General features: G+C 40.8%; 8 protein-coding genes and 5 non-coding genes across 24 annotated transcripts; 8 read left to right on the forward strand and 5 right to left on the reverse strand.

Annotated features, from left to right (window-relative positions):
- Nucleotides 1-341: 341 nt before the first annotated feature.
- Nucleotides 342-5,596, reverse strand: arf2a (ARF GTPase 2a). Its single transcript, XM_026324825.1, has 5 exons — nt 5,501-5,596; nt 3,145-3,299; nt 2,916-3,026; nt 2,660-2,784; nt 342-2,321 (listed from the first exon to the last, which is right to left on the reverse strand). Exons 2-5 carry the CDS (start codon nt 3,287-3,289, stop codon nt 2,160-2,162), a joined length of 543 nt encoding a protein of 180 aa, XP_026180610.1. The 5' UTR covers nt 3,290-3,299; nt 5,501-5,596; the 3' UTR covers nt 342-2,159.
- Nucleotides 5,597-6,386: 790 nt separating this feature from the next.
- Nucleotides 6,387-12,690, forward strand: wnt9b (wingless-type MMTV integration site family, member 9B). 2 transcript variants are annotated; one of them, XM_026325345.1, is made up of 5 exons: nt 6,387-6,605; nt 6,947-7,001; nt 7,132-7,385; nt 9,044-9,309; nt 10,769-12,690. In XM_026325345.1, the coding sequence occupies exons 2-5, from the start codon at nt 6,985-6,987 to the stop codon at nt 11,228-11,230; spliced, it is 999 nt and encodes a 332-aa protein (XP_026181130.1). In that variant the 5' UTR covers nt 6,387-6,605; nt 6,947-6,984; the 3' UTR covers nt 11,231-12,690. The 2 variants fall into 2 exon arrangements, with proteins under 2 accessions (XP_026181130.1, XP_026181129.1); XM_026325344.1 differs by lacking the exon at nt 6,947-7,001.
- Nucleotides 12,691-21,604: 8,914 nt separating this feature from the next.
- Nucleotides 21,605-26,443, forward strand: gosr2 (golgi SNAP receptor complex member 2). Its single transcript, XM_026324575.1, has 6 exons — nt 21,605-21,785; nt 22,032-22,096; nt 23,658-23,766; nt 24,447-24,579; nt 24,737-24,877; nt 25,353-26,443. The coding sequence occupies exons 1-6, from the start codon at nt 21,757-21,759 to the stop codon at nt 25,512-25,514; spliced, it is 639 nt and encodes a 212-aa protein (XP_026180360.1). The 5' UTR covers nt 21,605-21,756; the 3' UTR covers nt 25,515-26,443.
- Nucleotides 26,444-26,789: 346 nt separating this feature from the next.
- gpatch8 (G patch domain containing 8) lies at nt 26,790-53,881 on the reverse strand. Of its 9 annotated transcripts, none has more exons than XM_026324571.1 (10): nt 53,755-53,815; nt 49,167-49,244; nt 44,058-44,076; nt 40,996-41,068; nt 36,036-36,077; nt 33,737-33,804; nt 32,553-32,639; nt 32,236-32,379; nt 31,989-32,119; nt 26,790-31,850 (listed from the first exon to the last, which is right to left on the reverse strand). In XM_026324571.1, the coding sequence occupies exons 6-10, from the start codon at nt 33,761-33,763 to the stop codon at nt 28,004-28,006; spliced, it is 4,236 nt and encodes a 1,411-aa protein (XP_026180356.1). In that variant the 5' UTR covers nt 33,764-33,804; nt 36,036-36,077; nt 40,996-41,068; nt 44,058-44,076; nt 49,167-49,244; nt 53,755-53,815; the 3' UTR covers nt 26,790-28,003. The 9 variants fall into 9 exon arrangements, with proteins under 9 accessions (XP_026180356.1, XP_026180357.1, XP_026180353.1 ...); XM_026324572.1 differs by having other exon boundaries at nt 36,036-37,653; XM_026324568.1 differs by lacking the exon at nt 36,036-36,077 and adding an exon at nt 48,263-48,298 and having other exon boundaries at nt 53,755-53,797.
- Nucleotides 53,882-56,372: 2,491 nt separating this feature from the next.
- On the forward strand, nt 56,373-68,017 carry map3k14a (mitogen-activated protein kinase kinase kinase 14a). 3 transcript variants are annotated; one of them, XM_026325838.1, is made up of 17 exons: nt 59,868-60,004; nt 60,128-60,202; nt 61,860-62,123; nt 62,215-62,296; nt 62,412-62,616; nt 62,967-63,323; nt 63,420-63,554; nt 63,648-63,777; nt 64,239-64,367; nt 65,768-65,872; nt 65,968-66,125; nt 66,221-66,371; nt 66,477-66,800; nt 66,886-66,995; nt 67,125-67,266; nt 67,383-67,483; nt 67,605-68,017. In XM_026325838.1, exons 3-17 carry the CDS (start codon nt 61,874-61,876, stop codon nt 67,764-67,766), a joined length of 2,541 nt encoding a protein of 846 aa, XP_026181623.1. In that variant the 5' UTR covers nt 59,868-60,004; nt 60,128-60,202; nt 61,860-61,873; the 3' UTR covers nt 67,767-68,017. The 3 variants fall into 3 exon arrangements, with proteins under 3 accessions (XP_026181624.1, XP_026181622.1, XP_026181623.1); XM_026325839.1 differs by lacking the exons at nt 59,868-60,004; nt 60,128-60,202 and adding an exon at nt 56,373-56,423; XM_026325837.2 differs by lacking the exon at nt 60,128-60,202 and having other exon boundaries at nt 59,763-60,004.
- A 1,492-nt stretch (nt 68,018-69,509) lies between these two features.
- On the reverse strand, nt 69,510-73,004 carry LOC113141026 (apoptosis regulator BAX). Its single transcript, XM_026325206.2, has 6 exons — nt 72,683-73,004; nt 71,936-71,984; nt 71,682-71,840; nt 71,420-71,555; nt 71,200-71,304; nt 69,510-71,087 (listed from the first exon to the last, which is right to left on the reverse strand). The coding sequence occupies exons 1-6, from the start codon at nt 72,711-72,713 to the stop codon at nt 70,989-70,991; spliced, it is 579 nt and encodes a 192-aa protein (XP_026180991.1). The 5' UTR covers nt 72,714-73,004; the 3' UTR covers nt 69,510-70,988.
- A 55-nt stretch (nt 73,005-73,059) lies between these two features.
- Nucleotides 73,060-74,996, forward strand: rps11 (ribosomal protein S11). The gene is made up of 5 exons (XM_026325207.1): nt 73,060-73,152; nt 73,636-73,776; nt 74,007-74,082; nt 74,337-74,466; nt 74,797-74,996. Exons 1-5 carry the CDS (start codon nt 73,138-73,140, stop codon nt 74,918-74,920), a joined length of 486 nt encoding a protein of 161 aa, XP_026180992.1. The 5' UTR covers nt 73,060-73,137; the 3' UTR covers nt 74,921-74,996.
- On the forward strand, nt 73,848-73,931 carry LOC113141719 (small nucleolar RNA SNORD35). Its single transcript, XR_003296795.1, has one exon. It is a non-coding gene; the product is annotated as a small nucleolar RNA SNORD35 (small nucleolar RNA).
- LOC113141717 (small nucleolar RNA SNORD35) lies at nt 74,156-74,240 on the forward strand. Its single transcript, XR_003296794.1, has one exon. It is a non-coding gene; the product is annotated as a small nucleolar RNA SNORD35 (small nucleolar RNA).
- On the forward strand, nt 74,609-74,694 carry LOC113141720 (small nucleolar RNA SNORD35). The gene has a single exon (XR_003296796.1). It is a non-coding gene; the product is annotated as a small nucleolar RNA SNORD35 (small nucleolar RNA).
- A 19,640-nt stretch (nt 74,997-94,636) lies between the features above and the next one.
- trnac-gca (transfer RNA cysteine (anticodon GCA)) lies at nt 94,637-94,708 on the reverse strand. The gene has a single exon. It is a non-coding gene; the product is annotated as a tRNA-Cys (tRNA).
- Nucleotides 94,709-95,210: 502 nt separating this feature from the next.
- On the reverse strand, nt 95,211-95,282 carry trnac-gca (transfer RNA cysteine (anticodon GCA)). Its single transcript has one exon. It is a non-coding gene; the product is annotated as a tRNA-Cys (tRNA).
- A 2,757-nt stretch (nt 95,283-98,039) lies between these two features.
- Nucleotides 98,040-105,158, forward strand: lfng (LFNG O-fucosylpeptide 3-beta-N-acetylglucosaminyltransferase). Its single transcript, XM_026325347.1, has 8 exons — nt 98,040-98,577; nt 102,152-102,200; nt 102,429-102,531; nt 102,641-102,794; nt 102,883-102,968; nt 103,117-103,282; nt 103,379-103,464; nt 103,565-105,158. Exons 1-8 carry the CDS (start codon nt 98,161-98,163, stop codon nt 103,629-103,631), a joined length of 1,128 nt encoding a protein of 375 aa, XP_026181132.1. The 5' UTR covers nt 98,040-98,160; the 3' UTR covers nt 103,632-105,158.
- The last annotated feature ends 4,171 nt before the right edge of the window (nt 105,159-109,329 follow it).

Consider the following 109,329-nt stretch of genomic DNA (forward strand, 5'->3'; position numbering starts at 1 on the left):
CCAAAAGAAAATAGTTATGATCCAACCCCCCCCCAAAAAAAACCTTGTGCCAACAGTAACTACAGAGAAATGTGATTCTATTAATCACTGTGAAGCAAGCATGTCTCATGTACTCCAATGAAAAGGCTTCTAAATCAGACATACAATAGAGATTTCTTTATTACAGTGCATTTAACAGATGTTACGGGTTTCATTTAAAAAAAAAAAAAGCATTAAAGGTACTTGAGAAATACATTTACACAGATCTGTCATCTGTGCAGAAACAATCCTTAAAATTAAAGCTTCACATCTGAACAAGGGCAGGTGAATGATGTCAAGTTAACGTATATTTTCTTACAGAATATTATATACATTTGTATTTCTTGCTGTATACCAGATTATGTAATGTATCCCATGAGCTCTATGGTTGTTTAAGAAATACTAAAATGCAAAGGACAAAGAAAGCTGAAAAAAATTAGTCATTCGGTTAGTCAAAACTTTCCAAGAACACATCTAAATTCCAGTTGTAAAAAATTAAGGGAAAATAAATTCCCTTTTGAGGTCAGTGTGATATTATGACCTTACAGTCATCTTCACTCAGGAAGGGATGTGCACTGCTTAAGATTTGGAGTCAGAGGATGAGTGGGGAAACCGTTCTGTTACTGGCTGAACTGGCGTAACATTCGTACTTGCATGTCGTAACTGTCTGCTGGTGTAGCGCAATAGGGAGCCTTATTGTGTACCGGTTCATCACAAAGGCTGCCTGATAAGCTGCTGTCTTCACATAGGCCTGTGTGGCGCAAGCTGATGACGTGCAAATGGCATCAGAGAGACATGATGCAAATAACAGCAGGGGAAACACCCTGGATACATGCAGGGAAAATACCACAAAGCCTGAAGCATATAGGAGATATTTACAGTGCTGATGCATACAGCAGGCCGGAGCAAACCATTCCAATTCAAATGTACCGTTCTATCACAATGCTGAAAATTTGGTCAAGAGCATTTGTCTAAAAGAAGAGACGAGGTCACACTCCGCAGGAGAATCCGTAACTGAACCAAACACAATGTGCCCTTTCTGATCCCAACCAATTGGTCCCAAAAGCTTTTTACTCAGAAAGCTTTTTACTGCACACCTGGCACAGCAATTCATGTTGAAGTAAACCAGGCCAAGCATGCAGCAACAGTAAAATAATAATAATTAAAAAAAACAAAATATAACAGAATTGAAGACCCAACAGACCCAAACCCCAAGAACTACATACAAGAGAAAATACATCTACCAGTAAATAAAAAGCCAGAGTGGGAGCAACTCTAAAAAGGAAGAGAAAAGAAAAAGCCCTGTCGTTCCAGTTAACTGTAGCCGAAAATCACACATCACTCCCAGGATACACACATTCATCAGATAGCTACACACACCTATAGATATGTAAAAGTCATTAAAAACATGTATTGCCTTTTCTAGACCAACATATCTTCAATAAATATCAGGTTCACAGAGTAGGAATAAAATTATTCCACAAATGTGGAGGGAACAAATTTTGAATACGACTATATCCTGAACATTAACAGGACCTCAAACTTCATTTTTGGAAAAATTCACCTGTCAGACAAAAAACAAAGCATCCAGTCTTTGCTGCAACTGTCAAAATGTGAATCCACCACAACCAAGTGAGTGAACTGTTCTGGGATGTCAGGCAATTTATTTTGTCAAGGCTGACACAGGTTGCAGGTATACTGTGTGCCTTTGCAGGGTGAATAATCAAGAAGACCTTTATGTCACTAGTAGATGAAAAAAATGAATTATTGTTTTACTAAAGATGCTTGACAGATGATACGTGGGACTCAACATCCCATACTGCTGTTTGCTTTATGGTACCAGCTCTTTTGGATGTGCTGACGCTGAAGGAAAGAGGCGTTGGAGAGTTAACTGTGTTCAAGGCACAGCAGGGCTGCTCCCACTTGGCTCACACAAAGTACGTAAACGCATTCACTCGTCCATCTGAAAATACTCACCCAGACCCACCCATACAGTACACAGATACAGGGGAGCACTGGCCAAAGGTCCAACGCTTCAGAGAAAAGAGAGGAAAGGTGAAGAGAGGAGTGAGACCAGAAGACTAATGCAGTCTCCTATCGCACTGCAGACAGAGAAGACAGACAGGAGGGGGAGTGATCGATCATTTTGCATTTTTCAGCTGGCTTGAAAGCCAGTCCAGGCCCTCGTAGAGACCATCTCCACTAGTGGCGCATGTGGCCTGGATATACCAGTTACGGTGGCGCAGGGAGTGCAGGCTGAGCTTGTCTGTGATCTCAGCTGCATTCATGGCATTGGGCAGGTCCTGACAGAGCAGACAACATACGACAGTAAATGAACAAGAAGCGGAAAAGGCACGACTGATCTTTTGTACTGGATCAGTATAAAAGTGAATCAAGTTTTTAAAGCTAATAATCCTCACACATAGTTAAGCAGTGATATGTTGCACTGTTTCCAATTTCCACTCTTGTGTTATTATTGAACCAACTATTCTGAGCGAATGCAGTTTCAGCTTGAATTATGTTATATGCATGAATACGCAGATTTAATTCACAAAAATCAATTGCCATTTAACGGGTGCCAAGCTTTTCCATCAAAGATGCATGTTTTGTTTTTTTTTTAAGGACAGAGACACAAACTGACCTGTTTGTTGGCAAACACCAACAGCACAGCATCTCTCAGTTCATCCTCAGCCAGCATTCGCATCAGCTCCTCTTTCGCCTCACCAAGTCGCTCCCTGTCATTACTGTCGACTACAAAGATGAGGCCTGAAAATGGGGAAACAACTGTGAGGTTTGTGTGAAGAAAGTGAACACAGATCGTCACATTTAATGGAGGATTCAACCACCAGTGCTCGTAAAACTGACTTTGAGGGATGTGACATCATAAAGCCTCGCACCTTGGGTGTTTTGGAAGTAATGCCTCCAGAGTGGCCTGATCTTGTCCTGACCACCGACATCCCACACTGTAAAACTGATGTTCTTGAATTCAACAGTCTCCACATTAAAACCTGTGGATCAAAGAAAGGAAAAAAAAAAACAAAAGAGATTCAAACATCTGAAATGCCACACTGTAGGATATCAGTATCTGTAAGTGTTAAGCTCATGAGGGTGCAGGAGAGGACTTACCGATGGTAGGGATTGTGGTAACAATTTCTCCTAGTTTGAGTTTGTACAGGATGGTGGTTTTTCCAGCAGCATCCAGCCCTACCATCAGGATCCGCATTTCTTTCTTGCCAAACAATCCTTTAAACAGACTAGCAAAATTCCCCATCTTGGCTCTCCTGCCAAAGGACAAAACATATTGAGTCAAGTCTCTAGAAATATGGGACCAAGCTGCAGTTTTTCTCCAGTGCAGTTCTTCACATTGGAGAATTTCTGTCCATAGTTAAACAAGCTAACTTTAGTCTGATTGACTAATTAACAACAATCAAACAATCAAAAGCCACACATTTCTGTCATTCACAACATTCAGCAATAATTACTAGTCTTATTCTTTTGCTTCATGACAAGAGAACTTAAATACAAAGAAGTTCAGTATATTCTAGGAGATATTCAGTGATCAAGTGGAGTTAATTGTATCACATTTTCCTAAACCTGCCCACCTACTCCAGTGATTCTGAGGTTGTTACAACGAAGAGACAACTTGCCCCAGCTTGTTCTGCTCAGCTGTGTGTCTAGTTCAGGTCAAGACCACAACAGAGATAAGCACAAGTAAGTAAAATAGAGTATATTTTTCCAGAAACAGCAAGAGCAAGTAATGAATAAGACAACATGCACTGTGGCAGTGTTTGTTTTTGGACAAATGTCTATTGTCAGTGAAGAAACTGATTATCACCACCTCTTCTTTGACAGTTTTCTGCCTGACTGCTTGTTGGGTGACAACACAAAATTTACAGTCTAGGAAAAAAAAAGCCCTTTTGTTTCAGACTGATGACAAACACTGGAAACAATTTTCACTGTACTCTCATTTTTATATATCCAGAACACCTCAAAACAAAAGTTAACATCTGTGGACAGAAAGTGTATTAGAATTTACTAAATTAATTTCATATAAATATGAATCAGAGTTGAGTTATTTACTCTCTCAAATATCATTTATTCCAAGACACATAAGACTGATTACTAAATTACAATGATGGAGCAAATGCCAGCTAACTACGAAATGACAAACTGTCACGCAACAACAGGCTCATCTATTAAAAGACAAAATCTTAACATCAGGTAAGAAGCACCGTGAGGTGTATTATACCTGAGGACAAAGAACATACCAATGACAGGGAGTGACACTGTAATGTAGCTCATTGCAAAAGGTAGACAACAAGCAGAGACAGAAGACAGTTAGCATTAATATTCAGTGACTTAAATGAGAAGAGACTGGAGATATATGGAGTTTTAAACAAGCAACCTTAAGACACCACATTATGATTTTTTTCAATATTTCCTAATATTCTTATTCTTTATTCTGATTGACATAACAAATAAGACAATGTTCCTTCCTCACAACCCCAGACCCAGTATTTATGTAAATATTTCCATTAATTTCATTTAGTAGAATAAAGATCAGTATCAACTGCTGCCCTGCTATTATCCCAGTAACATAGTTCATTAGTTATAACACACAAGATCAGTTCTTCCAGGTTAGCAGCTAGTTTGTGAAGTGCTGTGAAGTAGCTGATCCTTTAGAATAACCAGTCCCCGTTAACACAAGACATGATGCATTACGATTTAATTGTATTGGACAATCAATAGTAATAATAGTATCTTAATAAATCAGATTTTTTTACGTTTGATTTTTTACTTTTACATTCGTGTCTAATGTTAAAGTTCCGTTATTAGAGCAAATCCAGACAGATACAGGTCAGTCATGCTGTGTATACGGTAAATAAAATAAAACATGACTTCTCACGTTTAGCACTTCCTACAATTGAGGTGACTGATTAACGACAGGCCCTTAAAACAAAGGGATACGTGTTTAACGTCGCCTTGATTTAAATCATTTACCCTTGAGCGCCGTAAATGCTGTTAAAGCAACGCTAAACGACACATCTAGGTTAGCCTGGAGCTGGAAGGCTTTTAAAACTTTAACTAGACTTTTCCACAAAGCAAAAAGTGAAGTTAGCTTGTCCGGTTAGCCACCTAGCTAAGCTAAACTCGTTAGCTTGCTAGCCTAGCTATGAACGTTTGGCAGCACAGGCCAGGTGCAGCTAACTCTGAGACACTGAGGTGACACGGGCTGGTAAAGGTTCGTGTCATCGTTTTGGAGGATTTTGTTGCAATGTTACAAACCCTAACGCGGCTTGGGAAGTTAAACTGCTAAGGAAACAGCTAAAACTTTGAGTGTCCGGCTTCAGGCTCCTACAACCAACAGCAAACTACAACACAGACCATGTTAGCAGGCTCTTTGTCTCCGCCTTTGCTTGAATCTAAAACAGCGGTTCTAGTTATCTCGCACGGTGTTAAATGTGTGAAATAACACTTATACCTCTGCTGGCAGTTCTCGATCCTTCTTCGTTAGTCCTGTCCGACAACAAAATGGCGACTTCCGGCGTCGTCGTCGTTTTCCCCGTCATCAGCCGCCACGTCTTCTTCTTCGGTAGTTTATGCCGGTTGCAATCACTAACTCTGAAACAGCGCCACTACATGATGGCAACTCATCCACCCGGCTTGAAATGATATAAAGGATCCACTAGATGGAGCTCAATCTGTGGCTGTTTATTTCCCTGAAGGCTCTGTAAAGTTTGGAAGAACATCGACTATTGTGATTAGGAGATGAGGTTATAGGGTTTTCTAAAAATATACTGTATGTTTATTTCCTTTAATTTCAGACTTCATGGATCCTTTACACACTGACTGCTGTGTTTTAACCTGATTAATGACAATGATTATAACTTTAACGATCAGTGCAGGGAAATCAACATTTTTCCCCTTTCCTCTTCACGATAGGAATTCAGCGTATGTTTCTCTGTCCTTATGGATTAAATTTGAGGTGTTTTGGGGCAACAGGCATCAGCTTTAACCCCAAAAATAGAAACCGAGCACACTGTCTTTACTAAAAATTATTTGTAAGACTGATAATTTATTTGACAGTTAAAGAGTTTTGGATTGAGACCACAAATAAAAACAAATTTTTCCCCGTGTTTAATGTTTCTTTTCTTGTGTATAAACTCGATGTCTAGACACTTGAACATCCTCAGGAGCGGTACACAGGTGCAACGGAGATTTCACTATCAAAACACCCAGTCATTTTACAGCTGCATCCACCTGGGTGGCGCTAAAGTGGGAGGGGACATACAGTAACTACCCTGAGAGAATCCAATGAGGGTGCGCCAAGATGATGCATCCCCTCCAATGGGCACTGCCTCCCAGCGGACCACTGGACCAGGCGCACCAGATTGAAAGTTTGTGTGCATGTGGGGGCCCTTAAAGAGGTTCGCCGAACAAACGGCAAAGACTTTCTCCGCTGAAGAACAGCGAAATGAAGAGCAGCGCCAACCCGGCACCATGCGCTCCAGGCTCCCACGGACCGCCTGCTTATTGCGAATTATTGCACTCTGCATCCTCCTCTCGCACACTGCAGCTTATTTTGGGTCAGAAAATTTCCTCTTTGCTTCTGCCCTTTACATTTATTGATTGCTTTTGTTTATTTTTTTTAATGGTCATATAACAACCTTTACCAGCTTTATCCAAATTACGCACGCGTAATTGTGCATAAACTTTTGGGAGATACTGAGATGAGGTTGTTAGATACCTGCATAGTTTTGCAAATGGTTATGCTGATAATTTGTCGCAGGAAACCATCATCATCATCACCAGTGATAATTTAAGATGAACCGAATTCAGAGCAATTATTTGGTTATTTAGAAGTATTTGGTTTGGTCTTGTATATTGAAAAACTAAAATAATACAAACTTCTTTCATATATTATCAGAAACACTGTGAGGGGGCAAGACTGCAGCGTAAGAACAAATGAACTACAAGCACAAGTTAGTCAGGATTACTGTAAAATTTTCATTCTTAAATTATAGGCCTGCAGTTTATTTCAAAATTAGGGAAATAATAGTTTACTGGCCAGGATTTACTAATTCTAATATGCTTCTCCGTTTCCTCTTAAAGGCTGACAGGTCGGGAGCCCTTGGTGTTTTTACCAGCTCCGTTTTCCAATGAACCACCAACGGGAAAGGCTCACCTGAAACAGTGCGAGCAAATGACTCTGACCAGGCGGCAGAAGAGACTGTGTCGCAGGGAGCCTGGTTTAGCCGAGACGTTGCGGGAGAGTGTGCGCCTCAGCCTCCTGGAGTGTCGGTATCAGTTCAGGAATGAACGCTGGAACTGTAGTTTGGATGGCCGGGGGAGCCTCCTGAAAAGAGGTAAGACATTCATTCAGTCGAATTTCAACATTAGCATTTAATTTGATCCAAGTGATATTAGTGGCCATGGTCATGTCCATTTTATGTCTTTTACCTTTGTCATTATTCATATAAATAGTGAAGTGAGACAGGTGCAGAGCTAGGCGATTTTCCACTGACTCAGATGGCATGCACTATGTTTTATATGAAAGCAAAAAGTCAAACCAAACTGTCTCTGAGCAGGACACCATAATGCAGCGTAGTGTCACATCTGCCAGCATGTCCCTGATACTGATGGCAAAATTAATTTATCTTAAGTCCAAGACAAAGTAAGCAGGCTGGAAAATACAAGTTGAGGTTTACAAAACTTTCGGGCTAAGCCTGGAAACAGTAATAAAACGGGATTTCTGTCTCACTTTATATTACAATGATCCTTTTTATTGATTTTGTCACATATAAAGATCTCAACACTCAAGGGCCTAATGACATATAAACTAAACTCACATAAGCATTTTTTAAATATAATGTTAATATGAATTCATGTTACTATCATTAAAACCAAAAAAATATAAATGAATATGTTAATTAACAGAATGTCACCAACGATATTGCCAAAGTTTTTAGTTAACTGTTTTAATTGGTTGTTGGTTTATGATGACAAACTTTAACTACAGTTTACCACGTCACTCATTTTATAGCATAGGAGCATTTAATTACATTTAATTGTTCTGCATCTACAGATATTTCCAGTATTTCAAGTATTTAGATGATTTGTGACAAAGCAAGTGTGCTGCATGTAATGTCTTTACATATAACGACTTTAAATTAAGCCATTCTGTAAACTTCAATACCAAAGTATTTGTGAAAATAACACCAACTGATGATTTGAGGTTCTTTTATTTTATTTTATCTTATTTAAGTTCCCTTCTTGAATAGTTTTGCATAACCCGATACAACTATTGATTAGCTACACTTGAAAAAACAAAAAAGATATGCTCATAATAAATCACCATATTGCATATCCTGCAAATGCCCTGAAGTTCTGCTTTGCACAGAAAATACTTTAGGATCTTCCAGGCTTTATGCATATGGATATCAGTGTGTGGGAGAACATGAACAGGTCAGCATGGAGGTAATGAGGGAGTAGAAAGCCAAGAAATGTGGTGTGGTGGAGAGTGGTTATTTTTATCCCGGGAAAGCGCCCATTCCCAGAGGAAAAGAGTGGCGTGATTACCCACTTTCATCTGGGAAAATCCTTCCTAGTCAAAATAATAATTAATTGGATCAAAATATAGCCTGGTGACGACTCTTGGTGAAGTAAATAACAGTCTGAAACCAAAAGGAAAGGTCAGAAGCGGAATTACGACACAAGAAACCTTACAGAATAATGCTGAGGCTGTTGTAATCCATGACAACGTAGTGAGCTCTTTGTAAACATTTTGGCTTAGAGGCTTATTTAGTGTCACAAAAGACATTTTGTTAGTTTTAGCTGTGAATTAATCCCTTAAGCTATATGCAATTTGCACTCAAAATGCATGATTTTGATGCCAAGAATAACTCTTGCATTGTAATCTGAATTCATATCCTCACATGTGTTCAGACAAAAATAAATTGATGTACTTTTAAGTATTTTTAACAATTTTTTTCACCTGCCCCAATGTCTATTACATTTTTCGCAGCATTCAAGGAGACATCCTTCCTACTGGCAGTGTCCTCTGCGGCGCTGACCCATGCGCTTGCCAAAGCTTGCAGCTCAGGCCGAATGGAGAGGTGTACGTGTGACGACTCCCCTGGCATCCAGCATCGAGAAGCTTGGCAGTGGGGGGTCTGCGGTGACAACCTGAAATATAGCACCAAGTTTCTCAAGAAGTTCCTTGGCCAAAAGAGGGTCAGCAAGGACTTGAGGGCTCAAGTCGACGCCCACAACATCAACGTTGGAATTCGGGTAAGTGTGAACGGATAAACACAGAAAGGGGGAGCAGGAATTTTACGGTAAAGGTTCCTCAGTGAAATTGCCCCCTAGTTTTTACAATCAAGTTGCCTCCTGAGCCCAAGGCATGAAAAAACATCACCTAAACTGAACCACACTTAGCTCAATTAGCTGGGCTGCAATTTTGCATCGACAGTTATATATCTGGCACACTCCTGAACAATCAGAGGATACATAATTGTAATCATCACCTGCATATTTCTCACAGTGCCAGCCAGACAAACGCCCCCTTATTTGCTGCCGTCATTGGCCTTGGTGGATAAACCAGAGGCAGAGGGTGAGGCAGTGTAGCAGGGAGACAAGATGGCTATGGGATTGTTGAAGCCAGGTGTTCTCAGGCATGATAAAGCTTGCTGCACAGGTCTACAGAAAATTAAAGGTCTCATGTCAGGTAGAACAATTATAACCATGGCCTTTTTTTTAATATACGAGCAAGCATTTTTTCCCACTTACAGTATCAGGGTGCTGTTCATAAATCTACCTAATGTTCATAACCACTACTGTGGAGCTTCTAAATAGCAGGTCCTAGGGTGGAACTCCTGTATTTCACACCTAGACACAGTTACTGGAGACTAAAAAGGAAAAACACAGCAAGAAGCAATAAGGGAGGAAGGAAACAACTATTTTATCTCATATTTACTGGGTTAAATGTTTTTTCTAACTTTACACCAATTTATCCAAGAAGAGACCAGGAACTGTGTTAACAAAAACATGAAGTGGTCGGTGTCCCCCTCCCCATCTCTCAGTAATGGTGCTCTGAATCCCCTGAGGCGCTCGTACATGCAAAGGGGGGAACTGAGCAGAAATTTTCAACTCAGAAGCACCCTCTGGCTCCCGCTGACTGACCTAGCTCTGGCCCCCGCCAAGATAGCAGGCTGAGTGATTGCACTCTCATCACTGACCATCAAGCTCAGTGAACTATTAACCTACATCAGGGGCACCATCACAGACCGCTGCTACAGTTTTTGGCACTTCTTGCAGAGAAATTCTTATCACCGTTTTCCATGAGCAGGCATGTACTAAAAACAGGGTGGAGAGATTCCACTGTCTGTGCAGTTTGTCACCTCTGCCTCAGGCTTTAGGAACGGGAGACAGAAGAGAAGCAGACAGAGCTAGTTTCAACACATTGAGACAAAAAAATTGCAAGAGCTGTCCAAGTGAGAAATGTGAGGTAAATGAAATATGGCATGCTGAACAGTCCCCCCTCAATCTCTTCTGTCAAAAGTTTTGACTCAGGGGGAGCTCAGGGTATACTAGCTCCAGACCACCATGCCTAACCCCCTACACACCCTGCAGGAAACTATCCCACTCTGTCCAGATAGACCTCCCAGATAAGAGGCCAGGTAATGAATCAAACTGAAAGAACTGACATCTCTCCCTTTTTCCCTCCTGTGCTTTTTCCCTCCCATCACAGGCAGTGAAGAGTGGACTGAAAACAACCTGCAAGTGTCACGGTGTCTCCGGCTCTTGTGCTGTACGGACTTGCTGGAAGCAGCTGTCGCCTTTCCATGACACTGGAAGGCTGCTGAAGTATCGATACGACACCGCAGTGCGAGTGCTGAGTGTCACTAACGCAGCCACTGGGGAGGCCGAGCTCGCCGGATCTCGTCGTCACAGCCAGGGCCCACGCACTACTGATCTGGTCTACCTGGAAGACTCCCCCAGCTTTTGCAGGCCCTCCCGCTACTCCCCAGGCACAGGCGGCCGGTCATGTGCCAAAGACACCAGTTGTCAGAGTCTGTGCTGTGGCCGCGGTTATAACACAGCCATGCGTCTCACCAGCCTGTCCTGCCACTGCCAGGTACGCTGGTGCTGCCATGTGGAGTGTCAGACGTGTGTGAGAGAAGAGGAGGTATATACCTGCAAAAACACATAAACAAATGATGAGATTGAAGCAAATGTAGGGTGTGTGTGGAGGCAGGCAAAACAGAAAAGAAAGATCCATTGAGTCAGTGGAAAAATGAGAGATTGAGAGGTGACCATTGACAACCAATCTATAATCTTCTCTAAACAATTCATCTCCCATCAGAGCTTGTCTTGTGCATCTCCATTCTGACTTGCATGTTATTTTGGAGGACTAAACATTTGTAACATTATAAAATCGCTGGTTGTTTGCTAATTACCACTGATGTGATATGCAACAAGTTACAATAAGTGAGGATTTTTTTGTTATACTACTCTGCTTTCCTGTCCCTGAATGCACTGAACTCACACTCTGGGCCGGAGGGAAACAAGCTCCTAAAACAGGTACTGGACATCACTGGATGTCGCCTGCAGAATGACATCAAACCCCATCTGCAGAGTAACTGTCCTATTGCAATCCCTTTCCATTTGACTATTTATTGTTTAAGTCATCGTATCTGTTGTACTGCTGCTTATACTTTAATTCTCTTGTAAACGAGTGTTTCCACTAAGGCTAAAATGCCCTTAAGAGGAATCTGTCTGTTTTTTCTGTCTGCTGTGTTTTATTTTCTGCTGTGGAGAACATTTAAGGGTTCATTTCTGAGTACGAAGCACTTACGTTGCTCTTGTTATATATGATACAAAGTGTATAAGCAATGATAGAAGTAAGAAAACAAAATGTTTAGGTCTAAATAATATTTTTTAAATAGAATCACTGGAAGCTTTAAATGGTGGTCAATGCCACTGATGTAACTACTTGCATTGTGTAAAGGAACACTCCGGGTTTCAGTTGCTCTTATGGAAATGTCTATGGAAATCACTACATGTAGCCTAATGTGCTTTTACAAGAACAAAGGGAAATACCCGGGGGTTAATAGTGAGGGAAACACCAGACAATGTCTTTGAAAAACAATGCAGACTAAAAAAAGAACATAATTGATGAACCAGCCCTTCTCTTCTATTTTCTCTATTTTTAGAAGCCCACTCTTTGCTATACTTCCAAGTTTAAAATTGCCTGGTCCTCAAAGTCCAATTTAGCCACATCTTTGTTCGAAATGCCTTTGAAGTAGGTCACTCATGCTCCTTATTTTCCCAAATTGCTAATCAAAGAAAATCACCGTTCACTCCCTTATTCTTACATCCAGTTCTGTGTGACCATATGTGCAGGTCAAAGTGCACATTGTACCCAAGAGACTTATTTCTGTTGGGCAGGTTTATGTTTCATTTGAGCGATGCTGAACTGTATATATGATATGAATATAACTCATGTCAGGGCTCCAGGTGTATGACAATGTGGAATCATAATTTTCTACCTCACTTCATCTTTTGTCAAATATTAGTAAGATTTATGAGCTATGCAGAGTTATTCTCTCTGTAGATACATGTTCTTTCCTTTGCATTTGTTTTAACGATCATATTTTAGATTTTTTTGTACAGTCCTTTTGAATTTGGTAATATATATATGGATCCATATTTCAAAAGTAAAAGTCTTTATTATCTTGTTGCATTGCATTCTTATTTAAAACAAATAAGATTAATAAATCGACATGCATTTGTAGGAGCTACGTGTTTGTTTGCGTTTTGTTTATTTTCCTCAGGCGGTTCACCCTCAACCGTGCTCTCAGACATGTGCACAGACACACTCCCCACGCAATAGAGAAATGTGTTCAATACACCTGCCCGAAACTCCACACCCTGCATCTATTGAGCAGAACCACTTCCTGCTGATTTTGCCCCACCACCCTTTTCATCTAAAAGGACTGTGGTCTTGTCGTATCACCCTCATCCGCCCCAGCAAAAGACAATAAGGGGTTGGAAGGATGATGGAGGGCACACTTACAGGTGTTGTGCCTCTGGCCAGCTCAACCACGATAACAATTATAATGACGATGATGACAAAGATGATGACTCAGAGGAATGCAGATCGTTTGACCCCTGGTTCCTCATTAGAAAGTTGCGATCTCAGTATGACGAAGATGAGAGCCATTTACGTGCCATTACCCCTGAATCATAACTTTCCACTAATTTGCAAAGCATCGGTAAAGCTGCACCATACAGAAGGCTATTGTATGAGGCATTTATAGTGTGTGCTCTGGTGCTTTTGATGTTGCTCTCTAATTACTGTGATTACAGATTATTATTCCTTCTTAAAACAACAACTTGAGACCCTAACTAATGCAGTAAACTGGAAAACAATTTCAAAAGTTTTTCTCAAAAGGTTAATAACTACAGAAATCTCCAGAAATACAGTACACAGCGCATTGTCTCTCATCGTGATGGGTACACTGTATGTCTTGGGGGCAAGCTTCAGACATTTTATAGCTTTTTATAATGCAATTTTTAGGAAGAAAGAGTAAAGTATTAGGTGGCAACACTATGAAATGAGCCAAATGTCAGTAATGTCAGTCATAATACAATGGGGAAATAAGAGAATGGAAATGAAAACATCATTGTAATTGCAGGAAACACTCATTTTCAAACATTTGATATTTCTTATTACAGCTTCTTGAAAATAATTTGAAAGTTACTTTGTCTAGAAAAAAACTAACACATTCCTTCTTTAACAATTGAAAAACTGGATTCATGAGAAATAAAATGCACCACTAATAAACACAATGCTCTCAGGGGTTTTGCAGTCTGGTCCTCTTATGATTAGTAGATCATGGTGCTAAATGTATTGTTTTCACTAGACAGCGTCATGTTTTAGTCCATCAAATAACATCATTATACTTTCCAACAATATTAATTTCTCCTTTCAGGCAATAAAGAGGAAATAAAGAGGAAATTTTGTCTCTCCGGTGTCTGAGGTCAAACTAGTTCATCACCTGAAACTATATTAATGTGCTATATTATATTTCACATCTAAATTTTACTGTGTTAAATAAATTCACTGTATTGAAAGAGTCTCGTCAGAGCTACAGGATGAAGATAGAGACAGAGGAGTGTGTCGCAGAGAGCAGGGGGGACTGGGGTTGAGATATTGAAGAACATAAAGGAAAAAAATGAGGATGGAGGGACGAGAAAGGATAGTTTGTGGCCCCAGGAGGCCTATCCCCTGCCGCTGCCGTTGTTGTTTTATAATGAACTCCTAAAGCCTTCATTTCCCTCACTACTCTTAGTTGAGGGGGTGCAGCAATGGGGGCTGCTGAGTCCATAGCCGGATTCGCACGCACAAGCCCCGAGGGAGGCTGCTTTGAGCAGGGTGGGGGGGTTGGATGGAGCAGGGGTGCAATATGCAAGCTCCTGTGTCTGAAAGAGTCCTGACAGGAGACAGGTGAGGGCACAAAGGTTTTTGCATATGTGTGTGTGTACACTGAACGTGCACACACCTGTGGTCACTTCAGTGGGAGTGATATGCGATTGTGTGTTTGTAGTGAGCTTTTCCTGTGTGGGTGTGGGCTACAGTCTGCCTGATGTATGCTGGAGCTTCTCTGTCACCCTGAGACCCTGAATGACATAGATAATGTAGGGTGACGCTGATGGTAACACTATCTCTTGTGTCTGCACTGGTGTGGTTCAGGTAAAGGTTACTATGCCGGGCTGGGCTGCAACAGTGCTCTGATAGATGAAGATGAATTGGCACACTAAGACTGGGGCTTTTTTTTGAGATATGTATTATATTTGCGTTGCTTAGCAAAAAGATATTATCCATAACGACTTACATAGCTTTCAGGTTTATACATCACTCATTTGTGTAAGAACAGTAGATGTTAACTGAAGCATAGAAAGCTTGGTAGATATTTTGCTCAAGGCCACAAAGCACAGGCCTGTCCTGTAATCGGAACCTCTGAGCCCCAGGTCAAACATATAACCCCTACAAGACTTCCGCCTCTAAAAAGAAGGTACTTAGATAGCATCAGTGCTGGGTCTAAGCCCCACACCCTGACATAGCACAGAATGAAAAATAAATGATGAAGAGGATGAGGAGAGGTGGATTTGATGGAGAAAAAGAGGATAAGTGAAAGAGAGAGAGAGAGAGAGAGAGAGGCAGAAAGATAGAGAAACCATGTTGTGAATACGGCATGGGGTAAGAATTTGGAATGTGAAATGACTAATGCAATTGCTCAACCCACAACAAGAACATGCACTGCCTAGAGCTATGACAAGGTTGAGTGCATACCTCTATGGGGGGGCCTAGCTCAGAGGCCGGGGTGGACTGGGACGGTGACTGAGCTCATCAGGTGATGAGACACATGGGTGTAGAGACCGTGTATACATGTGTGATGGTCAATTGAGCGAGCAGCAGGGTTGAAATGATGAATTTTCATCTGAGGATGCCAAAACTGCTGATTAATGGATCAACTGATGATAAGTTGATCAACAGTAAATTAATCTCCAACAATTTCAAGGAACAAGGTTCAAGGATTATCTTCATTGCAGTTTTGGCCCACTCAATGCTACACACAGAAAATGTACAAACATTTTTGAAAACTCCAAATTATGATGTAATAAATCAATAAAATGATAAAAGTAGAGTGTAATAAACCATATTACATTTTAACTATAGTATATCAACAATATCTTGAGATTGGCATTACCGTTACCATTTATCAAAGTGCAACTGTTTATTGCACAAAATTTATCTGACGGCTTTAGTTATTAGTTAATTTGCAAATTAAAATTTTTGCAATCAAAACATATGAAGAATTTACAAAATATGATGGTTTCATAGGAATTAATTTTTTTCAGTAGCATTTGTGCTTTTACCTTCTGTACCACTTTTAAAAAGCATTGCCTAAGATAGTAGTTAAGTTAGTGTACTGCAGTAGTAGAGCTTGTAAACTGACTTTGCACAACAAAGATGCCCTGCAAATGTTTACTGGTATCCCCCTTGGCCAGTCCACTGTGAACCTTCCCACACCCCACTGGGAATCTCTAGAAGGAGGCTGTTCCCATGCTGCTCCACAGAAACACCTGCAGTGCTAACAGCAGGGTTTACATTGCAGCTGCTATGATAGGACATGATAAGACCATGTACACCTCTATAACTGACTCCCCTTGCTCAATGTATGGTACTCCTCTGCTTGTCTCTCACAAAACCACACAGACACAGACACACACACAGACACACACACACACACACACACACACTGACCTCCATTGCAAATTAAACAAAACTTTCCCAGATCAACAATGTCCAAGAGGGGAAAACATAGATAAAGGGCAGAGCTATGTGTTCTCTCAACCAGCAACAAATCTGAAAAATAAGTCTGGAATGTTGTCTGTCATTATTTGTAATATCTTTGACTACACAATTATGGCGTCTGTTGAGTGCTCATACTTATTAAATCATCACTGTCATTAAAGGATTCAGATACACAATCATCTTCCATCAAAATTATTATCTTTTGAGTTCTGTGAATCACACACTCTGGCTTACTGACACATGCAACTTAATCACAAGAGTGTGGTTGAGAGTTGTGCATGACTGTGTGGTAGGAAGCTGTCAGACAGGGGAAACCCATAGTGCTTTGTGCCATGTTGCTGTTTGTGTTTAGCCATCCTGGCTAAGCTGTCATCTAACCACATGAGTGGACAGCATCTCTCATCCTTAGAGGTCTGGGTGTCACAGGTGGTATGGCCACAGGGCTGTATGTCTGTATGAGTGTCTGACAGCTGGATGATCACTCTATGCTCTTTGAGGTCAGAAGAAGTAAAGCTGGGAGGCAGAGAGAGTGAGTTAAACAATAAGGCTGATCGGCTTCTCTCTCTGGGAAAGATGCAGGTTTTTCCACTCAAGAAAGAAGCAAATAAGCTCAAACGACCCCTTCAGAGATGGGGTTAGAAAGTTTTGGGGGCACAGATTCAAAGAAGTGGGGCATGTTTATCATCTTGGTAAAAATGTGTTAAGCTTTGACAAAAATTAAACTGCTCGTTACTAATAGAATACTAAATTATAATACTAAATTATACTAATACTACTAAATTACTAATACTAAATTACTAAATACTAAATAGAATAGAATACTAAATTACTAATGCCAAATAACCAGCATTTAATGATCTAATATGAAACAATATTAATAAATAGCTGCTATTTAAAATTCCAAATAGACAGTCCACATGGACAGATTATAAGACAATTGGTCCTTAGAGATGTAAAAGCCCCCCCACCCTCTTAGACCCAAATTGACAGAAACACAAAACATCTGCACACCACAGCTGCATTTCTAGTTGTGTCTTTGTGTTTGTTTTGCATTTCTTCCAGATTTTTTTTTTGTGTATATTTGCAGCCTCTTGATTGATTTCGCAGCAAAAAAAAATAAAAATTTAAGACAGTGGAACAGATATCACCTATCACCCTCTTAAGTTAGTGTGAGGAGGCACTATGCCACGCCGAGCCACCACTCTGGTCCCACCTCAGGACCTCTTTCCCCTCTGAGACACTGGGAGCTTATGAGTTTGTCCTGTCATCTCTGACAGGCCCTCATTTGCTTTCATTCAGCGTCTCATCACGGCTTCAAAGACGAGCGGATCATCTCCCTCAGGGCGGAATGAGAAGATCAGTGTGCCTTCAAAAAATGACTTGTATCCAAAAATTGTTGACCCAAGGCAATTTTACTCCTCATAATTGGCCTGTTCACTCTGTCTGTCTTGGGCAATCATTGCAGAGGTTTGATGTATTATATTGCCTGGAAAACATCATTAACTATGTTGTGTAGAAATGATTCAATAACATATCATTTTCCCTTGATGAAGAAAACAGTATTATTGAGGGGGGGTAATCATAGAGTACACTGAACACTTTCTTCCTCTACTGAACAATAACTGCTGCCATGTTGTCTAACCAGGGCAAGTACACTGATCCTGCACTAAAATTTGTTTTGGTTCCAGCTACAGCCCACAAAGCAACATAGCCTGCCACCAGGATGATCCAGAGATGCATGAAGATTAATACCAAAGGCATTAAAACTACAAAATAAAACATAGGATAACATAGATATTAAAAAAAAATCTATTTTTCCAAGTAATCACCTTTTGTTTTGATACGAGCTTTATACACTCTTGGCTCTTAATCAGCTTCCCGAGAGACACCTGGAATGTTTTGGAGGAGTTCATATGCTGAACACTTGTTGTCTGCTTTCCTTTAATCTGCAGAGCACATATCCCAAACTATCTCAGTTGGTTAAGGTCGGGTAATTGTGGAGGCCAGGTCATCTGATGCAGCCCTTCATCATTTTTTCTTGGTCAAATATCTGGAGATGTGTTGTGGGTCATTGTCCTGTTGAAAAACAAGTCATGGTCCCAGAAGCAACGACCAGATGAGACTCACACCTGCTCCATACTTCACAGTGGGAACCACACACACAGATGCCTACATCTCACAGCTGTCAATTCTCTTCATCTTATTGGTCTCTCTCAGTAATAGCAGGTTAGCAGAAATTTGATCATGAAAGCCTGATCACTCAGATTTGAGGTGATACGCTGATCACCATGATCTGAGGTGATGATAACTGGTGATTTCATGTCAACAAGTAATGAGGGACTTTCTTTTTCTTTAGTTTTTTGCCTTTATTTTCAAGCAGAAGCAAAGTGACAGACTGAAAATAAAAAGGACCGAGATAGAGACAGAAAGAGGGTGAGACCTGTGACAAATGTCAGCAACCACACTCAAAACACCAGCGTACTATACCTAGGTATATGCTGCACCTCCAGAACCACCCGATTATTGGTTCTAGTTAGTTGAGACCAGGTTGCAATGATATGGATTACTACAGTAGTTGAATAGGCCTATTTTCTGTATAAGCAATATGCATCTTTGTGGTATTGTTACTTTTACTTACATAAGAGATCTTAATTCTTTTTCTACAATTAAAGAACATTAATTAGTGAGGAAACAGCAACAACTTGCACTGAAATCTGTAAGAAAAGTGTAAGAAAAGATTTCCTGACAACACACAATTTGTCATACAAACAAACAAATTGGACATGGAAATGGCAAAGATTACAACTGGACAGAAGCCTATCTGCTCACTGTAATGTCTATTATTAAACTTTGATGCTGACTTTTTTACATCACACTAGGTGCAACAGTATATGATGGCTCGGTCAGTTGGAGAGTGAACATGCTCCACACCTGGAGTCAGGATTGCAGTTTGTGTCCATGGATGCTCAGGTGTGGAGGAAGACCAGTAAGCTCATCTCTTCTGAGCCTCAGGGCTGAAAGATGAAGCACAGGCAGACAGAGAGAACCCCACGACCTTGAGAGAGGAGTAAATGTTCCTCATGTACTGCTCAGAAATGGTTGGAGGGCAGCCTAATTTCTTCCTTTTTTCGACTTCTTCGCGATTCTAAGCGGCGTTTAAAGCTATGCACATCCAACTAATGCCCTCAGGATGTGTTATGACAACTGAAAACGGTGAACAGCGAGTGCAAGAAGTGGCATGAACAGAGCTCAAGGTTTCTGACATGTGGGGGTGGGTGAAAAGGACCTCTGTTGAGAAGTGTCTAGCCTGAAGATACAACCATCAACTCAAGTACCATCAGGCAGCCACGGAAAACTGTCTGGGCCGACCTCTGATTGCTGTGCTGAATGAGGTAAGCAAATACAGATATCACTGGCAAAGTGGAGGCTGTAACAGCTCACTGCCCTAATTAGGTTAAAGGATGTTTAAATTTCCTTGGCTTGCCCATGGACTCATCGATTCCAGCCTCTCAAATCTCTAGACAGCACAGTGATGGAGGGTTGGTGCAACATGATTGGGATGTGGTTTTGTTAAGATGCCAAACAGCGCCCCAGGATGATTTTCCTCGCACTAAATCACCAAAGAACTATTGTGAAATTTTCACTGCTTCTTCTGGGAAATCCAATCATGCCACTTTCACACAGTTCTCCGTGACAGATTCAGTCTGTGACGAGCAACTTCGCAAACAACCTGTCTACTTCTTCAGACATTCTCTCTACAGTGATCTGTGACTTGTAGTCTCACCTCACTGTGAAAAGTTTGATATCATTACTTCTGGTTTCTCTGGCCGTAGGCAAGAAGGAACCCTCTGGATGGACACACATGAATATTCTGACACCTATCTGTGGAAAAAAAAAAAGGATGGCCTAATTAGATCAAGTCAGGACGAGCTGACACAATCTAGCCCCGGGACATGTTTCTCAGAGTCTTTCCTGCCACATGTCTGCATGTCAAGAGATTATGCTATATGCTCTCTAAGCTTGAGTTAGAAGGGGAAAAGATCTCTGCTATCACACCTGTCAGCATGGCTATTATGTTTAAATAATGTAGCCTACAGCCTAGATTTAAATGTAGTCAGTTTAGCATAAGATAAATAACCTAAAAGAAATGGTGACTTGTCCACTCGAAAGGGGCCAGAGGCAAAATTTGTCATCCTTTTATTGATCTCTGTTATACATCACACCCAGAACCTACAGCTGAAATGATCTGTCACTCATTAGTCAAGTTAGAGAAAGTTAATGAATTAATTGTCTACAATGTTGATAAATGATTAATGGCTTAAATTATTTTGGCAACATTCACTTGTTACAGTTTCTTGGTGCTTACCAGGATAGATCTATAAAATACTATTATAATATTTATATATACATAATATACATAATATTTTATATGCTTGCCAGTGACAGCAAACTCAACATTTTAGTTTGTTTAATAAACGCTTACAGTACCTTTTTCTGTTCTGTATTTATTTAACACAGAAAAAAGGCAAAACAGTTTGATAAAACACAACTTCACAACAAATGAGCTCAATACAAACTAAAACAATAAAGCCCCCCAAACTAGATTTTGGCACAAGGTCCCACTACCAGGCCACACGATGGAGGAAGGAGGACCTGTTAGATAATAGATAGCAGATAATATTGTAGGTTATATCATTTCTGACAAATCTGCTGTGATCAAATTACGTAGAGCCAAATGTTATGGTAGTTGCCTAGTTGGTTATCCAGCCACGCTATGGGCTGTTTTTATACCCAGATGACGCTCAGTGCAGACATTTGCTGTCCTGATTGGTGAAACAGCATTTAGACACTTACAGCATTTAACCAAAAAAAAAAACATCACTGATACAAAGCGAAGAAACAACAGCATGTTCACAAACTTGGAGTTCTTACCTGTCTGATACTGATCGGGATCGACACTAGGTGGTGTTTGTGTGAAGCCAAAGATCGTTAATTGATAAACGCAACCCACTCGGCACACAAAAGTGAGTCCTAAATATGGTATTACCCAAAGTTAGAAAATGGTCAATTTATCACATTATCAAAGCAAAAGCTAATGTGCAGGAGTGTATTCAAATTTTCGGTTTTTTAAAAGCCAGGCGGAGTGAGCGCTCCTGCTCTCCCCCCACCTCTCTGAGGTGATGACGGGGAACTTCCGCTTACCCGTTTCCGTACACAGACGCTCGGCTGATGACGTGTACACTGCCCTACCTTTAGCTAGCCTGCTAGCTCTGACACCTCTCAGAATAAAGGTGTTATGTCAAACTAACATCCGAAAACAAAGAGACGCGACGGGTTCATTAAGTCTGCGAAACATGGAGACGCTTTACCATCAGACCAATAAGTGAGTGCGACTTGTCTTTGGTGGGAACGATGCAGCCTGTCGTAGTTAGCAAACGAGTAGTTAGCTGACTACTAGTAATGTCAGCATGGTTTCATTATTATTGTCATTAAAATGTGTCTGCAGTTGTTCTTTGGCTTTGCTATTCAAACATGCCCTGGATAGTTAAACTAAGTTGTTCTGGCTTCCCGTGTCTGTTCCCCTTCAGTAACCACCTTAACGTTGTGCTTGTTGTGAATGAACTGTTAGGAAAATCCAAGAGGTTCAGTCTCTGATGGGGAACCTGGAGAAGACAGATCGCCAGTCAGTCCACCGTGAGTAGTGACCTATTACCCCTGAAGAAACACTTCCTGTCTGTCCCATTTCCAGACCTGACAGTGATAAACTCTCATCAGATCTTAATTAGAAGAAAATCTGGATCTTTGTATTGATTCTGTTAAATATAAGGCACACACCACAATAAAGAAAGAGAAAACTGGCTGATATTCCAGGCACATTCAGTGGTGGAAGATCCTTAAGTGAAATTATAAATACCACAGAGTAATAATATTATGGTACAAGTAAAAGTCTGCATTCATGTTTACTTAAGTACAAAACTATTAGCAGACAAATTTACTTGATGTACCCAAAGTAAAAGTATTCAATGCCACATCTCACATAAATGTATTTTATATTATTGGATTGTAATCATTTATGCATTATTGTGTTCATTAATCCAATGTTACTGCTGGTAAAGGCAGAGCTAATGTTAACTACCTTATATACTTTTAATTTGAAGTACTCTACTTACTGCTGGGTAGCTTGGCAATTTCCTACCGAGGATCAATAAGTCCTCCAATAAATCAAATATATTTGATTCCTAAAAGTAAAGTTATAAAATAAATGTAATGCAGTAAAAGTATGATATTTTCCTCTGAAATGTAGTGAATTATGAAAGAGCAGAAAATAGAAACACTCAAATTACAGATACCTCAAAATTGTACTTAACTACAGTACTTGAGTAAATGTACTTAGAAACTTTCCACCACTGTACATGGGCCTACACATAAATATATGTATACACATTTTACACACTTAAGATGATTAGATTAATATCCATCACACAATATCATCGATGGTATTTTCATGACATTTGCACAGTACTGTATATGTACTTTAATGTAATATTATTGTCTGCTGGAATGGCATTGTGATATGTCCCAGCCTTTTGCTTTGTTTGTTGTTACTGTTATTTATTCAATAGACAAAATAAGTGATAGAAACAATGGGTAATGGGCTGTACATGACTGATGTGAGGGATACGTTCAGCTCTCCCTCTGCTCTATGTATGAGTGGTGTTTTGGTAGCAGATCAGCGTTGATAGCACCAATTGCAGTCTATTTTCCCTTTAAATGGTTTTCTAATTTGTGATCAGGACGGGCTCTTTGTTGTGGCTGCCTGTTGCCCGCTCTGATGTAATGAGTGTAGAGAGGTCGGTCTCTCCCCCGTTGATTGTGTTCTGTGGTTGATGCCTTCCGTGATCAGCTCTGGGCCAAGCTGGTGCCAAGGCAGGAAGCAGGAGGGTGGGTGGGTGCAGTGACAGACACTGGGAGGGCTTCTTCTAGATAATGGTGGGAGACAGACAGCAGACAACCCCCCCTCCCCCCTCCCCCCTTCACAAATTATGACATCATCTTGTACTTTAACCCCAAAGAGGAGGTTGTAAGCTATAGAAGTCTAAACAGTTACTAATGTCACAGGGTTATTCCACTAATAAATACACTTCAAATACACTTTTGAAAATACACTTTATCTGATTTTGTTTCTTCCTTTTTACTAGAGCAAATTGTCATTTTCTTGATCCTCTAAAGCTTTTGTTTTTCTTTTCCTATGTAGTGTTAGAGAACGACCTGCAGGACAGAATCGACCAGATCTTCAGCCAGTTAGAGCGTCTTGAAATCGTAGCCAGCAAGGAGCCACCAAACCGCCGCCCGAATGCCAAATTGTGAGTTTGGAGTGAGTCAATTGATGGTGACCCTAAAGCCCCAGAGCTGGCAGGGTGAGCCCTACCTCATAAAGTCATAGCGGGGGTAGAAGATGAGACAGGCAGTCATGTCCTACCCTGTGGCAACGTGGTTGGTTCTATGAAAACATCTCCTCAGAAGCCCCATCATCACCAGCATTCCTGCTGCACTGGGCAAAGATTCTTTCCTGAGCTGGGTAAACAGGCCTTAGGGGAACACAGTACACCCCATCCTACAGTACTCCTCTGGCCTTAGCAGAGCTGCAGTGGCACTTAAGTAAAGCTGAGGACAGTGGAAGACCGTGAGAGACCTTAGTTACAATTGTATGGCATTTTAGAGAAAAAAAAAAAATTCTCATCAACCAGCATAATTATGAATGAGGTGTAGCGAATGTTGTAAAATATATTTTTGATGGGGTTTCTGTAAGGTTCATCAATTCAATTTAAGGCTTTTAAAGACTTTTAACACCACATAAAAACAATTTAGTAACCCTTCTTGGTCCTACTGGTCAAAGAAACAAAGAACAACAGTTGAGTAAATAAGACCTGTAGTTACGCAGTTTATTAAGTATTTGAATTTATTGACACTTATTTCACATGTTTAGCCTATAGGCGTTAACAAAGTTGAATCAACAGTTAGTGTAGTATTTGCTTTCCTTCAGGCGAGTGGACCAGCTGAAGTATGATGTTCAACACCTACGGACTGCCCTACAAAACTTCCAGCACCGGCGCTACACAAGAGAGGCCCAGGAGCGAGAGAGGGAGGAGCTCATGAGCCGTACCTTTACAACCAATGTACGTCAAAGTACCTTAAAACAGTGTGGGAAGTGAACACAGCCAGTAAAGTTGAAAAGCACTTTACTGGCTGTGAATCCAACAAGTCTAACATAGACGTGTCTCACTCTCCAGATGAGTAATGTTGAATTAGATTATACTGGCTCTTATTCAATAGGATGCAGATACCTCCATTCCCATAGACGAGACCCTACAGTTTAACTCCAGTTTGCACAACGCACACAGAGGCATGGATGACCTCCTAAGCAGCAGCAGCAACATCCTCAACGGTCTCAGAGATCAAAGATCTACACTGAAGGTGTGTGACTTTACACAGACTCTGCAAAGAAACATAAAGGATTTTAACTTTTTAATGTGTTCCAAAGGAAGAAAGCAATAAGGAATGGCATGCTCCTTTGACAGAGAGACAACAAGTTATGTTCCCTGACCCAGATTCCTACGTCCACATTTGACAATAGTCTTATTGTTGGTGTGCATATGCTCAGCTGGAGGGTGAGTCCTTATTTCCAGGGAGGAGATGGTCTTCCTGGTTTTGCTTCAGGCCTTCTCTTATCAGGGTGTGTCGAACAGCACCCATAGCCAACTTGCCTAGCCATGAGAAACTTCTGACAGAGTGGCGCGTCAAGGAGGGTGTTGGCACTCAGCGTCTCCTAAACTATGATGAATTAGTGTTGATAATTACATTGTGGCTGTGTAATTGCTTTTCCAAAACATGTCTTTTCAAGGCTGTTATAGTCTAATCTGACACATGATCATGATTTTGTTCTGCACAGGGGACCCATAAGAAGATGCTGGATGTGGCCAACATGTTGGGGCTGTCTAACACAGTGATGAGACTGATAGAAAGGCGAGCCACCCAAGATAAGTTCATCATGATTGGTGGAATGCTGCTGACCTGTGTCTTCATGTTCCTTGTAATCAGATACCTGGGCTGACTGCTGTCCATCCACAGCAGCAGAGGTTTTTGATCAGTCGTGGACATTTCTTCAGCACATCTTCCCTCATGATATGAAAAGTGGCAGTGATAAATTTTTAACATCAGATTAAAGTCATTTTTTATTGATAATGCCATAATAGTTAACCCTTTTAATTATTCTGGGCACAGACAAAATGGCATGGTTGGAGACTTTGACTACAGACAGTATTTTATTCCATTTGATGCTCCAAGAAAGCATTGACTTTTGTGATAACAGGTCTGCTGCTTTCCTCAGATGACTGCCACATATCCATAATCAATTGTTTTCCCATCAGGACAACTCTGAATCTGTAAATCACTCATGACTGTACCCACATGGCTTCTTAATTTTTTCAAACTGATTTTTATACTCAGTTTGCTTTTGCTGCCAGAGAAAAGCTGTTTATTTTCTTGTTCCATAATCTGTCAGTGATATTGTCAGTAATATTCAGCCTGTTTAAGCGTGGTTTAGTTGAAAAATAGAAACACAGTGCTCCGTGTTTCATTGCAACTTAAGAATATTCTCTAAAGGACAATTTGTTTTATAGTGTATACCCAATTTCCAGTTTATTAGGTACACTTAGCTAAAACTACTGCAGTCTTAATAATAAATGTAGGCTGTAGTTTAAATGGGCGTTAAACTGTATTATACAGAAAAGCACTTATTCTACTCATTTAGATCAGTGAGTGCATAACAGAAACATCTCTGTATATAATAATGATGCCTAATAAACTGTTAACTGGGCATTTATGTATAACTAAGATTGTGTACTAGAGATAAACAGGATGGTAAGAGAGACTGAGAAAACAACTGAAGCAGCAGTTCTTTTGTAATTGTTACATATTTGGATCTAGCCTCACTGTGTGAGTGATTTAAGTCTCTTAATAGATTAAAACATGTTTCATTTCTCTGGTGTATCTATATGTGAGTCTGCTGGGAAAAGTACAGTTCAGCACAACTGGGTACTTCCTATTAGAGAGCCCACCCCCCAATGTAAACAGCATTGGGAGCTATGGGTATTAATTAATCCTGGTTTTATGCATTTTGTGGATTTAGTGCTATCACATATCTATTCAAAGTAGCTAGGGCACCATCTACTGGTTCAGATTTGACACTGACCTCTGCAAAGATTGCTTGACCCACATTTATTTTGAAATAAGCCAAGGCCCCGCTGTTCTTGTGATTGCCAATGGTTAAACCGAGTGCTTACATGTGAATTTCAGTTACCTGCTTTCATAATATAGAAAAGACAACTGAACTCAACATTTTATTTGCTGAAACAGAGTAAGTCTTTAAAAAATACAGAGTTGCTACTGTTTGACAGACCTCTAGCCTTTACCATCCCAGTGCTTCTCAGGGTAATTGGGAAACAACCTTGATAAAATACCTGCAGGTATCCATCTTCCATCCAATTCTTTTTCCAACTGCAATCACAAACCTCTAGACTGTTAATAGGTTAATCTACAGCAGTTTTATGTACAAAATTACACAAAAGCAAAACACAAGCCTTCTTTTGAAGAGCATTTTGGAAAATAATTTAAAAACAGAAAAATACAATTATTGCAGTATACTACAATCTTTGTTACATGATGCAAAAGCACCATCTTGATGTACAGATTTCAGTGCAATTGATTCAGGTGTACCCTCACCACAGGGACATTTGCCTCAGAGCAGTAGGGATGTTCAAACCCCTACATCACATTTGCCCTCTCTTACAGAGTGGCTCTGTATGTAACAATTTCATACCAATTTAGACACCACAGCTATTATTTTATATGGTCATTAATGGTTTCGTCCTGGATTCGTCACATTACACACTGATATATGTACAAGGAACTGCATTACAAATTATTTTGAGACTGAAGATCCAATAGAGGGCGAGTAGTCATATGAAAACAAAGAGTATCAGTAATAATGAAACAGTCTCTGAAGGGTATGTTACAGAGACAATGGTGTTTACCTCTAGTATAACAACACTTTCTCTTCTGTTCCTGGCATGATTCTGCTTTAAGCTTCAGCCATTTTGTCTCTGGCTGCTATAAACAATATTTCTACATGGAAAACAAAAAGACTCCAGTGGTTTCTCTGTCATTCAAAAACAAATGGGATCTATTAAGGATACCCCAGGGTGGAATATCAATAGTTGTCTTGAGGAAGTCACTTTAATTCTAACCCATATCTTAAAAATTCAGGACCAGATGTAGAAAAGAAAAAAAAAAAAAAAAAAAAATCTAATGAGCCAATAAAAAAAAAAAATTGGTGTCAATTTAGAACTCAACACAGGCAGCACCACATTGTGGCTACGACTTGCTGCACTGCGTAGACCAGTAAAATGGTGGTGTGTTGATAACCTTCCTGACCCACTTCCTGCATGTAGTCACAAAGACTTCTAAAAACCTAAACCAAACGAGCCCCACTTCAGGCTTTCCTCCAGAGCTGTGAATAAGCTCCTTAACTTGCATCATAACTCAAGAACCATGGTTAGGTGGATGCTGGAGGTCCTGCCCTGAGAAGATTGGGTGTAGGAGTGGGTGAAGCTGGAGAGCTGCTGCAGCAGCAGCAGCCTGTGAGGGCCGAGGTGTGAAAAGTGTGGGGTAGAGGGCTGTATGTGGAACATGGTGGAGTGCTAGAGGGGTGTGGTGAAGTGCAGAAGCAGGGATAATATGTATTGGCTGACCAGAGAGGAAAGCTGTTGGGTGGGCAGGGATCAGCCCAGCATGTCCTAGTGAGTGACCCAGAGAGTGACCAAGGGAGGGGCCCAAAGGAGACAGGGAGATGGGGGTAAGGTGATGCTGGGGAATATGGTGCACCTGGGCCAACTGGGCATGTGCAGGGTGTGGGTGGTGAGGATGTGCTGGGTGGATGCCCATGGCTGCAGCAGTGGCAGCATGATGCTGCAGGATGGCGTGTTGCACTGTGGTGATGGACGTGCCAGAGGCTACAGACACCGTGGGCTGCTGAATGTGGATCTGTTGCAGGGCTGGTGGAGGGGGAGCTGGGGCCAAGTTTGCTGCAGCTGCAGCAGCAGCCGCAGCTGCAGCCGCAGAGGGAAATGTCTTGACCTGCTTGGCCAAAAGCTGCTGCTGAATGTGCTGCTGTGCAGCCTGCTGCAGCTTGCTGTATTTCTCCATTTCCTCTGGTGTGAATGTAATGGGCTGACTTTCCAAAGGAGCCAGGCCATCCTCCTCTGCATCCATGCCATCCTCCTCCAGGTTGGGTGGTGGGTAAGCAGGATAGGCATGCATTGGAGGCTGCTGTTGCTGCATTTCTGGCATGAGGGACTCCATCATGGGGTTCTGGGAAGGGTCCTGTCCTGATTCTCCTTGATACTGAGACATCATCATGGAAGGCTCCTGCTCAAACAATGGCCGAGGTTCCTGTTGTACCGGGGCTTCTGTAGTGAGATGCTGTGTCTCTTCTTGTACCACTGTGCTTTGTGGGGCTTCTTCAACCTTCTGGACAGGTGGAGCTGGAGGTGGTGGTGGAGGAGGAAATTCCCTTATGGGCTCTACTAGAATAACCTCCCCCTCAGCCTCAGTGCCTTTCCCTACCCCTGATTTCTCTCCTTCATCAGGTCTCGTGAGGGGAATAACTGGTTTCTTCCCTGCCTGTAGCTTACCAAAAAGCGGCAGCATGGCTTTGTTTCCAAGAGTTGGGGGTAGTTTGGGACCGAAGTAACCTTGTGGTGGGTCTTTAATCTTAATGCCAGATTTTGTACCTGTGACAGAATCATCAGAGCTTTTTTTGGACTGAACCTTCTCCAGCAGCTGGCGTGCCGTAAGTGTGTTTTTCTGTTCCCCTGCATCTCGGGACCCCCCTGGCCGCAGAGCCTGGGAGCTGGTTGAATGGGTGTTGCGGTTAAGGCCTCGTGATGATGAAGATCGTGGCGACTGGGAACGATAGATGCGAGAGCGGTTAAAGTCTCTGCGATGTGTGTCACTGTCCCCTCGACCCCTGGTACCTCGTCTGTGAGGGGAGACTTTGATTGAACTGGAGGAGCGGCTGGCAGAACTGTGGCTTCTGCTGTAGCTGCGCCTCCAGGATCTTGCACTGGTACTGCGGCTCCAGCTACTGGAGCTTCTTGAGCTGCTGCGATGGTGCCGTCTGTGCCTTTTTCTCCGGCTGTAGCTGCGTGAACGTGAGCGTGAGTCTTCTGAGGAGGAAGAGGAGTACTGATGTCTCCTGGACCGTCTGCGTCCTCTGCTACCCCTTCGCTCATACTCTGAGTCTGATGAAGATTTGGAGTGCCTCCGTCTGCGACCTTCTGTGCTGTAGTCACTGTAGCTGTCTGAGTAGCTGCGGCTACGGTGGCTGTAGGCACTGCTGCCTGCTGACGAGTGTTCAGAGCTGCTGGAGTATGAGCGGCTACGGGAGGTCTGGCCTCTATGGCGCCGACGGCTGCTGCCCCGTCTTTCCCCTCGTCTTGACGAACGACTGCAGGATCGCCCTGATTCCTCACTGTGGTGGCGCCGTTGTTCCCGTGGACTTGACCTGTGATGACGTGAGCGTTGTTTGTTAGAGCCCCCTTCTTCTTCACTCTCGCTGCTGGGAGGTCTACCGGCACCTAGACTCTTTTGAGCTGAGGTGGAGCAGGAGGCACTTTGAGGTGCACTAGAATCCGTCTTTTGTCGCTTGGTGCCACTGTGCTCCTCAGAGGAGTTCACCTTATCAGTAGTTTTTCCTGTTCCTCCTTCCTCTGCTCCAGACTTGCAAGGCACTTCCTTAGTAGCACGTTTCCTCTTTCCCAACTCTACTCCTGTATTTCCTGTAGCTCCACCCCCTCCAGTTGTCAGCTGAACAGTGGCAGAAACACCTGTATCTTCTGACTTTGGTTTTACCTTCTCTTTTTCATCACCTGTTGCCTCATCTTGATCCGGAGCCTTGTTCTTGCTCTTCTTCCGTTTGTGTTTTTTCTTCTTTTTAGGCTTTTCTTGGACTTTATTGGTCTGTCCTTCTGCATCTTCTGCTGCTCCTTTTTCTTTTCCTTTGTGTTTTGAGCGCTTTGCAGACTTCTTATGTTTCTTCTTTTTCTTTTTTTTCTTGGCACTATTGCTGCCAGTTGCAGGCTTTTGTTCATCACTTTCTGATTGGCCAGGCTCTCCTTTCATTGTTGGTTTGTCTTTGTCAGTGCTTGTCCCAGGTTTAGTGGTTGAATCTACTTCAGCTGTTGAGGCCGCTGCCTCTTGTCCCTTGTTATCAGACTCTTCACAAGGTTTTGGGGACTTCGCTGTTTTCCCACCACGCACTCCTTTGTTGCGGGACAGCTTGAAATCAAAATAGAGGGGATTGCAACTGTATGACAAGGAAGGCTGGACTTTAGTAAATTCGAGAAGTTCAGAGGGCCACTGCAAAGTAGTGCTTTCATCTTTGCTAAGAACTGGGAAGAATGGACCTGTGGGGATTTTGGGGCCAGAATTGGTATCCAGAGTATCCTGTGTGCTCTCAGCTTTTTGTGTAGGTGAGGTGGGTACTGTGGAAGCTGTGTCAGCTGCACATGAAACATCATCCATCTTTACTTTAGGTGACGGAGGAGTTGGCTCTGGTTCAGGGGTTGAAGTGACACTATCTGGTTCTTTTTCAGTTTTACACTCTGCAACATCAGGTTCTGTCTGTTCACAACAATCTTTAACCTTTATTTCCTCTTGCCCTTCTTCCTCATCTTCCTCTTCTTTGCGCGGACACTGATCAGAAGCCTTCATGAACAGCAGAAATTGGAAGTGAGGCTTAACCCGACAGTGAGCTGGAGGTACATAGTGATAGTACTGAGGCTCCTGTCCAGTATATCCTTCCTCCTTTTTCATCATCATTTTCAGTTTGTTCAGTGTAGAGGCTAGAGACCCTCCATCGTCAGGCTGCTGCACCTCTTCCATCACTGCCACATTACCACTGTCTCCTCCTTCACCACCACCTGATGCTCCCTTGGGGCTATCACTGCTACAGCCAGATGTCTCCTCTTGTCCTCCAGGTTTTTCTTCTCCTTGGCTCTCCTCTTCCTCCATAGCTTCCTCTCCATGATCAGCGAACACAGCAGCTGCTGTCTCTAGCTTTACTGGGGCTTTCTTGGCAAAAGAAAAGGACACACTGACTTTGGATGCACTACTGGGGGTTGGGGAAGAGGAGCTATTCTTCCCCAAAGAGAAGCTGATGGTTGAGCTGGCCTTTGGAGAGGCCTGCCCAGTTCTGTCAGTCACTGATCCTTCCAGCGAACTGTCTGTAAAAGCAGGATTCTCAGGTGTCATGCAGTCACCATCTTCTGATTTCTCTCCATCCACAGCCACTGTAGTAGTTTTGAACATGGGCCCACTTCCTGGAGTACTGAAATACAAAACAACATTGTGATTTTTGTCCTAAGAGGCTGCACAATGATCCTTCTAAAGTCAAGACATGCAACTGTGCCATCATTACACATGTAAAATCCAGCCACCAGAGGGCACTCCATGAATAAATTCTTACCGGTCCTGCTGTTTCCTCTGCTCAGCCAGTTCATGTAATCGGCGCAGCATCTTCTCTTGCTTCTTTCCATCTTTCCGTGAACGTGATGACACATTACGAGCAAACTCTCTCTGCTTTAGCTCTTTAAGCCTCTGCATTACAAAAAAGTCAAGGCAAGGAGAACATGTCAGGATCTCAACATTTCTCTTAAGTTTTAAAGAAAAACACATCTCCATTAGAAGTACACATAATTGATAGTAAATTATACCTGCTTGTGAGCATGGTCATAAGAATTAATGTGGTTGTCAAATTCCTGGTGTTTGGTGTACTGCTTGTCACAGAGCTCACAGTAGAAATTGGCTCTCAGGTCCTCCAGAGCTTTTGCAATGGCTTTCTCCTTTTCCATCTGGTCCTGTTATTGGTGGGAGAAAAGGGGAAAACAAATTTTAAAATGTGTTTAGAAAGTAGAAGAAAAAAAATGTATGTACACAATAACTAGAGTATGTGCCCATTCCACTAGAGTATGTGCCTTTATTCCAGTATAAACCCTACTCAGTACAATGAAAAAAGACCGGACGGTTTCACCTTGTATTTTTGTCGCAGTTCTTCTGTATCTTCCTTTTCAACCTCAAGCACTCTTCTCTTCTCTGTGGCATCTTCTGCATAATCCAGCTAATAGGACAAATAGTAGTTAAAACACAAAAATCCATGAAAGCAATACTATAAGTCATGCATTTTTAGTGCTCTGGCTTGTCCTGCAACTTATATGTGTTAATTTAGTGTCCTTCTGTTGAGTAGTCACTAGCGTTAGATGGTACTCTTGGCACTCTTGATTTGACTGAATATAATACTGGATGGCTGAAAAGGTAAAAATGCTTATGTTCATGTTAAACTCTAACTCCTAGTGTAACATAAGTGAAAATGCCACACATAAGAACGAGCTATACTGCAGATTTCAAAGTGCAGGTAATAAAGTCTGCAGCTGAAAAAGTTTGGAGTGAGTGTTGGCATTCAGACTGGAGAGATGGAGAGAGAGAAGGAGGACACCGTGCCACAAGCGTCTATATCTTTAAGAGGCAGTCAATGTTACTGTACCATACTGCATTACTGTTTTTAAGTGGAGTTTTGAAGTCTAGGCTCTATGTATAGCAGTCAAGATCTTAAACATCTTGACAAACCACTTCTGCATGTAGGAATGGATTGTTGTCATGCTGAAGCATTTAACACACAGGCATTAGCAAACAACAGTCTACAATGCCATTGTGTGCTGAACCTGAGTTCATACCATGAATCTTTCTCCAATGAATGATTTGTGTTTGACACTAATGTTTTTGCTGCTCCACGGCCCAATGCTGCTGACTTTTATATGACTCAAGCTGAAACCAGCATTGTGCATGTCGCTCTTAGAGTCATGCATGGTTTCTGAAGCTCCTAATGATTCTTCCAGAGGATGTCTGGAAATCAGTATTAAGTGATATAACAGAGGACAGACTTAAAATTTAAAGCATCATAGTTGGTAATCCTGCTCTGTGACTGCATAGCCAATTGAGATATGACTTTGCAGCTGAACTACTGTTACTTTTTGTTTCTATTTAACATAGCACACACATGGGGAGAACTCAACAGCAACAATGGTCCAATATCAAGACAAATACAGATTAGGTCCCTCAAATACATGTTTGTATTTACTAAACACTTTCAGTATGATGGGCTGCTGGAATAATTTGTAGGTTTAAAAAACAGACAGTAAATAATAAACAGCATCTTACCTCCATCTCCATCCGTCCCATCCCCATGACATCATATTTAAGGATAATGGGCACAGGGTCAGTGCGTCCTGAGGGAAAAGCGAGAGAGAGAGAACTACATGAGTTTTTGAGCCTGGGACAGGAGGCCAGTTCGGAGACAGCCTGCTTAGAGCATAGGGTGCTGGGGTTAGAGAATTTTGCCTTGAAGTGCAAAGAGACCAGAAAGCTACAGTGAACCAAACACCAGCCATTCTCACAGCTTACTGCAGCCACCAAGAACAGACCAATTCAGCCTTCCTGTTACATTAGACCTGGCTGCTGATTACCATTTTGAATGTAAATAGCTGCTGCACCTATTGTTTTTCTTGTGGATTAAATTAGGTTCAGTGTTGTTTAGCATTGAGTCAATCTGTTTCATAATTTTTCAATGTAGTGGTACCACCACTGCCCCTCCTCCACCCCTTACGTGCTACAGTCCTGTTAAACCAGAATGCCAACTTTATCAAGGACACTACAGCTTAAAGGAACATGTCTATGTGTGTGTGTGCGTGAAAGGACTTGCAACAGGGCTGCGCAGCTGCTGACACTGCTCACGGAGTTCCACTGTGACACCTTCCATGAGGGTAACAAAGCCTCCCAGTAGGCCTATTGTCCAAGGTCTACTGCATCACCTCTTTCTGAGCTATCAGCAAGGTGACTGGCCCTTGCAAGTCACTTTCACTGTCCTGAGGTCCAGATTGTTTCCCTTGTCCTAGCCCCCCCTTCATCATTAAGACAGAAGCTAAAAGATCATTTTCCTCTGTCTATGTAAGCTGTGAAAAGAGCTAGGTCAGAAGGAAATTAACTGTGGAAAAATAAACCAAAGACAACCAAAAAAAAAAAAAAAAAAAGAAAGAAACAAAGATATAAAATACATAAAAATCAAAACTACTTTGGAGATTGACACAGAATTGCTTAATCCACTCATAATCAGCCAAACAAAGCAGAGAGAAAGACAGAGTAAAAATTAAAAAAAGGACACAAGCACTGAACTACAGCAGAGTAACGTCACAGGCCAGGTATCGCCATGGTGACAGTGCAAGGGATGGGGATACTTACCTGGTAAAACATGTGTATGGGTAGGAGGAGAAGAAAAGGGAGGACAGACAGACAGGGGATCTCAAAACAAAAGGCACAAAAAGAATTTGGACTAGTCTGCTGCTCCTGTTGCCAGCCAGATACAATAATCCATCTTGCTGATAGTGATTATCAATTCAGTTTGGTTTCAGTTTTTTTCCTCCTACATATTCAACTTGTTTTGTTTTACGTGAATCAATTTTCTAAATATACCATTGGGCATATGGTATAAACTTACAAATGTAGAATCAAAGTTTCTTTTAATACCTACTCTAAGTACAGTCGGGTTTTAATCAAAGTTAAGGGTTTTCTCTGGTGGAAAGAAAACCCAGAAGACTAATACTATATATTGTCCTGTCAGTAATACTGACAGGACAAAAAGAGCCCACAGACAACATACTGTGTTTATTCATCTACATTTTACACCTTTAAAAGAGTTTCTTTGTGTCACATTCTTACCTTCCTGGACAGAGGAGGGTAAGAATATTATTTAATGTAAATATCTGTCATTCCTATGCTTTTGTTGAATAATTTAGTCATCACAGCCCAATGACATTGATGTTGAAATCATAGGTGCATGGGCACTGTAACATATAACGGCCCTATCTGGACTCTCAGTCCCACTGCAGTGTCTGTCAGCTGGGTTGCCCTTTAAACTGAAAACCTAATTCTCATTTCATGATTGTGGAGGCCTTATTCTATGGAGGAAATGAGAGTGTAAGACTGTGTAATATCTAGATCATATGATTCTGTTTTTGACTGAGGCAGTAGAGAAGTGAAACCAAAAACAGGGTTTGGTCTGTTAGCCAGCCACTGCAGTGGTCTGTCTAAATAGAGTCACAAGCCAGGCCCAGAATTACAGATTAATGAACAATTACGGTCATCCCAAACTATCACCAATCTTTAAACACAGTGACAATACTTCCATTCCAGTGGAAAAGAAAGGGACCAGACAAAAACAATGTGCATCTAAATCACAGGGTGTCAATCACAAGGTTTAAAAACTGAAAACAAACAAAATGACAATGTTCTAGAGTAATACATATGCATGATAATATACAAGCAGCAGAATGAGGACTAATACAAAAAGAAGTGAAAGCCTATTTAGCATTGATGCTCTGATGAGAGGAAAACAAAAAAATGGGAGAAATAAAAACAAAACAAAAAAGAAAACAATTCAATTGGGGGATAAAATAACATTTACCACTAAGTTTACCATCAGCACAACATGGGCAGGATCAAATCGCTGTAAAAAAGAAACACCAATTGGTTAAGCAGGAAGATTGAGGCACATAGAGAAGGGAGGGTGGGGTTGGGAGTGTGGTTGTGGGGTTTGGAGGGGGTTTCATTATCATAGGGGCTTCAGTGTTTCACCCACCCCCCCACTCAGGGCTAGGTGCTTACAGGGATTTCCTCTCACCACTCTCTCCCAACCACTCGTCCCAGTCCCCAGGTCCCTAGCCTGGCATCATCTTGCTCTCTCAACCAGAACATGCCCCAAAGATAAACTACCATCCCTCACAAGTATGCTAAGCATACTGTGTCAATGTATCAGTAAAAACCCAGCAATCCTTTACTTTTAACTTTGGATGAGCAGAAAGCTCATTTGAAACCCCATCAGATAAATACTTTTGCAGGAGCTAGACCAGGTGAGGGAACACTTAAAAACAGATGAATCTGATGTTGTATTGACTGTGACAGGTAACAGAAGAAAGTGTATTGTTTAACAAAAGTAACATCTATTTTTTTTGTTTTTGGATGTTTGATACAGATGATGGATGCCTCTAGGAACGGCCACCATTTTCCCCCTTTTGAAAATTTTTTGCCTCACAGACGCTTGTCAGCCCAGTTAGCAAACTCCCTGAGATTCTTTAATTTCTTCGCTAGCATACAGCCAGCAAGCTCATTTTGGTATGTGCTTAACCCCAGAACAAGTGACCACATGACAAACATAAAATGTATTTGAGGAAAGAGCCAGCAAGGCTTTGAGCAGTGCTTAGAGTGTGTTTGACTTTAATATGAAATAGAAATTCTTAAACTACAATTAAAAATGTGAAGTGTGGATCTGTCTAGAGTGCTAGATTTCACTCTATCATGTGACCACATTGGTTCATTGTATTACCTCCAACACTGCTTAAAGCCCCAGGTGAGTGTGACAGTTTGATGCAGACAGGAACGCACCTCTGGGACAAACATGCTGTGCAGGAGGAGCAAAGAAACAGGGGGAGGATGGGAGCATGTAACCATAGGGGCAGAGACATTTGGGGTATAGAAGGGTGGTGAGGTATTCCCTGTAAGTTGACTCTATGGCCCGGTCATTAACAGACACACACACACACACACACACACACCCACACATCTCAGTCTCACATAACGACCACACACATACAAATAAGTGTCACAGGTTTGGAGGTAGAAACAGGCAAACAAGCAAAGGGAGGAAAACTTGTCTACTCTGCAAGCCATTCAAAGTCTGAGCTGTGGTTACAGCCAATCAGGTACCCGACAGCAGCCACGGAAACTCGAAGAAAAAAAAATTTTTCTAAAACGTGGAGATGATGATTCTAAGGGAAGTGATGGAATCATGGCTTCCTAATTCTAACTTGATTTCAAATGGATTTTTTTGTTTATTGTTCAAATCGAAATACTCTTGAGCAGATTGAAATAAAGGTTTAGTGATTATGAAGCAAAGAGAAGGAAGCTGACAGAGCCTACGGTACACTGTAAAAGGGGTGTTACATTGAGGTCAACTGCAGAGTGGGAGAAAGAAAACACAATCACACACACATACTGACATACAGAGGGGGTCCAACAAACCTTACCTAAAAAGGGGCAAAAAGGACAAAAGAAGAATAAGAACAAAGTCAATACAGTGAAAACTTAAAAAGGGGACACAATGCTTTCACTTCAAAATTCAAAAACCTTCTCTTCTGGTAATAAGGACAGGAGAGGAGAGGAAGATTATGATAATTACCCAGCAGACTTTATTGAGATGCAAGGGTGCTGTTGTTTTGTCAGTCTACTCTTAAGTGCAATGACAGATTTCAACAGAGGCAGAGGGCTCCAACACTGGGCCATTAATTCCTACACAACAACTGGACACTGCTGCAGTCTCATCCACCCACAAAGCAGGATGCTTACATAACCACACATCGGTGGTGCCAGCGGCAAAAACAAGAGCACAGCCAGTCCCTGCAACTTGTTCTCTCCTCCACACAAAGCACACATCCTTATCACATCAAATAGACTGCTGTTCAAGGCCAGATGGAAATAAACAATGACTGATACTGCATGCTAAGCTCATAAATTTCTGCTGTGGTATTAGCTTTGATTGACAATGTCCAGAATTAAATGGTTTCATGGTCTACTCTGGTCCTTGGCTACAGTAACCCTGAAAATCCCTATGAGACAACACTTGGAACCAAGGCCATATATGTACATGAGCAAGAGCTGCTACAGCAGGCACGACACAGCTTCACATGGGGTCATCAGATATGTGTGTCTCTGAAGTTGAGCAATACACACAATTTTGTCTAAATGTCAGACAAGACGATTCATTGACTATTCAAGCACAGACAATATGTAAAGTAGAGCAGGTTCTACACACGCCCATCCATGCTCAAACCTCTCTAAATTTTAAAAGTTAAGATCTGCAGACCACACTGACTCTACACACTTGGAAAAATCCTGACCCAAACACTTTATGTTCTGCCTCCTTCCAAAACACACCAATAATCTGATAACAAATGTATTTCTAAAATTCAGAACAAAAAATGGTCACACTGGGGCTTTCCTACTTTCTTCTTCTACAACTGCTTTTCAGTGTGCCTGCCACAGCGTCTTCTACAGTGTGTGAGTGCAACAACGGTTCATGCTAACGTACAAACTTACTGTTGCAGACACCTGGTGTACACACCTTCTGAGGAGTTCATACACAGGTCACTGTATGTAGCACATCAGAGCTCTTGAAGTAATACCTCCTTGTGAGACCATTTTCACATAGAGGCTACTAAATCTGACACCAATTTATATACACATTAGCTTTTTCAGATAATACTAAAGTTCTGTTAGATATCAGCACAAATCTGAACATGTTACTCCCAAAACAATAAACACACAGAAGCAATTGGCATCTCTGAGGTAATTTCCATAATCTCACTATGCTGACCTGAGCTATGCTAAGTCTAAATACAAATAACCCTATTTTTTAATTTATGTTGTGAATTTAAATGGCTCACTTGGTGAGCTCTGAAATGTAAGGCTATCCCTTGCTTAAAGTTTGGGTGTGTGCTGGAGACTGTTATGCAGAATGAATCGTGTTTCTCAATAAAATGTTGAGAGTGAGCGCAGGTGTTGTTGGGTTTACAGGGAAAGGAATGCACTCGAGCAAGAGTTGCAATGGAGCAAAAAGAGGTTAGAAATGAGTGATACACAAATGAAACAGTAGTTAAAATGATACAGAACAAGAAAAATAAGTTCTTTGCTGACTGCAAGGACTCACTGGCCTGCCAGGAATGAGATCACTCATACTAATGCTATACATCATCCTTTTTGGAGAGTACAGGCAAGGGTGAGGCTACGCAGTGAGAGGTAAAATATGGAAGACAAAGAGAATGAAGACACTGATGGCGATAGGAAAGCTGGTGAAGAGACAGGAAAGGGCTCAGTGGAAACATGCCAGGCCTCTGCACCACTGCCTCTGAGCCAATGAGAAGGGTTGAGCTAATGAGGGGCTGACGCTAGGCAAGACCAATCCACACACTCAGCTCTGTTCAGCCTTTCTTACAGAAAGTCAATGCAGACTGTGATGGTCAATTACAGAAAATAAGCCTCTTTAAAGCGCCTTTCTAATTGAAAGCCTCCTGCATCATACAGAATTCATTTATTGTACAGAGCGTATGGGATACTATTATACATGTCTGATTACACAGTATTCCTCATTCAAAAATGGAAAGAAAACGTCCAGTGCTAGACTGATGTTTAAGAAAGCGGGTTATACAATAATCCATCAGTAGTTTAAAAATAATTACTAATCTTATAGCATAAACTGATTTTGTGAGATTCAACAGGGATCCGAACTGAAAGCACCCCAGCTTAGTAATAGGCCTGCATTAAAACTATTCTGGTGCTATACTGGTAGGGTCAGTGACAAAAAGTATGACCCAGGCCATTCAGCTGGAATAATAGATAAATGCATTTCATGGTTTAACAAACAGACAAAATTTTTACAACTGTGGAAAGTACTCACAGCAGAAAATTATTTTTGTGATGACCAGAGGCTGAAACAACAGAACTGCTGATATTACAAAGTATATACTACCAGGACTGTACAGGTATTCAGATTTAAATGGTGAACGCAGCACCTTATTGGATGATGTCACTTTATTCACTGCAGCAGAATTTGAGCCTGGTTTAAAGTTTTTTCCTGACGACCCTAAATACAATTGGCCCAGACCAGTGAACAAGCTCAATTTTGCCTATTTGTTAATCCAGTGCCTTACATTCCCCACAAACAAGGCCATGCTATTGCAAAGTTGGGTGAATCAACGACATATTCTTCATGTGTATCCACTTCCTCAAAAGAAAAATACTTAGCTCCTGTAACCAAGATATAAACCAAACCATTTAAGATGTTCAGTGCTTTTTAACCAGGGGTTTTGAGGAAGAATCTAAGAGACCTCTAAAAGTCCTCTAAAGGAAAACAAACTAGCGCATGAACAAATCAGATGTTCATAACCACTTGGTTTGGTTAGATAAATGTCAACAAAGCCAGACATTGGCTGTTATCTTAAAGGAAAAGCCCACTTTAATCTGAAGTGCTGTAAACTAAATATATCAGAGGAAGCATGTTGGATGTGGTCTCCCAACCCCCAGCGTCTCTGCAAAGTCCTTTATAAGGACTCGGGAAGATTTTTCTCACTCTTCATATTCAAGGGAACAGCAGCATGAGAGCAACACGAACATCTGGTATAACATTTGTTTGTTAACCCATTTTACCAAGCAACAGACACAAAGGAAGAGGTCAGAAAAAGTTTGTGAAGAGAAAAGAAAACTTGCTTTTATAACAAACCTGGGAAAGTGAGGGGAAAGAAAATGGCAGAAGGCAGTGGCCCAAAACCACCAGCATACATTTAACACAGGTGTATAGAAGAGTCAGTCCTTACCCTGCATGGTTTTCCCAAGGCCTTGTCCCAACTTCCAGCCATGTTTCTGAAGCAGCCTGTGCCCGATGTTGTCCTAGCAGAGAGAAAAAAGGAGAAAAAAACCAAAAAAATTCCAATAATAAGAGGAGCTTTCCCCCTTGGGAATATGACAAATAAACAAAATAAACTAAAATACAAATATCACACTATCATCATCATCAGCACAACCACCACCACCACCATCATCATCATCCATATCACCTACAGCGTGTTACATCAGTGTCTTCCAGCACAAGGAGTGGTAAGGTTGGTTGGGGTGTGGGTGAAAATAGAGGGTTGGGTACTGAGAGGAAGGGTTGGTTTTCCACTATGATGAATACATGAGGCTATGTGTAGCCTGTTAACTACAGGATACCCTCCTACAGTAGGAGTGCATTTTAAAAACCTAAGGCAAGGAAATTGGACATGAGAATTTCTTTTTTTTTTTTTTTTTTTTTGGGTGATAAAGAAAACACATCCAAGTCACATCCACTAACTGAAAAGGAGGAGGAGGAAGGAGAGGGCAATATATGTATCACACGCATACATATATGAACCACTACAGAGCAAGATCTTAGTACACAAAGAAAAGTGACACAGAACAAGTATGGAAATCTTGCATTAACAAAAAGACCAGAAACTCCAAGCTTGCTGTGATTCTGTAACCATGACAAGGGGAGCACCATGAGACATATGCAGCTGTCACAAAAAAATAGCAAGAGGAAGAGACAAAAGTGGAGCTAGTGGGCCTTGGATTACCATTACAAGGCCCAGGGTGGACAGAAAATGCACATGTGAAGGGATATCTAGTTGTGCAGGTGAGGAGAGGTAAATACTGTTTGCATGTAGCCCCTTCAGATATACTAGAAACAGCTGTTGTGCATGTTCTTAGACTCCTCCAGCCTCTCTGGTCTAGTCCCAACCATGTTCATACATTTGTTTTTAAACAATTGTTAGCATATATCTATTTATGTTATAAGCAAGCCTCTAATTTGACCTACCTCACAAATGTCACCAGCATGCATTAACTAACTTGACATAATAAATTACCTTTGCAAACGGCAAAGTAGTTTTTAATCAGACACATTTTTCCACAATGAAACCCCAAAAGTGTGCAACTGAAGTGAGATCTAGTTCAAGTATGTCTTCTCAGTGCTACAATAAACACTATACAGCAACAATGTGCACAAGACCAGACAACTGACAATAAGTCAAAGAGGCTTGAAAGAAGTGCAAGAACATACACAACAGGAATTCCTAGCACACAGAGGCCCAATGTGCATGTCAGAGACCGCTACATCACTAGTATGGGTCAGCAAGAAAACAAATACATTAAGTGAAATGCAAGACCATCCCACCACTACACACTACAGTACATCCTCAAGCACAAATAAAAATGAAAACAATGAGATTTCTTAAGCAATGTTTTTTCTGTTGTGATTATAACTATGCCAAGCTTGTCTAACATTCACCAGAGTGCTGCATTCTACCAAAAACATACAAACCAAACAAAGAAGGATATTTATAATCACAAAGACTGACTTTCACAAACAGAAAGTGAAGGGGTTAGAACGAAACTGACAAAAACAGCATGCAGCTTTTTGTTAAAGACTTAACAAAAAGAATCGTCGGTGTTAGTAGCACACTGTGAATGATACATGTACAGAGGGGTGGGGCGGGCTGGTGGTGGAGGGCGGGTTAACAAAACTTCAACTGTGTTAGTCTCACATGGATCAGGCACAGATAGGAAAGTGATGGCTCAACAACACTCAATTAGTACTGACAAAAGAGGGTGGCACATGGGGCAGAAGAGAGCAGGCTGAGCCATGGTAAAGGTGAGTTTCTAGGATGGTGGAGGTGAGCTGGGCTTGTATGGATTAGTGCATGTGAAGGGAAATGGTAGTCACACACAGCACACACTGCATCTCCGCCCACAAGGTCTCAACTGGGACACATCTGGTTTCATGCTTTGTCTTTTTTTTTTTTTTTTATAATTTCAACAGCTGTTGTTATTCCAGAGCAAACTGTTGCCTTCCAGTGCCATATTTAACATTTCTCAAAAACAGTGTGGCTGTTATAAGGACCATGTAATGTCACATCACACCTAGAATAAATCCATCCCAAACTGATGTTTGTCTCTAATACCCAGGAGAGAGAGTAAACTGCTTCACTTCCTGTTTGTGTTTGTAATGCTCCCCTCCACCCCTCCATTTTGTGGATTTTTGAGCTGTGCCACTGTAAGATCACTTCTAGTGGGAAATGAGATAGAGGAATCTATCCTGGGCTACACATGGTGGGGAGAAAACTGAAATCGGCCTCCTTTTATTAATTCACAAGTAGGACACTGAAAGCCACATTAACATCTATCACTGTCTAATGTCTCCGTGCATGGCAGTTTCTGGATGTGTCCTAAGATCCACAGAAGTAGAGGCTTCATGGCTGATAAAGTGTGTTTCCTACAGCCTGGTCGACAATGTGTGCCCTGACTTTACTGTGTAGGGAAATTACACTGCAGAATTTTCTGCAGTGTAATACTCTCTCCTCACACTGACATTTGGCATACTTCTGTCCCTTACTGCAGTGTTAAGGCGCAACAATACTACATATGAGCATTCATACTGATTTGCAGGATTAACTAATATGTGACTGGAGAAAGGAAAAAAAATAAAATACATCACGAAAAATACTCTTGCTCAGCCTCTGTGCAATCCCAAACCGATTTATTTTTCTTCAAAGTCAGAAGTCTGCCCAAGAGTGTCAAAATACAACAAACCTCTGCAAGCTCAGAAAGTCTCTCACATTTTTATCACATTGAGATTGAACTAAATAAAAACAGGAAGGGCAGGCACCAGTCACAACTGCTGACACTAATAAAAAGACTAGCTCAAAATGGACTCAGCAAAGGTCAGAGGGCGGAGATGAGGTGCAGACTGCATGCCGAACAACAGATGAGTGCACCAAAAGAATAGACAGACAGACGGATGAAAGCAACGACGGCGAGTCCAACAGCAGTGCAAGTGGAGTGAAGGCATTTCCATACGAACCTGGCTTTAAAATACTGGGCTGTCAAAAAAACAGTCACACGTGACACAACGTAAGAAACCGGCCAAACGCTTTCAACTGCAATTCTGCTAGCTTCTCTAGTTCTTAAAAATGCAAATCTCTTTTTTTCACAAACATAATACTGTATACAAACAAAAAAGGTAGGCATGTCAATAAATCCACCAACTGACTGTTAATACAGAAGAAAAAAAAAGAAAATGTTATCCAAACAAAAGATATCTACAAGAGAGAGTGCCTTTAAAAGTGTGCATTGTGCTCTCATTGGCACAATGCATGGCAAAAGATGTGTGTAGGAAAAGTGATATGCAGGGGACCCCACCTAGAGACCTCAGAGTATTTTGGAGTATTTCTCCTATGCAGCCATTTTATGTGTACAGATAGAGTGTGTGCGTGTCTCCACTGTCTGGACATCAGAAATAACTCGGATAAAATGATTACTAAAGAGGACCTAATGCATAACAGGCATCCAAATCAATGTAAGTTACTACACTCACGCCAAGCAAATCCATATGTTTTCTGTCATTTTATGACTGACTGCTCTCATGCAGATCTGAGACCCTGCATGTTTAAAAAAGAAAACTGCAACCAGCCCTTTATGGATCTGTCTTGCATAAAGTGGGCTGCTGCACTAACTCCTCCTACTTTTACATGTCCCTGAGGAATGTTTTTTGGGAAGTGCTGATGGTGGACAGGCACTGGCTCCGCTGCATGCTGCTCCTCATAAATTCCTGCAGCTCCCTTGTGTTTGGTGCTGTGTACATTCCTGGTCAGCTTCAGCTAAAGAAGGTGTGACTAAATAGAAACAACTGTCTCTATGCATCAAAAAACAAATTACTAAAACAGAAGGTCCCTACTTCCTAGCACTTCTTAAAAAAAAGTACTCAGACTTCTTTAATCTTTGCACACTTTGCTGTATCGCAGATTTCACTTCAAACTGATAAGAATCAAGTAAAAGCATGTTAAAAATTGTTGCAAATGTATTAAATATCAAAAGTGAAGTCTTGTTTAAAGAAGAATCATGAGCCTTCTTTACACTTTAATTATCCTTCAAAGCTAGAGCTACAAGGTGGCTACAGTTGGCTGACCAGCCCAATTGAGTAAGGAGAAAGGGGCTAGGCTAGGGAGGTGACCAGGAACACAGCAGTCACCACAACAGAGCTTCAGAAGAGCTCTGCAAAGTCGGGAGATCTTGCCAGAAGGATGACCATCTCACCAGCACTGAATTAATCACGCTTTTATGGTAGTGGCTATATGGAAGCCACTTTGAGAAAAAGGCATATAACAGCCTCCTTGACATTTCAAGGACTCAGAGGAAAAAGATTATTTGGATCATAGACACTTCCCATCCAATCTGACAGAAACAGATGATATTCCAGGAGGAATGGGATAACCTGAGTGACTTGAACTTATCTATAATTTGAATTTTTAATTCATAACTTTATAGGTTAAACAGTATTCACTGAAGGGCAATAAAGAGTAAGTACATCCATTTAAAATTCTATCTAGAACACAATATAGTGCGCAGAAATCGAAGCAGTCTGAATGCTTTCTCAAATGACTATAAAGGACAAAAAAGCAAATTCCAATTAATATAAAAGTTTAACATAAAAATTCAAAAATACATACTTACCTCATAAATCTGAAGACCCAATTCATCAACTGGAAGTTTAACAAAGTGAAGTTACGTAAAGAGCCTGAAGGCTGAAGGGTTATCCAACTTCTTAAAACAGCAGCTGTAACACTCACTGAATTTAAAAGTGTTCAGATGGGTCTTGTTTCTTTGGTTTAGTCTTTATTCCTTTTACTTAACTTCTTTCAATTGGAGGGACTTAGTGATGACCTTACACCCACTGACTCACTGCTAAGTGAAAAGCCTGCAATGTTGTTTAAATAAAATATGGGTCATGATTTTAAAAAAAAAAAATGTAGGTCTGACCTTTTCTCTATATTGTTTTTTTTTTTTTTTTTTTCCACCAAATAGGTGACACACATCTAAGCTAACACATGCAGACAACTGTATCAAATCATGCATGGCTCTAATGTACATGACTACACGTCATAATTCAGTAATGACTCATACACAAAAACCTAAAATATCTTTTTGCTGTTCCCTTCAATGTAACTATATCTTGTTGGTTCTCAGGAATTAGTAATGACTGCAACACTGCCCAAAAGAGAGAAAAAAAAAAATTTGTTCACCAAGAAATTAATCTTCCTGTGTACTGTATACATAGAATATGGTGTGTACGTGTGGTTTCTGTGGCTCTGAGGCTGCCCGCTGCATATCAGTCTGGGACCGGGTCGGGTAAGGGGAGGAGGGAGGGGCATAGGTATGAAGGATTGGAAGGGGCAGGAAATGTGGGAGGGAAGAATTGTAGTAGTGATTAGGACAGAGTGTTGAGAGAAAATAGTGCTGAATGCTACCAAGTTAACACATGCAATGCAAGAACAATGTTAGAGAGAGAGCAAAGACCAAAGGGGAAAGACACAGAGAAAAAAGATCCCAATAAAGTACCACAGACCTCTAGCTGCCTATAGATCACACACAATAAGTGGCAGCGGAGGGGCTCAGAAAAGCTGGGCTGAAGCATTCAACAGCTCCAAGATGTGAAAGAAAGCCCACGTCCTCACATGTTTGCACTACAAGGACAATGTATATACACTGTATGAGTTTTTATCTTTCAAAGGAAAATAAAAAAAATGTCCATTTAAGTGTATACCGATCATACCTGGAAGCATATTTGGCGGTTTGGATATATTTCTCCTCTCCCTCTAATGATTTTTTGGCAGATGCTATGAGGCATATAGCTGGTATATATTCTTATATTTTTTCTTTAAACATAATGTGACATTTTATTAAAATGTATCTGACATGTCAAAAGGTGTTGTCAAATCCACTAAAATGCCCTTCAGGATTAACAGTTTTGAATTGTAGCAATCACATACTCATCTTTGATTTTTTGGGCATGCACTTTCAAAAATAAAGTATTAGGTGTATAACATAAGTATTACTACTGATGTCTGCACAGACACCTCAGATTTTCCTCAAATGCATGAAGAACTGTTTGATGCTGCAGCACGGCCCTCAGCACCCCTCCACAAATAATAGCGCAGGAGCAAAACAGCCACTCAAGCCAGGTGAGCAGGCCACCTCTCTCCCTTTCCCTGCTCCTTCTCCACCACCCACACACAGTAGTAGAGTTGTGTGCCTGTAGCAAAGTATGTCACAGGTCAAACCTGACCAGCATATAACATTGCATGTTCTTGGTTTGCTGGGTGCTGTGAAAACTATATGTTCATGCTTTGTAGATATGATACTGGAAATCTCACAATGTAATAAATAAGAGAAGCATATGTAAGCATTGTTTTTCAATTTCAATTTCCTCTTTTTGCTACTACAAACTCAAAACTCAAGAAGATACATGCTTGGTAACAATCATTGTAACCTACAGCTCTTAGCAAATGTCAAGGCTTAAAAGTGTCCTGCATGTTGTGTCTCATCTGATGTCTGCTAGAAGACCCTGCAAATTTTATATGTTTATTGTACTGATTTTATTTCAATTGATCTTAATTGTTATGATATTTATAATGTTTATGTATAATATAAATGCAATTAATTTGTGATCAATTATTTAAATAAAATTTCACTAAGAGAAAGCTTTTAATGATTAAATAGTGATCAATCACATATCTGACAACTGATCAAGAAAGATTTACATGCCTGTAAGTTGCACATCACTGGACGATTAATCACTTGCAGAAAAAACAACTATACCATTATTTTTGATCTTTATATCATAGCTTATGCTTTCCAACTACCTCACAAACCGTGGAGTAAGAGGAGTCTGGGCCTGCTCACCACAGTGCTTCAGAGACAGAAGGGATGGAGAGAGTGGGAAAGAAAGAAAGGACGCTGCCTGCGCTATTATCTGTGCCTGATCAGCAAAAAATGCAGTCCCAGTTGCACAAGCACCATGCCAGCACAGAATGACAGAGGGTACTGTACACCGAATCACTGTATAGTAGGGAGGGAGCAAGAAAGAAATAAAAGGTAGAGAGAGAAAGAGAGAGAGAAAGAGAGAGATGTCTAGTATGACAGTAGTGAAACAGAGAGAGAAAGATAGTCAGAGAAGCGTTACAAGGACCCTAAAGATAGGAGTAAAAAGCAGAGCGTGCAAATACAAACCGGGTCATTGCTGCTTAGCTAATAGGGGCCAATTCGCTGCAGGAGAGAAATGTCGAACACCCCAAGTTGTGTACAATAAGATAACTGTCCTATGGACACAAACACTTTACACTAACACATAAATTCTAAAGCTATATAGACACTCACTCACTCAAACACAAATGTAGACATTCACGCCATCTAATGTGCACTCTTTTGTTTACTATATGAAGTGGAATAAGCACTGCATACTTTTTGAAAGCAGACACATTTGACCCACTGCAAAACAAATAGATCTATGATAGTAAATGCTACCTGACCAGGGTATTTTTAACTCTACATCCAAATGTGCTTATTCTATTTCGTCTCATTTAAGGGGCATATGAGAGACCAAAACTATTTTCAGAGTCGGTGAAGTTGGCAAAATCAATGGATCAAAAAAGTAACAAAATTACAGAGCACTGTATATTAAACCTACTAACTTCTACAAAGAGAACTCAGGTAATTTTAGATATTTAGGTCACAGCCATTAATGACAGTGCTTTATCCACTCCATGTTTTCAAAGTCATCTCATAGTGCTAAGACTAACAATGACTAATGGGAGACTCATACAAAGCTCAAATGTGTATCTGTAAATTCTACAAAAAAAACTTCTAGTATATACACATTTTCATCATTTTAGCTGTCACACAAGAAATGGAGTAGGCAAAGGACATGGGACGTGGGAGGGACATTTTGAGGGTATTAATGGACATGGGACAAGTGATTCTACAGGTTAGGTGGCAAGTGTGTTCAAGAAAACACTGGATGCATCTACATGGACAGAATGAATGGAGTAAAAAGGTGTGGTTCTTATTCCTCCCTGGACCAATCATCCACTCTCACAGCTGGTCCAATGGTGCAGGATGATGGATGCAGTCTTACCGATTCAATGGGCTTGTCCAGGGATGCCTGCTCCAGCTCCAGCTGGCCCTCTTCATACTGGTCAAAGTGATTCCCACCCTGGTTAACACATTTGAAAGGTTATTTTACACATTTAGACATCTTGATGTAATTGTGAAAATTTGCTACTTGTATGTTTTATGTAGAAACAAACTGATATTACATGTATTAGTAGAACAAAACAAGCAAATTGATGACATTTGGGAAACAGCAACACTTTTTTTTTTTTTTCAAATTTCATACATGTTATTGAATAAGTACTCTGTAATGTGAGTTAGTCACATTCCCGATTTGTACAATCAAAATCAAAAGTACATGACACTAAGTATGTTTCACTTTCCTCATTTTCTAAAAAAAAATCATGAGCCCTGAACAACCAACAATTTACACATACATACATACAAACACACACACAATAAATAACAATTTAATAGTAAAAGCAGAAATTGTTACATCCACATGAAGGGCAGCGTATATGCAAAAAGCTCCATGCGCTATAAAAAAGTGCACACAGCAGGTACATATTATGACCAAACATACATAACTGTGTTTGCCCCTTTTATATATTATCTTCTCATAATTTATTCCATTTTCCAGTTATTTCAATTTGAAAGAGCCTTCAAGTTTATATTAGAGCTTACATTAGCATGCTTTCAATGAATCAAAACCTTGATTGAACATGTACTTGACAGTGCTCATTTCAGCCACTTTATTTCTTGGTAAATTTATTTAAACACTGACAGCAGTGGAAGAAGATTTCCTCAGGCTATCTGTTGTCTCAATTTGAAGATTAGCTTAGTTATACAAACTGAATATTTATGTTTCAATAGAACATTTAGGCAGGACAGTGAGTAATGGGCTTGCTAACCAAACCCAAAGCAGTATGTTTATAGAGCAGTTTCTACTCTGAGACAGATGGCTTGCCCTCTTTTGCAGCAAAGGAGGAATGAAGGTTATGTTTGTAAGTCTGTTTTCGCTCACCTTCACACAAGCAAAAAGACTTCATAAAGGATCCATGGTGTTATATAATTTATTAGCTGCTTGTAGTTACAATAGCATGTGTAGTCAACTAGGCCTAATGTTAAAAAAAAAGTGCATAACACAATGATCGACAGAACATGCACAGTGGGATATTCAGTTTGCGTTTCTCTTAGAGGACATCTTACATTAGAAGATTACTGCAAAAGGCTAACATGGGCTGAGGCATAGAAGAGGCTTTACCCACCATGTTCTCTAGGGAATCTGGTTTTACAGAGATAAGCAACTGCTCACATCAGTCCACAGTAAAGAGGTGGTTCGATGCCACACCGGCAGTCATTAATTCCAATGAAACAAGACCCTGCATCAGCATTAGTGAAGTCAAGGATTATGAGAAGAAGAGATGCTGGGGTACAGCAAAGGATTTATTTATGAACAAAATCAATAACTTCCCCATCTCCTCACCTCCCGACATTCAGCTCAGACCTATTAATGCACTATCAGCACAGCACCCTCCCAGCACAAAGACTTCTTATTTTCTCTTCTGCTTGCTTCTTCATTGCCCTAAATTCGATACACATCTATTATAGCAATTTTGCATAAATTCCTGCCTTGCCTTGTCTTCTCCTCTGAAGTGCATCAAAACATTCTCATTTGGTCTAAAGCAGTAAAGTGGATGCCACATCCCAACTGGCATTCAGAAATACCCTCATAAATCTCCTAGTGTGCTGCCTGACAAAGCTTTAGCACATGGCTAACTCAAAATCAGCCCCATGCTAAAGCACCAACGACAATGTAAATCAATAGAGCAGAATGAGCTGTTCAACTGGTTATGCAGTAGATATTAGATAGACCATCTACGGGTATTTCATGCACTGTGTTGTTTGGCTGAACGCTTCAGCCTATGGAGTCAGGGTGAAACTTTCTAAATACTAAGCATATTAATGCCTTCACAGCAGATCTCACACACAGAGCTCCACTGTGTTGAGCTGGAGCTACTCTCAACAGACTCATTCAGACCACACAGCAATTCACCTCTCAGTTGCAAAATCAGAATACTGAGCTCCCACTGGACACCAACACTGTGGGTGTATAGGGGAAAAAACAATCACAAAAAACTTCACAAACGGCTCCTTACACACACGTAAACATGCAGAGTTGCACTACACCATAACGGTGCTCCAACAAATAGATGACTACCTCTAAAACAAACCACTACAGCATACTGTAGTGAGTATTCGCCAAGGTACCGACAAAAAATGTTGTATTTGAAAAGCCAAAAACCTCTCAAACCATGGCAAAGCAACTGGAATCCCTGCTTCTGTCCTCCCATTTTTAGTGGTAACACAAATGACAAAAATCTAACTGTACAGTAACTTACTGGGGTCTAAAAGAACAAAGGCAGGGAATTCCCTGTTGATGTGCATTTAACTTACTCTCAACCCTATCTATGACCCAGCCTGATCATTGCTGTTGATACAACAATTTTCCAGTTCCTTCACAGATCACTGGGAAAAAGCACACAAAGGCTACACAGAAAATAAAAAGCACCAATGTTCTTAAGATGGACTCCCAGTTTTCAATCCAGTAACTTTCTTCTCATTCATAGTTGTGTCTACGTTTATACAGATCCATGAAATCACAATGTTTATAACTGGATGATGTGATGGGTGAAAAGATAGACTAACAACACAATACATACAATAGCCACCATGCCATCTGAAAATATAGTTAATATATAATATAGTTAACAGAGTACTGTAATTAGGGACTAAATACTTGAAACATTAGCGCATGTCAGACAATACATGCATCAAACCTGTGGCTCATGTTCCCCTTACTGGCATTCATCTACTTTGCAGAAGTGCCACTGATCTATGCCAAATCACAATGATGAACATGGATGATAAAATAGTTTGGGTTTAATTTTAGCTCAGGATGTTAGATTAGATTATATCTAAGTTTTCAAAAAGTAAAAACCTGTTAAAAAATATGGATGGATACAAAGACTTGACAACTGCTGGGTAAAACAGGAAGATTATAATGTCATCTGAGGGATTTGAAAGTAAATATGAAAATGTTTATGGTAAGAAAAAAAAAAAGAAAAGTATCAAACTGGAAAGTGTCTTTGGCTTCACTGGGCGCGGTCTGAGATCACAGATAAGCATGTTTTAAGATAAACGCCCCAAACATGGGCAGTGAAATTCCGCAACTCAGCTCTGGCAATAACGTAATGAACACACAACCTGAAATAATGTTTTGTCACAAAAATAATGCCATTAATGTACAGTGGGGACAGATTTGTGAAGGATGAACCCAGGACCCCTCTTTAACATCTCAGTGTGTTCAGCATTATTTGATTCGACTGAGTAATGTATTATGTTATTGTATATTGAAAAAGCTTTTTATTGCTGTAATCCTTGAGCCTGTTCATAGCGACTATCAAATCTTCTACTGTGCTTTCAGTACAAGTGATCAGGAACTAAATTTCGTGTTGTGGAAGTTTTCTATAGCTACTACAAGGCTTCAATAATCTGAATTATTAAAAAATAGACTTTTTAGCATAAAAATCTAATTTCAATATCAAATTTCATGACAACCATAGTACTTATTTAGCAGATCACACTTCCCCAGGTAGCAAGACTATACAGAAAATAGATCCTAAAAAAATAATAGTGATTTGTAATGACTCTGTATATTAAAGTTTTATATAGACTAATTTTCACACAAACTTACATAAAACGAGCAGTGTCCCATAGCTTACCCTGAAAGACTCACTTTGTAAATTGGCCAATATAAGACATAGGAAATGATTAAGGCACATTCAAAGCCTCCCACAGCACCTGACTGCTGTTGTAGACCGACAATAAAACTTATTAACTTACTGTTAACTTGCATAAACATGAAACAGTTTAGGAAAAACTCTGGAAGCACACACATTTTGATAAATTAAAACAGCAAAGGAACCACCAAAACATGTTCAAATCTATCGTTAGTTGTGTCTGTCACTTGTGCTCCATTAAGAAAACCATATATTCGAGGAAAACTTAATGTTATGGTATTAAATAACTGGACATATAGTTTGATAGTGTTAAGTATAGTATTATCACACTGATCCAGACGTGCTATGTAACAAATATCTGGTTTTATACTAGTTCTCAATGATGCAGCCATTTCTGGCTAATGCTAGTCACCAAATGTACGTACTTAGTTAGCCATCTGCTAGCTAGCCATGGTTAGCATATGTCGATAAATAACCAGTCTACCCAAGGTCACTAACGAGCTAACTGGAGCTCAGTGCTGATTTTAATGCTGTATTGTTAAGAGGGTTGACGCGAGCTGACGTTATAGTTAGTAAGCCACGATAGGAATAAAAACACAGCATGCAGGAGCGGTAAATTAAAAAGACCTGCAGTGCACTAGCCCTGTTCACTTTAGCTTGCAGTGCTAGCAAGCGACATCTATACCGAAATGCACAATGCCGTTTGTTCTACGTCTTACTTGCCCGTGACGTTTAGCTCCGTATTTATGTGCTAAAACGTGCCGATATGTTCAAATCCATGCACATATGCAACCATTTATCACGCATTACCTGGAAATCACGCTCTTCGTTGAACCTAGAAAATCTGTCGGCCATTTTCTGAACACAGCAGCAGCTTCTGTGCTCTCTCCGTCTCTGCACAGACGATGTGCACACCGCCTGTGTGGACTGATCTGCCACAGTTTCTACATGTTACAGTATTAATTACGAAAAGCAGTGTACTATGTACCCGTATGGTCACATTAATACTGGTAATATTTAATTATATTATATATATTATATTTCATTTGTATCTTCACAGATTATTTTTGTTTACCGATACTTTGCTTATTCGATATTTTAGGCTGCTGACAGAGTTTAATATTTTGGAATAAAATAATGAAGCCAAGAGTGTATTAGTAAGTGAATCTGGGCACTTGAACTCAACAACACCTATTTTACGGTTTTCCAGTTTTGTCTGATTAATGGGGATGTGTGCTGGTTAAGTATAAGTGACCTAAAATGGGCTTCCATTTTTAGTCAGCCCATTTTTTATATTGTCTCATAGAGGGGCTAGGTTTTTAAACCCAAATTTTTGACCCTTATTATTTTAACCCATTTTTATGCTCAAAAATAAATGTACAGGATATCTATTAAATGCTGATATTCCTAAATCTGCGGGGCAATTAGATAGATATTAAGATAAGATTAAGATTATAAGATAGATACTTTATTCATGGGGGGATTGTTAACATTTCTGCTGGGAAGCCAAACAAATGACTGCAATAAACACAAAAATAGATTCAGAACTATTCAGAATGAATGAGCACCATACTCAGCAGGAGATGTCAAATTCTTGAACTGTAATAACTTTAATATCACAAACTTTAAATATTTGTAAATATACAACATTCATTTAGCTATCCTGTATATTTAACCCATTACTATTTCTTTCTACTTGATTTATGTTTTTTAATCATGTACTGTATATATTATGACTATGTTGTGACAAGGCACACTGAGAATCGCTCTATGTAAATTAAATTTCTGGCACATGCTTGGCAACGAAACTGATTCTGATTTTGATTCTGACCAAAGATAACAGCGAATTTTGTAATATAGCCTAAAGAATTGATGTTTGCTTGTTGGGCGCACTTTGTTGACAAGTGTACCAGGGTCTCATGTGGTCTCTATCTATTTTATTTTATTTTTTCAAATAATTGCAGGAACAGGACTTTGTTCTTTAGCAGTGACAGTATGACGACAAGAGAATGCAGCTCTACTAGTATGGAAAGTATTGCATAATGTTGTTCTCTGTTCGAATGGTAGCCTTGAGTTTGCAGACATAAAAATATTTACATTTCTTACTGTCATATTTTTTTCTAAACAAACAACAAACTGAATTTGAGAAAGTTTTGGATTTTGTTCCCACAAGTATCACAACAAGACCATGCAGCAATTTTGCTTTGTATCCAAAATAGGAAATTATGAGGTCAGCAAAGTTTTCTTTAGCCATTGTATACACATGACACATGAACCTTTTATTTTCTGGGCGAAGCTGCTTAAGCGACTTACAGTATCTCTATGGTGATATAAAAAACAGAGATCTATTTTGGTTTAGCATTTACTACTCTTTAGGTTTAATTGTGTTCATGTTTATTTTGTTGTTTTTAAATAACTTTCTAAAAATTTAGATAAAGATAGATCAGATTCTTGGAAGAATATTGAGTAGATGCAAGACACCAATACTCATTAATTAAGGTTGATTATAGTTATGTGTAATTCTATATAATTACCATAAATGGTAATGTCAGGGAGGTTATAATGTTACATGCAAATCAACTCAATGAATTTAGTCTACTCAAGCAGAAATTGCTTTAGTCAATAGTTTATAACTCCATCTTGTGGCAATTTTGTGTCAGTACAGGTAATAATTTGTCAAATTTAACATAGGACTATAAGGCTACAACCAACAATTATTTTCATTTTTAATACTTTTACCAGTATATTTTTTTTATTTAATAAGTGTGCAAAGTGTCAGAAAGTGAAAAGTTCTGATTATTAGGCCTACACTTGTTATGACTACTATGTTAAATAGTAACAGCTAAAGATTAACTGGAAATGGTGGAAACTAGTAAATATTCACTTTTGATGACCTGATATCAGTGAATTTATGGATATTTTTTTCTTAAGATATGATTTAAACAATCAATCAACTATCAGAATTATTGCCAGTCATTATTAGTTTTTGCCAGTCAAATAGGCCTTATGAATAAATAGGTTATTCACCTCTTCTAGAGTTGGTTTCCAGGGAAATAATGAAACTGTCAATAATAATGCAGGTCAGCACGGCCCAACAACAAATTTTTGCACTGTGGCATCTCAGTATGTCTTTAGCATCAAATGTGACTTTAGTTTTCACACCTTTTAACCACTTTCGTCTCTGCAACTTTAGAAACTGAACTGGCGCTGTCAGGAAGTACTGACAACTTCAAATTAAAAGCATAACTGCCACCTACTAAAACATTCAAAATATCACTTGATCCAAAAGCAGAAATAAACACGTGTCAGCGCAGACAGTGAATAATAATACTAGCGCCAAATTAATTTTGTACCATGACGCTAAAAGCTATTATTGTAGCTCAATTAGACGTAATACCTACCTTTAAATTGACAACCGGAAACTGTAACTAGACACCGATCTGATCGGCCGACGCCTACCAACTGAACTGTACTGAACGGTGAGTAAAGAATTACTGTACTTTTATCGTAAAGTAAATTACATTACTTAAACAGGTAAACAGTTTTATGATCGGGGTCTTTTCTGCTTTCCTTTGAGACAACTGTTCCTTGATTTAAAAGCCTTGATTTCTCAACGGAGAGCTAATACATTGCGGAGGCAGTTTTATGTGAAATGGCGGTGAACGTGGCTAGAAGGAAGTTATTTTTTTCAGTACATGAACATGAGCATACAGCTAAAGCCAGTGGGTACAAAAAGTATATTCAGAGCAGTAATACAAATGTAGTACATAAGAAAATAAGAAAAAGTTTTTTTTTTCGCCATTACAATCTGTATTAAGGCCCCTTACCCACTCCTGACAGTACTGACATGCTTAATATTATGTCATTATAAGTTATTACCTGAGGAAACAGTTTAACATGCCATTATAATATTATCATATCAACCCGGTTTAATTGTCCACAGTGAGTTATTGTGCTGTGTGGGGAGCCCAGTTTCTGCTGCACTTTCTGGCCCAGAGTCAAACTCCTGGGCTGCATTTACAGCTAAGCAGCCCTGGCCTGGCTCCATTCTTGAATAAGAAACCAATGTCTTGTCAGTGCAAATGTACTTTCTCCTTAAGTCTGCAAGATGGAGAATAACATCAGAAAAAAATGCATTGTCCTAATACAAAAAGGCTGCCCACCCTTATGCCATTTATACACAATAACCACAATATACAACCAATATACGACGTATAAAATTCATGCCAGACTCATGTAGCACTGCTAAGGTTAACTGATTAGTACTGATCAGTTAATTGGCTGATTAATTAGTCAACTAGACACTAGTCAGCCAGTAATTTGTTATTAATTAATCCATACTTATATTAATTCATTTTAGCAGTATATGTTGACTACAGGTCTGTAAATAATGATTGTTTTCATTATGTCATCGTTAAGATTTTATTATCCCTAAGCTCAAGATGATGCTTTCAGATTTCTTGTTTTGTGTGGCCAGCAATTCAAAATCCAGAGATATTCAGTTTCTAAAACAGAGAAAAGCAGCAAGCTCATATTGTCAGTACATTTCAGAACACAATTAATTTACAGAACTTCCATGGAGGGAACACAGGAACCCTTGCAACATATTGTATGCATCCAAATGACTTTAGTTGAGGGAATCTTGTTTGTATATTGTACTGCAATTACACCTCTTGTTCATTGCAGTTAAGAAGAAGAAAAAATAAGTTGTAAAGACCTCAAGAGGGGTGTGACTGAATAGGCTGATTAGCATTTAAGCCTGTGCATGTAATCATAGCATGCAGGTTTCTGAAATGGTCTGGATATGTGTAATGCAAGACATTTTCCTGAGAAGCAGCCAGATTTCCCTTAAGGAATGCTAGGCTGTGTATATACCGTGGCCAACTACAGGTTGTGTCCCTTTTCACTGTCCTTAGTAAGCACTTTGGAATTTCATTAATCTGTGTGGGAGTATAACAGAAGTCAGCTCAGTACAACAACAGACTGTATGTGGAGTTCAGCTCTACATTTCTCTGCAAAACTAGATTGTAATGGATTGAATCCATATTTAGGATTTAAGGTTATCGTGTGTATATTCTCAATTACAAGGTTATTAGTTGCACAAGATATAGTCTGATGTAAAGTGATGGGACAGTCCTGCAGTCCTACTTCTATTTGTAATGGAGCTGATAGTGTTTTGTTGGTGATGATGATGATGATGATGGGAAAATTAAAGGACGTGGTTAATGGTTATGTTGCATTCAGAGCTGGAAAAGGAATCACTATCTCTTTGATAAATGATTCATCTGTTTATCCTTTAAGCTTTTTATTTTTAATAAAACAATATAGTCCTAGTTTCTCACTTGTAAAAATTTGCATATTTTTTCTGTTTGGATATTTTATGGGTTTTTATTAATCAGGCAAAACAAGCAATTTGTAAAACTCGTCTTGTGCTTTAGGAAACTGTGGTATTTAATCAGCTTAAACTAATGTTGCAGTTTTTGTTTTAACAGTTACTTGCGTTGATGATTAAGATTCAGATTCATTTTCTGTTGATCTTCCAATTGATTAAGCAACTAATTGTTTAAAATCTAGGCCAACTGGTTCTTTAAGAAGGTTGGCGGAAATGGTAACGAAAATGATTTTTAGTTGCATCTCTGACTAAATTCTCACTTTTTATACTCCTGTTGATGTTTGAGAATTGAGACCTTTATGTTCTTTCGTTCAGCAATGATAGATACTGCTGCTAATGATTATTACTCATGCTTCGTTTGGCTGATTTAGGATAAATCACTGCTGCAATGAAAGATTTTTCTGAGTCAGTGGGTACAATGGTAGTAAAAAAAACAAATTTCACAATTCAAGATATTGTTGACAATAAACAGCTTCTAGAAAGAGGCAGTAAACAACTTGTATTTTGCTTTTTACTTCTGGCTTATAGCAGAACTTCTCTAGTGGTATTTTGAATTTCCTGTGTTCTGCAGTGGTTGTCAGTTTTTCTGCTGCTAAAGAGAAAAACAACTCCTTATTTCGGATAAAAAGAAAACACCTGACATTTCAAGTGACAGCTGCTCCACATTTGGCTGATGGCAAATAACTCTCATAAGACAAAACTAATATATCTAAAACTACTATTATATATAATAATATTCTAAGACAGAGAAAGAAAGAACACTGTTGTTGAGGATTATACTTGTTCTAGTGATATGACATTGTGGATGGTACTGTGGGTTCAGCAAAAAAAGGCATATGACAGCCCATTGGGAGCTAAACACCATTTAGTGGACTCTGAGAGCCTGATGAGGCGAAGTGTTTACCCTGACTTACTTGTCACTTTTGAACGAAGGATGAATTCAACCAAATATAGAGATGCCTTTGAAGAAGACCTGCTCTAGAGGACACATGACTTGAGACCGGAGGCTTTGTCACTGGGTGTAGGTTCATGGGTAAAAATGGCAATTTTATCCATATTAAATTCAGGGAAATGTGCAAAAAAAGTGAAGGAGTCTATATGAGGCGTGGAATGACGTGACAGACACATGCTCATTATGATATCAGATGACATGAAAGGTCACAAAACTCTTTACATTTCATTTATTGGTGTAGTTGATTGTAGTAGGTCAGAAACTACAACTAAACTGCACCCAGCTGCATTGTACTTTAATTTGACTTTGACTGTGTTGTGTTATAATCATATTTATTGTTTCTTCTTGGCATAAAAATCTGGCAATAACTTGTAGGCTGCAGGAAGAGAAAGATGACGTGCAGCTTTTGGCATAACTCATCATCAGAAGCAAAACTAAAAATATTATCCTTTCATATAGTTACAAGAAGGAGCAAGCCAGTCTTGTTGGATTGAGCAGAGGGAGGGGGGAATACAGGGAAGCGGAGATGCATTTCCCATAAGTCATAGTCAGCCAGCTCCTCCCCCCTACTGGCTGAATGCCAGCATCAGGCAGAGCAGAGACTGAGAGTCAGAGGACAAGGAAGACAAGCCCTGCATTTGGTTTTTCTAATGTAGATGACAGGTTATTCAGAGCGGATCCGCCGGAGAGAAATCAGTTCAGGCTGGCATCTGTCGGTACGTCTACACGCCCCTTGGCTTCACACATACACAGAGTTGTTTTTGTAGTTTTGTTTATTGTAGTGGGGTTTTCTCTATTTCCTTTCCACGTAAATTCACTGGGGTGTGGTGTGCTTTCAGACCGGTGCAGAAGGAAGTGACAGTTGAATTGCTTCGTTCTAGATAATCTTGCAGTGCATGAAGTTGGCACACAAGGTAATAATATTACTAAACTGCTAACAGCTTTAACATAAATTTGACTACAGTTTTTTTTTTTATTACTTGTGTTTTTATTGTCAAAAGTAAGAATATGCCAAAATTTCTGGGGTAACGTTAATGTTTGTGGTGCCTGTGCACTTGGTTTAGTTAAGATCTTAGCAGTGTTGACCTCTGTCAGGAATATCTCTATCAAAATGTGCAGAAAGAGTCACTGACACACTGACAGAGAGAAGTTCAGTGGACTCAATGATGCAATTGCAGCTTTAGACCTAATTCTCAGTTTATGGCTTATGACAGTATTTAATGCATATCATTTAGAAGCTGAGGAGAAAGCAGTGTGTTGATTTGACAGAGTTTTGCTGATCATAACCTCAAAGCCATGTCATGCAGCTTTTCCTTGGACATTTCGCCTGTCCTTGCTTGATGTGCTGTGGTAGACTTCCTCTGATTGAGTACTTAACAACATATCTGCAACTGTGAAAACAAGCCCAGGGTTGAATTTCCTGTCTCATCTGCTCGCCGCAAGATTTCAAAGTTTCAGTTCTTACGATTGGTAGGGCTTCTGATCTGAAAGAGCACAGTCAAACATGTTAAAATTGAACCAAGCTATAAGTGAACAGATACTGATATATCCTTAACCACGGTAGAAAATCTGTCATTTTTCCATTGAATTGTTCAAATGTTTCTGTGGACAAAGTGTATGAACTCCACTTCGCTCCATTATAACTGGTAATTCAGAAAATACCAAATTCTCAGTAAAAATTAATAAATGTTAGGAATCAAATGAAAATAACCAAATGAATAATTAGAGGTTAGTAGAAGTTTTAATTTGAAAGTAAGATTGTCAGTTTTTTTTTCTCTCTTTTAGGCCCCTTCACAGTCACATTAGCAGGTACTAAAAAGTCATTTGTTACATTATGGTTAACCATTTGTCGCAAGCACAAACTTCACAACATTTGTAAAGGTCACTGACTTCTCAAGAAAGTCAGCATCTATGTGATTTACTGTGGACACATGATGCAGTTACATCTGGTTTGATGAGGTGACGTTCTAACTAATTCGGTTTTAATGTAAAAACTAACTGAAATTGTGCACTCCAAAGGAAAAAAAAAGTATTGCATTGCACTGAAAATCAACGGGCAACCACAAAATATCCACAAAATCAGTTCAAAATAAAAAATACCCAACATTTGTTGGCTCCAGCTTATCAAATGTGAGGATTTGATGGCTTTGATGTCATATATGAGATTAACTGAATATCTTAGGGTTTTGGACTGCCCACTGGATGATGACTAATCAAGACAATAATCAGCAGATTAATACAGCCCTTTTATAAACTTGTTCATACCCTTTAAAGTCTTATGAAACACAGTCAATATGTGTGCAGTCAGATCCTTTAATCTACAAAGATATTTTATTGACGCCTTCTCTGTGCTGTGGATTTCCAGAATAAGGCAACAAGATTTCAGAAAATAACCCCCCAATTGTTCCAGGCATATGTGATCAGTTATTCTAACAATTAGTTTTTAAATTGGTATTAATTCAGTTAATTTGGTATTAATTCAAAGCATTGTAGACTGGATCTGCAAATTAGGATACAATTGTGGCAAAAGCCTTTGACTTATACGATGTTTGTGAAATGCTTTCTTTTCAGATCCAGCAAATGAAATGGCGGTGAGGCAGAGGCTCTTCAACTCAACAGCACCCTTCTCCGGGTCACCCCAAGCTGAGCTAAAGGGGTCATACCCATCCTGTTCAGCCAATGACCAAGAGACAGAGGAGGAGGAAGAGGAGGGAAAGGATAGCAAAATGGTCTATCCAATAAACCCTTTAATAAATAAAGTCATGACACATGGAACTGCAGAGCAAGTGGGACAAATGCCATTGAAGACTTCAACCATCATTGCTCAGGCTGAATGTAAATATGTTTTATGGATTTCTTTTTCCACATAACACATCAACTAACTGTTCCTAGATAGAGTTTAACATCAACACTGTGCTCCCCTCAGGTGAAACCCAGGACTCCCAGGAGTTTAGTCCTTCTTGCTGTAAACGCCCCTTTGTTGCCAACCCCAACTGCTTCACCAGCAGGTATAGCATTACTTTGACAACACTGTCTGCATTTTACACCTCATATTTGTTTACAGAGGTTGTGCTGAATAGTTTTATGCCTGGAATTCATATCGTTGGTGTACTTTTGCATCAGTCCTTCCTCAGAGCACAACAATGTGGCGTGCCCAACCACAGCCTCTGTCCAGGAGCCCAGCAGCTTATCAGCACTGCATACTCCCAGGAAGAAGAACAGAAAGAGGCAGAAGCGTAAGGGGAGGAAAAAACTAGAGCGACATAGACATCGTATGCCTTCTGGAGTCCCTGAACAGGAGAGTGGACGTTTTCTGGTCCAGATCCTGGTGAGAACTCTAGTTACTCTCTGCAGCTTATGTGAAAAAGTTACTGAAACAGTCATTCAGACGTAGGATGTTACATAGTACACTCTTGTATTCTTGAAAGAACTGGGAGTGCTTGCAGTGTTTTCCTTGTGAATCATCTTCAAGGATAAATTGAAACATTCTTTGGTACTCAGAAACTCAATCTCTAGACATTCCCATGCAACACAACTTCCCTGTGCTGTGGAAGTGAATCACTGTAATCAGACAAAGCTGCCTCTCATGGCTTTGAGTTTTCAGCCCTAGGCAAACTCACCTGAGAATGTAAACACTGCATAGTCTGATCAACCACCCTGTCTGCTCTTCTCCTGTAGGAGTCACCTCTGGAAGAAAGAAGCAACCTCAGTACTTCGTGCTGTAGCAGCATTGGCAGCTTAGAGGAGCAGGACAGAGGGCATCCCATCTATCCCATACCATACTATCACCTGAACAGGACGCAACAGGAGGTCTGCAGCTCTGTCTCCTATGGGCAAGACAGTGACTCTGACTCCTGCAGCAGTCCGGAAGCCCGCTCGCTGGCCCTTGCTGGCCTCAGGGGCAACGTTAGTCAGGGAGACCCTTGTTATGCGAGGCCCTTTTTCAAAGATGTGGAGAGGGATGCAAGAGAGGAGGAAGATGAGCTCTCATCATCTGATTCTGTCAGAAATGAAGGGATAATCTTTTATAATGAAGTATGTTCTGCTTTACTTCAGTCTTCATCCTGTCTTCTGTCTGTTTAAAATGTGGTTCAACCAAGCTAACTTGATTTTCTTTTTTTCCCCCGACAGAAAATTCAGCCTGTGGATTCTGAATACAAGGAAGGGAGGGAGTATGTACTCACTCGCTTTATCAAGGAAGGCTCCTATGGCGAAGTACACAGTGCTCAAGATGTCAACACAGGCTTCAAATTTGCTGTCAAAAAGGTAACACAGAGCATATCGCTCTCTTTGTTTTTCCCTCTGCCTAGTTTAAAAGTGTGCACTGAATGATTGATTAATCATTGTTTTTGTTCACAGATGACCCTGGAGAGGTTCAGCAGTGAGGAGGTGGGTGCGTGGAGTGCCCTCAGATCTCCTCGTGTGGTTGAACTTTTTGGAGCGGTCAGGGAGGGGCCTAACGTCTACCTTTTCATGGACCAGAAATCAGGTAAACAAGCCATATGTCCATCCTTTACACACAGTACATCTGGACAGCACTCACAGCTGCTGTTCAGAGGAAGAATGAGATTTAAAATAGTTGGTTGGGATGTGATGAATTACATACAGACACATGTACGATGCACTGTGAGGATACCAAAGTGTGCAGAACAACAGAAGTGATTAGTTTTGAGATGTAGAAGTGGGTGATTCTGGGATGCCCGAGATGACTCTTGTGCTTCCGTGAAGCGTTACAGTCTAAATTACACCAAACATTTGTGGTGAGAGATGCTCAGTTGATAAACATAACATACCTCACATTTGTTTCCTTTGTCATCAAACTCTGCTTCAGCTATAAATGCTCCTTCACAGGCCACGATAGTAGAAGGAATAGTTGAATCATTTCTGTTCTTTGGCAAATATTAACAAGACATAGTCTTTGTCCTGCGCTGACCTTATCTGTTATTCCAGGCTCCGTGGGCCAGCTGATATTGGAGCGTGGCCGGCTGCCAGAGGATTTAAGTCTTCATTACCACTCACAGGTCTTAGCAGCACTGGAGTACTTGGTGAAGAAAAAAGTGGTGCATCTAGATATAAAAGGTGTGTTATACAACATGGATGTTTCTTTTTCTCAAATATATAACAGTTACACTAATGCTCAAGTCTTATCTGAGTTTTTCTAAAATGCCAAGTCAAAAATGGTGAACCCATTAAGAAAACTGATTTGATTTCCTGAAGTTCAACATATCTAAGTTACATCTAAAGTCTGCCATCAGGGTTATAAAAACGCCACTGTAGGTTTAACCTCAAATTAACCATCGGCATCTTTAAAAGGTAAATTAGCAAAAGTGTTCACTGTCATTGTCAGCGTTTCATATATGGGATATTTCAGTTGTCTGGTGCAGTAGATTTACTGAAGTACAGCATTCAGTGGTGATTTTGAAAATGTTGTTTTTCTCTAATCTATTACTTCTAGAGTGATGAGTTACCAAAACCAGACATTGACCACTTTCCATCTTTTTTTTTAATTGCTTAGAAATTTAACAGCACGGATCAAAGTAGCAAAATAGTCATAACAGTAAAGCCAAAAATGTTAGCTCGACTTTTACTTGTTGTGGTATCTAGTGGAAAACAAAAACATACTGAGAGTTAAGTGAGATTTCTAATTAACTTTCATCAGAGCATTTTGTCTCTTTGTGCAGCTTTTGTATGGAACACAAGTGTCATAGAAACAGGCTAGATTTGATCTACAGCACCTGTGTTATGAAACCAGACTACCACAGAGAGGACGACGGACTGGGAATTTCCCACAGTGTGACTCACCACTGCTCTTTAGAAACAGCGCATGTGCACAGAATCAGGAGAGGAAGAGAGAAAGGGAGAATGAAACAAATCGGGGGGGGGGGGGGGCAGGAAGTACTTAGTGAGAGAGCAAGAGGAGACAAATAATGAGGATAGAAAGAAGGCAGAAGATAAACATGTGGGAATAAAGGATAAAAAGAAGGAAACCGAAATACAGAAGAGGAACCAAGTTAGAGAGAGAGCAAAAAGCAGGAGTAAGAAAACATGATTGTGCTGATGCAGCTCAGGCGCCACCTGGTGTCTGCAATGTCTCAGGAAAAACAAAACAAGGCAGTAACACAAGTCTGTGTCTGCTGCCTGTTCGTTACTAGTCTCCACATTCATTTCACATTCACGTTTTTTTTTTTACAACAGCTGCCCCTCAATGACTTCATATTTCCTTTTCATTTGCTTCTTTGTGTGCAAACTGTTTTATGCCTGTGCAGCTGCCCTGTTTCTGATTATGTCATCCATACTGTAAACTACAAAGCACAAGGCATGGAAATCAACCAAGTGCCACAGAGAGCACGGAGCTCTTAACTCTTTTAGCTTAGCCAATTTAATTTATTAATAGCCCACATTCAAAAACAACAAATGTTATCCTATGCGCTTAAAGCAAATTGATTCAGTGGCTCATCGTCTCGGCTTGTTTCCCACAGCTGACAATGTGTTGCTGTCGGAGGATGGTAGAGACACCTTCCTGTGTGACTTTGGACATGCAGAGAGACTTGACAATCAGGGACAGAGCCTCAGTGGGTCCAACGGTAAATACTGTGCAACTTCAGCCATTCCTTTAAGATGTGTAATTTATCCACTTCGGTGTCTTAATTCAGTGTTTTCTCATTGAAATTCAATGCAGATCTGAAGGGCACAGAGACCCACATGGCCCCTGAGATTGTAAAAGGGGAACCCCGTGGAGCCAAAGCAGATGTGTGGAGCAGCTGCTGTATGTTACTGCACATGCTCAATGGGTGTCAACCTTGGACAAGATATTACACCTGTAGACTGTATCTGAAGGTATTGTTCACAGGGATGCATAGGCACTACAGGATATTCCCTCTGCACTTCACAGTATTCATATGAAACTCTTTCACTATTTGTGATGGTTACAGATTGCTAATGAGCCTCCGCCTCTGAAAGAGATCCCACCTGACTGTAGCCCTTTCACGGCTGAAGTTATAAAAGCAGGACTCCAGAAAGATCCAGCGACGCGAGCATCAGCATATGAACTCAGAGAAAAAACTGACAGAGCTCTGCAAGAAGGTAGCTAAAACGTCACTTTTTTGCAGGTTGCCCCTATCCTCACTGACAATTCTTGGCATATTCAGCTGTAGTTGGTTAAAGGTTGATGTTTTTGTGTGATTGCAGTTGGAGGACTCACCAGCCCAGTGAAGGGACCCTACACAGAGCCCCTGTATGTGGCCAACAAGCCTCCTGACTCCCTCCAGCTCATTAACAGCAGCATTGACTGTGAGGATGAGAAGGAACATGATAAGTTTGTTGAGAAAGGGATCACACCAGGGAGGAGGACGAAAAAACTGCAAAACAGTGACAAATACAAGGAGGCTGAATCAAATGAGTTGAAGCGAAGCTCACTTTTCGGTCCCCAAACACTGAACTCTGAGACAAACCACAAGCGAGGCAACAGTATCACCACTGTGCCCGAACTTGAGCTGCGTAAGCTGGAGCGAGGTGAGGTTTCTTTCAGTGTTCAGCTTATTTTCTTATGTCCAGTGTAGTGTATGTTTGAAGTCATTGTTTTCATGTTTGTTTGCAGATTTCTACCTGAGCAGTCTGTCCCAGCCACAGTCTGCAGAGATGCAGGAGCAGCTCTTGTCTTGTCTCAGCAGTGACACTTATTCCAACTGGGAACCATGGGACAAAAAGGTAACAGAATGCATCTCATCATTTACAAAATGCAGAAAGTCAATGGTTGGAGTGTTTGTGCATTTTGACTAAAGTATTAACAGGCCTACTTTTTGGCTTATGTTCCTCTGTTTTTTTAATGTCTCCCAGGACTCTGGCCGCTGGTCCCTGAGCCCAGCAGATGACTTCAGCTCTGGTGTCTTCTCCTACAACAGTCAGCCTGATGTACAGGTCTTCAGCATGGACTTGCTGGGGCATACACAGCTACCACCACGACCTTGCTGTTTTCAAGGTAACATGAAAAATATTAGCATCTCAGCTTTTCAGCTATTATATACAGTAATAAATTGCAACATGTGATTGCATTTCTTTTACGCTGCGTGTACCTCTGCTCTGTGATTGGCTCAGGGGTGGATGTCTGCATCAAAGACTTCAGCAGGAGAAGCATCCGGATCAGAGAGACGCGCCGTGTGAAGGTGGGCCACATCGCCACTGGAATCAGTGACCAGGTAAGCTAGCAGCATCATACATCATACATCTAATGTGTCGAGACAGCAAGTCATGTGTCAGTGTTTAGAAGGAGTAAGATTACGCTTGTTTATTGCTTATGTGTGTGTGTCTCCTTTACAGATCTCTGAGAGGGTTTTTACTCTCGAGACCCAGGAGGGCAAACAGATTGCTCACGATGAGGAGGTGCAGGAGTCTGGTCTGGAGCTCTGCTGTGTTCCTGCTCCAGACTTCAGCCCTGCCTGGAGGTGGAGGATCAGAGACGGGGTGCTTGAGACCAGATAGAGCCAACAACTCTCTGCTTCCATTGGCCATACCGTTAAATATATTGCTTCGAATTGAATTCTTTTATGTGAGAACCATGCTTTTCATCTGTGAACTCCCTTTTAGGCTCAACTGCCTCATGTTTTAAATGCCCAGCTAGGAGGTGGTCACATAATGTCTCAGCACTCATGGCTCAAAAACACCAAGCTTACTGTGATATTTACATGTTGCTTTTTATAGCATAAATAAACAGTAACATATGTATGAACATTTCTATTGTGTTAAATCCTCTGGAATTTACTTTGTCTTCAAGAAATGTTTTAAGTTAGATTTTAAAGGTTCCTTACCAAAAATAATGATGGCAGTGGGGATGATGGATCTCCTGTATCGTACAGTCCTGCAGCAGTGAGGTGAGTGGTCCACTGCAGCTGCTTCTCTGGACCATCAGGATGTTGTGAAGGGGATGGTCAGTGTATTCCAGGATGGCCTCTACCTTTTTCTGTGTGCATCTCTCCACCACAGCCTCAGTGAGGCTGCACTCACTGAGCCAGACATTTGCACCAGTTTGTCCATCCGCCTTGAATCCTTGTGCTTTATGCTGCCTCCCCAGCAGACTGTAGCATAAAACAATACACTTGCTGCCATAGTTTGGTGAAACATGCAGCATCTTCCTGCAGCTGTTTAAGAGGTGGTTTTTGACTCCAGTCACTGAAGGCTTTTATCACACCCGTTCTCCATTTCCTGTTTAAGCGCACTTTTTAGATCATAAAAGTATACTTTGAAGTAACTGCAAATATACTTCTTTATATACACCATTAGTTATAAAAGTGTATTCTAAGTATACTTCCTTAAATATAAGACTAATAACATGAGTGTACAGAACTAATCTACCTCTATGCTGATTGCACTGCAATTATACTTTAGCAAATACTGGCAGGACCTTGTGACAGTTTCCATAACATTCTTTAATTTTGAGCCCATGGAAAGCTCAGTGTAGTCAAAAAGAGGTTTCTACCACACAACAAAACGGCACATGTATCACAACAGTGGTTATACTTAGTGTGCTGATGAAAATAACTGGACAAGACTAATTAACTACAACACAGGATTAAAAAATAACCATGCACACTGCTACAAATACAGACAACAAAAGAAACGTAACCAAACTGTGATCTTGGAACAGTAATAGCGGTCAAATACAGTTTCTAGTCTTGGGGCATGCTGGGAAATCTCTAGTCCAGCCCCCCCAACACACCGGTAAGCTGTATAATAAACTATAAGTGCTAGTTACATCTTTGTCAAAAAATGAAGTACAAGTACAGCCCAAATATACTTAGATACTTCTGTATACTTGGCACTTTAAACCAAATACACTTCAGTATTGCCTGAATATACGTCAGTACATACATATCAGTATAAGCCAAGTATATAGGGTATAATTTTGTTTAGTATATCTGATAGGTACATACAAAGTAAACTGAAAGTGTATTCTATTATAAGTAAAAGAAGTTTACTAAGAGCACACTTGAATTAGGTTTTTTGTATGGGTTGTTCCAACATGCCTATAAATTGTATGCCCATGATTTCTAGATCCTCAAGATAAAGAGAAAAAAAATAATCTAATCATAATAGCTGTAGTATGTGTTAAATATCACATCTTCTCAGAATCTAGTTAGGTTGAAACAAAGTGCATTTTTTTGTGATGGTACAATTATAAACATCTTGAACAGAAATCTAATCAAGACTCACAGAGTTAGCCACAGCTGTAGTTAAGTATTAAATGATTTATTTTCCATATTGTAACATACACAGCCACTGCAAAAAGATTTTCAGGGAGACTTCAGACTAATTTTAGTTTTACAAATGTGATAGAAAAAGATGAAAATCCGAGATTATCAAAGTGATTTCATAGTAAAAAAACACCAAGGCACTGACAAACAAGAAAATGTATAAAAACCTTTTGTCTAATTAGATTGTAGTCTGAATAACTCATGTAAAAATACAGTACTTTTGAATATGTGTAAAGTGAGGTAAGCATCTGTGAGCTTTCTGTGTCTGCAATGCAACATTTTCTATAGAAAACATGAAGCATCAGCTCATGACTTGTTCCATTCACAATATATTATACATAAGAGGTGGGATTTATCTTCATAGGAGCCACATTAGAAACAAAATGCTGGTCAAATTTCCCAAAGATGACATTTGACTAAATGTTACACATAATAGCAATTTAGATTGTTTGTGTAATTTTTCTGAAACCATGTGATGATGCCTGTTAGATGTAAACAGCTTTGCACACAATTTTAGTTACACATTAAAATATGGTTGAACGGTGGATTTATAAGAATGGGGAAATTATTTGGGTTGTTTAAACCCAGTTATTACAGGGCTGCATGATATATTTTGTTAGCATTGCGATAACATTGTGCTCATGCATCACTTTCAAATCAAGTGATGTCAAGTAGACAAATTACAGCCCATAACTTACTTTGCAATATATAATGCAGAAAATATTGGAATGTCATTTTTTTCCTATTATTGGACAGCCCAAATTATTATGTTATTTTCCCTTCATGTATATGACCTTCTTGGTAAATCTAATAATTGTTTTTAAAAATATCTCTTTATCGTGATGGGATGCAACCACCCTCCAACATTCTCATTGCCAGCAGACTGTTAACAGACTTACAACAGTGAATGCTCACAAATACATATAAAGATGGAATTTTTAATATATAAACACCATGAGAAGATGGCTGGAGATAGCAGAAAGATCAGAAAAGTGAGTTAAATGAACAAAAATAAAACTACCATGAAAAATAATGCAGAGAGAAAAACTCTCACCTTAAACAAGTCATTTCAGCTCAAACATCTTTTAGGATAGAAAAGAGATTGCAGCGACTGATTTTCTTAAACCTGTACCAAGTTAAAAATAAATTATCTAAAACATATTCCATGTTCTGGCAATATCTTCACTCCGCATTATGTGTCTGAAATCATGCACCGTTCACTTCCTCAGTGGCTCTGGGATCCTGGATATGACGGTACACGCTCAGTCAAGACTCCCAATCCTTAGACATGAATGGGAGGCAGACACCAGGAGTGGTTTCTCATGTCCAAACAAGTTGTTTCTATTCCATTTGTTCTCTCAGTTTGCTTCACGTTCTTCGGTTTTGTTCCTGTTATCATTTTCCTCAGTGACAGTTCTTCCCATCTTTCTCCTGCCTGCTCTTTACATACCCCTCACATCTTGCGAATGACTAAAACAGTGGTGAGAACCCCAGCCAAGAAAACTCCCACTGTCTGCCATGTGGGTGTGCCAAAGTGGGAACGGATACCCTCCTAAAAATCATAAAAAGACATGTATGTTAACATATGGCTGACAAGGAATCAGGAGCTGAAAATCAATTACTAATATATATGTTCCAGCTGCATATGCTAGTTAACTTCTTACCCAGCCACCTTGCTCCCTTATCCAGTTGATGACATTTTCCCGGAGGTAGTCCATGGTCCAGTTGATAATAGTTCTGATGATATCAGGAACTTGGGTCACAAGAGCCTGAAAAAGTGTGGTGGGAAGATTCTCTAGATGTTTTTCATCCAAAATAATTGAATAATACAGATATGTCTCTTTGTTTTTTTTTTAATAATGAAACGAGAGAAGCTCAACTCACTTTGACAACGAGTCGACAAGCAAAGTAGAACAGTGCAACCACCCTGCCCCAGTTGAATTTTCCATCTGAGAAGATCTCCAAGGCAACTTTCATAAATATTTCTTTTGTGGGACTTAGTGAAGAGTCATTTATCAGTCTGGGAAAAACAGCATTTAGCGATTGTGGAAAGATTAATTATATGGTTATTAATAGAAAATCTTTGCAAAGCATAATACTTTAAACCTTGAATTTAATGTACCAGACACACAGACAGGTAGTCTACCTTTGGAGCTCTACATTCGCATCCAGTTCATCTCCGATCTGCTGCAGGCACTGGGCAAGCTTCTTCTGATTTGGGTCACACGGCTCTCCGCCACCCAGCTGTGCCCTGGTCACTAAAGTATTGCCATCTCCATGGCGCTGAACCCGCTCGTAGATGAAACTACACAGGTATAAACAGATATACAGCCATACGTATGATCTGACAATTTGTCAAGCTCAATAGTTAGATGGCAAGGTGTCCATTAGCACACTTACTCTTTTAACAGAATAGCTCCTACTTCCAGTATCTGATCCTTCCCATTCCCTGGAAGACAAAAGCCAATGTTAAAGCATCAAAATGTTAAAGTGTTTCAGAGTGACAGGAATGAGTCATATATTTAGTAATAGTCGAAGAATTTGTGGTAGCTAGTCTCTAACACGACGTTTACTGTCACTTCGATCTGAATCTAAGGCCAATCTTTACATTAATCACACTTATATTAATCCAATATTTTATGTTGAATATTTGTCTGTGTGGTTGTATGTAAAATAACCCACTGATCGACCTTCAGCCCACAATATTCACAATGCTAGATGTTAGCTAAATTAATTAGCTTCAGCTCACGTTAAACTTGAGCTAAGTTAAACAATGTGGCTTGTGTTACATAATATCGAATATCTGAGGAGATCGTTAACATTTCAGAGATAAAAGACTGTAGTCTGTTGTTATCTCTATCCTCGGTGTGTTTATTTATTTGCTAACTCACTGTCATACCCGGCACCGTTATCGCCAGATAATCAGGCTAATGCTAACGCTAAAAATGCAGAGTAAGTGCTAACGTTAGCTAACGTAAGGCTAACGTTTAGCTACCTTGCTAACCTTAGTTCAGCAAATGTTACTACTTACATACGAACAAGTTACACTCACAAAACAAGAGTTTAGTGTGTTATATCGTCTGAAAACTGCTTACAACGCTGTCACGGTCAAATTAATGTTATAATATTAGTGATTCTTGACAGTACCTTGACCGCCTCCTCCCGGGTGTGATGCCATCTTGTTGTCTTTAACTACTTCCGTACAATCATGCGAAAACAATTTATTTGCTTATAGGAAGTCGATGACGGTTTTCAGATGTACTAATGCTCACCGTGACTGATGTGACAAAATAAGCGTAGAACAGCAGCGGTGAGCTCACTCACTTTTGGCTGTATTTTACAGATCTGCGATAGTTCGCTGCCGCACCGCTAATGGACGACGCCGTCGGAAAACTTGGGCTGCAACAAGAATAAAGAACAGTGCGAACTGTGTTATTTACTTGTGCGCTGCGTATAGCGTTTAGAAAACTTTGTGAAACAATAAATTATATGTGTTGATTTTTTTTTAAGCCTCGCCTTTTTGTAAACGTCATTTCCGGTGCCTCGTGGTCTTCCGTCCGTGACGCGCGTGTTCAGGCCTCTTTACGACTCGGCTGGCAAAGATGGCGGATGCACAAGTACGTTCAGCAAAACGGCGTGCTGGATTAAAATCGTTATATATACTATTTAAAACAGAGTTTGGCGTATTATATTGAGCGTGTGACATTACGTGACCCCTATGTAGGCTATTGAGCCGTTTCAGACCAGACTCGGGGCTTTCACATTTGACATTTGTTGTTAGCGATGTGCATACCCTCGTGTAACGATAAACTAGCCGGAATGCTAACTGTGTTAGCCACTCCTCTGCTATTGAAGTCGTTCCATTACTAGTGCCTTTCTTTAGCTATACTGCCAGAGTACTTTCCCTCTTATTTATCTAATGACATGTCATTTCAGAGATGGATTAGTTGTTCTTTGAAAAGAGGAAGTCAATCTTCAGCTAGTTAATGTAACCTAGCGAGAAGTGCCGGCTGCAGTTATATGAAATGGATTGACCCAGTGTGTGGATGTTTGCTTTCTGTCTAACACGGTTTTAAATTGGAGATCTTTTTGTTGTGCAGACCGAGAGGGCTTATCAGAAACAGCCCACCATCTTCCAGAACAAGAAGCGTGTTCTGGTCGCTGATGGTGCCAAAGAGGGCAAGGAAAAGCTGCCCCGGTACCATAAAAGTGTTGGGCTGGGCTTCAAAACCCCAAGAGAGGTGAATCACACACTGGAAACTAGTTCACGTTGATAAATATAATTGGAACTTTTATGGTCATGATTGTAATCTGCAAGTGATGTTTTTCTCACGATGGTCTTCCAAGCCAGCACGGTTCTGACGAAGATGCCTTTTGGCAAAGCTGATGCAGTGACAAAGTTCAAATGAGAAGTGATGCTAGGGGAAATTGTATTGGATGATAACTAACAGTACTGTCGTTTTTTCTGCAGGCTATTGACGGCACTTACATTGACAAGAAATGCCCCTTCACTGGAAACGTCTCAATCCGTGGCCGTATTCTCTCTGGTCAGTTGAAACCCTAAACGTAAAACACAAGTCCACTGACTTTTAACAACTTCATTTATGGAGGTCACTGTCTTACATATGATGTTTTTTCTCACGATGGTCTTCCAAGCCCTCTGGGTTCTGACGACAATGCCTAATGGCAAAACTGATGTAGTGTAGTGACAGGACTGGAATGAGCAGTTTCTCCAACCATTCTGCTGCTCTTACCAATGCATTGAATGCCCACTGTAACGCCATGTGTGCTTGTTCTAAAGGTGTGGTCACCAAAATGAAGATGCAGAGGACCATCGTTATCAGACGCGACTACCTGCATTACATCCGCAAGTACAACCGCTTTGAGAAGAGGCACAAAAACCTCTCTGTCCATCTGTCACCTTGTTTCAGGTACGACACATCTCCCAATGTATTTCAGAGTTTACAGTTATAGTCAACATGGAACACCAACAGATGCTGATCTTATTTTCAGACTGATAATTTACAAATGCCATCTTATGTGATGTTAAAATCTTGCAAAAAAGCATATTACTGCAAATGATGTTTTTTCTCACGATGGTCTTCCAAGCTCAGGAAGCTTTGACGACATTGCCTTTGGCAAAACACTGATGCAGTCTAGCTGTACACCCGCTGCTCCAATAAACCTTTTTTTAAATTATCAGCTCAGTCTTCAGCAGATACCCCAGTCACACATTTTCTGTCTTGGTTGTTTTTCTGCAGAGACGTCACAGTTGGAGACATTGTGACTGTCGGAGAGTGCCGACCCCTCAGCAAGACCGTGAGGTTCAATGTCCTCAAAGTGACAAAGGCTGCGGGAGCCAAGAAGCAGTTCCAGAAATTTTAGGCGTGTGACTATGAACAAGGCGGCTGCTGTTGGCTAACTTGTCTCTGTCAAATAAAGAAAACCTTGTTTAAATATTTTTTTGCAGTTTGTCTTTCCAAGTCTAAAATGTTCCCCTCTGGATTTCCACTAAATAAAAAAAATTTAAAAAAAGACATGCACATAACCAGGTCTTCTCGCCCTTGTTTCTCAAGTGTGTTCAGCTATTTGCTAGTGCCTAAATGCATAATGCAGATTGGTGGGATGTTATAGATGGCCTCATGTATAGAAAAGAAAATTTGGCACACAATTACGAACAAAGATTAAAGATGTTCTAGGAAAAGAAGTTGTGAGCCTTGGCTGAATTGAAATTGGCACTTTTTAAATCCTTGGGGTTTTAATGCTATTATAAATGAATACATTTTATAAAACTACAGTGAAAAATCTTTTCCCACCCAAAATGTTTAGATCTTTACATAATGACTACTACAACTTAGAAATCCTAAAACTTGAGTATTTGTATTTATTTAGAAAATCACTACAAAATATAAAACCAAATTAATCAATTGCAAGTATTGCAAACTGAAAACACCAACAGAAAAATAAAACAGGATCCATGTTTTGTTGCAGGCTAAGACTTATATGCTTTCTATATGTGCATTATTGTTTGAAATCTGTGAAATTACTACAAAAGGATCAAAGTATAGGCTCCAGCAGATCCCTGTGACCCTAATTAGAAATAAGGATGTATAGATGATCTGTGGATCAAGGTATCCAGTACTGCTCATTCACACATTTTCTATCTATGAAACATTAGAGATACAGTCACCAGCCATTTTATAAGGTACATCTTTCTAGCTTGGATCATGACTAAACCAGACTTAGAGAGACTCATCCATGCATTTATTTCCAGCAGGTTAGATTACTGTAATGACCTGCTCAAGGGGCTCTCAAAACGAGCTGTAAGGCAGCTACAGTACATTCAGAACACTGCCACTGCTCAGGTCCTGACTAGAACCAGGAAGTACAACCACATTACTCCTGTTCTCAGATCTCCGCACTGGCTTCCTGTAGCTCCGAGAATAGACTTTACAGCACTGCATGTGTATAAGTCCCTTCATGAAATCCATCCATAATCTATACTCACTTTTTGTTAATCAGGGTTACAGGGATCTGCTGGAGCCTATCCCAGCTCTCTTTGGGTGAAAGGCAGGGGTACACCCTGGACAGGTCACCAGTCCATCATTTTAGAGTCACCAATCAACCTGATATACATGTTTTTGGACTGTGGGAGGAAACCAAGGTACCTGGAGAAAACCCACACAAGCACAGGGAGAACATGCAAACTCCACACAGAAAGGCCCCTGCTAACTACTCTTCTACCATGCTGCCCCTCTTAATCATTTTAAGTTCATTTTTTAAATTCTATACTGTTTTTTTTTTTTTTTTTTTTTTAATTCTTCCCTTTGTACTTCAATTTCTATAAATCACTTTGAATTACTCTGTGTATGAATTGTGCTATACAAATTAACACACCTTTTGCCTTCAGAACTACCTTAATTCTTCATGGCATAGATTCAACAAGGAGTTGTAAACATTCCTCAGGGATTTTGGTCCACATCAACGTGAGAGCATCACGCAGTTGTTGCAGATTTGTCGGCTGCACATTCATGATGCGAATCTCCCGTTCCACCACATCCCAAAGGTGCTCTACTGGACTGAGATCTGGTGACTGTGGAGGGCACTGGAGCACAGGAACTCATTGTCATGTTAAAGAAACTAGTTTGAAATGATTTGAGCTTTGGGACATGGTGCATTATCCTGCTAGAAGTAGCTGTCAGAAGGTAGGTACACTGTGGTTATAAATGGATGGACATGGTCAGCAACAGTACTCAGGTAGGCTGTGGTGTTTAAGTGATGCTTAGTTGGTTCTAAGGGGCCCAAAGTGTGCCAGGAAAATCCCCCCCCCCCCACACCATTACAGCACCACGACCAGCCTGAACCGTTGATACAAGACAGGATGGATCCATGCTTTCATGTTGGTTTACGCCAAATTCTGATCCTACCATCTGAATGTCACAGCTGAAATCAAGACTCATCAGACCAGGCCACGTTTTTCCAGTCTTTTATTTTCCAATTTTGGTGAGACTGTGCAAATTATAGCCTCAGTTTCCTGTTCTCAGCTGACAGGAGTGGCACCCGGTGTCGTCTTCTGCTGCTGTAGCCCATCTATTTCAAGGTTCCACATGCTGTGGGTTCAGAGATGGCACTCTCCATACCTTGGTTGTAACGAGTGGGTATTTGATTTACTGTTGCCTTTCCATCATCTCGAACCAGTCTGCCCATTCTACTCTGACCTCTGACATCAAAAAGGCCTTTTTGTTCACGCAACTGCTGCTCACTGGATAGTTTCTCTTTTTCAGACCATTCTCTGTAAACACTAGAGATAGTTGCACATGAAAAACCCATAGATCAGCAGTTTCTGAAATACTCAGACCAGCCTGTCAAAGCCACTTAAATCCTCTTTCTTCCCCATTCTGACACTCAGTTTGAAATTCAGCAAGTCACCTTGACCACGTCTACATGCCTAAATGGATTGAGCTGGTGCCATGTGATTGGCTGATTAGCTAATTGTGTTAACAAGCAATTGAACAGGTGTACCTAATGAAGTGGCCAGTGAGTGTAGAGATATCAGTGTCACTGAAATGTGTGTGTGTGTGCACTGAAATAGAAAAACAAGGTGCATTGAAAAAAATGCAATCATATTTTTGCAGGGACCCCACAACAAAAAGGCCAGTTCACTGATTCCAATGGGATTAGGACATGAGTCAGAATTTATGCATTGTGTGTATGGCTTGGTATGACTATCATTGATTAAGGTTTGTCTTTATGCCTTAATAGACATCAGCGCCCCCCAGTGGTTTTTAAGTTTTAAACATTTTTTTGACATAAAACAAATGTGTCCAGCAGAGGGGGACATATAACTGTTTTATACATACAGCATATGGTTTTGTTTCAATGGGCTGTGCTTGATCAGACAATGATCAGTAGTGTAGCTATTTGTTGTAATTTGTAATCATTTGAAGCATAAGTTCAATTGCTCCACAGGCTATAATTTTTGATTATCAATGTTATAAATGATCTTGTTCTGTCACTTCAGGGAAGTGTCCCACATGTGTAAATTTAGATGATTAGATATTGTGATATCGGATTAATAAACAAATACAGTAGTAATTGATCAGCTGGATCATCTCCACGTTAAACATAATTGTTAACTTTAACTTCATATCATTTAAATGTCTGACTTCATTGATTATGTCTTGCTGGGCAGTCTTCAGCCATTTATGTGAACAGGAGGGATAATTAGTCAAGACCCTATGTGATCACTTGATTTGCATTTTTTTCTTGATTAGTTCATTTTATGGATTAACTCATCAGTCACTGTTATATGATGATGTTGAAGCTCTAATTTGACCTCATTCCCTTGCAGAGCAGTGATGTTCAGTAGTGCCCAAGATCCAAATAAACACATGCAAATGCAACAAGCATGGATCTCAGTGCATTCATGACCCATCTGCAACAGCTGAGGCATTTGCATGTGTCCTTATTTCTGCTTGAGAAGATGACAGCTTGTCTGTATGGGAATCAGTGAGTTCATTCTCCACCCTCCAGTCAGTCTGGCCTTCTGTCTGCTGGGTGGGATGGCAGAGGCGTCACTGTTAACATAATGATGCTGTACGTGTTTCTGCCCTAATGCTCCAGTGAATGTGGACCATATGGTGAGGATGTGAAGAAGAGAAAGTGGTTAATGTTAGTTCAGCCGTGTAAGTAGCCCCATCATTTGGTGATTAGCAGGCTAAGCAAGCGTCAGTCTGAGGGTTTGCTCTGAGAAAAAATTATATATTATAATATTTCTCTCAATTACTGTTTTCTCATTTGTTTCTGTTGTAGTGACAAAACTCCCAGCTCCCCACCCATGCTACAATATTTACATAAACAGCAGTGTCTCAGCTTCAAACCACAAATTGTCCTCTCTTGTACTGGGGCTTTCCCAGACACTATGGGAGGGTGGGAGGGGCCTCAGGATGTTCTCCAAATAACAGGCCCTCTCATGAGCAGACACCCCAGGGAGCATTATGGCCCAGCAGGCCACTCAACCCACTAGAGTACATATACACTCCATCAGAGTGTTTGTCTGAGGGCAGAGGTCTGATCCCACAAAAAGTCTGAATAACCATAATAAACCCAAGCCGACAGATATGGTATGATCTGCTGATCTTTGTGAATTTTGTAAATCATAAAATAAAGATAAGACCATTTGGACAATTTAAGCTAAAGACATCTGTGTATTGTACTGATGAAACTGAACCTGGGATAGATTCAAAAGCGGCAAAAGACTAAGTACAAGTAAAAGTAAGTTTGATTTTCATTGTTTATAAACCATACAGAAAAACATTAGCATTACCAGGCAATATAACCAGAAGATGGTTCCAGTAAATTTTAACTGTTATAACATTGTCTTATTTATTTGACCTTGACTCCTCAAAGAAGAATCACCTACCAGAACAATTCTTGGTGTAATTGCATGTTATCATAGATTACATATAATTTATCTGTTGTCCTACATTAATGCTGGATTTAAAAACAAATATTTGACAGGTACAATAACTTGAAACCAGCACATTACTGTGCTAATATTTTGAATGGTGAACTCATGTGGTTAATAGAGAAAACAGTGTTGCTCCATCTTCTTAGTTGTCCATTTGGAGGCATTGTCAAAGGGTGAAGGTGAATAGTGCAGATTTAGATTTTGTGCTCCATCCGTCACAAGCTGGCAACCCATCCAGGCTGTAAAGGTCAGGGCAGAAAGCCATCTCTGTGTCTACAGACTAAATTTATTCCACAAGTAGAGAATGAATCCAGACATACAAATCCAGATCTTTCATCAAACATATATCATGCATTGAAACAGTACAGTCATACTGACGTCTCTCTTCTGGCAGTAGACACACTGTCATGTCACATTCCTTTGCTTTGCCAACATGTTTACTCAGTGTCATGGAGCATGCTTGCAGTCATGCTTACTTGTGTATCTAATGGCAGGGATGTTAGTTCAGAGAGTCCACTCAATGAGGGTAATGGCCACTATCAAAACAGAGGCCTTCTGGTGGTTCAGCAGGAGGTTTGGGTTGGAGGGCGGTCATGTAGTCCCATGCTGGATCCTCATTCTGGGTTGTTTGGAGGCTGTCACCAGCACCCAAACTATTTTCCAGCAGAAACAGCAGCAGCAGACCTGATGGGCTGAACAGATGGAGGCAATGTGATGTTGTGTTAGAGTGGGGGCTGTAACAGCCCTTCATCCTCTGGTCAGTTCTGTCAACACTGAACAAGAAGCCCCATCTCAGACAGTGCTAGATTCAAAAGTAGCTTTCTAGACAAATATGTATTTTGCATTATGCATATGTATTTATGCATTTTGCAAATGTACTTAATTGCTTTCCATCACTGCTGACTGATTTGTGTGTTGAACAGAATCTTCTGCATAAAATGATATCAGCGGAGACACTTATTGTGAAGGGCTATCTTTATCATCAAGAATGCAATTCATTTCAAGTTTATATAACATCCTACCAAAATGTATGTAGTACCTGTTGATGTACTACATTTCTTTGTACAATTCAGTAAAAGAAGTGAATAAAGGTAAAATTTGTTTATGTTGTTACCACAGACTTTCGTGCTAGTTTTTCACTGCAGTATAATATGTGACCATTAAATCCTTCAGTGTCCAGCGGCTCACTGCTGGGGTGCACAAAAGAAACACTGTGGGTTCTGCCAAGGGTCAGCACAGGGTCACCCTCCACATCTGGACATTTCATCAGCCCTTCAGATCCGCACAAAGACAGCCTGTGTTCCTGGACTGAAGGCAGGCTGGTGTCCAACAACATCCTATTGATAAATATAGTTGTTATTTTATTCAGAAATAAACGATTTACATGTGTTTGTTCTCCAAATTGTATGTAATATATGAAATCTGGATTGGGGTGGTCTAATGTTGGGGCTTATCAGGGAAATAGATATGGTGGATATGAGCATGTCAAGATCTATTGCTTTCAGGTTAAAGGTTTGGGTCACAGTCACAACAACAGCACCATGAGCTTCCTAACTGATTTTAAGTGATTTAGCAGATGTGGTTGCTGCCTTTCCCTCACACACTTCTTTTATTTCATCAGGAAAACTGATATGTCTCTGAAAATGTGTCTGTCACTGCTTTATGAAAACACTATTACTTCTATTGCTGATTACTATTTACATGTGAGTGAAAACAACCTAGAAGATAAAGTTTCAACCGTGCTTCATTGCTGCAGAGCTTCATTTCAAAGAGCATTACAAAACCTTGATTGAGTGTTGCTCACCTGGCTTGTCTGTAAACGGAGAGCTCTGCAGCCACATGTTAGATTTTCACCACAGCCCTAAATTCAATATTCTCATGTTCAGCCATGTTCATGCCTGTGTGTTAGACACACTGCATGTCTGGCATGTGTGAGGGAGGTGGGTATCTCCAATTTTACACCATGTTGTCAGATCAAAGCGTGTGCTGGTGCTGGCACATCGCAGGACATAGTGTTGCGTGCAGCAGTGCTCCTGGGTCATGTGTGAGCCATCCACCACGGCTGTCATCAGAGGATCCCTGGGGTGTGCTCCTGCTGACTGATGGCCTCACACTGGAGCCCTGAAGCCGACAGTCCAGAAAACAAGCATGATCTGACCTGCATTTCTAACAAGTAGTATTATTATCACTTCATGTACGATGTCAGATGACTTGGGTCTGGAGATGAAATACATTTATACACAAAGACTTGCTCTGTTACAGCTGTATCAAGCAGAACTTAAAAGACATCAATAGATAAAGAAGATTATTGATAATGAAGGGACAAAGGATTACTACACAAATACCAGAAGTTTCTGTCCTTTATTTACTGAGGTTTCTTGTGTTCTTTGAGCTTGTGTTTGAGGCTGTAACAAAAGAACTGTAAAGTGTAACACTTCTATAAAAGGTAACAGGATAAACCCAAAGTAATGCCCCAAAGCAACAGTTTGTGCTGCTATTGAGCGGTTCCCCTCCAGTAGCAGGAATTCACCCTGGCAGATGGTGGGGCCGAGGCCCCTGAGGCCCCAGGCAATGCTACACCCTGGGACTGGGACACCTAATAGTGCCCTGTTGAGCCTCTCACCTGCTGCTCCACCACTTACAATGTTATCTCATCTCTCTGGACTATTGTGGCTCCCATCGGTGATAATGACAGTTGAGAGACCTACGTAGCGTCCGGAGCAGAGGCTTGGTCTCCCTGGAGAGAGGCAGGATCATGGGAAACTTCAGAGTAATCAATCTCTCCGTCTTGCCCCCTCTGGTGGATCTCATTTCTTATTGGGACCTGCAGACAGCTACTGTATATTTTGAGTTTAAGGCACAGATTGCTGCGATTATCAGGATAGCTATTCTTAGAAGTGCATGTCTTATTGCTGTTTCTAAATGAGGTGTGGTTGCTTTGTGTTGAGAACACAGGACTTTGAGAACAGAGGACTTTTCTGTATTAGTCATTGTATTTAACATGGAATATTTTTCTCAGACAATGAACAAAAGAAGTGAAATGTAAACTCTGACACAATCATCTACCATGTCATTTAAATTGTTTATTGCTGTTCTGTTGTCTTGACACAGTGGGAGAACATTTTCCAGTCTTTCACCATCAGTTCACAAACTGTCAAACCATAAATTTGCCGCTTTGGGTAACCATAGTTGGTTGCATTCTGAAAACCCAATTCTTGCAACCTACTAAACCAAACCACAGTATTGCAGGGAATCTTGTTGTTGTTGTCTTCGTTCTTCCTCTCTGTTTTCATTTTCACTTAGTCATTTACCCTGAGAATGTACCATCCAGTTCCTGCATGACCTTGGTTCCCACCATCAAATATTAGTCACAGTGGCACAGTTCTCACTGAGCCCTGCTGGATCATTACATATACATTCTGAATGTGTACCTTTCCAGTATAACAGCTCACACTATGGATGGGAAACTGAACTGCTGTGTCAAAAATAATAAATAGGCTATATGTAATATAAATAGTGTTCTATGATATCTCCTGAGAAGATCTAGTTCCACATTACAACTGCATTTCCTCTTAGAAGTTATCTGTTTAACATATATTCAGATAAATAGGTCTATGTTATAATATTCTCATGCAGGAGGCCTTAACAAACTGTCCACCAAAGAGGCAATTGCTTCCCTCAAAACAAAGGAAGACCTAAAACATTAACCTGTGCTGTCTATGACATTCAGCAAAAGGCAAATTTTTCCAATTGAAGATGTGAATATTAAATATTATAATTTCCATTAAACTGGTTGTCCATCCATCCGTTCACCGCACATCCAGGTTCGTGAGGAGCCAATCCCAGCTGCCACTGGGCCAAGGGGGCTGTGCTAGATAACAGTCTAATAAAGTATATCACCAAATGACTGATAATGAATGATTTTTCTGCACTCTGGGTCAGATACTGTAAAGGACAACACACTTATTTAGCTATATGCCCAGTACACTACCATTATGTTACTGTATAACTGTACCCCAGTTAGCTTAGATATTCACACTGCCATAAAGTTGACATTGAATAGATTTCAAAGTAACGAGACAAAATTGAAAATAATGGAGGTTGTGATGTCCTGACCTTTTTTCCTTTGTATGGGTGTACCTTTAAAAGTCTAGTTTAAAGAGGATGTACATTATGTCAAACCCTGTGCTTGTTGGCTGCAAACAAAACAGGAAGAAAGAAGTTTCACAATGACATGTTTCAATACCAGTTTCCATATCAACAGAAAAAGGGGATGCTGTTGCTTCAGCAAAATGCAGCTGAAGAGAGAACAAAAGTGCACACCTAGTGAGATCTTTATGTGAAATCAGCAGAAAGGAAACTGAATTCTGTATATGTCACCTGGGACCTCCTTCAGATTTAACAACTTTCAAGTTCAAGCTTCAGTATGGTCTTATACTTGTATAGCACTTTGCTACTCTCAAATGTACTTAAAGCACTTTTCATCTACTCACTCACAGACACACCACAACCAAGTGTCCTTGGGCAAGACAAACTAGACCAGGGAAGCCAAGGATCGAACCACCATCCCTCTGGCTCATGGTCGACCTGCTCTACCCCCTGAGCCACAGCCACAGCTTCAGTGTAGTGGAACAATCTCAAATCTGAATCAGTTTAGCATTATGGGAGACATGGTTTCAATGTATGGATTTTGTGATTCTCAGTTCAGGGGATCTGGTACCTTTCTAGGTAGAACAACTCGTTACAAATCAAATATACATATGTAATGTGTAATGTAAAGTTCTTTCAATATTAATGATGCTGTTAGTATATTTTTAATTTGGACAAAACCTAAATTGGGACTTAACTAGATTAAGAAAACAAAAACTGATGTCATGATGTCAAATGAATCCTGAAACTTTTTCATTAACAACTCACATTTAGTGACAGACATCACAATTTGATAAGAAAGATGATAAGAAAACTCACTAATTCAATGTCTGAGGACAATTTCCTCAAAGTCACTTCAATTTGTAAATCAGTTGATCTGTAGCTATGGGAAACAGATGTTGATGCAGTCAAGATTTGTGATATCTGTTGTGGAGATATTTATCGAGGGAGCCATTATGTATTTAAGGGTAATTTGAAGTCACAAATCTCCATCAGCGATCTGAATACAAGAACTTGCAAAGACTTATCTAAATGGCGTCTTTGTGCGAAAAAGGGGAATTGACACCAAATTACAGAGCGTGACCTCCGTGTTCTCAGTGGAAGCTGCGGCCATGTCTGGCATGCCTTTTCTGCAGCAAAACAAATTGTGGCCCCCTCCCTCAGAAACAAAGGGGGATTTCACCGCAAAAGTAACCAAAGTGACACAGCTGATAACCCTGTGCATTGTGTGCCTGGCTCCCAGAGCATCTCTGTTTCACTGCAGTGTGTAAAACATGATGAAGATAACAGCAAATCCCAAACATTCCTCAATGAAAAAACAAATCCTACATTTTTTTTTCTCCCACTAAAACAAACACCAAATCTCCTCATCTTAAGATAAATTGCATCTGTAAGACCACCATAATTCAAAGACAGGAAACTTTAATGTTTTGCGAAGTTAGGCCTCTGGGAACAAAATGGCATTCAGTGATTTTGCATTTCTACAAAAAAAACTTTCCATTCATACTCAGCACATATGAAGTTTACAATGGTAATGAGCTGAATCACCACAGAGAATTATTATTGTGGTTTACAAAAGCAGGTTTTTGTAGCTGGTGACTGCTGATTTTAATGGCTTAACGGACAAGTAGCAGATTTTAGCTAGAGCATCTTTAGTGAGTTCTCAAATTAATGAAAAAGTTATAGCTGCATTAATGGTTTCAAAGTGCTTCAATACGACTTTCCAATATTAAAAGTCAATTGCGGGGAGTTAATGTTTTTCAAAGTAAAAACATATTTGTAGTAATTTAAGATGTTTTTCTAGTTTAATCACATTTGATCAGAATATCTCTGTGATCTGACATTGTAAATGCCTTTATTTTGGCAGGTTTTATATCAATTATATAAAAAAAGCATAACAACTTCAACACCAGTATGTTACAACACTGAAGCCATCTCAGTGATTTATCCTAGAGCTACATCCTACGCTCCATCAGCAACAACAGAATCCGTTTGTTTGTGTTTCACTTATCATGTGGAAAAAAGTGGCTAATATAATGTCACACACATGGAAAGAAAAAAAAAAAATCAAAGTTACTCTGCATCCTAGGCGAGGGGGCCCCAACATAAACAGCGATCTGTTGAACAGCAGAGTAAACTTCCTCCGCTTGCACTGGTGCAGACACTTCCTGAGGGATTTGAGCGATGCATTAGATTGAACCTCATTCTCCATAAAGGTTGGAAGTGTTTCGCTCAGAAGGCAAAATGGGCCAACCAGGCAAATTCAAGCCACATGCTGATCTTGCTTGTCTTCCTTTTCCTCATGCTGCTGGAGATAAAAACCAGGATGTGTATTTTATCTGTCTAAATCAATAATTAATGTTTTCAGAGAGTTCAGCTTATTTTAAAATATTTAATAACAACTTTGGTGCAAAATGAGGGATATAAAATTTTTTTTGCCTATATAGGGTCGTGTCAGTATGTTGGTTGGTCCACGTCTTGGGTCCAAACTGAAAAATCTCCAGAGCTGCTGGATGTAATAAATTTACTACAGAGTGGGTATAGATAATGAATTAATGAATATTCAAGATCCCTAGATGATACAATTAAATAACACTGATAAACCTACAGTTTAAGTGTTCTTGTTCTGTGCTTCATGCTGACTGTGAGAAAGGCCATAAGCCAAAAGGTGTTGGTTCAGCAATAAAGCTGTCCTTTACAGTGGAAGTGGAACTACAGTGGAACCTTTTTATCTATGTTACCATGGCCAGCCTGGATGCTCGTGAAATTTGTCCCCAAATACTACAAAACTAGCACCATGATAAATTTATTAGCATTATTCCTGTCAGCTCTTATTCAAGCATTATTACTGCATCAAACAGACCACACCATAAGACTAGTAATAGACAATATGCTAGAGCTCTTCTATTGCAGTGGTTGGATTTGTCCCACCATACTGTTTACTTAAATTAATACAGGCAGTACAGTGTGGCCCTGGTTTGATTTTCCCACAGTGTCTTGTGCAAGATGATTCTTTTTCTCTTCCAGATGATCTCAGCATTGAAAATGTTTTCTGAGAAACAAGTCTGTTACTTTATTGTTATGGTGAAAGCGGATTAACTAGCTGTTTCCACTAATTTAGTGTGTTCTACAGCTTATTTTTGATTTCCTGCTCCATGACTACAGATTCATATCTCTGGTGGCAGCAGCCCAACTGCAACAAACCCTTGACGATGAGGGTCCCTAACCTCAGCATTATAGCAGAGTGAGAAGGCCTAACGCCGCATAATTGGAGACATGATTGTGGAACAGTATATATGTGTGAGTTTTAACAGGCTTGGAGCAGTCCCACCCAGGGAGATTGGAGAGGAAGCTGTGCAGATGGAGGTCGGCGTTTGGGTGGCTCACATCCTCCTCAGTATTTGTCCTGTTATTCCAATCTCTGCCAACACACAGATAGGATCCTGATTGAGGATAATGACAAAGAAACTGCCTCAGCAAAACGTGTTTTAAAGTTCCTCTCGGCAGGAGATTTTTACCGTCAACACAACCAGTATATGATTTTTTAAAGAAGAGGCATTGTCCTTAGACAGTTGTGTGTCTAACTGCCATTTGCCCTCAAACTGATAGATGTTAACTACATCTGAGTAGACATATTTAACAGTGTGTATCCTAAAACGTCAACACTGCCCTGATGTTTTCTTGCATCTCTGGAGTATTTTGGTGCTATGACAGGAACAAATATCCAGGTAATCATTCAGAACATGCAGACAGCAAATCACAATGACTCTTCCTGGAGATGTGACACTGTTCATGTTGTCTTGCTGAGGCCACGGTGAGAGAGGTCAGCCAAGCTTTGGTTAAGAGCAGTGAAACAGACGCAGCGATGACCTGGGAAAACAAGCTCTTTTCCGTCAATACTACAGAGACAAAGAAATGTCAGAAGACGATGACCCTTTTACTGCTAATCAGAGAGAGATTCCTAGAGAGGAAGGGACTCCTCCTTCCACCTCTGGCAGTGGTGCAGTTTCCATATTTGTACTGGCTCAGAGAGGTATGAAGGTATCTTTAGCCTTTCTGGCAAATAGATATGGACTCTGAGCCTTATATTCTGGGTTTGGATGGAGATGAACACAAAAGCTTCATCAATCAACCTTATCTGATGTGTTTAGGAATCATTTGCAAAGAATAAAAACTGCTGAGTTTCCTGTCATATTGTTTTACCTTGATTCTTGTGTAATATAGATGTTGTGAGCCATAACTAAACTTCCCCAATACAAACAGAGGCTGAAATCTACCTGCTTCTAGTCATCCTCAGCTCCACTTTGTGTTGAATGAAAACAGAGGGGCTGGAGATAACTGTCCAAGCCTACCAAGTATTTTCATGGAAGCATTTTGAAACTCCTTTTGTCCTGTTGAGAGGTTCCTTCAGTTTCTTCAACAATGGCTTTTTAGAAACATGGCCAGTCTATAAGGAGTTCTTTGTAGACTGTATGACCAAGCATCGGCCTGTGCTTTTTTCATGCCGGCTGAAGTTCAAGATTTGTCCAGAGCCCTGACCCACTTTCTTTCATTCACACCAATCATCTTGACGGTGGGCTGTGACCCCAGTAATGTTATATAAATGTCATGTGTCACTGGACTGACAGCTCCTTGTAGAAGAGGCAAGCATTTGGCTTACGAGCATTGTCACAGTGTCCTTTGTGGCCGGACAGAGAAACCCTGGCACAATGAACAATGGTCCTTTACGGACAAGGTCTGGCAGAAAGAAACACCAAGACTATAAAGCAACAATTCTGCACACACACTCATTTAAAACGTGCTTCTGCAGAGCGTTTCGTAACCTCTTTTGTTTCCCTCAAGCTATTTATTACTCAAGTTGGCTCCTCCTTTGAGCACTGCTTGTCAGGAACAAAGCTCTTTGTGTTGCTGTGCAGTGTGGTTTATTAATTATAAAGTTGCGAGTTTCAAATTATGACTTTTAAAGAATATCACATGGCCTTTACCCCCCTGTAATCTTTGATGTTCACGGTCAGATGGTGTAAAGTTGTAATTGTGTAAAACTCTGGACAGTAAATTCCTTTAATAAGCTTGGCAGTGATCTGTTATTGTAACATCTTGACACTAAGATAACATGTTGTTATGTCCGCTAAGGATTTTAGCAGTGTACTGAATCAAAGCTTTCCCCAATACCCTCCTGAAATTTTGTTCCAATAAAGATACGACCAGCTCACCAGAGTCACTGTGCCACGGCTGGTGACCTGAAGTGAAAGGTTTATTGCCCGTTTAGTGCATACTGAGATAAGCTGATGATACCAGAGTTTGATCAAAGCCGTTGGTGAAAAGTCACATTCCTCTGCAGCCGTCACCTCAAAGGAAATGAGTCACAGTTCAGCTACAGTAAACAGTCAGGACAACAAGCTGTGCTTTTATCTTCGGCTTATTTCTGCTGCACCATGTGGCTTTGAAGAGCTGCAGCTGAAACTGTCCTCAGACATTAAGGCTTCTTATTATAGTCTGTGTAAAAACTGAACACAGAGAAACACAGAGGAAGGCATGATGAGAATGATACACAGTGAAACACTGTCACTGGCTCATTTACTTATGTAAAAGTACAAAATCAACAGTGTAAGAATGTCAAACATAAAAGTCCTGCATTTAAAATCCTGGATGTACATTAGTGTTCTCATCTAAAAGTATTATGTAATATATGTATGTAATGTGTATAATGTCATATAAGAGGTAAGTGCCTACTATGGCTCTTGACTGCTATATTGTTATAAAATACATAAATGAATGTTAATATACCAGATATTGTTTTGTTGTAACTGTAGTCATAAAATTTTTGTAGTCCACTGAAAAGTACTCCTAAAATCTAGTGTAGTAGTTTTCTTTCACTTAATTTTGCTATATAATTTTAAATTGAAATGAATTTTTCAGTGGCTTTTACTGTGAAATGCATTCAGCTCAGTCAGTTTCTTGTACCTGCAGATGTGCTCAAACGTAAATCTGCTCATGGCTCTGATTCTGAACCAGATTCTGCAGTTCATCTGTGTTCAGAAGCTGAATAAAGGCTTGTTTTGTCAGTGATCCCTAAAATCTAAAGTCCCATTTTATGTTCCACACGACTTAGTGATGCAGCAGGTTGCCATGGAAACCGGGGTTGCCTGTTGTGTTGGTTGTGTCACGGATCTGCCCTTTTGCCCTGACCCCATCATTTGGCAGTGGCACACTTTCCCTGGGGGATTTCACATACAACATCTGCCCTGTCTTCCCCCCTCCCACTCAAAAAACCAGAGCTTCTGGACCGGCTTCTCTCAATAGAGGCCATCCACACACACCTGCTGAGAAGGTTAGAGGTCATTGTCCAAGCATGAAAATGCTGCCCTGACCTAGAAGGGCTCCAGCTTCCATCAGACTCTTAAACATCACAGTGGGAGAGGAAATTAATTCATTTCATCCCACCTTAACAAATAAAAGCACTAATGCCTTTAATTGAAACATCTGATGAGAACACGAGTGACGTGGATTTTTATAAAAGACCATTCTCGAAACATTTTTCCTTTTCATTTTCCCAGGTGTAGCATCCTGCTACTCTGTCATGTGACTGCTGAATGAGACAGAAGGAGAGGGAGTTCCCACTTGTTTCTGTCTGGGCTCCCGGCACTGCCTGCTGCCTTGCCAGGCCCTAAAGGAATCGCACGGCCCCCCTCAATCTGTCTTCACATTCCACAGTATCTGACAAAGGGACTCCACTCTCTGCGACAGATGGCTTTGCCTTAGGCTGTCCACGCCAAGCTCCTATTGTTTAGGCTCCAGGGTTTGATGCAGGGATCTTTGCTCCTCCTCCTTCAGCGTCCCAAAAGGATCCTGGGGCGCAGAATTTGAATTCACTCTTTCTAAATGAGAGGAAATACATAGGCTATATGATATGTCATACACAGTGGTATATAAACTGCACTGCGTGCTACCGAATCTATAAGGAACTTAGTGGGGGTAATTAAAATGAAACATTTCTGCTGTGACAGAGCGCAGTAATCTCTGCATTATCCTGATTCCCACAGGAATACAGGAGGTAAGCGTGGCGTGGTATCCATTCACAGACAAATGACCCGAATACCTCATTTGCCACTAATTTTATTAACCAGAGAATAATCTGCCAACCATGTTTACTTACTATATTCTGTGAATTACTTAATTTAATTATTAATTTAGCTCTACATAGTGTTTATTGTCCGAGTACCGTAAACTGGTGAGGTGATCACTGAGTGCATGCACAAAAAAGCAGGAGAGCTGTTTTAATACTATCTACCTGAAGTTAGATAATATCAAAACACAAGACAAGACTTGATGTCATTGGTATTGATTTTTTTACGGGGGCACGAATCTTCCTGCTTAAGTCAGAACACTCCAAACCTTTCAAAAACAGCCTCTTCTTGTAGTTTTACATGCAGATGAGATGACACAGAGGGTCTTGGGCAGATCTAAAGTTGCAGTTTGGTTTTAGGTCTTGTTACGATTTTATGGCCTGTTCTTTGTCGCTCTCTCGTCCCTTCCTTAAAGTGGCGGGAACTGTGAGCTCCTTTATGATGTGGGATTCCTTGAATGTGCTCACCAAAAACATGCAGCAGCTTTGACCGACTCCATTCAGCAATTAACATAAAGCTGCCTCTCTATTAGAGAGCCTGCAGCCTCAGCTCTCCGTGCTTTTTGTCAGGGAGCTGGCTACGTTTAACACATCTGTTGTGTCCCATGTCTGAGTAACCCACAGACAGGTCCGATCACAGTGATCCTTTTATTCAGCTCTGAAAAGACCTATAGCGCCTGATAGATGGCCTTCATTCCAGTGAAAATGGAAAGCTGGAGAATGGGAAGAATGGGGAGCCACCACGCCAGCACACCCCCTGCTCTAAGCCCCTAAACATCTTTTCAAAAGGCTCATCTTAAACAGTCTGATGTTGACTCTAATCATGTTGAACGGAGAAACCATGTCTAAGCAAGTTTGATTTCTCCGATCTAAAGTGAGAGCTCGTTCCTTTAACATCTCATCAGCTAAACCGCGTTCTTATTGTCTTTTTTTCACACTTGCTCCAGTATTTTTCATTTTTTTGTATTTCTAGTGCTTCCCCTCAGCTTTTTTATGAAGAAACTGAAAAATGCATACAAGTATACAATCATGTAAAGATTGGGGTGTAAGTCAAAATGTATGCCCTCTTTGACTCCTTAAAGCAAAAATCATGGCCACATTTTTCTGCACATTTCTCAAACACAGAGGCCTGGATAGTGTAACTAAGGATTAAGAACATGAGGTCAGAATTTCATCCATGGGAGTGAAGAGGTAGGAGGGTCAGAGGATGTTTACCACTGTGCTTCAGCATCAGTGGTCAGGGATGGGAAGACAATAGCCAAAACAATGTCCTGTTTAAAGATGTCACTGTTATTTATAAACCAGAGAGGAGGCCGAAGGTGGTGGGATGGGACAACAATTCCTTCTTTCTATTGAAGAGAAGTTTGATTTATTCTTAGACCTGTAACATTATTATCAGATGGGCTTGTATGTCAGGATCACTTTCACTAATGAGGAGTCTAATGTTGTTATCAGTGTTAATCCAGGAATCCAATGCTCTCATACTAAGCTCTTATTTTGACATGTCTAAGAGCCTCAGTGGAGGTGGTTACATCAGTTCAAAACAGATAAATTTAACCTGTCAAAGCAGTTACAGAAGAAATTAATCTGCAGCTCAAGCAGGCGATGGTGTCTTTATATATATATATATCTTTGACATCGGCCGAGACGAAGTCTGGTTGTTTTTAACGTTGTGTTGTCTTTTATCTTGAGGATGATGCTGAGAAACGGGGGCTCGTTATTTTTCTGATGGCGTGCAGTCCTGAACATATCCTTCGTGCTATTTCTGATATCCCCTCTTCATTGTCTGCTTGTGAGATCCCCTTTTAAATCAAAATAGACACTTGTGGCCAGACACAATGGGCGGCATTGTTTCTCAGTGAAAAGACAGCATGTGCTTTGCTAATGCCGCACTTGCAGCAGCCAACCTCCGGGACAACTTCTACATTCAGTCTTTGATTAAGGAGCAAAGTTATGCATGGATGACTTCCTCCAAGGTGCCTGGAGGTTGTGGGAAAGAGCCAGTGAGTAAGTGTGGCCTCAAATCGAGGGAGGGGGGGGCAGTCCTGCCTCAGTGAATGCATTACACAGATTTTAATGATACTGGACCCACTTAGCCAGGGAGGGCTCACTCTAGATCCCTGTCAGAAACCTGACAACCTTTCTGCAGCAGGGATGGAGGCCCTAACTGGGGTCAGGGCTGTTTGTGTCCAGCCTAACCTCAGCACATCTGTGGTGGTGTCAGGGCTCGGCCACAGACTGCTTTCTCTTAAACACTGTGCAGTGTCCGTATGGAAGCCTGTTCGGGCAGGGGTCTGCTGCTTTCTAAAGGAGATTAATGCCAGAGTGCAGACAGGCAGATGCACCTGCCATCCATCTGCTCACAAGACTGGCAGAGCATAAGATCTAACACTAACTGTGTTTGAAGCACACACTAGTGGAAGTGACATTTATTCACTTGATATATTATTGGTTCATGCTCAGGAAATAAGGTAAAAAGGAGCAGTGATGTTCTGGTTAAATATAAGCCACAGTAATGCTGCAGTTTCCCACAGGCACTACTGGAACTAAACAGACCTGATACTCACCCAAGGGCAGCCAAGAACCATGTTTCTGACTCTGGTCTGCCGAAATACTTATTTACAATTCAGTATTTCATAAGACCACTCCTACTGTTTGAAATTCTGTAATAGACAAGGTTGTTCCTATTCTTTTCACTAGTTGTAGCAGTAGAACAAGGCCTCCACTAATCTATTTAATATGAGAGGATCGGCCTAGTTGGACACACCACAAGGGATAAACTGCTGCTCTGTGGGATGGAAGGTGCTCTTGTTCCTCAGCTGGAGCTGGGCCAGGACTGGTGCCAGAAATTAATCCCAGTAACCAACGGAACAGATTCCCTCACTGACCAGGACAGACAGTTTGCAAATAAGGTGTGTGTGTGTTGTGTGTGTGTGTGTGTGCGTGTGTGTGCGTGTGTGTGTGTGTGTGTGTGTGTGTGTTTATGTGCATGTTTGTGGGATCCATAATGATGGAGGATTTCCTGACAGGTGGTATGTTATATGCCATGTGGCAAACCCCTGCTTGGCCTTATTAAACTTCATCCTATAATATGGAGTCCACTGACCACCAGTCTCTGAGTTTAATAGCAATTAACAGATTATCTAAATACTAGATTGAGAGCTGGACAAATAATGAGATCACATATAAATTAAAACTTTTTTAACAATTTGATGTTTACATTTGCTGAGAAAAGGGGAAATATTAAGAATCGTATGATTGACCAATTACCAGAGCGTCTTCCACAATTAGCGAGCACTTTCTACATTATCTCTCACTGTTTTCTCATGGCAGTAAAGTAATTTAGCTGCCCTACCGTCACATCTGCTTTTCATTGTCATGGCTCCCTAATTTGTCTAGCCTCTCATGTTGCTGTATATCACCCTGCTCCCAGCAGAGCCCACTCCTGGTAAACAATAAGCCATGCCTGAACTTTGCCTCTCTGCATTACAAAAACATGAACTGAAACTCTCATGAGTCATAAAAACAACAAGAAAAAGGCTCTAATCTTGCAGAGTGTGGGTGATTAATCTTTCTATTTGCTAATAGGCCTCTCATTACAATCCTAAATAGGAACAGATGTAGAATATTGGAGAGATGATTGACCATCTGTCATTGCTGTCAGTGAGGTATGGCAGCATCAGTGGAGAATGTTAGGATAAAGCACATCAGGCAGCTCAGAAATATTTGAGCCTTTTTGATGTACCACTGCGTACAAATAAACAGCAAGACTTAATACATCTTTTCCCCACATGTTTTTATGACACACTGATGCATGCTGTTTCCTTTATACTGAAATCACTTGCATATAAAGAAAAGGGGGCATCCGGATTCGAACCGGAGACCTCTTGATCTGCAGTCAAATGCTCTACCACTGAGCTATACCCCCTGGTGATAAATTTGTAAAAGTTTCTAATGAACAGGTGAAGTTCAATTTATGAACTTAAAACGTGAAGATGTTTTTGATGTGTGGATGTTTCCTTTCAGCCCACTGGGAGATACCACAAAGTCCAGAGGCTCAGGAAGTGAGCAGGTCACAGAGGTTTGGTTATTTCTAAACAGATCAAGTAACAGGACTCTCTGAAGGGTGATACCCCTTTTACCTGTGGTCAAATGGCCACCTGTGGTATAAATGAAAGAATGGCAAAGGGCAAACGCAGAAGTATTTTATAAAACTAGCAACTGCTACAGAGATTATCAGTAAATTGTATCTTAACAAGATGGACTGGATAACCTTTGTTTTATTGTGAACATCAACTCTCACCATGATCAGTTGTTGTTTCCAAAGAATATATATTAATTACATTTCAGTGTGTTCATCACATATTTCTTGTGATGTCACAGTTTACCTAATAATCTTCTTTGCAATTAAATCACTCCTGTATAAGTGAAGGGGGCATCTGGATTTGAACCAGAGACCTCTTGATCTGCAGTCAAATGCTCTACCCCTGAGCTATACCCCCTTATCTGAAGGATATGTGAGCTTTTTCTTTTATTTCCAGATATTGGCTTTCATTGATCTCCTGTACAAATAAAGAGAAATTATATAAGTTTAAGAAAAAACACACATAACAGTGCCCAAGTGTAACCCAGTAGTTTCCCACCAGAGCCTCTCTTGCTGCCATCCCATGAGTCGGACACATCAGACCGCCCTGTGATTTCCACAGTATCAGATTCCACAGCCCTATTCTTCCACCATAATACACACACAGATCATATCCCTGCATCTCTTCTTGTTTCACAACATGAAGCCTGTGTAACACTGGTGAGAAAAAAGACAACAAATGGGAAGCCATGCCAATCTCCTGCATTATTCATAAATGAGGCTGTCATGCATTTTCTCAGTTTGGAGCCACCCTTGTAAGGACTGGACTAGACTAGACTAGAGTAATGTGTCAGTCATTTGAAGTTGCAGAACAACAGGTGCTGGGAAGCATTAGGTTAACAGAGTAGGGTGAGAGTAGGGGGTGACAAGCAGATCTGAACAGTTATGTAAATAGCTTGTGTTTTCCTGGTTATGGAGAGAAGAGTAAAGAGGGGAACTATTAGGAAGGGGGACCACTTTAAACTAAGACAGCCACTAGCCATGACTTTCCTCTCTTCGTTGAATCTGCTCAGAGTTGCAAGCCTGTTTATCTGACCAAGGAAATGAACATAGACCTTATTGCTACTGAAACATCTGCCAAAAAATCTAAAGTCAACTAACTCTGACATGGTGATAATGTCCTGTGATTACAAAGACAAACAAATCAAATTATTCACACCACCTCTACAGTGGCTCACACATTTTCTAAACTGAAATGAGAAAGAGTCTGAGCAAGGACATAAGTCCCTCCATGACTCAATGACTCAATGTCTTTCTTTGTTTGCTGGACCTCCCATTGGATTTCCCAGCAGGGTGTCTCAAATTTGGCCTTTTACTTCAAACAAAGGACCTTTCAGAGGCATTTTTAGGTCATGCAATCAGCGACTTCCTAACTCTTAAAATTCACATCATGATATGGAAATAACTCAAACATGTCAACAGCTTTTAGAATTTACTGAGCTCACAGTGGAAATATAAACCAGAAGGGTCTCCAGTGAATATCTAGTTTCTGGTAACAATAAGCAGGTCTGTACAATGTAGAGGAGTCCAAGCTGTTATGAAACAAAGGGGTATGGTTGCACAAATACATAAATAAATAAATCAACCATATTGCTCTTTCTGAATAACTCATCAGAAATGAAATCTGATTTATGCATAGATCCTCTCATTGATAGTGTGTAGGAGCCTTTCATGTGCAAAGTATCTGACCACAGAAATCCTTGTCAGTTTGGTCCTTGGGATTATCATAGTGAATGTTATAATTGTGAGTTATGACAAGATAGTCAAAATCTGTTGAGATAACAGTTCAGTGAAGTTGTCAACAAAAGCTGTAGATGACCACGACGGTCTGTAAATGGTTAGCAGCAGGATTTATTTATTTATTTTTGCCTTATAACAAAATAACCAGTATGTTCACAAGCCAAAATGTTCACATAGCTCCAGGCAGAGAAATAAAGTAATAACGGTGCCAGCCTTTTTTGTAGGAATGAGAGTCATTTATAAAGTTAGGAGGAGCTGACTCAGCTGGTGCTCTGGACTCACCAGGTGAAGAAGTGGGTGTGTTTGAAGAAGCTGGATTTAACCTCAGTGGACTTTAACAGTAATATTGAATGCTGAAGGGTCAAAGACGAGGGAGCCGACCTCAAAAGACAAATAAATGTTTTTCTAGAGGGAGCACGAGGTTGAAATACACAGTGAACTGAAAGGAGGGTAGGAGCTAATACAAATGGAGAACGTTACTCTTTCACTTGCCATTTAAACAACCGACAGTTTTCAGAAGTCCAAAGGCCTAAAAAGAGTTTCCAACGTGGGACAAATGCCCGGCAAGCCCAGTAGAAAGACTTGGTTGACTGAAGAAGAATGAAGGCCACAGAGACAACCCCCTTTGCCTGGTTTCTTACAGTTGCTTTAAAAAGGCCTTTCTGTGCATAAAGTGAAAAAGTGAACAAAAGGTCTTGTCAGAATCAACAAAACAGAGAAGTAACTTATGTCCAGTATGTCCCGGCATTAAACAGAACACCTGCAGTGGAAAAGGTACTGATTTCTATATAGAGTTCGTCCCAAAGTTGAACCATAAACAAGAAATTCTCAGGTTTACATGCAGTGCAACAAAAGCCAAAGGTCATTTTTGTACTACTCTTACACCAAAGATATTTTTAACCAGGTATTTGTTTGATACTAAACTATATGTGTTGGCTGCTGGGAGTTGGGTGTTTTCTGGGGCTCCACCAGCTGCATTTCAGTCTAACTCCTCTTTCCTGGCAGACTGCACTCTGTCATGAGAGCCAGGATGGGAACAACAAGAGCTCAGGAATGGCCAACAGTTTTTAAGAGTCCTCACAAGGTCAGTGATTATGAATAGAGACTCACACTAAGTGAGTTTAAACAGTTTCACATTGGAAAAAACAAATGTTACATTTGGAAGATAAAAGTTTAAGACTGGTGAACGCAGATCTTCTTCAGGTGCACTTACCTGCTAAAGACACACGCGTCCGCACACACACGAACTCACGAAGCACTATAGCCACGCCCCACTTCTGCGTCGCTGGCTTTCAAGGACCTCCCTCGAGGCGTGGCCACCTTAGAAGCTTATATATTTCCTCGTAACAAATAACTCATTTGCCAATAAGCTGCGCACCTTAGTGGACCTGCGTTTTAACCTTTCGTGTTGTGTTGAGAAAAAATACCATATGGACTTTGCAGCGGGGATTCGTTGCGCCGCTTTATAGTATTTAGTCGTTTTTAGGTTTTTAATCATGTTGAAAAATAATGGAAAGAAGACAGCTATCTCTGTAGCCAGCACAGCATGTCTCTGCCTGCTGCTGCTCCTGGTCGCTGTGCAGCATCACCGGGTTCAGGTGGACGCGGAGACGGACACAGAGAACACCGGGACGCGCTCTCTTCTCCAAGACGCGGCGCAGGGAACGGAGGCGGACGCACAACCCGGGAGCGCGCAGGTTAAGAAAGGATTGTCGTCTTACTTCACCAAACTAACCCGAGGGCGCAGAGAGGCAGAGAAGCCCACACGCTCCTCTGCATCCGCCGCTGACCCACCTCCAGCTGAGGACATCAGCGCGGATGACATCTTCATCGCTGTGAAGACCACCAAGAAGTTTCACCAATCCAGACTGAATCTGCTTCTGGACACATGGATCTCAAGGAACATGCAGCAGGTAAAGTGCAAACCTGATATCAATGATGTTTTAACGTCTGGGATGCTCTTTACCAAGCGAGGTGCATGTGGAAGATGAACATGAAGGTTCTAGGGTATGATCTGCTTGATCGCAGGCTGATACTGTTGTTAAGTCTGTGGAGCTGAACAATAATCCAGTGTACACATGCAGGTGATGCCTGTTTGATGGCTGCTTTACAGTACAGTATTGTTCCCCTTGTCACCAGATGACACACTGAAAACGCCACACGGCCCAAAGCTGCATTTCCTCTGCTCTGTCACTTTTTATTCTCCTCTGAGTGATGTCCCTGAGAACAGAGGGAACAGATTTGGGTCTCTCTCTCTCTCTCTCTCTCTCTCTCTCTCTCTCTCAGCCCCCCTCTCTCCCCACTCTCTATTATCCCTTCTCTTTCTGGGTGTCCCTGTGAATGCCCTGGGTGCAATGGATGCTTCACAGCACCGACTCCAGTGCTGTCCCCCTTCCAGGACTAACAAAGCGTCTTTCTGAAGGGGGAAGAAAAGCTTTCCCAGCCCCTTGTGTCCCCGCTCTCCATGGGAACGTGGGAGCTGAGTCTGGGTCAAGCTTACTGGAGGGATGGGAAAGCGGGGGCTTCGTTAAGGGGATGTCTGGGACAATGGGGCGCAGCTATAGGCAAGCTTGTGCTGGGAAGTAGCACGCTTAGTATGAAAATGTGGCCTTGAGAACCAAGCTCCTTCAGAGGATAGGCGATGCACAAAAACACACACACAGCTATAGTGTGGAAAACAGTGACTAGTCAAAGTGATTTTCCCCTGCACCTAGAGGTGCCACATGTGCTTTTTAAAGCGCCTCAAGTGTTGTTACACACTCTTGCTTCAAACTTTGTGTGTTTTATGTCAAGCTCTCCATGAGTTTGATGTCAGGACAATTGTAATGGTCTAATTATAGGCTGTCACAGTCACTCAAGCAGCATTACCTACATAGCTAATGTGCAAACCAGGCTCTTCTGCTGTCTGCTCATACCTCAATTGATTGTGCTAATTGGTTGTAATTACTGTACTGGATGATGTTAGTTAACCCAGCCAACAGAGTTAACAGCAGGGCTTACAGGCAGGCAGCTGGTGGGTGGTTGTGTGGACAAAAAGGACAGACTGAACGCCACAATGCAAGAGGGAGTTCCTGGAAGAAGGGTGCCAGGTGGTTGGGAGAGACAGAACAAAGGGGTGGCCTTAATGCCAGCCATATGATGCTCTGAGTTCCCACCATGCGCGTATGGCCATCCTGCGCGTTCAGGTTTGATTCTCACGCTCAGCTGATGAACATCTGGGCAGTTTGGATCACTTCTCGAAACTGCACACACAAGGGACAAAAGTATAACTTCTGCACAAGCCAGTAGATATTAGTAGGCTTTGTGTTTCTGTCAGTGCCGTTACTTCTCTGCTCAAAGTGAGATTGTTTTACTTTATATGCAGATGCAGTTGTTATCTGCTGCTCTTTACATGAATGGAGATTAGCTCTGTGGTAGCTGTGTTGACACAATAGCACCTATGACTTTCTCAATCTTGGAGTCACAGGAATAAAAAAAAAATCTACATTTTCCAGTTAACAAATGACAAATCCAATAATTATTAGCCAGCACTCCAACAATGAGAATTTAAGATTTAGAAAAACTGCTCAGCCTGGTGTGGCCTGAGTGAATTAAATGGCTGCCCAATGAATAGCCAGTCATTCAACAAGATAGCCTGGTGATAAATATCTGTGCCTGTTATTTTAGAAGTTTTTTTTTTTTTTTTTGCACACATTCAGTTTGCCTTATCTTTTACAACGCTTTGTCCCTGTTGCAATCACTCCAGCCCTTCTGTGAGCTGGTGTACAAATCATTTGTCCTGATAAAAAACGCTTTGAATGTCTGGCACAGAAGGGGGGAAGGAGTCAGGGTGGAGGTGGTTGATGGAAGGAGGGGAGTCTGATGCCCTTCCTTCCCGTGCAGCTGGAGACAGCCAGCCAGGCACCACGTTCAGCTCAGACAGGGCCGTGCCAGGCCTTCCTGTGGTCAGGAGTGCAGCCCCCCCCCCACTGTTTGCTCTCATCTCCCTCGTCTCCTCACTCCATGCCCTCTTGCCTTTCATCCCTACTTCACATATAGTCATGTTTTCTTTCCTTTTCTCTGCTATAAATTAGTATTCTCTGAAAGTAACTGTTCTTTTATGTTTCAGTTAAGAGGCAAAGACTCAAAAAAAAAAAAAAAAAAAAAAAACACCCTTGCGTGGGAGGTTTCTCTTTACTTAACTCCTGCAGCTGTATGCAAATGCAGGCGAGCATATTTAGAATTTACCCAGTGGAGACTTTACCCAGCATGAAAACTCACAGCATTGTTCTATTCAAGAGGCTGTGGCCGTGTACGTGGCCCCGGTGAGGGGAGGAGGAGGCAGGATAGGGGGTGAAGTGGGGGTGAATGGCCACACACGGTCCTGGGCTCACTAATCAGCAGTGAGATTCCACCTCACTCCTCTCTCGCTCCTCCCTCCCTTTCTGTCAGTGCCCTGGCAGCTCCGGCAGCTGCCTCGGTGATTAGGCTGTCTATTCAATGGGCTTTAAAGCAAACAGTGCCAGCCTCTGATCCCTTCACCAGTGGAACCACCACCCTTCTTTAAACAAATACACTTCCATGGCTTTAGCATCAAGCCACATCTGCTCGGTGTTTGTTCCATAAACAGTTTGGGCAGCGCTTTCTGTGCAGAAAGAAAACTGGAGGAGAAAGATGTGTCTTTTGATGGCAGTAAAGTCAGAGGCCTGTTTGTAGACACAGGTCACAAATCGTGGGTTACAGCTGACAAACAGCAGCCTGTCAGTGGGGGTTAACGCACCACGACCCGGCGTGTAGAGACACGTGGCGTAGATAAGGTAGTGTGATGTTCGGCAGGTGCTGCCTCACCTCAGGTAAAGAGTAAACAGACCACTGGCGGTTACAAAAGCCCGGGGCCGGCGGCCTTTTCATCATCACTATTCACGAGCTTGCACCTGCTCAGTGTGAGCTATCATAAAAAGGAGTCTGATCTCCCCCTGCTCCTGTAAAGCGTGTTCCTGTACGCTGCCCTTTGTTCTTAACTCCTTTTATGACTAACTGCTACATTTAAGTGCCTGTAGTCTTTTGGTCTGATTATTTTAACCTTCTGAGTCAATCATACAGCAGTCAGGACAAAGACAGCTGTGTCAGATTTTTTGCTACAGTGTATTTAACATGGTAAAGCTCAGAAGCAGGTCCAGCAGAGTGCAGGGGCTCGGCCAGGGGATGGGATACATGAATGGGGTGTGTGTGGGGGCGGACAGTCTGCCTCACCCTTTGTTCTATGTCTGGGATGCTTCGGGGTGATGGCAGAGTTGCCATGGAGAGAGTGAAATGCAGGACAAAAGGTCTTTATTAGAGCAGAGGGCTGTTTAACCCGGCGTGTTATCCACTGCATAAAAGACATGATGATTGATGCTAATCACACCAGGCTTCATAATGTGATCGTGCGATCAGCCAAAGTGGTTTTGATTTGGTGGTTTTAAAGAGCGTGACCGCTCATCTGTGATTTTCCCTGTTTGTTCACAGACTTACATCTTCACAGACGGAGAAGACGAGGAGCTAAAGAAGAAAACTGGTAAGTTCTATGAAGGGAATTTCATGTTGGGAACAGAGATGTGCATTGTCTCATCAGAGTAAAAGGCCCAGCTCTGAATGAGATTATGAGAAACCCAATTATGTTTTAAAAGCCATAAAAATTCTACTGTGAACTCGCTTTCTTCAAAGATGGTCTAAAAATACATAGAACATCCATTAGTGGTGTCATCTTTAACTAACAGCCTTGTCTTTCTTTCATCGTTTCCAGGAAGTCATGCAGTCAACACCAACTGCTCTGCAGCTCATAGCCGACAAGCTCTGTCTTGTAAGATGGCGGTGGAATATGACAAGTTCATAGAGTCGGGGAAAAAGTATGTTTGGCTTACATTTGAATTTAAGTAGTGATTTTTTTTTTTTTTTTTTTTTTTTAAATGAGTATGAATTTATTGGAATATAACAATATTTCTTGCTGCTTCTTAGGTGGTTCTGTCACGTTGATGATGACAACTACGTGAATGTTCGGACTCTGGTGAAGCACCTGTCTCAGTACCCTCACACTCAGGACTTGTACATCGGTAAACCCAGTCTGGACCGGCCCATAGAGGCCACTGAGAGGCTGGGAGATAATAAGATGGTAAGTAGGAAAGAAAAGAAAACACAGTATTTCAGCCATATGTCAGATAATACTGGGTATAAACATACTTTTATGTGTCCTCTCACAGAAACCAGTTAACTTCTGGTTTGCTACTGGTGGAGCAGGCTTCTGCGTGAGTCGTGGTCTGGCACTGAAGATGAGCCCTTGGGCCAGGTAGGATTCAGAATTCTATTCAGTATATATGAGTCCATATTCCTCCTTACTGTAGTCTAACATATCCAGGTTATAGGCGCGCTATGATGCACTGTAGGTGTGTTTTATCCATTCTGATCGAGCGTCTATATATTTTTCGTGTTTTCAGTGGTGGCCATTTCATGAACACAGCGGAGAAAATCCGTCTGCCTGACGACTGCACCATCGGCTACATCGTCGAGTCAGTTCTGGGGGTCCCTCTTACCCGCAGCAACCTGTTCCACTCCCACCTGGAGAACCTGCAACAGGTGTCGAGGTCTGAGATCCATAAGCAGGTGAGAGCCTCAGGTTAATTATAGATGCTATGAATCAGTGTGGGAGAAGCGTTTGATCTATTTTGATCATGTTTTTTTCTGTAATTCTTCTTCCAGATCACCCTCAGTTATGGGATGTTTGAAAACAAAAGCAACATCATCAATTTGAAAGGAGCCTTTTCAGTGGAGGAGGATCCATCAAGGTGAGAGATGTTTGTATTTAATGCAGAGACACATTTAGTCTCAGTTTCACCTCAACTTTTCACAGATCCAACTCTAACCCTCATTTTCTTATTCTTCCAGGTTCAAGTCTGTGCACTGTCTCCTGTACCCAGACACCCCATGGTGTCCCCCTCAGGTTGCCTTCTAGGGCGACTGCTCCTTTCTCATCCTCGTCCCCGTCGTGCCTCGGTATCTGAAAGGCTAGTGGGGACCAGTGTTCGGTATCAGACTGTGTGGCTGCTGTATTCTTGCTGCAGTGAGAGCAGTCTTTAATAGTTTTACTGGGCTGCTGTGCGGCCCGCTCCGGGACTATTTCTTCCTGTCTAGAGCCGTGACCTTGCTCCATAATGCCTGAGCGGAGGACTCCGGGTCTCGGCAGGAAGTCGCTTTCAGCGTTAAGCTTTGCAGGCAATCAGTTGAGCTTTGTAATGTATATCTTGCTTGTAAATGTATTTGCAATTCTCATAGAATGTATTGTCATATACTCAAGCCTTCTTGCCAGCTTTACATTAACATTTTTCTGTTTTAGCTTTTAAAAATGCAAAAAAAAAAAAAAACACCATTCAGGTCTACATTTGTAGGCTTTACGGATTTTAACACAATTAATTGGCTTCTCCAGGCATACTTGTTTAGATGCTGTAACTGAGATGACTCCGGACAAACCCTGTAATATGAAGATTCGTTGTGTTTTTAAGTTAACAGTGTTATTTCTCCCAGAAACATTTTACTGGCAACAGGCACATTTCCAAATACATCCATCGGTGACCTAATCTGTGGTATATCAGGAAAAAGCACTTTTACCTTGTTAATGTTTATGGTGATTTGAAATATTTTACGTCTTTAAATGCCATGCTTCAGATTTGTCTCCAGACTAACAAGAACTAACCCCTCAAAATCTCAATATCTATTCATTCGTATGTATTTAAAATCTCTCATTGCATTTGTTACAATCAGGGAAAAGTAATGAGTAGAAGAGATTTTGATTCGGGGTTACAATCAACTTTGGAATTGCTTTGAAATATATATTTTTGTGTTTGAATATTGCACAGCTGATCCAATGCGCTGATGTTGCTTCTGAGAAGATGCTCGCCTCTGAAGGTTCGACAGTGGAGAATTACCAACTTTATATCTGGATAAACGCCATTTGACGAGAACCCGAAACAGTTTGAATCAGTGGCATCTAAATAATAAGCACATGTGTAATCTGAGCCTCAGTCTATAATAGTTTGCACACAAATGGCTCTGTTATTATTGACATGAATGTTGAGACCTGCGAGGTGAGAACTTAACAAGAGCAACTTCAGTGTTTCCACATGGAGGCGTTTGTTCCCTCTGTGTCGTCTCTCACCCATATTGGGTTGCGCTGTACATCTTGATTACAGTATTGTGTACTGTGCCTTTTGTTTAAATGAGTAGCGATTGTATATGTTTAGAATGTAATTTCCTCTGTGGTTTACATATGCTTTTAATGACGTGACCGTGATTTGTTTTTTTGTACTGCTTTGACCTGTGTGACTAAATGACTGTGGTGTTTATTCTCCAGTATCTGGAGGGTTCGAACAGTTCATTCCCAACACTGGCTTCTCAGGGATTATGAGCTGATCCTGGTATTAACTACCATGGGACCCACGGTGGGACCTAAAACTTTGAATAAAAGTGCATAACCACTGAGAAACGTTGCATATACGCTCCTGTTTTTTATTTGACTCTTTAAGTCAATGTTCAAAATAATCTGTTTTAAGTTGGTGTGTTAGTGGCATTGACATTTGGTCAAATAGAAAATCTAGTAGCAAGAAAAACTAGAGTCGCAAAGTGTTAAAGTGGAAACAGGAAGAAAATTCACTTCATACCTCTACCTTTCTGACTTTCAGAGGAAACACTTTAGAAAAAGTTTGAGATAATTGATAATCACTTAACTTGAGTACTTTGATTTGATGCTATATTTAATGCTACTGTAATTATACCCAGAGGGAAATACTGTATTGTTTACACTAAATTTATCTGACAGCTGTACTTACAAATTATTTTGGTGATTAAACTTTGAAAAAAACATTAATTATGATATATATTATAATGCATTGTTATTATAAAGTGAACCAAAGCAGCCCACACTGTGTAAGATAGGCTGGGTAAAAATAACAAAGCAGGAGCCAGAACCACATTAAAATGCTGCTTAAGTTAAGGCATCAATCCAAAATATAAGATGTTTTCTTTCATCACAGTTTTACTTAAGTAAAAAAAAAACTAAATGCTTCAATCACAGGCTGCTAAACGGACCTTTAGAATGATCCCAAAACTGAATATATACGTAAATTACAGAACAAGGACTGAATTGTTGGTCTTAAAGTAATTATTGTGAGTAAAGACAATATTTTTCTTTTTTCTAATTGTGAGAATGAAATAAAGAATAAAGATGATGTTAGCTGAATCCCATCTGACTTGTAGCTGAAGAGCTGTCACTAAAGCCTTGCATGGGAGACAAATTACCCGGAGCAAACATCCCTCCCACAAACCATAATGACAGCTTTGCCTCGCAGAGATGTATAGTGGGAAAAACTGCAGTCTTTCATGTGTCTAAATCACATGTACAAACAGGCATCAGTCATCTGTGCCTGCTTTCTTCTTTCTCTGCTGATTCATAAAATGTTTCCAATAAAACTGTACAGAAGTTTCAAATCACACATTGTGTAAAATAGAACAATCGCAGTAGTTTGATTGGTGACTTCCGTCACTTATTCAGTGGCAAATGGTTGATCAGCCTCGCTCTGTTTTCAGCTTAGTGAGAAGAGGAAGAGACAGATCCCTCTGGCACTGCACCCATGGGAAAAGAGGGCATGTGGCTTAAGTATAAAACTGTCGTATTATTAAATTGGCAAGCTGTGACTGTACAAACAGTAATCGGATCAGCAGCAGTTTGATGTTTCCTACAAAAGACAAAGGTTTTTGCATAAAAAAGAAGTGATTAGGGTGTTTGTCTAATCTGTTTCTAATCTTTTAAAGCCCAGACTCTCAAAACTCTGGCTTACATGTAACATGTTTTAGTCATAACTGAATAGTAACATACATCACCACAGTGTTAAAGTGTTCTCATTCAGCGGGAAGTCACTAAAATAGACTATAATTCAATGAAAAGCTGCTTCTATATCATGACGGAAAGTGTAACTTAGGTGTAGCATATGTAAAAGTCTATTGCTCAGCACTCAGCAGTGGGAAATGTGATTCCATTTGCATGTGTCCACTGAGGCACCAGATGAGGGATCACAAGAACATAAACATCAAGCCGCAGACGTCTACTGCCGGTTGACCAACCGCCTGTCTGTGAACGATGGTGAAGCATCACTGGAGGCTGCTGATGTGGCTGATTATCATTTACTGATAAAGGATCCAGTATCCAAATATCTTTTATATTCTGTTTACAAAACAGAAAAAAAGTTCTGCATGACTTGTGTCTGCCCTGGTTCCACTCATATTTTTACCTCAGTGTGAAACCAAACAGCCATGCAGTATCCTGAAAGCAGTTAAGCATTAAGCGTTTTTTACCCTGTTGTGAATGAGAAAATGTGTAACTTTTTTTTTTTCCCAGGATATTCTGTGTATCACAGTCATTACATCCGCATTTGTGTAAATACCTAGAGGGTACTAGGTCAGAGGGTAATGGGGAGTTGGCTTGTATGTTTTATGAATGGATTACTAAGCGGCCCACAAGATAGAGGCCCAGGCCCCATGGACCAGAACCTCTGGATAAAGTGATATTTGTTGTTGGAAAATCAACCAACCAACTACAAAGCACAAACCATCATTCAGACTGATACAAAATGACCACAATGATTTGCAAAATTACAGAAGAATAATGCAAAAATACAAAAAAATAAGGGGGACCTGGGCTGGGGCCCAATACTGAGAATGGATTAGGGAATAGGAAACAGGTGAGAAGGTGGGCGTGGGCGGTCAGGTTACTGGAAAAGGAGGGAAAGTCTAAGGGCAGCTGGTGGAAGGCTGAGGCATGAGTTCAGCAAAGTCTCATATAAATGTAGGAGCCTGAAGAAATGAGTATCTGACAGGGACAGGACAGGGCAACAATAGCAGCATGAGTGACACAGTATCTCTATAGACCTCAGTCTTTACAGTCTTAATGATGGCATTACTGCAGCACTGTGGAAAGGTAATGACAGGAAACACTCTTCTCTGTTCGAAACACTTCTCTGATCAAACCCGCAGATTAAAACACCAACACCTGGCTGTGCTTTCTTGCACCTCCCATTAGTGCTCTGAACTGAAAATGTGAAATTTCACAACTCTATAAAGTCCCGCCCTTTGTCTTGGTTTCCATTAACAGCAGCTCTAACTGTCAGTAAAATGGAAAACGCCACAGTGGGAGGTGTGGCGTTTGAGTGGATCTGTTGAGTGTGGATCTCTGCCACAAAGGGACATTCCTCAGAGTCCAGGGGGATTAACGGAGGCGCTGGCCACTGGCACATTGTCTTCATGGCTTTCCTTTGCTGCTATCAGTCAGTCTCCAATTAACAGCCTGCATTGTTGGCAGGATTAGGCCCACAGAGAGGTCTCACAGCAACTGGCACAGGCTTTAATCCTGCTCAACATGTGCTCTAAGGACTGACCAAGTGGGAGTTTGCTATAATCCAGGTATCACATATCGCTGCTATAGAAGGACTTGAACTTCGCAGCAAGCAGCACTTGAATGGAGAACCTAAGGAATTTGGATGGGGACTGGTCTGCCTGACTCGAGGTGACCAATGGCTGTCTTTTTCTCACCAGGCACTGTACAACAATCCTTCATCTGAATTTCAATATTTAATCATTCTGATATTAAAAAAAAAAAAAAATCAAAATGTTGATATTAAGATTAAGAGTTACTCATTATATTTCTATATATTTCTTTTTTTTATCCAAAAAAGATCAATCTCATCTTTTCTGGCAGAGCTCTCGCCTTGTCAATAGTGTTTTTGAGTATTTGTTGTAATTAGGAGACATTACTTTCCTCAGTGAACTGAGATAATGTGGTTAAACCTCTAATGTGGTTCATTTCAGAGGCGGTGCGGTGGTGTACCACTGGATCACAAACAAATTCTTCACACAGAAAAACCTAAGATGACTTTAAAAGAACCAAAAGGAAATGGGAGTGCTTTAAGAAATTCATGAAGCATCTCGGTGAGCAGGAGGCTCTCTGTGTGTAGTTAATGAGGGCAGGGGCAACCGGACAGCTCCATAAAGCCTTCACTGGGTACGTGCTCCCTCTGACTTGTCTGGGTGAGGTGTACAAAGGAGGAGGTGATGTGTGAATAATGTGAGCGCTGACTCCCAGGACGCAGCTGCCTCCCCCTGAGCCCGACCACAAAAGAGACTAACCAGACACCCAGTTTCCTTGACTCCCTGTGTCTTGTAAGCAACCGAGCAACAGTGTTCTCCCCAGAAACAAGGACACAAAGGCGCTCACGTCCTGTGTTCGCATTCGCTGCTCATCTGCCTCATCCATCCTGTGATGTCATGGCATAATGAGAACTGAGAGGTGAAAGTGGATATGATGAGAAAGAGTAGAGGTGAGAGAGGCAGAAAATGCTATATAGCTTCCTCTGAACTCACACTGTTGTTAATGAGACTGTCTCACTGTTAAGACTCTAAGTACTTTTTGGCTGTTGACTCTTTTCCAAATCATTCTGCTGCTAAAGTTGTCACAAGGTGTTACATCTCCACTGAGAAGATAGACAGAAAGAGATCAGTGGTCCGATCACCTGGCAGAAAGCCCAGCCTCACTCAGGAAGTATCTGTGTGTGGATGGAGGGTTTGGGGGTTGAGTCAGAGGGTGCAGGCAGCCCATCCCCACCTCC

Source organism: Mastacembelus armatus, chromosome 8, assembly GCF_900324485.2.
Source record: "Mastacembelus armatus chromosome 8, fMasArm1.2, whole genome shotgun sequence".
Lineage (NCBI taxonomy): Eukaryota > Metazoa > Chordata > Actinopteri > Synbranchiformes > Mastacembelidae > Mastacembelus > Mastacembelus armatus.

What these genes read in the sequence shown, in the direction of transcription:
- arf2a (XM_026324825.1), bottom strand. Translation starts at nt 3,289, where the DNA reads ATGGGGAATTTTGCTAGTCTGTTTAAAGGATTGTTTGGCAAGAAAGAA. An exon ending in TACCACAATCCCTACCATCG is followed by an intron (nt 3,027 to 3,144) that starts GTAAGTCCTCTC and finishes TTTGATCCACAG; the next exon opens with GTTTTAATGTGGAGACTGTT. An exon ending in TTACTTCCAAAACACCCAAG is followed by an intron (nt 2,785 to 2,915) that starts GTGCGAGGCTTT and finishes CCCCATTTTCAG; the next exon opens with GCCTCATCTTTGTAGTCGAC.
- wnt9b (XM_026325344.1), top strand. Translation starts at nt 6,427, where the DNA reads ATGTGGGGGCCCTTAAAGAGGTTCGCCGAACAAACGGCAAAGACTTTC. An exon ending in GGGGAGCCTCCTGAAAAGAG is followed by an intron (nt 7,386 to 9,043) that starts GTAAGACATTCA and finishes CATTTTTCGCAG; the next exon opens with CATTCAAGGAGACATCCTTC. An exon ending in ACATCAACGTTGGAATTCGG is followed by an intron (nt 9,310 to 10,768) that starts GTAAGTGTGAAC and finishes CTCCCATCACAG; the next exon opens with GCAGTGAAGAGTGGACTGAA.
- gosr2 (XM_026324575.1), top strand. Translation starts at nt 21,757, where the DNA reads ATGGAGACGCTTTACCATCAGACCAATAA. An exon ending in CTTTACCATCAGACCAATAA is followed by an intron (nt 21,786 to 22,031) that starts GTGAGTGCGACT and finishes ATGAACTGTTAG; the next exon opens with GAAAATCCAAGAGGTTCAGT. An exon ending in GCCGTACCTTTACAACCAAT is followed by an intron (nt 24,580 to 24,736) that starts GTACGTCAAAGT and finishes CTTATTCAATAG; the next exon opens with GATGCAGATACCTCCATTCC.
- gpatch8 (XM_026324565.1), bottom strand. Translation starts at nt 53,799, where the DNA reads ATGGCCGACAGATTTTCTAGGTTCAACGAAGAGCGTGATTTCCAG. An exon ending in CCTTGGGAAAACCATGCAGG is followed by an intron (nt 33,805 to 40,995) that starts GTAAGGACTGAC and finishes CTTTTCCCTCAG; the next exon opens with GACGCACTGACCCTGTGCCC. An exon ending in TGGGACGGATGGAGATGGAG is followed by an intron (nt 32,640 to 33,736) that starts GTAAGATGCTGT and finishes TTGTCCTATTAG; the next exon opens with CTGGATTATGCAGAAGATGC.
- map3k14a (XM_026325837.2), top strand. Translation starts at nt 59,866, where the DNA reads ATGCCAGCATCAGGCAGAGCAGAGACTGAGAGTCAGAGGACAAGGAAG. An exon ending in GGTGCATCTAGATATAAAAG is followed by an intron (nt 64,368 to 65,767) that starts GTGTGTTATACA and finishes TGTTTCCCACAG; the next exon opens with CTGACAATGTGTTGCTGTCG. An exon ending in GGGAACCATGGGACAAAAAG is followed by an intron (nt 66,996 to 67,124) that starts GTAACAGAATGC and finishes AATGTCTCCCAG; the next exon opens with GACTCTGGCCGCTGGTCCCT.
- LOC113141026 (XM_026325206.2), bottom strand. Translation starts at nt 72,713, where the DNA reads ATGGCATCACACCCGGGAGGAGGCGGTCAAG. An exon ending in GGAGCTATTCTGTTAAAAGA is followed by an intron (nt 71,841 to 71,935) that starts GTAAGTGTGCTA and finishes ATACCTGTGTAG; the next exon opens with TTTCATCTACGAGCGGGTTC. An exon ending in CTTGTCGACTCGTTGTCAAA is followed by an intron (nt 71,305 to 71,419) that starts GTGAGTTGAGCT and finishes ACACTTTTTCAG; the next exon opens with GCTCTTGTGACCCAAGTTCC.
- rps11 (XM_026325207.1), top strand. An exon ending in GCTTCAAAACCCCAAGAGAG is followed by an intron (nt 73,777 to 74,006) that starts GTGAATCACACA and finishes TTTTTTCTGCAG; the next exon opens with GCTATTGACGGCACTTACAT. An exon ending in CATCTGTCACCTTGTTTCAG is followed by an intron (nt 74,467 to 74,796) that starts GTACGACACATC and finishes GTTTTTCTGCAG; the next exon opens with AGACGTCACAGTTGGAGACA.
- lfng (XM_026325347.1), top strand. Translation starts at nt 98,161, where the DNA reads ATGTTGAAAAATAATGGAAAGAAGACAGCTATCTCTGTAGCCAGCACA. An exon ending in GGAGCTAAAGAAGAAAACTG is followed by an intron (nt 102,201 to 102,428) that starts GTAAGTTCTATG and finishes CATCGTTTCCAG; the next exon opens with GAAGTCATGCAGTCAACACC. An exon ending in GTGGAGGAGGATCCATCAAG is followed by an intron (nt 103,465 to 103,564) that starts GTGAGAGATGTT and finishes TTATTCTTCCAG; the next exon opens with GTTCAAGTCTGTGCACTGTC.